This window comes from Apium graveolens, chromosome 1 (genome assembly GCF_009905375.1).
Source record: "Apium graveolens cultivar Ventura chromosome 1, ASM990537v1, whole genome shotgun sequence".
NCBI lineage: Eukaryota > Viridiplantae > Streptophyta > Magnoliopsida > Apiales > Apiaceae > Apium > Apium graveolens.
Window position 1 is genome coordinate 85,258,165 of NC_133647.1, and position 144,179 is coordinate 85,402,343.

The window sequence follows — 144,179 nt, forward strand, 5'->3', positions numbered from 1 at the left end:
ATAGCCACATATACTCACATATTATATTTTAATACCAAATAATACCACATACACCATAATGCAACACTAGGCTTGGATGATCTCGACTCACAACTTAAGTCACTTGGTCGCTAAACTAGACAAAGTCTTCAAATTTTGGCTTCCTAACTCGAGTTGTTTTTTTGTCTTGATTTGACTATATTGTGAGTGGGTTTGAGAAATGACAAGGGTATCCTTCTAGCTACAATTAAGCTAACTTGCAAGCAAAGTCAAGGAGGTAATTTGGCTACTAGTTCATGAGTTAGTGGGTTTGGAATTGTCCTCTTTGTCCTTGAAAAGAATGAAAGGGTGGTTTGCATGCAAGGGCTTCCTTGTAATTTGCTAAATATGACAACTAAAATTTATAAAGATTTATTTTTAAAAAATAAAATACAAGTTCAAAAATTATAAAATTTATACCATAAAATAACTTGGATTTTTAGAAATTTTATAAAACCACTTTTGAAATTTGTGAACAAAATGACTTTTAAAAAGAAATTTATTCAAGGTTTAAAATATTTCTTATAAATCAAAAATAAAAAAAATAAATAAACTTTTGCTTTGAAAAATCATATACCACATAAAGCAAATTTAGGACGCATAAATTTTCATTCACACAAGCATACAATAGTTGAATATATTGGCATTCGGCTTTAAAATTGCACCAAATTTACAAATAATATTACACGAAAATGCCGGTTGTAACATCCTCTCCCCTTAAGGGATTCTGTCCCCGGAATCTAAGAGAACAAATGAGGATACCGGGAATGCATATCAGACTCTAACTCCCAAGTCGATTCTTCGACCTTAGGATTCCTCCAAAGTACTTTTACTAACTTTACTGACTTATTTCTAAGACTCTTCTCTTGCTAGTCGAGTATTTTGACCGGTTGCTCCACAAATGACAGGTCTGCCTGAATTTCTACAGGTTCATATTCTATCACATGGCTAGCGTCGGGATTGTACTTTTTAAGTAACGACACATGGAACACATTATGCACATGCTGATACTGAGGTGGTAAGGCCAACTCGTAGGCCACCTTCCCCACCTGACTCAAAATTTCAAAAGGACCTATATATCTAGGTGCTAACTTCCCTTTCTTGCCAAATCTAGAAAACCCTTTTCTAGGCGACACCTTCAACAAAATAGCTTCGCCAATTTGAAATCGAACATCCTTACGCGTTGGATCCGCATACTTCCTCTGTCTATCTTGAGTAGCAAGTAATCTTCTCTGAATTAGCTTGACTGTGTCATGCAACTGTTGCACCAATTCCGAGCCGAGAATCCTTCCTTCTCCTACTTCATCCCAACTTGTTGGTGATCTACATTTTCGCCCGTACAAAGCTTTGTATGGTGGCATGCCAATACTGGAATGATATCTATTGTTGTAAGAGAATTTAATCAACGGCAAGTGGTCGCCCCAACTTCTTACAAAATCGATTGCACAATTGCGCAACATGTCTTCGATTGTTTGAATTGTCCTTTTGCTCTGACCATCAGTTTGCGGGCGGTACGCAGTGCTCATATTCAACTTCGTGCCAAGAAATTCTTGAAATTGCTTCCAGAATCTCGAGTTAAATCGGGGATCTCTGTCTGAAACTATTGATACGGGTACTCCATGCCTTAGTATGATTTCGCGCAGATACAGATGAACCAATTTGTCTAATGACGACTTCTCGTTAATTGGAAGAAAATGCACTGACTTCGTAAGACGATCAACTATAACCCATATAGCGTCATGTCCGGATTTCGTTCGCGGTAGTCCCACTATAAAATCCATAGCAATATTTTCCCATTTCCATTCTGGAATCTTTAGGGGCTGAATTAATCCGCTTGGTCGTTGACGTTCTGTCTTCACCTTCTGACAAGTATAACACTTTACAACCCATTCTGCCACGTCTCGCTTCATATTTGGCCACCAAAAGTTCTTCTTTAAGTCTCGATACATCTTGGTGCTTCCCGGGTGGATTGAAAATTTCGAATCGTGGGCTTCGTGTAGGATCTCATTCTTTAATTCAGGTACATGAGGAATCCAAATTCTGGAGGAAAACCTTAGTATCCCTTGCTCATCCCTTTGAGTATTAATCTCCTCTCCAGTTAACTGATTCTTCTCTTTCTCCATTACTTCTTCTTGACATTTCTTTATCTTTTCCACTAGGGTTGGCTGAAAAGTCATTGCACGACAAACTTCTTCAACTTTTCCAAAATCACAGAGTTCCAGTTCAAATCTATTGATTTCTTCAGTCAATTCCTTTGGTGTTGCCATCATATTCAATCTCTCCTTTCTGCTTAGTGCATCGGCCACAACATTCACTTTTCCAGGATGGTAATTTATCGAGCAATCGTAGTCCTTGATCAATTCCAGCCATCTCCTCTGCCTCATATTGAGCTCCTTCTGAGTGAAAATATACTTTAAACTCTTATGATCTGTGTAGATTTCACACTTCTCTCCGTAGAGGTAATGTCTCCAAATCTTAAGTGCGAACACTATGGCGGCTAGCTCCAAGTCATGCGTCGGGTACTTCAACTCATGCAGTTTCAACTGTTTTGACGCATACGCGATCACCTTACTATGTTGCATTAACATACAGCCCAATCCTTTATGTGAAGCGTCGCTGAATATCACAAAATTTCCTTGGTCATCTGGTAGTACTAACACCGGAGCTGTTACCAATCTCTATTTCAACTCTTGAAAACTATCCTCATATTCTGCACTTCATTCAAACTTTTGATTCTTCCTGGTTAACTTGGTCAATGGCGTGGCGATTTTCAAAAAAATCCTTGACAAACCTTCTATAGTATCCTGCCAATCCTAGAAAACTTCGCACTTCCGTAGGAGTCTTTGGCCTCTCCCAACTCATAATTGCCTCAATCTTTGCCGGATCCACTTTAACTCCTTCATTTCCAATGACGTGTCCCAAGAATTGAACTTCCTTTAACCAAAACTCACATTTGGAAAACTTGGCATACAACTTCTCTTGCCGAAGTATCTCCAATGCTAACCAGAGGTGTTGTTTATGTTCTTCTTCCGACTTAGAATAAATAAGGATGTCATCAATGAATACCACGACAAACTTGTCAAGATACTTCTTAAATACTCAATTCATCAGATCCATGAATGTGGTTGGGGCGTTGGTCAATCCAAACGGCATTACTAGGAATTCATAATGCCCATATCTGGTCCTAAATGTTGTCTTGGGAATATCTTCTTCTTTGATCTTTAATTGACGGTATCCCGATCTCAAGTCAATATTTGAAAAGCATTTTGCTCCCTTCAGCTGGTCAAAAAGGTCATCTATTCTTGGTAGCGGGTAGCGGTTCTTGATCGTTACCTTATTCAACTCCCGATAATCTATGCATAGTCGCATACTCCCATCTTTCTTCTTTACAAACAGAACAGGTGCTCCCCATGGCGACGTACTTGGTCGTATCACTCCCTTATCCAACAATTCTTGTAGCTGGCATACCAATTTTTTCATTTCTGTTGGTGCCATCCTATATGGGGCCTTTGAAACTGGTTCCGTGCCTGGAGCAAGGTTGATCTCGAACTCGATTTGTCGATCTGGTGGTAAGCCTAGTAGTTCGTCTGGAAACACATCGGGAAACTCGTTAACTACAGGTATATCTTCTATGCTGGGACTGCCTTTTTCTGAATCCACTACATAAGCTAGGAACGACTCACAACCTTTTCTAAGCAACTTCTTAGCCTGAACGATTGTAAGAAATATTTTTTCTTGCCTCTGCCCCTTAAATACTACCTTCTCTCCACTCTTCGTCTTTAAATACACTTTCTTGGTCTTACAATTAATCTGAGCGTTACTCTCTCCTAACCAATCCGTTCCTAAAATTATATCAAACTCCCCCAACTTGAAGAGTATCAAGTCGGCTGAAAACTTATACCCCGAAATATCAATCTCACACTTCGGACATAATTGATTCACAGGAATCTTCTCTTGGTTCGCAATTACCACATTTACTACCTCGCTCAAAATCATTTTATCAAATTGAAGCTTATCAACAAAAGTTTCTGATATGAAAGATCTTGTTGCTCCCGAATCAATCAATACTTTAGCTTTGATATTATTGAGTAAAAGTGTACCTGCTATCACCTCAAAATTCTGAACAACATCCTTCATCTTAAGATCAAATGTCCTTGCTGTTGCTTGCGGGGTTGGTGTAGGTGGTGGAGGTAATGCCAATACCTCAGCTGGCACGCTCGCACTGGTACTTGCCACGTTTATTAGAGCTCTGACTGGTCCGGTTGCCTTGCACTCCCTAGCTATGTGTCCAGTCTTCCCACACTTGTAACACGTAACTCCTGGCTTCGGCATCTTGCACTCATTCGCCAAATGCCCCTTCTGGTTACACCTATAGCAGGTCATGCTCAGTTAATTGCACACTCCAAGGTGCCTTCTTCCACAGTGCTTGCATTCTGGTCTCTGGAACCTGTTTTCTCCAACTTGGCCTTGGCTTGCCTGGTTGTTCCCCTTTGATTCTTGCCTTTTGCCCAAATTTCCCTTCTTTTGAAAATTTCTGCCCTTATGGAATCCGATCCTCTTTACATTCTGATCTTGTGAACTTCCGGCTTCAGACTTTTCTCCATAAAATGGAACCTTCCTCTTCATGTTATCCCTTTCCTTCCTTGACCGCGTCCCATTATTCTCAATCAGAGCAGCTTTCTGTACTACTCCCGCATAGGTTTCAAGTTCAAACATAGCCACTCTATCTCTGATCCAAGTCTCCAATCCTTGCTGAAATTTCTTTGCTTTTTCCTCCTCAGTGCTGGTATACTTTGTCACAAACCTTGACAACTCAGTGAACTTCTTCTCATACTCCAGTACAGTCATGTTCCCTTGCTTCAACTCCAAAAATTTAAGCTCCATCTGATTCTGCATGTACTTAGGGTAATACTTTTTCAGAAATAACTTCTTAAATCTCTCCCAAGAAACCTGTTGAGTTGCTTCCATAGCTTTTATTGATTTCCACCAATAGATGACTTCGCCCTTCAAGAAGTAAGTAGCATATGGCATCTTCTGATCGTCTCCTAACTGTACCAACTCAAAATCCCTTTCCATTTCCTTAATCCATGTGTTAGCTATTACTGGATCAATGGTATCATGAAATGCAGGTGGATTTACATTCTGAAATGCCCTGAAAGTGACAACTTGTCTAGGTGGTACTGGTGGTTCAAGCGGTTGGTGTGGTTCACGGTTATCTTGGTTTTCAATTCGTTATTGAAGAGTTAGTTGTTGTTGAGCTATAACATTGGTTTGTTGTTGCAAAGTTTCCAGTAATCGAAGAATATTTGGGTCTGTGGTAGATGTGGTTGTTGGGTTCTTCTTTTTGGGAGGCATGATCCTTAAATAAGAGTTATGTCAAAACAGATATGATTGATAAAATAATTTGAGGGTATCGCATGGCATTCTTGTTTACTTATGAGGTCAAGTTTCAAATTAAGTAGATATGGCGATGCATATAAAAGCGTAAAATAACAGTTGAGAGCAAATGGAACAATAGTGCATGATTATTGAAATTTAAAGGTCACAATACATCAGGATTAAGACAAGGTCTGATTCTAGGAACAACGGGCTTATTTAAAGGAAATAACGGAAACAACTGGGAATTCTACGGAGTCTGATAGTACAACAACATGAAAAGGTAAGTGGAAAGAACTAAGGCTCCACTCCATCTGAACGGGGCTTGGTAGTCTTTTCCTCTTGAAGCGTCTTCACAATGCTCTGGACCTCATCCGCCACCATCTGAATGACATACTGGCTGGTGCGGTCCCGGTGCACTGGCATCTCCTCAAGCTTAGTGTTGACGTACTGTACCAAGGTCTCAAGTCTCGCAGTCATCTGCTCCTTGGGCTTCCCTTTATAGTTTCGGCTGTCCGGGTACACGTTCTTCAGTTGGTCTATCAGTCGGTCGTACTTGCCCTGAAGCATGTCAAACTCGCGCCTCAACTCAACATACACGGAGAAAGCAATAGTGTCGTCCGACCCAGAGGATGACGAGGAATGTGCCCTTTGCTGACAACCAATAAGAGGAGTACTAATAATAAATTTACTTAACCTACTCTCTCGCATATTATCTATAACCTATACATATACCCTATAACCTATTTGGACTGTCCAGGGACTCTAAACCTGGCTCTGATACCAAAACCTGTCACACCCCAACTTTACCAATAATTTAAATATAACTATTATAACATTTTAAAAGAAGTAAACATAACCAAATCCAAGATTTACAGTTTAGGGTTTGGAACGGCCCAACACTACCATCTATTACAACTGATTTTAATATCGAGTCCTCACACAAACTACTATCTCTTATTCTACCTGAGCTCGAACATAAGCATCAGCATCACAGGTCTTACGGGCGGTCTGCTTGAATCTAACCATAGCTGCTAGCTGTAATATCAGGGTAAAGCAAGGAGTGAGCCAAATGCTTAACAAGTGCTAAACAGTACGATACAAAACATAAATCGAGATATACATTAAAGAATGATAATGGGAAGACATAACCAATGATAACGAGAGATAAAACTGTGGGTGATGGCATCATTTTGCTTGTATCAAAACAATTTCAAAATCATATCTTAATCAAAATCATTTTATGATGCTACGGATTACAGCCGGTGATCATCCGCGAAGTAATCCCGAACCTCGCTGGGTTCTAAAACATTAATGGGATCCCTAGGCAACTTTTAAGCCTAATATAAGTGTGGAAAGGACTCGCGTCTCAGTCCAGATCCACTATTCAGAGAAAACATTTATCCCCCTTTGGGACTGAAAATCCACATTTTAATCATTTTAAAAAAATCGATGCCGATTTATGACAAAATCTCTTTTGACCGTAAACATTTTTATCAAGGGATTATAAATCAACTCGAAACACGGGAAATATGGTACTAAATCTCAGGGCCATGATCCACTAAACTTTACTCTATTAGGGTAACTGAAAGGTTTTCATATATCAAAACTTGGACAAGGAAATTTAGTGAGGCTGTTGGATATTATGAAGGGGTAATGCCAAACTGGGCTTAAAGCAATGGTTTCTCGTCAAGGTGCAAGTGCTAGATCATCAAGAAGATAAGCATTATGAATACTAAGGATGTTAAGGTATGAAGAAATGATCTTTAACTCAGGATATATTAGAATTGTTAAGCTTTAAGATAAGAAAGAGGGGTATCAATCAATGAGGAACAACTTTGATAAATATCTGGCTTTCAAGTATCAAGGTAAGGTTCTATAGGGGTTCAAGTATCAGGATAAGATATCAATACTTAGGAATAATTAGCATGGTAATCAAGAGGATCAACCAAGTGCTATAACAAATCTTTATTTTATCATGGCATTCAAATTACTTTAATATACTATCATGATAAGACTTTTGAACTACTTGCAATACGTACTCGAGGGTTCGTGGCATTTCTATACGATTCAAAGATAAACATAAGATACGCTTGATTTAAATACATCAAAATGACTCAGGATAGTTGCATCATTATATATGAGCTATTTGCAGTGAATATGAAAGATAGGTTGAATCACTTGCCTTGAGGAAGGTTGGTCTGGTCTGACTGGTAGGAGGAATTGGAAGCTTCACTCGACCTTTATGGCAAGTTTACCCTCGTCTCGAGATCCTACATAAATAATAATCCTCATTATAATATATTCTCACCAACTTAACCTATTTACAACCCGAATTTGAACACGGATGGCACTTAGGCCTATATGCACTTAATTTATATTCACCTTAAAAATATAATTGCACACATAGCCACATATACTCACATATCATATTTTAATACCAAATAATACCACATACACCATAATGCAACACTAGGCTTGGATGATCTCGACTCACAACTTAAGTCACTTGGTCGCTAAACTAGACAAAGTCTTCAAATTTTGGCTTCCTAACTCGATGTGCCTTTACTAATCTATCCAAGACCTATTGACCCTCACTTGGGCCTTTTGCTCTACTGACCTTACACTATCTTACAACTATGGTGGTCAACATAGATCTCACTCCTAAGTGTTCTAAAACTAGGCGATAAGTGAAAGTGCTCACTGGTGTAAATTTCAGAATGACATCTATGGTTTCTTGAGTGTATTAGACACCCTGTTTTCCTTCTTGGGCCTAACCTTAAAGTCCAAGGTTCCCCTGTTTTCCTGGGCAGAAAATGCCCTGACTTGAATTAACTTGTGACACATGGTTCTAACTCATATCCTATGAACTATGGTTGGAAAAACTTATCTGACACTCCCTCTAACTAAGGCCCAACAGGGCCTAATGAGGGCCTACCCATGACATGGTCAAATCTCCCTATTTCTAAGTTGCAACAAAACTGTCCCCTGCTGGACAGATTTTGTTATTCTACTTGTGCACCTAACCAAACGACATGCAAACCTCCAACCAACTCCTAAAACCTTTTATATACTCCTAATACTAATTTCTGGTGGCTTGGGCCTCAAAGTTCACATCAATGACATGGTCAAAACTCACTCTAAACCTCAGGGTACTAAACTGATTTTCTGCAGAAACTAAGACTTTTCTTTCTCCAAGGTTTTTACTTGACAAAATCAACCACCAACAACCCAATACCCAAACCAAGACTTAAACATGGTGATCTACTGAATTAACTCCCTTACACTCAAAATAATCTTGGTGGAGATCATCCTTGCCTAAGGTGCAATCATGGCAAAATAAAGGAAATCACATTGCATAATTTACAAGTCATCAAATTTTTGAAACAACAAGTTATGTATTTTTATAATATATATATGAATTATTACCATACATCAAGGAGCACTAATCAATATTAACACCTTATTCCTACTGAAATTAAAGCTTACTAACAAAATCTTTCCAAATGATCAAAATCTTCCAACATTCCAAGAGAAATTTACATGCATGCATGTCTTCGAGTTTTACCAATCAAAGCAACATGTTTTATAAATATATTTTACCATGAAATTGACATGCAAGCCTAGTATAAGCTATATCTAGATGATCACTTAGCATGCAAAGGGTTTTATCAAGACTTCACTAAGATTTTCATGTTAACATCACAAAAACATACAAAGTGGAACATGACAACCATTACACCATCCATTCGGCTCCTATCAAGTCATGGCTGAATGGATTAGGGTGAAAACAACAATTGCATGAGTGTATCATACTCATGTCTAGCCATTCTCAACCCTTTGCTACTATAACGCATGGTGAAATCCTTGAATTCACAAGAATCAAGGATATTCACTTGGAGTTTTAACAAAACACCACCATGCAAGGTCAACACATAAGTTTTTCTACTCTAAACTCTTAAGATATACAAGAACAACATGTAGGGAGTAGGATTACTTGATAATAGGATGATTGTTTGAGTGAGAAATGAAGAAAGAAGGGGATGGGGGCTCAGTTTTTGGGAATTGCCGAGAGGGGAGGGGGAAAAGCCGAGAGGGAGGGGGAGGAAGGAGATGAGAGTGAAGTGGTGGGGTGAAGTGAAGTGAAGTGGTGATCACTTCTTTGAGTTGTTTTTATGTCTTGATTTGACTATATTGTGAGTGGGTTTGAGAAATGACAAGGGTATCCTTCTAGCTAGAATTAAGCTAACTTGCATGCAAGGTCAAGGAGGTAATTTGGCTACTAGTTCATGAGTTAGTGGGTTTCGAATTGTCCTCTTTGTCCTTGAAAAGAATGAAAGGGTGGTTTGCATGCAAGGGCTTGCTTGTAATTTGCTAAATATGACAACTAAAATTTATAAAGATTTATTTTTATAAAATAAAATACAACTTCAAAAATTATAAAATTTATACCATAAAATAACTTGGATTTTTAGAAATTTTATAAAACCACTTTTGAAATTTGTGAACAATATGACTTTTAAAAAGAAATTTATTCAAGGTTTAAAATATTTCTTATAAATCAAAAATAAAAGAAATAAATAAACTTTTGCTTTGAAAAATCATATACCACATAAAGCAAATTTAGGACGCATAAATTTTCATTCACACAAGCATACAATAGTTGAATATATTGGCATTCGGCTTTAAAATTGTAACAAATTTATAAATAATATTACAAGAAAATGCCGGTTGTAACATGAAGACATGAAGATTTGAAGATCAAGGGTAATCCCACACGAAGGTCATCCAAGGAAGCAATACAAGAAATAAGACATGTAATAGTTAGCCTGTATTTATTTTCCACCTTAGATTGACCTAGATCTTTGTCATTAGCTTGATAAAGATAACATAGGATGAAGTCATAACCAACCATGTTTATTTATTTCACTTTACATATATATGCGCATATGATGAATGTATGTGTAGAGTAGTTTATAAAGATGCATGCTTAATTAGATTAAGGATGTATGTATTAGATATGACACCCATGTCATGCTTGCTAAACAAGATAAAATCTGTAACGATTCAAGATTTTAAAATGAACAAACAATTTTGAGATTCTCGTGTTTATGAGTCACGGAATAAAATACAAATTTTCTTTATTTCTGACATGGGGCGATTTTGTTAAAAGCGAGTTCTTTGAACTTGTAAGGTTGTGGGTTTTAAGCGAGACCGTTGTGACTCCCTCACTATCTGAAAATCAAATAATTGACGAATATTGATTTGAAGTATTTTATTCAAGGAAAAATTGGGAATCTCTTTATGATGGGATCTTGATCGTTTTAAAATTAACAAAACCCTAAATTTAATATTAAGTTGATCAGATGCCTTCCAATGAGTCCAATGCATTAACCCCTAGATCGAAAAGGAGTGGGTTCGCCAAAGCGAAGTACTCCCATCTATCGTGGGAGATGTGTTGAAGTATATTGATACTTTTTGACTATTGGGTTTGACTTAACTAAGTTACCACAATAGGATTGTGAACTTAGAGGCATAGAGTTTGGCGAGATTTATTAGATAGATGTGAATAAATGTTGTTCCACCAAGCTATCCAAGAGTTATATAGTTGATATAATTGACAAATGTTATCTACCTAAATAATCATGTTTTAGGAGAAAAGCCAAAGCTGACCGAACGCGTGGTGAAATATGGATCTTGGCTCACTAGAAAGGATATAGAAGATATATTTTCTGAATTAATAATTAGGGCTATTGATTTGATAAAAATAGTGGGAGATATATATTGTGAATATATAATGAATAATCACTTCAACATAATTTAATGATCATCTGTAGACTAAGTCATTTTATGCACTTTAATATTGTAGATATCAAATGACAAATAACACAAATAACTTCTCTATGTAATAGTCCTTGAGAAGGACAAGCTGACATGAAATAATTTCCTTGATTGACATGGGAACTTAAGGATTGTCCTCGGGTTCAAGGATGTCACTCAAACCCCTCCCTTATTTCTTCTAGCTGAGAATGAAACATGTGCAGAACAAAATGCTTACAGAAGCAAATTAATTATGCAACTTATGTTTCATGTCTCATGCTTGTAATTATGAGTGCTGAGCTTTAGAAGCAACAAGAGCATAATGATGCTTATGATATGATTGAACACCTTCAAAAGATGTTTGAAGGATAGGCTCTTGAGAAAGATTTGACAATGATAAGGCATCATACTTTTGCATTAATGGGAGAATCATATCCGGTTGGACCACATGTTTAAAAGGTGATAGGCATATGTACCTTGATATTTTGGGTTTTAAGAATGGTCTAGAGACTCAGCATGATTTGATCAAATGATCTTTGAACAGCTTCTATTCTCAGTTTGTTAAGAACAAAAGGAATGAGATAGATAGAACACTTACTGAGTTGTTAAGCATGTTTAGAACTGCTGAAAATAATACGATAAAGGCATAAATTACGTCCATATTGATGATATACACATGGAATGCAAATGGGAAAGGAAAGTGGACAGACAAGGTGAAGATTTGATCTTATTCGGTGCCAAACCAAAGTTCAAACTCAAAGGGCTTTTGAAGCCTAATAATGTTATTGCTAAAGGAGATGATTGTCATTTCTGTGGAAATAACTGGATGATTGGAAGTTAAATTGTCGAGCTTATTTAGAAGATCTAAAGAAGAAGACTAGCAATGGTCAAGCTTCAGGTATTGGGTCAGAATTGGAGCAAAAGTTGTTGCTCTAGTTAAAGGAACTCTATACCTAATTTTGCCCATAAGGCGAGATTGAGAACTTGATAAATTGTTATTACGTGCCTGCCTTTAGCGGATACATTAAGTCAATTTCTTGTCAGGACAAGAAAGGTTTTCATTTTAATTAAATAAATAATAGTTGTTTAATCTATTTCAATGATAAGACTTATAATGTTGCACAATTAGTTAACAATTTATATGTTCTAAGTTGACTCAAATCAAACATTACCTCTAGCATTGTCGTTAAGCCATATTAATGAGAAACGCATTTCTGAGTTACATATAGATGAATACTTGGATAAGTTTGATTTTGAATCATACGGAAGATGCGAACTTTGTCTCATTGGAAAAATGACTAAAGATTCTTTTACCTGATCAAGTGAAAGGGCCACCGAACGATTATGACTTATACATAATGATGTATGTGGTCGAATGCGTATGATGGCAAGGGGGATTATACTATTTCATAACATTTACTGATGATTTCAGTAGATATGAATATGTGGTTCTTATAAAGAACAAATCCGATTCTTTTGAAATGTTAAAAGAATATAAGGCCGAAGTAGAAAAGAAAATAAGGGAAAAGTATAAAAGTTTTACGATCAGATCATGGAGGAGAATACTTAAACCTCAATTTCAAGAGTTTCTTGAAGGAGTGTGATATTGTATCACAACTTACTCCTTCTGAAATACCTCAATGGAATAGAGATTCTGAGAGGAGAAATCGTACCTTGTTGGACATGGTGCGATCGATGATGAGTCAAGTAGATCTTCCGAACAGTTTCTAGGGTTATGCTATAGAAATGGCTGCATATACACTTAACCAAGTTCCGACCAAAGCGGTTCAAAATACTCTGTATAAGATATAGAGTGATGAATGTCATAGCATGTCATTTATGAAATTTTGGGGATGTGAAGTGTTTGTAAAACTTTTAGCCTCTGACAAGCTTGGACCAAAATTAGATAGATGTTATTTTGTGGGATATCCAAGTGAGACTAGGGTATAGTTTTTATAATCCTTCCGGGAACAAAGTGTTTACTGCTCGGGCCACTGTATTTCTTGAGGGAGAACTACTTTCTAAGAAAATCAGTGGGAGGATAATACATCTCGATGAAGATTGAGAACAACATGATAATATTGAACCAGAGTTGGAATAAGATCAGGATGTATATCAAATATTGAAAGTAATCTTGTCCAAGAAACACAGGTTATTCGTAGATCTAGTAGGATTCACCATGAGCCCGGGAGAAATTATGAATTTTTTTTTACTCAAGATGGTGATGTGATGCTTACGGATAATGATAAGCTTCTCACCTACCAAGATGCTATGAACAGTTTAGACTCTGAGAGATGGCTAGAGGCCATGAAATCCGAGATGTAATCCATGTATCAAAATAAAGTATTAACTTTAGTCGATCCACTCGAAGGGGTAAAACCTATAGGGTGCAAGTGGGTTTTCAAGAAGAAAACTGAAATGGATGGTAAAGTACAGACTTATGAGACGCGACTAGTGGTAAAAGTTTTAAACAAAATCATGGTATAGACTATGATGAGACTTTTTCGTCGGTTACTATGGTCAAGTCTATCAGGATTTTGTTAGCAATAGTTGCTTACTTTGACTATGAGATTTGGAGAATGGATGTCAAAACTAATTTCTTATATGGGAGCCTTGAACATGATGTATATATGATACAACCTGAGGGTTTTGTCGATCCAAAGTTTGCTAAGATAGTTTGTAAGTTCCTTCTATCTATTTATAGATTGAAGCAAGCCTCAAGGAGAATGAATATTCATTTTGATGAAACGGTCAAAGAGTTTGGCTTTATTCAAAATGAAGATGAACTATGTGTTTACAAGGAGGTTAGTGGGAGCCATGTGACATTCCTAGTATTATATGTAGATGACATATAACAGATATGAAATGACATACCTTCTCTACAGGCTGTTAAGACTTGGTTGAGAAATAGTTTCTCGGTTAAAGACTTAGGCGATGCTACCTATATATTAGGGATCAAGATCTATAGAGATAGATTGAAAAGATTAATCGACCTAGTCGGAGTACATACATTGATAAAGTATTATATCATTTTATGATGCAAGAGACAAAGAAATGATATATTTCAATGTCTCATGGGATAGTGATCTCAAAAGATAATTGCCCCCTAAATTATTAGATGATAAAGGCCGTTTGCGAAAGCTCCATATGCTTTAGCAATTGGATCTATAATGTGTATAATGATATGTTTATCCTGATGTTTTGTATGCTTTGAGCATGACGAGCAGATACAAGTCTAATCTAGGTGAGGGTCACTGGATAGTTTTTAAAAATTTTCTTAAGTACTTAAAAAGGACTAAAGATTTATTTTTGGTGTATGGAGAAGATAGGGAACTGGTTGTAAAAGGTTACACTGATACTAGTTTCTGAAACTAATTTTTGGACAGACAAGGATGATTATAAGTTTATGATTGTTTTGTGTTTTATCTAAATATAATTGATGTTAGCTTGAATAGTTCACAGCAAGAACATTGATGACTCTATGAAAGTCGAATATATTGATATTTTTTTAAATAGCCATGGAGACTGTTTAGGCATGTCCTTAGGAAATATTGCCTTATTAATGAGATTAATGATTGAGGAGATATAAATGTAAAGTGCATAGTAATGATATTGTTACAAACCTACTGACTAAGGCTTTGTCGCAGCAGAAGCACGATGGTCATACTAGTTACATGAGTAATAGATACATGGGTGATTGGCACTAGTGCAAGTGGGAGATTGTTAGTGTTTGTGCCCTAGAGACAATACTATGATGTTTTAGTTTAAGACATTAGGATTATTAATATTTATGTTCTATCGATTATTCCCTTTATAATTTATTAATTCTTAATTTACTGCGATATATAAATGTTAGATTAATAAATGTCCTTGAAATATGATATGCAATTATATATCTCTAAGTACGTGACTTAGAAATGAGATTATGAGAATAGTATCAATATTCCTAAAGGTCCCTAATCGAGTATTATTATTATGGGACAATAATAATGCATTAAGACTGGTGTGTTTGTTGACTGATGATCACATCTCATTGATCATATGTATAGTGATACTAAATTCAAAAAAAAATGCAGATGTATATGTACATGGTACTGGACAGACCCAATGTGAGATTCTACATGTCTGTTGTGTCATAAGTAATTCTCACAGTGACAATGATGTAATGGTCCTTAGACCTGAAGTCATTATTTTTCTATACGAGAATTAATATACATTGATTCCATTAAAAGTTATCATTGACCAGGTAATGATAAAAGTGGACATTTGGTATAATATAAATTGTATGAGAAATATGAATGATTTAGATGGGATTTAACCCTCCTATTTTATGAGTGATATTATTGGCCTCTTGTGTGAGCTAGACTATGAAATGCATGGCCACACTCAAATGTTGATTTGATATGATAGTCTACTCATTGATCAAGGAAACTTGGATTAAACTATGATGAGGATGACACATTACATGCCTCTAGTTTAATCTATAATATTTGGTTAAAGGGATTATATTATATTATACATTATTCACAAAAGGTTTAATCGATCACCGATTCAATTATTATTACTTGGGTAGCAATGATGTATTACTAGATGCCGCTCATTGTTTACGATTTTAATTAGATTTAAAATTCGTTGTCAACATAATAATAACCTATAGGGTCACACACTAAGAATGCTTAAAGGATTATTTAATTTAAATTGGACTTAAATTATATTAAAGCAATTCGAATTATTTATAATATTAATTAAGTATAACTTAATTAATTAGATAAATATTGATATTCGAATTTACTAACACTAATTATGAAATTTATTTGTTAAATAATTAAGTGAGACTTAATTATAATACAAATATGAATTTTGAATAAATAATAACTCCTAATTAGTTAAGAGTTATAATTCATTTTTCTACTCTCTATATAATATCTCTTGTGTAGCTGATTTTTGGTGTGAAAGACTTTTACTAAAACCCTAGCCACCAAGAGAGAAGATGGAGAGAGCAAGAAGAAACGGGTTTGTGCTAGTACACATCCAATCCTTGCGTTCAAGCATTCGTGTGGATACCGATAGAGCGTAGATCGAGAGAGCGGGATGTGTGATGATTGAACAAGATTTGGATCTCCATTAGTCAACCAATTTGTAAAGCTTCTTAAGGTATACAATCTGATCTACAAATTAAATATCTATTTTTCGCATGGATCCTGCGGTGGGTTTCAAAAATTCTGATTTTTCATGTTTCTAATTATTTTTTCCGTCGCGTTTATGTGCTGAAACCCTTTAGTATCATCCCAGCTTTTTCCTTTAGCAATGTATGCTCTTCCCTTTTCCTTCACCCCATAAGCATTCAGCTTCTATTTCAGCTTCTCATTCTTCCTTTTCAAATATTCATAAGTTTCCTTCTTTTCATAGGAGTCATTTAATTTTGCTGCCTTGGGCTTTCTGCAATCAGATGCAAAGTGCCCTAACTCACTGCAGTTGTAGTATCTGGTTTTGCTCTTGCCTATCCAACTTTACTTGTAGCCATCTATGGAGCTTGACCCTGATGAGTAGCTTCCTTTCTGAAATCTTCCTGATGGACCCCTTGGTTTATAGTTGGGCTTTCTTCTGAATCTAACATGACTAAATTTTGCAGCCATGTATGCCATATATTTGTCCTCCAACTGTTCAAGTTCTTCCTGAGTGTAAAACTCATTTTCATCCTCTGGCTCACCATGAGCAATTTCAGCTACGATAATTTCTTTAATTGTTGAGGAGGGTACAACCTTACTTTCTTAGATTTCAGGTTCATGAACTACAAGTGCAGTGATTTTTGCAAGTGTTATACTCTTACTGTCAATAGAACCAGGTCCATAGATAATAGCTCTCTCCTCTTGCTCTAGCTCATGTGTTCTTAGTTTTCCATAGATCACATCCAGGGACATAGTAATAAAATCTGCCCTTTCCCTTATTGAATTGTTCTTTTGTTCTAGGTGAACTGGGAGTGTTAGCATAAACTTTCTGTTAGACTCTCGTATAGGGTAAACTTTCCCTTGCAGCTTTAATTCACTTAACAGTCTTGTATATCTCTCATAGAGTGAAGACAGTGCTTCTCCGGGTTGTTCGAATGCCTCATACTGAGTCGTCAGAATATCCATATTGTTTTCTTTGACTTCTTCTGTTCCTTCCATCAAAAGCTCAATGGTATCCCACATATCTTTTGCACTGTTATATCCTAGAAGTTGATGGCTCATATCTTTATAGGTCGATTCCACAATTATGAGTTGAAGGCTTGTGTCCAAATTTATCAACTCCTTGTTAGTTTCCGTATATTTAGACGGATCCCTGGGAGTGGATGAGGAAGGAATTCTCACACCAGTTGTGGTTGTGGATTCAGCAACTACTTCCATCGGAACATAAGGGCCATTCAGTAGTATCCCAATGTAAAGTGGATTCGAAGCTTTCATAAACAGCATCATCTTTTTCTTCCATAAGTTGTAATTATCTCTATCGAATGGGGGAACCTTTATACTTCCAATTCTTTGGTTGTTCATCATCTTGGCGGAATTAAATTATTTAAATTTCAAAAATTTCAAGAAATGAGAATTTTTGAAAATTTAAAAATTTAAGAAATTTTTCAAGAACTTGTTTTTTCTGTTGATCTTGATTTGTATGTCAATCAACAAGCTCTGATACCAATTGTTAGTCCCAAAGTATCGTATAAGGGGGGTTTGAATACGATATCTACAATCTTTTTTGATTCATTTACAAGTTCTTCGTTAAAAGTACGGAATCAAATAAGACATAAAACAATTCAAGGAAGATATTGTTTTAATTAATATAATCCTTGAGGTTGCTACAATCTAAATAATAAATTGATTAGCTACAATAAATTCAGCAGCATAACAATATGTTTACAAGCTTAATAAATGAGGGGCTTTAATGGAGCTCTCGTAAACTGAATTGTGTTGCTGAAGAAGATGACTGATAATGAATTACATTCATTCAGTTTCTGTTGTAGACTTTCAAATTCAATGGACAGGTGGCATGTTTGTATCCACACATTCCATTTAACTTTGCTGTAATTGAAATCAATGATTACAACTCTTCTATGGAGACCAGTGTAAGCTTCTGTGGTGACCAGTGTCTCTGTAGAGCTCTATAGCGACTGCATATGCTCTATGGCGACCAGTGAACTTCTATGGCGACCATATGAATTCTATAGCGACCAAGAGACTTCTATTGTCACGCCCCCAACTTAAACAGCAAATCAAATATAGCTATTACATCATTTTAATGAAGAATACACAACCAAAATCCAAGATCTTACAGTTTAGGGTTTGGAACAGCCCAACACTACCAACTATTACATCTGATTAAAAGTACCGAGTCCTCACACAAACTATTATTACTTATTCTACCTGAGCTCGAATATAAGCATCAGCATCATAGGTCTTACGGGCAGTCTGCTTGAATCTAACCATAGCTCCTAGCTGTAATATCAGGGTAAAGCAAGAAGTGAGCCAAATGCTCAACAAGTGCTAACAGTACGACATAAAACATAAATTGAGATATAATTTTAAGAATGATAATGGAAAGACATAACCAAAGGTAACGAGAGATAAAAACTATGTGAGATGGCATCATTTTGCTTGCATCAAAACAATTTTAAAATCTTGTCTTAATCAAAATCATTTTATGACGCTACAGATTACAGCCGGTGATCAGCCGCGAAGTAATCCCGAACCTCGCTGGGTTCTAAAACATTAATATGAATCCCTAGGCAACTTTTAAGCCTAATATAAGTGTGGAAAGGACTCGCGTCTCAGTCCAGATCCACCATTCAAAGAAAACATTTATCCCCCTTTGGGACTGAAAAACCCTCATTTTATTTATTTCAAAAACTGATGCCGAATTATGACAAAATCTCTTTTTGCAGTAAACATTTTTTTATCAAAGGATTATAGATCAACTCGAAACATGGGAAATATGGTACTAAATCTCAGGGCCATGATTCACAAAACTTTACTCTATTAGGGTAACCAAAAGGTTTTCATATGTCAGAACTTGGACAGGAAAATATGGTGAGTCTTATGGATAATATAAAGGGGTAATGCCAAACTGGGCTTAAAGCAATGGTTTCTCGTCAAGGTTCAAGTGCTGGATCATCAAGAATGTAAGCTTCATGAATACTAAGGGTGTTAAGGTATGAAGAAATGATTTTTAGCTCAGGATATATCAGAATTGACAAGCTTTAGGATAAGAAAGAGGGTATCAATCAATGAGGAATCATGTTGGTAAGTTTCTGACTATAAGAGTTCAAGGTAAGGTTCTATAGGGGTTCAAGTATCTGGATGAGATATCAATACTTAGGAATCAACAGCATGCTAATCAAGAGGATCAATGAAGTAATATAACAACTCTTTATTTTATCATGGCATTTAACTATCATGAAAAGACTTTTGAACTACTTGCAATACATACTTGAGGGTTCATGGCATTTCTATATAATTCGAAGATAAGCGAGAGATACGCTTGATTTAAACATATCAAAATGACTCAGGATAATTGCATCGATATATATATGAACTGATTATAGTAAATACGAAGGTCAAGTTGAATCACTTGCCTTGAAAGAGGCTGGTCTGGTCTGACTGGTAGGAGCAACTGGAGCTTCACTCGACTTTTATGACAAGTCTTCCCTCGTCTCGAGATCCTACATAAATAATAATCCTCATTATAATATATTCTTACCATCTCAACTTATTTACAACCCGAAATTAAACACGGATGGCACTTAGGCCTATATGTACTTAATTTATATTCACCTTTAAATTATAATTGCACACACATAGCCACATATTCACATATCATATATTAACACCAAATAACACCATATATACCATAATGCAACACTAGGCTTGGATGATCTCGACTCACCACTTAAGTCACTTGGTCGCTAAACTAGACAAGGTCTTCTAATTTTGGATTCCTAACTCGATGTGCCTTTCCTAAATTATCCAAAACCTATTGACCCTCACTTATGCCTTTTTCTCTACTGACCTTATACTATCTTACAACTATGGTGGTCGACCTAATACTCACTTCTAAGTGTTCTAAAACTATGTGATAAGTGATAGTGCTCACTGGTGCAAATTTCAGAATGACAACTATGGTTTCTTGAGTACATTAGGCACTCTTAAACTACAAGTTTTCCTTCAACACTTTTACACAAGACTCTCCTCACCTAAGGGCATCTCACAAACTTGATGTGGCTCAAGGGCCTGGCTTGGGCCTTCTTGGGCCTAAGCTAAAAGTCCAAGGTTCACCTGTTTTTCTGGGCAGAAAATGCCCTGACTTGAATTAACTTGTGAGACATGGTTCTAGCTCATATCCTATGAACTATGGTTGGAAAAACTTCTCTTACATACCCTCTAACTAAGGCCCAATTGGGCCTAATGAGGGTCTACCCATGACATGGTCAAATCTCCCTATTTCTAAGTTGCAACAAAACTGTCCCCTGCTGGACGGAATTTTGTGATTCTACTTGTGCACCTAACCAAATGACATGCAAAGCTCCAAAAAACTCCTAAAACCTTTTATATACTCCCAATAATAACTTCTGGTAGCTTGGGCCTCAAAGTGCACACCAATGACATGGTCAAAACTCACTCTAAACCTAAGGGTGCTATACTGATTTTTCTGCAGAAACTATAACTCTCATTTTCCAAGGTTTTGACTTGACAAACTCAACTAACAACAACTCAATACTTAAACCAAGACTTATACATGGTGATCTACTGAAATAACTCCCTTATTCTCAAAATAAACTTGGGTGAGATCATCCATGCCCAAAAACAACAACATGCAACCAAATATATAACATGCAACTCATGGAAAGCACATAACAAGATTTCGGCTAGGCATAAAGTTTTAAATGCTTGCAAAATCGACTTGCACCTAATACTCATCCTTAATAATCATGAAATATAACTTCTTTTAAGTATTAATAAGAAATTTATCATGGAAACAATCCATTTTAAGCACACATATTTCGAATTTATAGATTTTTAAACATAGCTACATGATTTCGAAAAAAGTAGCATGCAAAACATGGTTGATCATCATTTTAATATCTTAAAACTAACATGCATGGCTAAACATAAATATATAATGAAATTTCAGTAGCATGCAAAGGATTTTAAAGCATGATATCTCCATAAAACACTTAGTTAGCACATATACATAATATATCTCATAGAGAGCTCTTGAATTCACAAGAATCAAGAGTTTCTCTTTGGAGATCACATAAGAACTACACATGCATCCATGGAACTTCAACTTCCAAGTCACAAAACACTTGGAAAGTATATAAGATGAATGTAGGTAAAAGATTTACACCTGGGAAGATGAAGAATGAATTGAAAAATGGAAGGGGGTGGGGAATTGGCCTTCGGCCGAGAGCAAGGTGGGAGGGGGAAAAGGAGAGAAATTTGTGGTGTGTTGGAGTGTGGAATGAGAATGACTTCTCCCACTTTGATTTCTTTATTTTATGCTATTTGGTTTATAAATGATGAGTGGAAGTGAGAACTTACAAAAATGTCCCTTGGTTAAAGTTAGGCCATTTTGCATGCAATGCTAAGGTAGTAATTTGGTAATAATCAAATAAGTTAGTGGGGTTGGAAAAGTCTTGTTTGCCCTTTGAGAGAATAGAAGGTTGATTTGCATGCATGGTCTCTTATATAATTTGATAAATATGACAACTAAAATTTATAATGATTTATTTTTATAAAATAAAATACAAGTTCAAAAATTATAAAATTTATATCATAAAATAACTTGGATTTTTAGAAACTTTATAAAATCATTTTCAAAATTTGTGAACAAAATACATTTTAAAAGAAAATTTTTCCAAGGCTTAGAATATTCCTTATAAATCAAAAATAAAGAAATTAAATAAACTCTTGCTTTGAAAAATCATATACTACACAAAGCAAATTTATAATGCAGAAATTTGCACTCACACAAACGTACAATCATTGAATATATTTTCATTTGACTTTAATATTATACCCAATCCACAAATAATATTACATAAAATGCCGGTCGTAACATCCTCTCCCCCTTAAGGGATTCTGTCCCCAGAATCTAAGAGAAAAGATGAGGATGCCGGGAACGCATATCAGACTCTAACTCCCAAGTCGACTCTTCGACCTTAGGGTTCCTCCAAAGTACTTTTACTAACTTTACTGACTTATTTCTAAGACTCTTTACTTGACAGTCGAGTATTTTAACCGGTTGCTCCACAAATGACAGGTCTGCCTGAATTTCTACAGGTTCATATTCTATCACATGGCTAGCGTCAGGATTGTACTTCTTAAGCAATGATATATGGAACACATTATGCATATGCCGATACTGAGGTGGTAAGGCCAACTTGTAGGCCACCTTTCCCACTTGACTCAAAATCTCAAAAGGACCTATGTATCTAGGTGCTAACTTCCCTTTCCTGCCAAATCTTATCAACCCTTTTCTAGGTGATACCTTTAGCAACACAGCTTCGCCAATTTGGAATTGAACGTCCTTACGCGCTGGATCCGCATACTTCCTCTGTCTATCTTGAGCAGCAAGCAACATTTTCTGAATTAACTTGACCGAGTCATGCAACTATTGTACCAAATCCGAGCCGAGAATTCTTCCTTCTCCTACTTCATCCCAACTTGTTGGTGATCTATATTTTTGCCCGTACAAAGCTTCGTATGGTGGCATGCCGATACTGGAATGATAGTTGTTGTTGTAAGAGAACTCAATCAACGGCAAATGGTCGTCCCAACTTCCTGCAAAATCGATTGCACAACTGCGCAACATATCTTCAATTGTTTGAATTGTCCTTTCACTCTGGCCATCAGTCTGCGGGTGGTACGCCGTGCTCATATTCAATTTTGTGCCAAGACATTCCTGAAATTGCTTCCAAAATCTCGAGTTAAATCGGGGATCTCTGTCTGAAACTATTGATACAGGTACTTCATGCCTTAGTACGATTTTGCGCACATATAAATGAACCAACTTGTCCAATGACGACTTCTCGTTTATTGGAAGGAAATGCGCCGACTTCGTAAGACGATCAACTATAACCCATATTGCGTCATGTCCGGATTTCGTTCGCGGTAGTCCTACTATAAAGTCCATCGCGATATTTTCCCATTTCCATTCTGGAATCTTCAGGGGCTGAATTAATCCGCTTGGTCGTTGATGTTCTGCCTTTAATTTCTGACAAGTATAGCACTTTGCAACCCATTCTGCCACGTCTCGCTTCATATTTGGCCACCAAAAGTTCTTCTTTAAGTCTTGATACATCTTGGTGCTTCCCGGGTGGATTGAAAATTTCGAATTGTGGGCTTCATGGAGGATCTCATTCTTTAATTCAGGTACATGGGGAATCCATATTCTGGATGAAAACCTTAGTATCTCTTGCTCATCCCTTTGAGTATTAATCTCCTCTCCAGATAACTGTTTCTTCTCTTTTTCCATTACTTCCTCTTGACACTTCTTTATCTTTTCCACTAGTGTTGGCTGAAAGGTCATTGCACGACAAACTTCCTCGACTTTTCCATAAGCACAAAGTTCCAATTCCAATTTTTTGATTTCTTCAGTTAACTCTTTTGATGTTATCATCATATTCAATCTCTCCTTCCTACTCAGAGCATCGGCCACTACGTTCGCCTTTCCAGGATGGTAATTTATCGAGCAGTCATAGTCCTTGATCAATTCCAGCCATCTCCTCTGCCTCATATTGAGCTGTTTCTGAGTAAAAATGTACTTTAAACTCTTGTGATCCGTGTAGATTTCACACTTCTCTCCATAGAGGTAATGTCTCCAAATCTTAAGTGCGAACACTATGGCGGCTAGTTCCAAGTCATGCGTCGGGTACTTTAACTCATACGGCTTCAACTGTCTTGACGCATATGTGATCACTTTACTGTGTTGCATCAACACACAACCCAAACCCTTATGTGAAGCGTTGCTGAATATTACAAAATTCCCTTGATCATCTGGAAGTACTAACACCGGAGCTGTTACCAACTTCTGCTTTAACTCTTGAAAGCTATCTTCACATTCTGCACTCCATTCAAACTTTTGATTCTTTCTGGTTAACTTGGTCAATGACGTGGCGATCTTCGAGAAATCCTTGACGAATCTACTATAGTATCCGGCTAATCCTAGAAAACTTCGCACTTCCGTAGGAGTCTTTGGCCTCTCCCAACTCATAACTGCCTCAATCTTTGCCGGATCCACTTTAACTCCCTCATTTCCAATAACATGCCCCAAAAATTGAACTTCCTTTAACCAAAACTCACATTTGGTGAACTTGGCATACAACTTCTCTTGTCGGAGTATCTCCAATGGTATCCAGAGGTGCTGCTTATGTTCTTCTTCCGACTTAGAATAAATAAGGATGTCATCAATAAATACCACAATAAATTTATCCAAATACTTCTTAAATACCCAATTCATCAGATCCATAAAGGCGGCCGGAGCGTTGGTCAATCCAAACGGCATTACTAGGAATTCATAATGCCCATATATGGTCTTGAATACGGTCTTAGGAATATCTTCTTCTTTGATCTTTAATTGATGGTATCCCGATCTCAGATCAATCTTCAAAAAGCATTTTGCTCCCTTCAACTGATCAAAAAGGTCATCTATCCTTGGTAGCGGGTAGCGGTTCTTGATCGTCACCTTATTCAACTCCCGGTAATCTATGCATAGACGCATACTCCCATCTTTCTTCTTTACAAATAGAACAGGTGCTCCCCATGGCTACGTACTTGGTCGTATCACTCCTTTATCCAATAATTCTTGTAGTTGGCTCGCCAACTCTTTCATTTCTGCTGGTGCCATCCTATATGGGGCCTTTGAAACTGGTTCCGTGCCTGGAGCAAGGTTGATCTCAAACTCAATTTGTCGATCTGGTGGTAAGCCTGGTAGTTCATCGGGAAACACATCGGGGAACTCACTAACTATAGGAATATCTTCCATGCCGAGGCTTCCTCTCTCTGAATCCACTACATATGCTAGGAACGACTCACAACCTTTTCTAAGCAACTTCTTAGCCTGAACGATTGTAAGAAATAGTTGCTCTTGCCTCTGCCCCTTAAATACTACCTTCTCTCCACTCTTCATCTTTAAATACACTCTCTTGGTCTTACAATTAATCTGAGCGCTATTCTCTCCTAACCAATCCATTCCTAAAATTATGTCAAACTCTCCCAACTCGAAGAGTATCAAGTCGGTTGAAAACTTATATCCCGAAATATCGATCTCATACTTTGGACAAAATTGATTCACAGGAATCTTCTCTTGGTTTGCAATTACCACATTTACTACCTCACTCATAATCATTTTCTCACATTGAAGCTTATCAACCAAAGATTCTGATATGAAAGATCTTGTTGCTCCCGAATCAATCAATACTTTAGCTTTGACATTATTGAGTAAAAGTGTACCTGCTATCACCTCAGAATTCTGAACAGCATCTTTCATCTTTAGATCAAATGTCCTTGCTGTTGCTTGCGGGGTTGGTGTGGGTGGTGGAGGTAATGCCAATACCTCAGTTGGCACGCTTGCACTTGTACTTGCCACGTTCATCAGAGCTTTGACTGGTCCTGTTGCCTTACACTCCCTAGCCATGTGTCCAGTCTTCCCACACTTGTAGCACGTAACTCCTGGCTTCGGCATCTTGCACTCATTTGCCAAATGTCCCTTCTGATTGCACCTATAACAGGTCATGCTCAGCTTATTGCATACTCCTGGGTGCCTTCTTCCACAGTGCTTGCATTCAGGTCTCTGGAACCTGTTTTCTCTAACTTGCCCTTGGCTTGCCTGGTTGTTTCCTTTTGATTCTTGCCTTTTGCCCAAATTTCCCTTCTTTTGAAAATTTCCGCCGTTCTGAAAACCAATCCTCTTTATATTCCGATCTTGCAAACTTCCAGCTTCAGACTTTTCTCCATAAAATGGAACCTTCCTCTTCTTGTTATCCCTCTCTTTCCTTGACTGCATCCCATTATTCTCAATTAGAGCAGCTTTCTGTACTACTCCCGCATAAGTTTCAAGCTCAAACATAGCCACCCTATCTCTGATCCAAGGCTCCAATCCTTGCTGAAATTTCTTTGCTTTTTCCTCCTCAGTGCTGGTATACTTTGTCACAAACCTTGACAACTCAGTGAACTTCTTCTCATACTCCAATACAGTCATGTTCCCTTGCTTCAACTCAAGAAATTTTAGCTCCATCTGATTCTGCATGTACTTAGGGTAATACTTGTCCAGAAATAACTTTTTAAATCTCTCCCAAGAAACCTGCTGAGTGACTTCCATAGCCTTTACTGATTCCCACCAATAGATGACTTCTCCCTTCAAGAAGTAAGTAGCATACGGCGTCTTCTGATCGTCTCCTAACTGTACCAACTCAAAAGCCCTTTACATCTCCTTGATCCATGTGTTGGCTATCACTGGATCAGTGGTATCATGAAATACAGGTGGATTCACATTCTGAAAAGCCTTGAAAGTGACAATTTGTCTAGGTGGTACTGGTGGTTCAGGTGGTTGGTGTGGTTCACGGTTATCTTGGTTTTCAATTCGTTGTTGAAGAGTTAGTTGTTGTTGAGCTATAGCATTGGTTTGTTGTTGCAAGGTTTCCAGTAGTCGAAGAATATTTGGGTCTGTGGTGAAGGTGGTTGTTGGGTTCTTCTTTTTGGGAGGCATGATCCTGAAATAAGAGGTGGTGTCAAAACAAATATGAATGATAAAATGATTCGAGGGTATCGCATGGCATTCTCATTTTCATATGTGGTCAAGTTTCCAAATTAAGCAGATATGGTGATGAAAATATAAAATAACAGTTGAGAGCAAATGGAACAATAGCACATAATTATTGAAATTTTAAAGGTCACAGTACATAGGATTGGGACATAGTCTGATTCTAGGAATAACAGGCTTATTTAAAGGAAAAACGGAAATAACTGGGGATTCCATAGAGTCTGATAGTACAACAACATGAAAGGTAAATGGAAAGAACTAAGGCTCCACTCCATCTGAACGGGGCTTGGTAGTCTTTTCCTCTCGAAGCGTCTTCACAATGCTCTGGAGCTCATCCGCCACCATCTGAATGACATACTGGCTGGTACGGTCCTGGTGCGTTGGCATCTCCTCAAGCTTAGTGTTGACGTACTGAACCAAGGTCTCAAGTCTCGCAGTCATCTGCTCATTGGGCTTCCCTTCGTAGTTTCGGCTGTCCGGATACACGTTCTTCAGTCGGTCTATCAGTCGGTCGTACTTACCCTGAAGCATGTCGAACTCGCGCCTCAACTCAGCATACACGGAGAGAGCAATAGTGTCGTCCGACCCAGAGGATGACGAGGAATGCGCCCTTTGCTGACAACCAATAAGGGGAGTATTAATAATAATTTACTTAACCTACTCTCTCGCATAATATCTATAACCTACACACAAATCATATAACCTATTTGGGCTGTCCAGGGACTCTAAACCGTAGCTCTGATACCAAAACCTGTCACGCCCCCAACTTAAACAGAAAATTAAATATAGCTATTACATCATTTTAATGAAGAATACACAACCAAAATCCAAGATCTTACAGTTTAGGGTTTGGAACATCCCAACACTACCAACTATTACATCTGATTAAAAGTACCGAGTCCTCACACAAACTATTATTACTTATTCTACCTGAGCTCGAACATAAGCATCAGCATCACAGGTCTTACGGGCAGTCTGCATGAATCTAACCATAGCTGCTAGCTGTAATATCAGGGTAAAGCAAGAAGTGAGCCAAATGCTCAACAAGTGCTAACAGTACGACACAAAGCATAAATTGAGATATAATTTTAAGAATGATAATGGAAAGACATAACCAAAGGTAACGAGAGATAAAAACTATGTGAGATGGCATCATTTTTCTTGCATCAAAACAATTTTAAAATCTTGTCTTAATCAAAATCATTTTATGACGCTACGGATTACAGCCGGTGATCAGCCGCGAAGTAATCCCGAACCTCGCTGGGTTCTAAAACATTAATGAGAATCCCTAGGCAACTTTTAAGCCTAATATAAGTGTGGAAAGGACTCGCGTCTCAGTCCAGATCCACCATTCAAAGAAAACATTTATCCCCCTTTGGGACTGAAAAACCCTCATTTTATTTATTTCAAAAACTGATGCCGAATTATGACAAAATCTCTTTTTGCAGTAAACATTTTTTATCAAAGGATTATAGATCAACTCGAAACATGGGAAATATGGTACTAAATCTCAGGGCCATGATTCACAAAACTTTACTCTATTAGGGTAACCAAAAAGTTTTCATATGTCAGAACTTGGACAGGAAAATATGGTGAGTCTTATGGATAATATGAAGGGGTAATGCCAAACTGGGCTTAAAGCAATGGTTTCTCGTCAAGGTTCAAGTGCTGGATCATCAAGAATGTAAGCTTCATGAATACTAAGGGTGTTAAGGTATGAAGAAATGATTTTTAGCTCAGAATATATCAGAATTGACAAGCTTTAGGATAAGAAAGAGGGTATCAATCAATGACGAATCATGTTGGTAAGTTTCTGACTATCAGAGTTCAAGGTAAGGTTCTATAGGGGTTCAAGTATCTGGATGAGATATCAATACTTAGGAATCAACAGCATGCTAATCAAGAGGATCAATAAAGTAATATAACAACTCTTTATTTTATCATGGCATTTAACTATCATGAAAAGACTTTTGAACTACTTGCAATACATACTTGAGGGTTCATGGCATTTCTATATAATTCAAAGATAAGCGAGAGATACGCTTGATTTAAACATATCAAAATGACTCAGGATAATTGCATCGATATATATATGAACTGATTATAGTAAATACGAAGGTCATGTTGAATCACTTGCCTTGAGATAGGCTGGTCTGGTCTGACTGGTAGGAGCAACTGGAGCTTCACTCGACTTTTATGGCAAGTCTTCCATCGTCTCGAGATCCTACATAAATAATAATCCTCATTATAATATATTCTTACCATCTCAACCTATATACAACCCGAAATTAAACACGGATGGCACTTAGGCCTATATGTACTTAATTTATATTCACCTTTAAATTATAATTGCACACACATAGCCACATATTCACATATCATATATTAACACCAAATAACACCATATATACCATAATGCAACACTAGGCTTGGATGATCTCGACTCACCACTTAAGTCACTTGGTCGCTAAACTAGACAAGGTCTTCTAATTTTGGCTTCCTAACTCGATATGCCTTTCCTAAATTATCCAAAACCTATTGACCCTCACTTGTGCCTTTTGCTCTACTGACCTTATACTATCTTACAACTATGGTGGTCGACCTAATACTCACTTCTAAGTGTTCTAAAACTATGTGATAAGTGATAGTGCTCACTGGTGCAAATTTCAGAATGACAACTATGGTTTCTTGATTACATTAGGCACTCTTAAACTACAAGTTTTCCTTCAAAACTTTTACACAAGACTCTCCTGACCTAAGGGCATCTCACAAACTTGATGTGGCTCAAGGGCCTGGCTTGGGCCTTCTTGGGCCTAAGCTAAAAGTCCAAGGTTCCCCTGTTTTTCTGAGCAGAAAATGCCCTGACTTGAATTAACTTGTGACACATGGTTCTAGCTCATATCCTATGAACTATGGTTGGAAAAACTTCTCTTACATACCCTCTAACTAAGGCCCAATTGGGTCTAATGAAGGCCTACCCATGACATGGTCAAATCTCCCTATTTCTAAGTTGCAACAAAACTGTCCCCTGCTGGACAGATTTTGTGATTCTACTTGTGCACCTAACCAAATGACATGCAAACCTCCAAAAATCTCCTAAAACCTTTTATATACTCCCAATAATAACTTCTGGTAGCTTGGGCCTCAAAGTGCACACCAATGAAATGGTCAAAACTCACTCTAAACCTCAGGGTGCTATACTGATTTTTCTGCAGAAACTATAACTCTCATTTTCCAAGGTTTTGACTTGACAAACTCAACTAACAACAACTCAATACTTAAACCAAGACTTATACATGGTGATCTACTGAAATAACTCCCTTATTCTCAAAATAAACTTGGGTGAGATCATCCATGCCCAAAAATAATAACATGCAACCAAATATATAACATGCAACTCATGGAAAGCACATAACAAGATTTCGGCTAGGCATAAAGTTTTAAATGCTTGCAAAATCGACTTGCACCTAATACTCATCCTTAATAATCATGAAATATAACTTCTTTTAAGTATTAATAAGAAATTTATCATGGAAACAATCCATTTTAAGCACACATATTTCGAATTTATAGATTTTTAAACATAACTACATGATTTCGAAAAAAGTAGCATGCAAAACATGGTTGATCATCATTTTAATGTCTTAAAACTAACATGCATGGGTAAACATAAATATATAATGAAATTTCAGTAGCATGCAAAGGATTTTAAAGCATTATATCTCCATAAAACACTTAGTTAGCACATATACATAATATATCTCATAGAGAGCTCTTGAATTCACAAGAATCAAGAGTTTCTCTTTGGAGATCACATAAGAACTACACATGCATCCATGGAACTTCAACTTCCAAGTCACAAAATACTTGGAAAGTATATAAGATGAATGTAGGTAAAAGATTTACACTTGGGAAGATGAAGAATGAATTGAAAAATGGAAGGGGGGGTGGGGAATTGGCCTTCGGCCGAGAGCAAGGTGGGAGGGGGAAAATGAGAGAAATTTGTGGTGTGTTGGAGTGTGGAATGAGAATGACTTCTCCCACTTTGATTTCTTTGTTTTATGCTATTTGGTTTACAAATGATGAGTGGAAGTGAGAACTTACAAAAATGTCCCTTGGTTAAAGTTAGGCCATTTTGCATGCAAGGCTAAGGTAGTAATTTGGTAATAATCAAATGAGTTAGTGGGGTTGGAAAAGTCTTGTTTGCCCTTTGAGAGAATAGAAGGGTGATTTGCATGCATGGTCTCTTATGTAATTTGATAAATATGACAACTAAAATTTATAATGATTTATTTTTATAAAATAAAATACAAGTTCAAAAATTATAAAATTTATATCATAAAATAACTTGGATTTTTAGAGACTTTATAAAATCATTTTCAAAATTTGTGAACAAAATACCTTTTAAAAGAAAATTTTTCCAAGGCTTAGAATATTCCTTATAAATCAAAAATAAAGAAATTAAATAAACTCTTGCTTTGAAAAATCATATACTACACAAAACAAATTTATAATGCAGAAATTTGCACTCACACAAACGTACAATCATTGAATATATTTTCATTTGAATTTAATATTATACCCAATCCATAAATAATATTATATAAAATGCCGGTCGTAACATCTATGATGACCAAGAGAACCTCTATGGCGACCATATGAATTCTATGGCGACCAAGAGATCCTCTATGGCGACTAAGTGATCCACCTGAAGTTCTTTGAATCTGCTAAGGCTCTATGGCGACCAGATAGTGAAAGAGGTTTCTTCTATGGCGACTACAGTCTATGGCGACCACTGGTGGTGCCTTAGAGATATTCTCTATGGCGACCAGTTCTGTAGCGACCATAGACTTAGTACACTTCTATGGCGACCAAGTAGAAGACTGTTATGACTTAGAGTATTCTTTCTTTTGCCAAATCATTCTTCATTATATCAACATATTCTTCTGTAACTGAATCAAAATTCCTTCTTGAATACTGTTGTTCTGTGCACTGGTTTGGTTCACAAACAACTAGAATTGAGAGAATCCCAATTCAATTTGACTTGACTTTTTGAGCTGATACAGGTTGAAGTTTATCCATTACTTCTTTCACTAAACCCTTGATCTGTAACACTTGAAATCAATTCATGAAACTGATGCTTAAAGTCCCTTGTTGTCTTATTCTTCATGGCTGCTTGAACATGACAATAAACTTCTTCCCATGATTTTTTAGAGGACTTAAAGAGTCAATCGCATCATTTGGTTCTTTATGTTTATCCTGTCTTCATCTGTAGGGTTCCTGTGCTTCACAGTTTAATATTGTTTATCTGTTTCTGTTTTCATGTTGAGTTATAAATCCTCGATTACATGTTACATTACTGTTAGGTCACACAACACTGTAGAAGGGGGTTGAATACAGTGGTATTATAATCAAATCGGTCTTGAACACAAGTAACAGTAAACAGATATATTCATTATAATAAACTCTGTTACAATGGAACTGTCCTCTCTCAGTGATGAACAAATATCACTAAGAGTTGCTAGGTAACAATGTATAATCTTCTCGATAATGATAACACATATAGTGTAAACCTAATGCCTGTGTTTATATAGTACACAGTTACAAGATAACTTCTAATTGATATGGAATATTATTCTATCTCTTAAAATGTATCAATTAGATATCTTCTACAAGTCTTCCAGTCTTCTAATTCTTTCCCTGCATATCTTCTTTTGTTTTAGTATCGATCTTCTACTTTTAATCAGCTTCCTTCCTTAACTGTAAATCCTCCCGCACTTAAGTTTTTGTAACACCCCCAAATCCGGGGTCGGGGATCCGGGTTGTCACGAGTTCCATTTCCCTTAATAACACCCACTCTTAATAATTACTCAACTACTCTGTACTGTGACCCCACAATAAACACACACACCATACGTTATAGTCTCAGAGATGAACATCCAAAAATGACCACAAGTCTTTTTCTGCCAATACACCTTAAAAGGTTTTCTGAAAAAATTTACATTTCTTTGCCATTATTACAATTCATAATTATACATAAATCTGGTACATTAGAAGTTGAAAGCCTAGCCTATTGGTAGTTCCTACCTCAGCTACGGCGGCATCAATGCTTCTAGAAAACTGCGGAACGTCTCCTAATCGCTTGCGAATCGGGAGCTTGGTCCTGTTCATCCTTTCTATCTGTTGTTGTGTGATGAAAGAAGAAAGCAAGGGTGAGCAGCAAGCCCACCAAAATAATATGTATAATGATTAATAGTATATGAGCCTTCTCTTAGTACTCATGAAAGTCTTGGTCAAAAGAAATGAACCAAGTTGATATCTTAATGCGATGAAGTCGCAAAATATTCAGTATATATATATACATATATACTTTTCAAAATCTTGGAAGTCCTCTTTCATGCATAATATACACAAAGTCCCAGTGTATAACTGTATAAAAAAAATATCGTTGCAAGGTGATCTCATATATCTAACCTTGTCTCAACGTTTTTCTGAAAATCTTTGTCATACATAAGACAATTATTAATTAGATATAAGTTTAAAAGATGAAGTTACCAAATACTCCAATATACTTATATCTTTTCCAAATACTACTTGAACTACCACTGTTCAAGTTATAATTAATTTCAAAAGTTCATCACATAGATGAGACTATAAGACAAGATTAAATCTTTAAAATATTATCAAAATAAAATGAAGTTACGAGATACTTCATTTGATGTAAACATCATTTTGAAAACTTGACCCTGCCAACACCCAACAATCGCCCAACCGTAGCCTTTCTATCGAAGTGCTCTGGGTAGTGTTGCAGAAATTATCCAATTGGATGATGAACTCATTACGGGAGTTTGCCGCGCCAGGAAGACCACTTACGATGATCAGTCGTAGTAGTACAACCCCACCATTTTCTACATGTAGAGGAGAACCTGTCGGATTTACTTGTCAACCGAACACTGAACTCCTAAGGAATGGACCGCCTTAGCGGAACTTCCAGGCCATTTGGGCCAATATAATAAGGCTGGGCCGGCGCTACTCGGCCACTTACGCCACTCCTAGTTCAGATGAAATCCATGACTCTGAAACGTAAAGCTCGTCCCCACTTTCCCCAAGTAGAAACTTGTTGATACGGCTCCACCAAGAAGTCGTATCTATTTGGAAAGGAGAACTCACCGATATTTCCCAGGCGATGCCTGTTAATGGATTAACTTGTTCCAAGAATTTTACTTCCCGAGTGTTGGGTAAGTAATCAATTCATTTATCAAAACAGCAACCTCGTTGCGAATAAAAAACACACCACAGAGCCGGATCCCTCAGGTTTTGAGCGAGTATTTAAATCCCCTTAAAAGGAAGATCTTAAATATAAAAATGAGTTTTGGGATCCGCTCTATCTTTTAAAAATCATTTTGAAGACTCGAAAACACTTTATAGAGTGTTTGGAGTAAAGCTGATTTAATGAAGTAAATCAGTCCCCAGAATATTTAGAAAATAACTGAATATTATTATTTAAATAATATTCCCATAAAGAATAATCTTTATAAAATAATTGAAGTAGAAGTATTAAAAGTTATACTTGAAATTAATAGCAAATAATCAAAGATATACTTATACGAAAGTAATATCTTTATTTGAATAATCAAAAGTAAGTTTGATTATCGACACCTTATTCTTTAATACAATAAAGAATATTATTAAGTAATAAGCGGAGTCATAATACCTCGAATGAATACTATAAATAATATTCATAAAATAAAGGAGTCATACATCCTCAAATGAATATCCAAGTAATATTCAATAATAATTTAAACTGAGTCATAAGCCCTCGAATGAATACTCAAATTAATATTCAATTAAGTAAAATAAAGGTATCGAATAAACCTTATTCGATCCATAGTTTTAAAAACTATATCCATATATATATAAATATATATATATATATATACTCGGGAACATCGACTCCCGGTTTAGAAATATGTTCACCTTTTATCCCCTATACTAAGGGTATACGCAACTACTTGCTTATTTCTAGCATAGGTATTATGCAACTATAAGCATTGAAATCAACAGATAGATAACCAGATTACGAAACAGACATGCATATATACCATATCAGCATGCTCCAATATATCGCAAAATTTGCTAATAACAATCATGCACTATCACAAGATAATGCATATACATATATTTACATCACAACAACAGTATATCGGGTAGAAAACTTGCCTGAGCGACTGGGGGGTTACGAAGGGCTCGGGACGAGTCTGGTAATCTATAAACAACAAGTAAGTTGGAATTAAACCAAAGTCACTTGTAAATCTATACTCTAACCAACTCAGACTCTAACGCTCGTTTTGCGCTTACTGATTCTCTTAAGTCACTCGAGTACCCTCGGCTCCACCATTTTTAATAATTTAACCTTTACGAGTTTTAAGGCGATTCCTTCGCGAGTGTCTTACCAACTGCCTAACACTCTTACCATAATTGTTTCATACATTAATTAACCCTTTTTGGTCTTTAACCTATGTTTCAAAGTAAGGCGAGGGGAAAAGTTTCGTTCGCGAAACGCCGTTACTTGAAACGGTCGTTTCTCCTAAACCGTGCATCGGAATCGAACGAACTACATATCAAAACGAAGCTCGTAATATGAACTATCTAAACATGGCAATGGTCAAAATCTAGCAGGGGGTTCTCGGGTGCTAATGTTATGCACAAAAACAGTCTAAAGAAAATCGGACGTTACGACGGCTATGTTTACGCGATTTCCCAAATTTAAACCAATTCCAACAACCACAATTTCAACTCCAATTCAAAACCCAATCAAACCTCCATCTAAACTACATTACAAAAGTCCCAAATCAACTCAATATTACCAATTTATTCATCTCAACCAAGTCAAAAAAATGTGACCAAGAACTTCAAATCTAACAAGCATCACTCCTAACTCCAAAATCAACAAAACCACTTACTAAACAAAGCTCTATCATGAGTACACACTCATTACACTAACCCATCATCTAACATTATGAAATCCAAACCAACAAAACTTAATACTAAGGGTTTGAGAAGTTATACCTTCCTTGGAGAGTGGAGAATCAAGAGAATGGCTTGGAATCACCTTTAAAGTCCTTATCCTAGCTTAATCTAAACAAAACTTCAAGAACACAAATTTTAGTTCTTGAAAACACTATTCACCATCTTCTTTCATGATTTATAGAAAAAGATTGGCTTGGAATTAGAAGCTTAAACTTATAGGAAGTATGTAACTATCCATGGGGAAGCTTAGATAATTACCTTGCTAAATAGTAAGTGGAGGAGCTTGGACTTTCATTTTTTAAGAAAAGCACCCGAGAGCATGAAGAAGAAGAAGAGAGATTTTTGTGTTTTGGCTTGATTTGCTTTTGGTTGGTTGATTTTTGTTGTTTGTTTTAGTGAATTACCTAGTTGCCCTTGGTTTTGTGTGGTTAAAAAGTCACCACACCTCCTTCCTTCTCTTGTCATGCTTGTGTCACCTTGCACATGTCATAATGCTCCCACTTGTCCACACCTTGTGGTTTGATGATGTCACAATCCATGGCTTCTTGTACAAGCTTGTCTCTTGGTCACTTATTTGTTTTACGGTTCGCTTATCTTTCGTTCTCGTTTATCGTTTGAGGGATCATACCCGGGATCTTATTACTTAGGTTCCCTTAACCTTTCTCAATATATTGTATTCCTTCTATGATCCTCTCTTATAATCCTTTAATTTAAATCCTTTTTATCCTGTTACCTTTTTCTCAATTCTTTCCGTATCTAGTGGATTTCCGGGAAAAATCAAAGTGTTCGGAATTGGATTATGACGATCTTTACATACACTTATATACCATATAGAGTACTAATAATATCCCATAAGATCAATAACAGAACCCCTACATAGCGCGGCATGAAAAGTTTTCTCGTTCAGCAAAAACACTATTCATAAGGGTTTCAAAATTTCTCAAAAATTGGGGTTATTACAGTCTCCCCTCCTTAAAAGGATTCCGTCCCGGAATCAGATAGAAATGAATAGGGATACCTTCTTAATATTGCACTTTCTAACTCTCAAGTCAATTTTCGACATTGTGGTCCTACCACCAACTTTGCCTAGTTTGATAATCCTTCTCCTAAGCACTTGTTCCTTTTCACTCTATAACCCTTCCTGGTTGCTCCATATAGGTTATGTCGGGTTGCATATCTATGCGCTCATATGCCTCTATTTATCTGGCATCTGAATTACACTTCCTTAACATTGATACGTGAAACACGTTACGAACTTGTTACATGTTCGGGGTTAGGGCTAGCTCATATGATAACTTCCCAATATGTCTTAATATATCCAAGGGTCCAACAATTCGTGGACTTAGCTTTCATTTCTTTCCGAACCTCATCCTTCCTTTCCAAGGGAATACCTATAACAACACTAGGTCAAATCAACATATTTATCATGTCCATCTTGGGCTACTACCTGCCGTCCTCTGATTAGATCTATTATATCCCTGGTCCTTTGGACAACTGCGGGTCCGAGCATCTTGCGCTCTACAACTTAATCCTAACATAAGGGAGATCGACATTGTCTTCCCTCAAGGATCTCATAAGGCGATACCTCGATACTAACATACGATCGATTATCGTGAGATAACTTAATCTGCGTTAAGTGATCATTCCAAATTCTTTCAAGTCTATTGCACCGGCTCTCATCATAGCTTCTAGCATTATATCTTTTGCTTCTCACTACCCATCCTTTTCCAGTTCGTAGTCGTTGCTATCTTCCGTACATAATATTATACTGGTTACACTTTTGCTCGTTAATGTTCTATAACCTTTTAATAACCACGTCAACCTTAGTATCATGAACGTGTTTCCATTCTGAATACCACCATAACTTTACTACTCCTTTTTCAGCTGCTTCTATCTTTGGAAGCTTAATCCTTCATATAGAAGTAAAGGAATTTGTTGAGAGATCACTATGATCATGAACACTTGTTATATCGCTTAGTTAGTACAGAAGGTGGCCAGCCTTTAGTACTTGACAAGCAATTAAACAATAGCTGGTATCCTACTAAGCTTCTATCACACAGATAGATAGTCATTCGGCAATACCTCCCCTTTCTGGAAGGGTTGTTCTTCTCAGCTTACATGAAATGAAAAGAAGAGAAAAGAACGAATTGAAGAGAATTGTATATATGAAAAAAAAAATATACTGCCACAAAATATCTGGCTTGGAACCTACCTCTGAACTATAGAGGTTTGTCATAGGAGAACAAATCATATACGTATATAAATCAACATTAAGCATTATAGCCTTGTATTTCCCATGCTTAAATATTTTCGCTATCCCGTCCATCATTCTATGGACCCATACTCTTCCTCGAGCTTATACATAATCACCTTTGAAACTCCCTCAACATCGAAAATCGAATCTGGGATCTCATTCTATACATCATCGTTACTAGAATTCTATGCTTGCACCGCAACCTTCCTCGTATAATAATACGACTCTCTATTGATAAGAAAGAATAATAATTCACTAGGTAGATACTCTACTTAATTAGTCTATCAATGATAACTTATACACTACCACGACCCGATTAGTGGTACTCAATCTCAACACCCATTCCAATACATCTCTCATGGTTGTAATCAGCTCACTACTCGCAGAATCATTGCTGCCTTACTATGGTCCACCACTGACCTACTGTAGTCATTCATTTTCCATGAAGTCTTAATAGTTAACCATACGGAGTCCATACATCTCGTATCTAATTCTCCTAAGGAGTTAACATAACCACCAATCACAATTCATGAAGAACACTCCAAACTCTGACGTACTTTCATGACATGAAGTAGATAAAATTGCAGAAGAGTTTCAATCAAAGCAACGATAGCAGGTTAATACCATTCTTAATCATATGCCTTAAATAGAAGACTTAACTCAAAGGTTCATCTAGTCCTTTTTGAAACATGGTCCTGGCTTATCTCAAGATAGGACCTCCTAAGATAGATAGCCCGCTCATGGCGATTACACGAATTAAACCTTTACCAACTACTATTACGGTTGGGTATTGCACAGTCATCAGAAGGAATGTCAATCTTCCAAACCATAATACAACCTTCACAGTTTTAACCATCCTCACTGTATTATTTTGGCACAAGCGCCTATAATTATCCTCTTACCTTTAAAGTGTCGGCCACCTCTTTGGCCTTTCCTGATAGTAAAATTTCCTTACAGTCAATTTCATTTTAACCACTTTCACAAATTTTCTACCCTATTTCCGATCACTACTTGAGTGAAGATGTTTTCCTTAAAATCTGATAAGTAAAAAAAATCACCATTTTTCCATAAGTTATTGCCTCAGTCTTTAGAGGTTAATCACTGTCATGACTGACTCTCAATCATAATTAGAACATCTTTTATCTTAAGTCCTAATTGCCCTGAATAATTTCGACCATTACTGGTTCGATCCATACTTTCTCGTGGTTTAACACGTGCCCCACTTGGCAACACTATAATTACGTCATATTTCCTTTATCCACATTTCTATTCTTGAGAATTTTGAATATTACCTTTCTCCTTGTAAAACCTCTAAGGTTATCCTTGAATCGTTCCTCCTGTATTCCCTAGATACAGGGCATATCAAAATACCATATACTAATACTAGAATCATTGTCTATATACTTTTGAAAAAAAAAATTCTCCACTGATTCTTTAAAGGTTGTTATTACCTTAATCCTTACCAATTCATACTGTCAAATTTCATACTATCCCTATTAAGGGTGAAATGCCAACCTTTATGCATTCCCCTAGGATTCATTTTAAGTTACCGATGTTCTATCCTTAATTCCACCTTTGAAAAGGTACATGCATCCATCCATGGATAAACCAAGTCATATATCCTTGATAGATTATCTTCTTCATCATTCCCACCTCGATAGTCTATACCTAACTTCATAATAGCATCCTTATTCAAATTGAGGTCAATCCATATGGCCTCCAAAAGATAACAATGGTCATCCGCTTTTCTTTCCTAATTTGGTAATGATAACATGGATGTTCTGGAAGATATTGGTCATGTTCAACATGAACTTCTTCTTAATAATTCCTTATTTACTTTTGTTGTTTATCTCAACAGTCACCTCAACGTTGGGATATCTTTCATACCTGGCGTCTCCCTTTCTGGGTATCATGCCACCGGTCTTACACTTCACATTCTTGAAGGTCACTTCCTTCATCCAATTTTTCCTAATTTCTTACTTCCTTGTCTCCTCAGTCTATCCGCGTCTCATTATTTATCCTTCAAACTATTTCAAGGTTTCCTCGAATCCTCCCAACTTAAAGGGGATAAAATGTACATAACTCGTATGCCTTCAACCATCAACTTTAACTCATGGTGAATCACCCTCATCCTGACGATTACATACTTTTCTATGTCTATTGCTACGAGTCTTTAGGGTTTCCTCATGCCCAACTCCCTTATCATACCTCAAACTCTATTGCCTTTATATTCCTTTCCACTTCAGTTTCTTTTTATTTTCCTTTCTCTTATCATTATTTCATGAACTAACACAACATAAGTATTGATTTCAAACATCCCGTCATTCTGGATTCGTGCCCTTAGAACGAATCTTGACAACTTTTACAACTTAGATTCATAATTTATCATACTCGTCTGCCTTTGTTCTAGCTCCAAAGCTTTTACACTATCTCCTTATCTTTGGGAATTACTTTCCCGAAAACAATTGACTGAACTTAAATCAGTTTATTCTAACCTCTGGCTCCGTGCCTTTCTTGGTCTTTCACCAGCGGGTGGCCTCTCTCTTAGGAGGGTAAGTGACAAAAACAGTCCTTTGTGGTTCGTCAATCATTTAGAATCTCAAATGATTCCTCTATTTCCTTTAGCCAGGCTCTTGCCTCGGCTGGGTCAGCTTGTTCCATGGAACTCTGAGAGCTTAGCGACTTAAAGGTCCTGAAAGAATTTCTCACCGCGCTGTCTCCTCAGGGTGGTGGTTGGGGATAATAGTCTAAGTTCTTTTTAGACAGGTCCATGAATTGCCGTATAGGAGTACCGTCTCGGGTCTCCTTTCCTTACTCGACTTTCTGTTTCCTTAGTATGAAATGTTTCATCCTACTCCCCATAATTGGGGTCATCTTTTAATTTAAAATCCTCATTTTCCACTCCATTATGTCATGGGTTCCTTCTATCTTGATGGCGACCTCCCTGACTATCACGTTCAGGGTTTACTCTAAATCTTATTCCTCAAACTATGGCTCTCATCTAAGTTCTCATCCTTACGCTCTTGAACTTTCGGAACCCAAATTCTATAGGAATACCTCATTATTCCCTTATCATCTTTCTCGATATTAATCTTTTATCTAATTGTTGGCTCCCTGCCTTCATTCATAACTTTTTCTGGCACAATATGATCTTTTCCAATAATTCGGGCTGTATTGCAATCTCAAACAGCTTTTCGGTACCGGCTCCGGTTACCTTCACTTCTATTTCCATTTTCTCAAAATCTCTTATAAACTCTCCAAAAGACATTATCATCTTGAGTCTCTCCTTTTTACTAAGGGCATCAGCCACCATATTGGCTTTCCCCGAATGATAAAGAATCTCCCAATCATTATTCTTGATTAGCTCTAACTGCCTCCTCTGGCATATGTTGAGCTCTTTCTACGTGAAAATGTACTAGAGCACTTATGGCTTAGGTAATTCTCGCACTTCTCTCCATACAAGTAGTGCCTTCAATCTTTAGGGTAAAACTATTGCCATGAGCCTAAGCTCATGAGCGGGGATATCGAATTTCATATTACCTTAATTGTCTTGACATGTACGCGATTACCTTGCTGTGCTATATAAGAAGCACCCTGATTCCTTATGCGAAGCGTCACTTACAAATCACAAAATCTCCTTTTTCCCTCCGGCAACGCCAACATAGGGGCCGTCACCAACCTTTGCTTCAGTTCTTAAAAGTTGTTCTCGCATTTCTCTGCCTATTCGAACTTCTCAGTCTTATGAGTAAGCCGCGTTAAAGGGGCTACTATCTTTACAAACTTGAACGAACCTCTGGTAGTGACCGACCAATCCTACCTCTGGTAGTCGACCTAACCATGGTCATCAATTCATCAGTGGTCCTTTATCCAATCTTGTCAGGATCCTCCATGGGATCCTCCTCAACAACTTTCCCTTCTAGGACAACCTCCTCAACCGCTACATCCTCAATATCAACATCATCCGGTCCTGCGTTAGGACGCTCTATCGGATCCATAATCTGATCTCCAATGAGTAATAAAACATCATCGCGTTGTTGCTCCTCAACCTCAGGGTTCGGAGTCCCGCTACTATATACGATAACGAACTACGCTTCTATCGCTATATTTATAAGGGTTCCCATAAGGGTTTTAACTGTCAGTACTACGTTAGGTAGTCCGACTATGAACTTGGCAAGAGTTCTTATTATCTTAGTGAACTTATTATCTTAACGTCCCATCATCTCTGAGGTTTATAACGCTTAGCTCTGATACCATTTCTGTAACACCCCCAAATCCGGGGTCGGGGATCCGGGTTGTCACGAGTTCCATTTCCCTTAATAACACCCACTCTTAATAATTACTCAACTACTCTGTACTGTGACCCCACAATAAACACACACACCATACGTTATAGTCTCAGAGATGAACATCCAAAAATGACCACAAGTCTTTTTATTCCACAATTATCTGCCAATACACCTTAAAAGGTTTTCTAAAAAAATTTACATTTCTTTGCCATTATTACAATTCATAATTATACATAAATCTGGTACATTAGAAGTTGAAAGCCTAGCCTATTGGTAGTTCCTACCTCAGCTACGGCGGCATCAATGCTTCTAGAAAACTGCGGAACGTCTCCTAATCGCTTGCGAATCGGGAGCTTGGTCCTGTTCATCCTTTCTATCTGTTGTTGTGTGATGAAAGAAGAAAGCAAGGGTGAGCAGCAAGCCCACCAAAATAATATGTATAATGATTAATAGTATATGAGCCTTCTCTTAGTACTCATGAAAGTCTTGGTCAAAAGAAATGAACCAAGTTGATATCTTAATGCGATGAAGTCGCAAAATATTCAGTATATATATATACATATATACTTTTCAAAATCTTGGAAGTCCTCTTCCATGCATAATATACAAAAAGTCCCAGTGTATAACTGTATAAAAAAAATATCGTTGTAAGGTGATCTCATATATCTAACCTTGTCTCAACGTTTTTCTGAAAATCTTTGTCATACATAAGACAATTATTAATTAGATATAAGTTTAAAAGATGAAGTTACCAAATACTCCAATATACTTATATCTTTTCCAAATACTACTTGAACTACCACTGTTCAAGTTATAATTAATTTCAAAAGTTCATCACATAGATGAGACTATAAGACAAGATTAAATCTTTAAAATATCATCAAAATAAAATGAAGTTACAAGATACTTCATTTAATGTAAACATCATTTTGAAAACTTGACCCTGCCAACACCCAACAATCGCCCAACCGTAGCCTTTCTATCGAAGTGCTCTGGGTAGTGTTGCAGAAATTATCCAATTGGATGATGAACTCATTACGGGAGTTTGTCGCGCCAGGAAGACCACTTACGATGATCAGTCATAGTAGTACAACCCCACCATTTTCTACATGTAGAGGAGAACCTGTCGGATTTACTTGTCAACCGAACACTGAACTCCTAAGGAATGGACCGCCTTAGCGGAACTTCCAGGCCATTTGGGCCAATATAATAAGGCTGGGCCGGCGCTACTCGGCCACTTACGCCACTCCTAGTTCAGATGAAATCCATGACTCTGAAACGTAAAGCTCGTCCCCACTTTCCCCAAGTAGAAACTTGTTGATACGGCTCCACCAAGAAGTCGTATCTATTTGGAAAGGAGAACTCACCGATATTTCCCAGGCGATGCCTGTTAATGGATTAACTTGTTCCAAGAATTTTACTTCCCGAGTGTTGGGTAAGTAATCAATTCATTTATCAAAACAGCAACCTCGTTGCGAATATAAAACACACCACAGAGCCGGATCCCTCAGGTTTTGAGCGAGTATTTAAATCCCCTTAAAAGGAAGATCTTAAATATAAAAATGAGTTTTGGGATCCGCTCTATCTTTTAAAAATCATTTTGAAGACTCGAAAACACTTTATAGAGTGTTTGGAGTAAAGCTGATTTAATGAAGTAAATCAGTCCCCAAAATATTTAGAAAATAACTGAATATTATTATTTAAATAATATTCCCATAAAGAATAATCTTTATAAAATAATTGAAGTAGAAGTATTAAAACTTATACTTGAAATTAATAGCAAATAATCAAAGATATACTTATACGAAAGTAATATCTTTATTTGAATAATCAAAAGTAAGTTTGATTATCGACACCTTATTCTTTAATACAATAAAGAATATTATTAAGTAATAAGCGGAGTCATAATACCTCGAATGAATACTATAAATAATATTCATAAAATAAAGGAGTCATACATCCTCAAATGAATATCCAAGTAATATTCAATAATAATATAAACTGAGTCATAAGCCCTCGAATGAATACTCAAATTAATATTCAATTAAGTAAAATAAAGGTATCGAATAAACCTTATTCGATCCATAGTTTTAAAAACTATATCCATATATATATAAATATATATATATATATAATATACTCGGGAACATCGACTCCCGGTTTAGAAATATGTTCACCTTTTATCCCCTATACTAAGGGTATACGCAACTACTTGCTTATTTCTAGCATAGGTATTATGCAACTATAAGCATTGAAATCAACAGATAGATAACCAGATTACGAAACAGACATGCATATATACCATATCAGCATGCTCCAATATATCGCAAAATTTGCTAATAACAATCATGCACTATCACAAGATAATGCATATACATATATTTACATCACAACAACAGTATATCGGGTAGAAAACTTGCCTGAGTGACTGGGGGGTTATGAAGGGCTCGGGACGAGTCTGGTAACCTATAAACAACAAGTAAGTTGGAATTAAACCAAAGTCACTTGTAAATCTATACTCTAACCAACTCAGACTCTAACGCTCGTTTTGCGCTTACTGATTCTCTTAAGTCACTCGAGTACCCTCGGCTCCACCATTTTTAATAATTTAACCTTTACGAGTTTTAAGGCGATTCCTTCGCGAGTGTCTTACCAACTGCCTAACACTCTTACCATAATTGTTTCATACATTAATTAACCCTTTTTGGTCTTTAACCTATGTTTCAAAGTAAGGCGAGGGGAAAAGTTTCGTTCACGAAACGCCGTGACTTGAAACGGTCGTTTCTCCTAAACCGTGCATCGGAATCGAACGAACTACATATCAAAACGAAGCTCGTAATATGAACTATCTAAACATGGCAATGGTCAAAATCTAGCAGGGGGTTCTCGGGTCCTAATGTTATGCACAAAAACAGTCTAAAGAAAATCGGACGTTACGACGGCTATGTTTACGCGATTTCCCAAATTTAAACCAATTCCAACAACCACAATTTCAACTCCAATTCACAACCCAATCAAACCTCCATCTAAACTACATTACAACAGTCCCAAATCAACTCAATATTACCAATTTATTCATCTCAACCAAGTCAAAAAAATGTGACCAAGAACTTCAAATCTAACAAGCATCACTCCTAACTCCAAAATCAACAAAACCGCTTACTAAACAAAGCTCTATCATGAGTACACACTCATTACACTAACCCATCATCTAACATTATAAAATCCAAACCAACAAAACTTAATACTAAGGGTTTGAGAAGTTATACCTTCCTTGGAGAGTGGAGAATCAAGAGAATGGCTTAGAATCACCTTTAAAGTCCTTATCCAAGCTTAATCTAAACAAAACTTCAAGAACACAAATTTTAGTTCTTGAAAACACTATTCACCATCTTTTTTCATGATTTATAGAAAAAGATTGGCTTGGAATTAGAAGCTTAAACTTATATGAAGTATGTAACTATCCATGGGGAAGCTTAGATAATTACCTTGCTAAATAGTAAGTGGAGGAGCTTGGACTTTCATTTTTTAAGAAAAGCACCCGAGAGCATGAAGAAGAAGAAGAGAGATTTTTGTGTTTTGGCTTGATTTGCTTTTGGTTGGTTGATTTTTGTTGTTTGTTTTAGTGAATTACCTAGTTGCCCTTGGTTTTGTGTGGTTAAAAAGTCACCACACCTCCTTCCTTCCCATGTCATGCTTGTGTCACCTTGCACATGTCATAATGCTCCCACTTGTCCACACCTTGTGGTTTGATGATGTCACAATCCCTGGCTTCTTGTACAAGCTTGTCTCTTGGTCACTTATTTGTTTTACGGTTCGCTTATCTTTCGTTCTCGTTTATCGTTTGAGGGATCATACCCGGGATCTTATTACTTAGGTTCCCTTAACCTTTCTCAATATATTGTATTCCTTCTATGATCCTCTCTTATAATCCTTTAATTTAAATCCTTTTTATCATGTTACCTTTTTCTCAATTCTTTCCGTATCTAGTGGATTTCCGGGAAAAATCAAAGTGTTCGGATTTGGATTCTGACGATCTTTACATACACTTATATACCATATAGAGTACTAATAATATCCCATAAGATCAATAACAGAACCCCTACATAGCGCGGCATGAAAAGTTTTCTCGTTCAGCAAAAACACTATTCATAAGGGTTTCAAAATTTCTCAAAAATTGGGGTTATTACAGTTTTGATATGACCTTAAGTTCTGATATGAAGTTCTGACTTCCAGTAAGTCATGATTCCAGTAAGTCCTGATTTGTCCTGTTGTTAAGTTCTGAAAACTAAACACAAATTCTTGCTTTATCTCTGATGGTCTTCAATATGAACTTTGACCATCTCCTGGTAATATCAGACTTTACCTTTAAAAGGTAATGAAAGAATTGAAGTTCTTTCAGTGATTTGTTTAGCACATCTGATTCTGTCATTTGATATGTCCTTCCATCTTCAAGAAATAGAATCAAATTTTCTTTCACATTGTGCATGTTATGAACATCCAGTACCACTTGAACAGATATAACTTTATCAAGATGTTTCTGTGTAACATCTTCAAGAGGTCTGTCAGTCAATAGAAATGGATCTCTAGTAGCAACTTTAACTCCTGTTTTAATCTTTGCTTCATCAGAACCTAGTCCAGCCCTGTCTCTTGATTCTCTAGCATTTAACCCAATAGTCATGAATGTAGATAGCAACTGGCTTTTCTTTGGATCTAATGGTTTGACATTTTACCACATAAGTTTCTTTTTATCAGCTACTTCCATTTTATCTAAATTAACTTGAGCACTGTCAGAGGTTGACTTGATGACTTTATCAGAACTTGCTGTTTCTTGCTGTTCTTCACTCTGAACAACTTGAGCCTTGTCAGAGATTGTCTTTAATTCTTCAGAAATATTCTTTCTTTTTAGAGTTTGAACATCATCATCTTCAGCAAGAATATCATCAGTACTTTGAACCATTTTGCACACTAGCTTTATCAGAATTTGAGGAGTATTCATCTCCAGTGGCTTGGTGGGTTCATCAACTTTTCCTTTCCCTTTGTGTTTGGGATCAATCTCAGATTGTGATCTAGTCTTGGCTTTAGATGTCTCAGATTTTGACTTCTCCTTGATCACAATGCCTTTTTCCTTAGGCCTTGGAGGTTTCTTTGCAACAGAAGCTTTTGGTTTTAGATTTGTCTTTTCAGCTTTGAATCTAGCTTCTTCCTCCTTGAGACTTTCTAAATCCGTTCCTGGATTATGCTTCAGAAATAATCTTCTAACAATTTCCTCATCAAGTGTCTGAATCTTGTGATCCTTGTAGTAGACAGTAGTCTGCTTTCCCTTGAGCTTCAGAGTTTGCATGAACTTTTGAGAATCTTGATTTCCACCTTGTATAAGAATATCAGGTTTTGTCAGACTTTGCTCATCAGAACTTGATATCAGATTTTGAGTTTCAGTACTTGCTATTAGATTTTGAGTAGAAGATTTGCTTGCAACAGTACTTAGTTTCCTTGAAGAAACCCTGATGCTCTGCCCTTTACTTTGAACTTGACCCCCACCCTTGCTAGGGTTTCCCTGGTCATCAGCTTCATCATCTTTCTTCTTCAGTAATTGATCATCTGAGCATTTGGACTTAACTATATTCCCCCCATTTTTGGCATCATCTAATAGTAGAAGTGAGAGAAGAAGTTCTACTGAAAATTGAATATCATTCAATTGAGCCTGTTGAGAAGCTTGATTTGCCAGAACCTCAAAAATTTGGGCCTGTTGCTTCTCTTGAGTTTTCTCAATTGCTTCTACCTTTTCAGAAATAGGTCTGATAAACCTCTTTTTGTCAAGCTTGGTCTCCATTTCTAGCTTATCAGCTTTTTGTAGAAGCTTATCAACCTTTTCTTGAGTTTCACAATATAGACCTTGAAGATTCTTGGTAGATAGAGCAGTGATCTTGAGCTGTATCTTGACATCAGAATTTATCACAAGCTCATCAACTTTAGCAATGTGCTCTGTCAGAACTTTAGAGCTTGGAATGAAATTAGTTTCATTCCACTTCTTGGTCCACTCTACACCTCTATGAGTATGCTCCCAAGGAACAGGTGTAGCTTGCTTAATAAACTTCTTAACCAATGCTTCCTTTCCCAGAATGGGAGCTGGAGTATCAACAGAAACACTGTCTTCAGAACTTGAAGAAGATTCATTATGTCCTGACAGCACTACAGTGTGTGATGCAACTGCAGATTCAGCAACAACTTTATCTAAATTCTAAGTATCAGAATTTATCTCCAGATTTGGTGTAGATGGTGTAGATGGTATCTCAGCATCAGCATTTAAGATAGGAGAATGAGTTGGAGATTGCTAAGTTGCTGTTGGTGGAGCTTCTAGATAAAGAACATTGGGTATATTCAGATTGTGAATATCTATTTCAGAATTTGTAGTTTATTCTTCAGCATCATCTGTAGCTTCAATAGGAGAGACATGAGGTGTTACCACTATATCAGGAACAGTGTCTTGGTCTTTAGCTGTAGGTTGCAGAGATTCAATCATAATTGGCTCTTTTGAGATCAGAGATTCCTGATCTCCTTCCTCAGCTTCAGTTGTATCCTCAGATGCATGCTTAACATTATAATGTCCTTGCTAATGAAGGCTTTGCTTTAGCAGCAGAATTTACTGATCTAGTTCTCTTCAAAGTATCAGAACTTTGAGCTGCAGTTTCTTTCTGAGAAGTAACATTCTCAGCTTCAAATGTCACAGGTTCTGATGCATGAACATGTGCTTCCTTTTCACTATCAGATTCATCCCTGAGAATAATTTTTCTTCTCTTTTGTGGAGGCAGAAGAACATACTTTGTCCTTTTTGGCCTAGAAGGTGAAGTCTGATACTGTGAGCTGATGGTTGAGGTTGAGATGTTTGTGTTGGTTTGAAATATGTCTTGATGGTAGGTTGTGATTGTGATTGAGAAGTGGTTGGTTTTGTAGTGGTTGGAGGTTCTGATGGTTGAGGTTCAATTGGTTGGACATCAGGATATAGTGCAGTATATATAACTGGATCATAGGTTATTAAGGCTTGTTTGACAGAAATGGGAATTTGGAGGGGTCTCAACATATCCTTCTTATTATCAGTAGATAATAAGTCAATAAAATCTCTTTTAGCTAGTCTGAATGGTGAAATGGACTCACTAGCTAATTGGAGCTTATCAGAACAACAAAACTATAAATAAGCTGACAGAATCTAGCAAAGTAAACTGTATTCCTATCTTCTGTCATCCTATCCCCAATAAAGCCTAAAATAGCACTTGCATAATCAAAATCAGTTTGATTAATGAGAGCATACCCGATTTGTTGACTGAGAATTGGGATTGCATTAAAAGTAGAACATTTGTTTGCAAAAGCCTTTGTGATACAGTCAAAGAAGAAACTCCATTCCTTCCTTATGTTGGATCTCTTCAATTGACCCAGCTTTTCCAATATCTTTTCATACCCCAGACTGGCCATTAGCTGTTGAAGAACTGGCTCCTCAACAGTTATATAAGTGCAGTTCTCAGGTAACTACAGTTCTTGGCATACTGTTGACACAGTCACTACATGCGCATCCTCCCCTGTTGAAAAGATGATACTTGAGGACCCATGAGCACCACCATCATCATATGCACCACTTCTCCAAAAGTCCAGCACTTGAGTTCCAGAGATTATTTCAGGTTGGGTCAAAGCATACCCAATATCGAAGTGAGCAAGGAAGTCCTGAATAAAGTAAAGTTCCGATGGAGCTTTATCCTTGCTAAGAATGGCCAAGTAATTGTTGGGGACAAACTTCGCTCCATTGAAAATAATGTCTTTTGGTGCCATTTCTATAAGAAATAAGTGATAAAATATATTATGCACAAGGTGTTTGATAAAAGTCCTGTATGAAAAAGCTTCAGAGAATATTAGAGAGAGAGAGGATAAGAGAGATTAATAATAGAAAAGTAGATAAAAGATTAGAAAATCTTTTAACTCCCATATATATACTCTCTCCACTCGACAGTCCTTTTTAGAAGTTAAAATTGATACATGTACACCTGTCAGCCAGTAAATAGTTAAAGCAGAGTTAGTTGGCACGAGAAATAAGCAATAATTAACGTGCACATGTACTTTTTCAAGACAAACACGTTTACCACTAACCCAATTAATTATGACTATTTTTATCTCACCTAAATATATTCTGATTAACTATGACCATTTTAGTATTTACCACAAGTAATTCAAGTAAAGAATAATGCCACGTAAGCATCAGAGTTTCCATCAGGATTTAATATCAGAACTTGGCTATTATCAGATTTTAACAGTCATCAGAACATGGCTTATCAACTCAAAAAGTGAATTTCTTTGTTTGTGATTCTTCATACAAATACTGACTTGATTCTTCAGAGCTTAATCATCAGAACTTCCATCAGAACTTGTCATCAGAATTTATACATATGACACTTAACTGTTTGTCAAAAACAACTTAATCACCACAGTAATTTTTATCATTCATATGGAGTGATAGTGTGTGCATTTAGCAAAATATCATATAAAGATTAAAGTCTGATATACTTCGATACATTTTAGAAATACGGCATAACTAAAAAAAGTGCTTAAAATATGTCATTAATCATGAAGTCTACTATTGAACAAATTTATACAAGAGTCCACCTCAACTGTTTGTGCTCATTTTATGCATCTTTTGAAATTCCTTTTTACAGTGGCTTCTCAGTGTAAGTGAGTCACAACTGCTTATCAGAATTTATGCTATTATCAGAGTATTTCTCCAGTAATCAGAGAATGTGAAAAGTCACCAAGAAGAAATTTATTTGCTTTTCTAATGCATAATACTTAATACCAGCAATGCACTTGGGTCTTCCCTTCCACATAGTTACTCTAGATCTCAAAGGAGTACCTAACTTTTATTTTCTTTTCTTTTCTTTTCTTCAGATAAGTGAGGCTTATCAGCATTTAGTTCATCCTTAAGATTTACTGACATAAGAATTTGACAGTAAGAAGTAAGAATCTAGTTTGTGATTTAGTAATAAGATACACAAAGTAAATTTGACTAAGCTCAAAATCAGAATTTTCTTGTGTTAATGAATTTCCACATAAACAACTAATTCAGACATGGGATTTCTAGTATGTTAAAGACTACTAGGTCAACATCTAGCACAGTAATCCTCATTGGATTGAATAGTCACAGAACATTCAAATCACTATCAGAGTATAAAGATCCACATCAGATAACAATCAGAATTTAATGTATTTCAATTTAAGCACATATTACATGAAGATAAGACAATCTGTAAATGCCGATCATAAAGTCTGATGCATGAGAACAAAAACTAAGCAGATTTAGAGAAAGAACCTGAAACCATTCCAAGTTCATTTACCAGTCTTATAAAAGTAGCTTCATATAGTGGTTTTGTGAAGATATCTGCTACTTGTTAATCTGTTTGAACATAATACAATTTCACTGTACCTTCCATCACATGTTCCCTTATGAAATGCTACCTAATGATGATGTGCTTTGTCATTGAGTGTTGAATTGGATTACCTGTCATAGCAATAGCACTTTGATTATCACAGTAAATAGGCATTTTAGAAAATTCCAACCCATAATCCAGTAACTGATTCTTCATCCAAAGAATCTGTGCACAACAGCTTCCTGCAGCAATATATTCTGCTTGTGCAGTTGATGTGGAAATTGATTTCTGTTTCTTGCTAAACCAAGAAACTAATCTGCCTGCAAGAAATTGGCAGCTTCCACTAGTGCTTTTCCGGTCTATTTTGCACCCTGCAAAATCTGCATCTAAGTAACCTATTAGCTTAAAGTCTGATTCTCTAGGATACTACAATCCTAGATCAGCTGTACCCTTGAGGTACTTGAAAATTCTTTTCACAGCTATTAGATGAGGTTTTCTTGGATCAGTCTGAAATCTTGCACAAAGACAGGTAGCATACATGATATCAGGTATACTCGCAGTTAAATAGAGTAAAGAGCCAATCATACCTCTGTAGTTAGTAATATCTACTGATGAATCGGTATCTTTATCTAACTTGGTTGCAGTGGTCATGGGAGTGGATGCAGTTAAACAGTCTTGCATTCCAAATTTCTTGAGTAAATTTCTGGTGTACTTGGATTGACAGATGAATGTACCTTCTTCATTTTGCTTGACTTGAAGTCCCAGAAAATAACTAAGTTCTCCCATCATACTCATTTCATATCTTGACTGCATTAGTTTTGTAAACCTTTCACAGAGTTTGGCATTTGTAGAACCAAATATGATATCATCAACATATATCTGTACCAAAAGTAAGTCCTTTCCATAGTTGAGGTAGAACAGTGTATTATTAATTATGCCTCGGTGAAATCCACTTTCCAGAAGAAATTGAGCTAGAGTCTCATACCATGCTCTTGGAGCTTGCTTAAGGCCATAAAGTGCTTTGTCAAGCCTTTAGATATGATTTGAAAATTTTGAATCTACAAAGCCTGGAGGTTGTTCAACATGCACCTCTTCTTCCAATTCTCCATTGAGAAAAGCACTTTTCACATCCATTTGAAAGACTTTAAACTTTTTGTGAGCAGCATAAGCCAAAAAGATTCTTATGGCTTCCAATCTAGTAACTAGTGCAAATGTTTCATCATAATCAATACCCTCCTGTTGAAAGTAGCCTTTAGCAACCAGCCTTGCTTTGTTCCTTGTAATTATGCCATCACTGTCAGTTTTGTTTCTGAACACCTATTTTGTGCCAACAACTGATCTGTTATTTGGTCTTGGCACTAGAGTCCAGACTTTATTTCTTTCAAATTCATTTAACTCTTCCTACATTGCTTGTACCCAGTCAACATCTTGAAGAGCTTCTTCCACTTTCTTTGGTTCAGTCTGAGATAGAAAAGAATGATAGAGACATTCATATGAAGTTGCAGTTCTAGTTCCGACACCTGCTTCAGGATCTCCAATAATTAAGTCAGGTGTATGTGATTTGGTCCACTTCCTTGCAGATGGAAGTTGATTTCTAGAACTGGGTCCTCCCCCATGATCCATGCTATCTCCATCAGCATTTTCTGATGCTCCCCCTGTAGTTATGCTCTCTGAAATTTCAGAATTTGAGTTGGTTCCTTCAGGATTTGAAGAATCAGAGTTTCCAGAATTATCAGAATTTGGCTCATCAGAACCTGATGAATCAGAACTTGAAGAGCCAGTGACAGGTTCTGATGCTTCTTGAGAGTATTGAGTTGTGGTAGGATCTTCAGCTTGCTCCCCCTGGACAAGTGTATTTTCCTTTGGAGTTGTTACCACAGTATCAATGACATCAAAACTTAACCCGTTAGAACTTACAGGATCAGAGTTTAAGTTATCAAAATTTACAGAATCAGTATTTAAATCTTTATTTTCAAATCTCAGCTGATCGTGATCATTGAAATCTTCAAGTCTAGTCATCTTCTTATCATCAAAAGATACATTGATAGATTCCATGACAACCCTTATTCTTAAATTGTAGACTCTGAAGGCTTTTGTGGAAAGTGGATATTCAACAGAAATTCCTTCATCAGCTTTTAGATCAAATTCTGACAGCTGTTCAGGATGAGTCTTAAGAACAAAACACTTACATCCAAATACATGAAAGTATTTCAGATTTGGCTTCTTTTTCTTCACCATCTCATATGGTGTTTTTCCATGCTTTTTTATGAGTGTAGCATTTTGTGTAAAACAAGCAGTCTGTACAGCTTTAGCCTAAAAGTAGGTAGTTAGCTTTGCTTCATCAAGCATAGTTCGTGCAGCTTCAATGAAAGTCATGTTCTTTCTTTCTACAACTCTATTTTGCTGAGGAGTTCCAGGTGCAGAAAATTCCTGTTTGATTCCTTGCTCTCTGCTGAACTCTTCCTTGATTGAATTCTTGAACTTAGTGTCATTATCATTTCTTATAATTTTAACAGAATCTTTGACCAATTTATCCAGCTGTTTGACATGATCAGTTAGACTAGATGCAGTTTCATTCTTCTTATGCAGGAAATACACCCAAGTGTACCTTGTGAACTCATCCACTATAACCATAGCATATTTCTTCTTTTCAATAGACATGACATTGACTGGATCAAATAGATCAACATGCAGTAGGTGATAAGGCTCAAGAATTGAGGATTCAGTTTTGCTCTCGAAAGAAGATTTTCTTTGTTTTGCCTTTTGACATGAATCACAAAGGCCATCAGGAGCAAATACTGATTTTGGTAATCCTCTCACAAGATAATATCTTTACAAGCTCATTTATGTTGTTAAAATTTAAATGAGAGAGTCTTTTATGCCAATTCCAGCTTTCTTCAATTGATGCTCTAATCATCAGACAAATTGCAGAACCATCAGTACTTGTTGAAAGTCTGGCTTCATAAATGTTACCATGCCTGTAACCTTTCAGAACCACTTTGCCTGTAGAATTGCTTACAACTTCACAGTGTTCTTCAAAGAAATCCGCATGATAACCTATGTCACAGATTTGACTCACACTTAGCAGATTGTATTTAAGTCCTGAGACAAGAGCTACTGTTTTAATGATGACATTCTCAAGATTGATATTACCATATCCTAGAGTTTTTCCCATGTTGCCATCTCTATAAGAAACTCCTGGGCCAGCTTTCTCCACAAAGTCTGATAGCAGGGCTTTATTTCCAGTCATATGTCCTGAACATCCACTGTCCAGCAGTAGGATATCTTTCTTGTTGCCGTGCAATCACAAAGACCACTAATGGTTAGTTTTAAGGAACTTGCTTGGATCCTTTGGCCTTTTTAAGTTTGTTAGCATTTGCAGCTGATTCAGTTTCAGAGTTTATGCTAACATACTTTTTATCAGAACTTATATTAGACTTTGCATCAGACTTTACACTAGAAGGAATTAAAGTAACTTTCTTCAAAGAAGGTTTTATTTGATAATAATCATAGTACAAACTATGATATTCCTAACAAGTATAAATGGAATGCCATAAACTACCACAATGAAAACAAGAATTTTGTGGCTTAGACCTAACAGACTGACTCTTAACTCCTGATCTAGGAGGTTAGAGTTTATATTCTTATTCTTCCTGCAAAAAGAAGCAAGATGGTTAGAGTGTCCACAGTTATAACATTTCTTTCTAGGAGCATTAGGAACAGGCATATAATTATTGCTTTTGTTCACACCTTCCTTTCCATTCCTATTTTTCCTAGCTTCCTTTACCTTGTTGACATTCCTAATTTCTTTCAGCTTATGCTTAAGCTACTTCTTTGTCATTAAGCCTATGTTGACTTCAGCTGGTTTATCCTGTTCTAATTTGTCAGAAGTTGACTTTTCCTTAACTTCTGCTACAGACTCTTTCATCTTTTCAGAATCAGACTTTACAATTTTAGCAACAAACTTAACAGGATTCACCTTTGGTTTAGCAGTCTGTTTAACAATAATTGGCTCAATTTGTTCAGTTCCTTTTTACTTTTATCATCTTCATAACCTAAGCCCTCTTTCCAGTTTCCACTACTTAACAAATTCTAAGTTGTTATGCCAGAGTTAGTCCAAGTCCTGATAATCTCTCTTTCCTTTTCTAACTCATTTTTTAGAGATTGATTCAATTTTAGCAATTCATCTCTAACATAAAAAGCATCATCTCTTTCTTTCTGAGTTTGATGGAACATAATTAACTCTTTTTCTAAATAATCATTCCTTTTCTTAAAAGTAAGATTTTCAGAAGTTGATCTTTCACATGTTAAAGTTTGATCTCTATAACTAATAAACATGGTTTTAAGATATAATCTCATCTCAGTAATATCATCAGTATGAAAGGCATAAGTTGATTGAGGTATCTTCAATTCAGCAGTTTCAGGACTGCCATCAGAATTTGCCATCAGAGCATAGTTCACCTCATGTTCAAAATCTGAAGTGTCTGTCCATCTTTTCTTCTTTGTGACAAGTGACTTGCCTTTGTCACTTTTTCCTTTCTTGCCGTCAGGAGATATGTGGCCTCTTTCACCACAGTTGTAGCATTTGACATTTTAGTTGTCTCCTCTGTCAGACTTTCCTTCCTTGCCTTCATACTTTCTGAACCCTTTCTTATCAGAACTTCCACTTTTCCTGGAAAACTTCTTGCCTTTTCTGAATTTCCTGTAGGCTATTTTTGTGATACCCTTCACCATAAGAGCACACAATTTCATCATCTCTTCATCAGCATCAATTTCAGGTAAACTTTCAGTTTCTGAATCATCATCATCAGAATATGATGACTCTGAATCAGACTTTATGATGAGAGCCTTTCCTTTGCCCCTTTTTGAGGCAACCATATTAGGAGATTCCTCCTCAGCCTTAAAAGCAACTGTCTTTGACTTTCTTCCATACCTCTTACTTCTTTGATCCATCTCAAGTTCATAAGTCTTAAGCATACCATAAATTTCATCAAGAGTAGTTTCAGTAAGGTCATAGTTGTCTCTTATGGTAGTTGACTTCAAATCCCAATTTTCAGGAAGAGCTAAAAGGAATTTTAGATTGGAATCTTTAAGATCATATTCCTTGTCCACCAGTGAGAGATCATTCAAGAGTTTGACAAACCTATCATATAAGTCAGTTAAAGACTCATCAGCTTTTGAGTCAAAGTGCTCATACTCTTGAGTGAGTATAGTCCTCCTATTCTTCTTGATTGCATCAGTTCCCTGGCATCTTGTCTCCAAAGCATCCCATATCTCCTTTGCAGTTTTGTAATTGATTACCCTGTTTAACATGACATTATCAATGGCACTATGCAGTAAATGCCTTACCCTTGTATCCTTGGCAATAGATGAGATGTCTTCAACTGTATACTCACCTTTCTCCTTTGGTATGGTCATTGCTGGTTGATCAGCAACTACAACTGAAAGCTTGGTAGGCTTATGTGGTCCTTCATTAATCCTGTCAAGGTATTCTGGATCTGTAACTTCCAGAAAGATAGCCATATTCACTTTCCATATGGAATACTCAGAAGGTCTCAGTATGGGAACCATAATAGTCTCATATCGACTGTGGGTTTGAGTCTTTTGAGTTTCTTCAGTTTTGGTGGGCCTGATTGGAGTTTGTACCTCTTCAGACATGATTCTTTGGATCTTTTCTGTATGTGTGTTAACAGAGAAGCTCTGATACCACTTGTTAGGTCACACAACACTGTAGAAGGGGGTTGAATACAGTGTTATTATAATCAAATCGAACTTGAACACAAGTAACAGTAAATAGATATATTCAATATAATAAACTCTGTTACAATGGAACTGTCCTCTCTTAGTGATGAACAAATATCACTAAGAGCTGCTAGGTTATAATGTATAATCTTCTCGATAATGATAACACATATAGTGTAAACCTAATTCCTGTGTTTATATAGTATACATTTACAAGATAACTTCTAATTGATATGAAATATAATTTTGTCTCCTAAAATATATAAATCAGATATCTTCTACAAGTCTTCCAGTCTTCTTACTCTTTCCATGCATATCTTCTTTTATTTTAGTATCGATCTTCTACTGTTAATCAGCTTCCTTCCTTAACTGTAAGTCCTCCCGCACTTAAGTTCTGATATGACCTTAAGTTCTGATATGAAGTTCTGACTTCCAGTAAGTCCTGATTTGTCCTGTTGTTAAGTTCTGAAAACTAAACACAAATCATATTAGACATGACATCTCAAATATATCTAACAATTACATTATGCTTTACAACTGTTAATAGCTCATTGAACTCCTTGACGTGATAGGGTCCTTCTGTAGCTTTCTGTAGTCTGTCTTTTCCAAAACTTTGAGAGATTTGTATCTGTGTAGAGCTTTGACCCGACTGAGTTGTCAATTTTCCAGCCTCTTTAGATTTTGTAGATTTACCAGCTTCCTTGGACTGTTAAATCCTAGCTTCTATCTCCCTCTTAGTATTTTTGGAAGGCAAGAGTAGTGGATTTGGAATTTTTGGCCTCATAACTTCAGGTAGAGCAGGTAATGGAACATTCAAGGCACCCATGATAGCTCCCAAAGAAACTAAATTCTGCATTTCAAGATGTTTTTGGGAGTCTACCAGTGTCCAAATGTCATTTTGTTGATTCTACACTAGAAAAGTGGGAGCATTGACCTGAGTTATGAGTGAGTCATTTGAGGCTTGGAGATTGCAAACTTGTTGTTGAAGAGATTGAATCTGAAGATTTATTGATGTAGAAAGTGGTTGTTGGGAGCTTGAAGAGAGAGGAGCACCAAATGTAGCTTGAACTGACTCATCGATCCCTTCAATTAAAAGAGCTAATGGTTCATATCTAGCTTGATATAGTTGATCCAGTTTTACCCTTGTGTCATTGTTACTGGTGATGTGATTATGGACAACTTCATGGAGATCTAGAAAGGATTCTTTTAGAGTTTTGATGCTTAACTCCATACTGGTGACATCAAACCTTGCCATTTGGTTAGCAAATTTTTGGAATTTATTCTTTATTAACACCTGAGTTGGCATAAGGCCATCCGGTTTGTCTTTTACCAATCTCCTTATCATGTCTTAATGGCTGTCCAGAGTCTGTTGTTGTGCTTTAATTATGAGATGAAGAGCTTTGAGTTGAGCTTTGTAGAATTCTGTCATAGAATTATAGACTTTATGTGGACTGTGAGCATTGGCATTACTTCCCAAGATAGTGACATATTCTTCTCTAAATCTTTCCAAGACCTCATCCATGCTCAAGCTGAACTCCTTGTCTAACCAAGAATCTACATTCCCGTCCTGCTCAGCTTCATTCATAATATTCTACTGCTTCTTTTCAACATCTTCTTTGTATTATAGCAAGATTGCCTGATAGTCTTGATTGGACATGTCAGTTGTAAGAAGCTATTGGGTAATGTTGGCAAGGCCAGAAAGTTGATCCACCAAAAGGTCATTCATTGTTATTGGTTGAGCCTGAGCATCCTGCAGCCACTGGGAGATAAGGTGTGAGGGTTGTTGAGAAGGGTTTGATGTTGAAGGGATGTCTTATTTATTTTATGTGGAAGGTAGAGAGAAGGTAGGTAACCCTGTGATTGGAATCACAGTTGAACTCGTAATAGGTACTGTGGTTGTGACAGTATGTTGTTCACCACTAGTGGGAACCTCCATTTGAATTTGAGGAAATTTGACCAGGTTACTATCATGTACCATGGACTCAAACCTTTTTTCTTCTTTCAAAGAAATGGCACTTAAATGTGCTTGACTTGCCTCCCCAATAGCAGGATCATTGGCAACTGGACTCCTAGCTTCAATTGTTAAGACAATATTAACTAGGTTTTTGAGGGGAGTTGCCCCTACATGAGGAACCTCCAATTGAATTGAAGAGGATTTAGATAGCTCCCCCTCAGGAGCACTACCCTCAAACCTTTTAATCTGTGAAGATTGATTTACACATGAAGGTGCATTTGAGACAATCATAGGGTCTTCAGTAAAAAATGATGAAAGCCCTGTGTTTGTGTTGGTGTCATCAAGGTCTACCCCAGAGTGTAGTCTCTCCCCAACAGAATGTGGTTCCTGGGTGGTGAGCATAATTTTTTAAACTATGTCACTTGATTTTGGTAACACTTGAGAATTAGATTCAAGTGTTTCATTGTATGTAGAAGAAATTTTAGATATAAGATTTGTAATTTCAGAAGTGAGTATTGGCAGCTCCCCCTGAATAGAAGAGGGAGCTTCAAAAGATGTGATCTCAGTGTGTGTGTCATCCTTATTTCTTCTTTCATACACTTGAATGTGTTTGAGTGATGGTGCAGAATCTTTATAAGGTGCACTAGGGAGAGTGCTTTGTTAAATAGAGACGCCGTGTTGAGAGGATGCCCATCGAGTTTGATTTATTCCCTCTTTTTCAACTACATCCTTTTGAGAGGATGTAGAGGTAGCCAAATGAGTGGTCAACTCAGATTTCTTTGCCTTCTTTGGTTTCTTGACCAGGTTAGACTCAATAGGTGTTTGATCCTCACCACTCTCATTAGTAACAGTTAGGGGTGCCTGCTTTCTCTTCTTTTTACTCACTTAACCCTTTTGAGAGGATGAAGTGGTTGGTTTCCTAGCTTCTAATGGTAAAGAAGGAAGGGTTTCAGTTTGGGAAGGCCATGTTGGTGTTCTCGTGTTTGTTCTTCCACAATCATAGGAGCCATAATTGTAATAGATTGAACATTTGATCTCATATCAGGCATAGGGTAAGGGTAAGTCATGAATCTCTCCAACATAAATGAAGTGATTCTAAGACTTATAGGTACCTTATTTTTTGTAATAAGTGAGCCAAATAGAAATTTGGACACCTTTTTACAATTGCCTATTTGTGTCATATATATACCATTAAGTAAATGAATTTCTTGCACTTTATGGTTCAAAGCAGACATTATAAACTTTGAAAGAAATATTTCCTTACCTCTGGATTCCAAAGGCATTGTGAGCTTGGTGCTAAGTTCCTCGATTATCAAAAGTCCTACATTGAGGTATCTTTTATGAGCCATGGAAAACACAGCTTCTGAACAACACTTGAAATATTGGCATGCCCTGTCTTTCTGCAGGTGAAGGCCCTCACAATTGAGTCAAACATGAAATACCATTCCCTCATCAAATGCTTCTTGTTCAAGCTTCCCAAGTTGATCTTCTCAATGTAGTTGATGAAGTCCATGAACTCAGCTAGCTCTTCTTGAGTTGGGACCTCCACCAGGTTGTCAGTAGGGATGCCCAAAGCCAAATTGACATCATTCTCAGAAAACTCCACCTGTTGGCCTTGAATGGAGCAGTTAACCACCATGGATGTAGTTCGATTCTCACGCACTACTGTCCTTATCACAGTTGAGTTCCAGAAATCACTAAAAACATCCAAATACAGAATTGGAGTTGCAGTTAGAGCACCTGCAAAGTATGTTTCAGAAAGGAACTTTACAAAGCTCTTGAAGCTATCATGAGCTTGGTTAACATCTGTAAATGCAAGATAGTTGGTGCCCTCCTTTGGGATAAAAGCTCGATCTGTGTTTGATGCCATTTTAAGTGTTTAAATTTGAATGGGTAAGAGATTTGAGAGAGAAAGAGTTTGAAATGAAAGAAAACGGTTTTGTTTTGTAGAAATTAGGTCACTTTGAGATCTCAAAGGCATAAAGAGGTGTATGTCGAGATGTCTGGGTGTTTATAGTAAAAGGTAAATGACTTATCGAGAAGTAGAAATAAATGTTTGGAATTCGCATATCGAGAAGTCATATTGTGAGAAAAGATACATATCGATATATCATTTTCCTTACTCTTATCGAGAACTAAAAAATGACTTATCCAGATGTCAAATAAATACCCAGTTTATCCTGAATGGACTGAATTTTTCTAATTTTTATTAAATAAATCAAAATAAAATTATAATGATTTTATCAAAAGTATTTTACTAAAATAATTTATTAAATTAAATTATTGCAGTTCTGAGTTCTCGAGAAGTCTAACAATGATACTTGTAGAGAACTCTATCGCGAAGTCTCAAAGTGACTTATCGATATCTCTATAATAACTATCAAGAAGTCATAATGAACTTGTCGAGAAGTCATTCGAGAAGTCTAGAAAATGACTTATCGAGAAGTCTCAAAATGACTTGTCGATAAGTCAATTAAACTTATCGAGAACTCGGTTCTCTAATACTTTTGTTACTTTTTGATTTTGTCTTATATTAATTTTACATATTGAAAACGTAAATTAACCTTTAGACATTTTTCTCAGATTTTGAAAAATTCCAAGCTAAAATTTTGAATTTTGAAAAATAAATATACAAAGATTTCTGAAATATTATAACTCATATTACAGTTAATTTCCAATTAAATCAAATTAATTTTGATTTATTAGAAATCAATCTACTGCAACACATTAGTTGAGTTCTTGCCTTTAGGATGAAAAATTTAACATTCCAATTTCACCAACAAGTCTAGTGAAAGTTGCTACATCCAAAGGTTTAGTGAAAATGTCAGCTAAATATTTTTCTGTTGGAATTTCACTACGCTATAAGTGGGTTACTGTAATGCAAGTGTTACAAGGAGCGTTACATTAGCTAAGAGATTTTTGGCCTATTGTAACACATCTCTTGCAGTGTTACAATAGCTATAAAGCTAGTGTTGCGGAGAATTTCCAGGGTTGCACAATATGTAACACCAACAACTGGTGTTACATTGGATACTTATTTATTTTAAAAATAAAATAAAATAGAAATATAATTATAAATTAGTATTAAATTATATTCTGATTTACTAGTGAATGATCAATGTAACATATAATGTGATTTAAATCTTGAATTTCTTATACATTAATTCAAAGACTTTTTATTTTCCTATTTAATCAATAACAACTAAATAATTAAATAAATTAAATAAAAAATATGCATGATTTTACTAAGTGAAATATTTGGGCAGTATTCCCCCAAATGAAAACACAGACTTCGATAAATCTCTTACAATCTCAATCTTCTCTTTTAAACCCTCACTCTCAGCCCCCTCTCTCGGCTTCTCTCTCTCTCTATCTCTCTCTCCATCTCCCTCTCTCTCCAAATTACACACACTTTCTGCCCCTTGCGAGTTTGACGATGTCGTCTTCATCTCAGCTGCCAACACCCCTATATCTCAGCCGCAATCCTTCAGAAACCCTAACTCGAGGTTATTTACTTCAATAAGCTCTAATATTTATTTTATGTGCTTAAATTTCACATATATTGTCTTCTCCTTGCTGCTTTATATTTTTACAGCACTTCTCCGACTCGCAGCACTCGTAAGTATTTGAACCAATTGTTATTTGGATTGAATGTATATGTGTTTTGTGAGAGAGGGAGTGAGTTTTCTTGAGATTATAAAAATTTGTTAATTGTGGAGAATGATTAAGTGTATCTAGATTTTGTGTTTGTTCTGAAATTGTACTTGAAGAAATTTGATGACTTTTGGGGAATGATGGAGAGGATTTTGATTTGTGTGTGTGAGAGAGAGAGAGAGAGGGGTGAGGGTTAGGGAGATAGATCTCTCTCCCTATTTTTCAGCATCTTAGAACTCTAAATTTGAACATAAGATTAAAGTTATGCATATTAGTCTTGATTACGGAGTCAGCTGCCAAATTATTTATTCTCATTTTAAGTTGATTCGCGTTGAATCGTGATCTCTCTATATTGATGTTTTGTGTGATTAATTAATTTTATTTATAAATGTGTATGGTGAAATGAAACGGGTTAGATTTTATATTTGTTAGGCACTTGCGGAGGAGGCGAAAGCAAGATATCAGGATGCTATCTTTAAAACTATTGATTTGGCGGGTTAAAATATATAAATATATAAAATATATTTGTATATGTCTTGCTGGTGATGTATGATATTATATTTATCGAGTTTGATGATTAACTAGAATGTATTATCAATTGGTTGATCTGGTAGGATGATTATACGTCTGATGATGATGAGTACGAAAAAAAACTTAAGAAGGAATATATGATTTTCTTTTTCTTAGCCACGTGAGATTGATTACCTGCAACTTTATTAGAAGATTGATCATGGAAAATTGTTAAATATATAAAGATCAATTTGTTTATTGTGATTATGGTTGTCACAATGTAGATATGGTGATAGTGAACCAACCGACAATGCAGCGAGATTTTACAAGTAGTTTTGTGAGGTAAATTCACCTTGCTTACTTTAATAGAATGGTTAGAGATGTGGTTTTTGGAAGAAATTTTATGGGCCCTAATCAAATAGATAGTTCTGTACTCTGTTGCTGAAATTTTTATACACATTGCAGCATATGGCAACAAAATATCATAAAGATCTTCTGAGTCAAGTGGATGATCAGTGGTATGTGCATGGCAGAGTTACATTTTTAATTCTCTGTTTTTATTGTAGTAATACTGATCTAAACTTATGGAGAATTCTTGTTGAAACATAATAAAATTTGTATGGCCCAGGTGGGAAAAATGAGAAATTTTCAGGTGGGTATAGACATGATTTGTTGGATGATAACTTCTCCTAGTTGCTTAACAAAACTTCGAATTCCTCTCTATACAAAACTACTTGTAAAGGAAGGAAAGCACGATTTTAATTATAAAGTAAGTGTATAGTAATGCTTGCACATTAACTAAATCAATGTTTACAACTACTCTGTATGATTAAACTAAGTTTCATGAACTCTCAGGTAGACTATGTTTTGGATTCTTTTAATAATAGCGAAGTTAGCATTCAATTATTGTGTGAAGGTAAGCAAACATTTATTCATTTTATAAAACTTACATTATCGAATTCAAAGTGCGCTACTGCATAGAGAGGAATACATGTTTAAGTTTTGCTTAACTGATTTTCAATATCGGTACGCCTTTCTGCCTCTATAGCCCATTCTACTATCTTTAGGCAGTTAAGGCAAGGGTATCTGGTTTTGTTACAAAATCCATATAGCTAAGTAAGTTGTATATTTTAAACACTGAGTAGATTTTTATACATACAAAATATGGTAGGTGTGTCAGTCATATAACATAGTTTTAAGATATTTATCAAATCAAATTCATAAACAAATGAATATTTTAAAACTTGTTGGCTTCTGAAATGAACTTTTTAAATGTCTTTTGAGGACCTTTTTGTAGTATGTGTAAAATTGCAATTCTTCTATTTTAATCGAGTTACATGAATAATTTGAACTTTACAACATAGTGTACACTATGGTATGATCTAGCCAGAAGAAATAATTGATGTCATATATGTAGTTCAGACTATGAAACACCTGTAAATTGGAATAATTAATTTTGTTTGGATTCTAAAAAGATTTTCTGGAGTCTTGAACTGATGATTTTAATTATAGATATAATTTATATGGCTCAAATAGTAGCAATTCTGTCATTATGGTCACAAGTAGGGGGTTGTTCTTTCTTCTATTTCAATTTCCAAATAAATGTTCTTCTTTTTCTTCTTTTTCTTCTTTTTCTATGTACGAAGTTTGTAATAGGAAGGATGTTTCTGTATCTTTTATTGGCAGGATATAATTCCACCAGATGGGGACCTAAAATCTGTCAATAATATGTGTTCAAAGTATAATATAGTAATGATTGCAGATGAGATAAAAAGTGGTATAGCACGGTCAGGAATATTATTATCTAGTATCAAGGTCATGTATATTGCTACACAACTTACACGTTGTTGTTAAAAGTGTATGTCTTTAACAAGTGCTATGTTATTTGCATTAATTCTCTTTGCTAATTTTAAGTAGTTTTACACAACTGTAGTGGTGAAGTTACAAAAGGTGGATTGCACATTTATAGTAATAAAATTAATATTCTAGGGTGCAGACTTCAGGTTACTTTTCAATTGATTTTATCTACATTTCCATGTTCTTAACCAAACATATAATTTCATAATTTGACGGTCCTTTTTATTTCACTGGTGAAGGGTTAAGTGGTTTCGATGCAGACAACACAACAAGAAAAACAATAGATGCTTAAACTCGGAGCTAAGGCCAACAAGCTGAAACTCGAAGCCGAAAGGCTGTTTCCCAGTTGCAAATTCTCAATGTTCTGTATTAGGGTGTTCAAGAAAAAGGCAATCGTGATCAAATCAAAAACCAAAGCTCCTGGTTCAGGTGCTGAGATTAACACAAGAGCTGAACGTTTATGTGATAAGGTACGATTGAAAGATAAGTGATTTCTTTCAAAATAATTTATTATCTATTCAGAATAGTCCAAAACAGAATTTATTTTTTTATTTAGAAAACATAGAATATTCATGAAAATAGTCACGGTGGATCTGCTCAGGGCTTGCGTTCCCTACAGATACTTACATATGAGCTATAAAGCAAATTTGATTTAATTTGCTTTGGTTTCAAGATATGATAACTGTTGGTTAATAAATATGTATATTTTTAGCAACCAAATCCTGTAGTAATAGTGGACAAGGCGTTAGGGAGAATGATGTTACAGAGAAAATGACAGGGGGCTTGATCATAATGTCACGCTATATTTTAATGCTGAACAAGTATGTGGGAAGTAAAAAACCAAACGATCTGCTGATTTTTGTCATTCATTGCAGGTAAAGTTTAAAAATCATCAATTTTCATTCTTTCCTTTGCTAGTTTTTGTGTTTTTTCTCATTCGTATTCCCATGTACAGATTCAGGAACAAGGTCAAGAATGGTACATTATCACGTGTTTTTAGCATAGTCATTTTATTAGGTTTACGCCGCAGTCACCAAGCTTTGATAATGAATTTTACTGATCTGCTGATTCAACTATTTTGAATTGTAGTTGTAACTTTACTGATCGATCAAATTGTTATAATTTTAGTTGGTTTTTGTAGTATTTTGGATATGTATAGGAGATTTTATTTTGGTATTGGGATTGTTGTATAGATAGAGCATGTATATTAAAATTTTTAATATTAACTGTTACATTTTCCTATTCTGGTATAAAGTATATTTAGATATAGCGTGACATTATAAAATTAGTTAGTTACAACCAATTTGTCTTACAATAGATACAATAGAGTGTTACAATAGAGCATTTGGGCCCCACAAAAAAATGGGCCCCTTGTGGGTCCCACTTATACAATCTTGATCAATCTATTATATCACTCATTTTGCATTACATTTGGGCATGTTAGTGTTACAGTAGGTGCCTATTGTAACGTTTTCCTCTCTGTTTCAATAGATCAGTGAAGTGTTACATTAGGGTGTCTATTGTAATGCTCGTATATGTAACACCCCATGGTGTTACAATAGACCTATTATAACGCTTTTGGGGCCTATTGTAACACCATTTAGGCATTACAATTGCCCACTAATGGCATAGTGAAAAATAAGCTCAATGGTACCATTTGCAGCATGTTCTCTAATAAAATGGTACCTTACATCAATGTGATTTGATCTAGAATGATTAGATGGATTAGCCGTAATAGATATAGCACTAGTATTTTCACACATAATTGGGATTTTGTATAACACTAGGCCATAGTCCATTAGCTTATTTCTAAGCCAAAGCACTTGAGCATAGCAACTTCTAGCAACTATGTATTTAGCCTCAGCTGTGAAAGTTGACACAGATTGTTGTTTCTTGCTATACCAGGATACAAGTCTTTGTCCAAGAAATTGACAGCTTCCACTAGTGCTCTTTTTGTCAACCCTGCATCCAGTAGAATCTGCATCTGTGTATCCAACAGCTTCAAATCCCATTCCCTTAGGATACCATAATCCAAAGTTTGGAGTCCCCTTAAAGTATCTGAAAATTCTCTTCACATCCATCAAATATAATTCCTTTGGATTGACTTGAAATCTTGCACACAGAGATGTTGCAAACATAATGTCTGGTCTATTATCATTAAGTATAACAAAGATCCAATCATTCCTCTATAACCTGAAATGTCTACACTTTTTCTTTTCTTATCTTCATCCAACTTTGTAGTTGTAGACATAGGTATTGATACAAGATAAAAATCAATCATACCAAATTTCTTTAATAATTATTTAACATACTTGGTTTGGCTGATGAAGATTCCATCACTTCTTTGACTGACTTGAAGTCCAAGAAAGTAACTTAACTCTCCCATCATACTCATTTCATATTCACTCTGCATGAGTTTTGAGAATCTTTGACATTACTTTTCATTAGTAGAACCAAAAATGATGTCATCCACATAGATCTGAACTAGGATCATATCACCAACATGCTGCTTGTAGAAGAGAGTCTTGTCTATTGTTCCTTTAGTGAATCCATGTATAAGCAAAAATTTTGACAGTGAGTCATACCAAGCTCTAGGTGCTTTCTTTAAACCATAGAGAGCCTTGAGTAATTTGTATACAAAGTCAGGATATTCTGGATCTTCAAAGCCAGATGGTTGTTGCACATAAACCTCTTCTTCCAACTCACCATTAAGGAATGTACTCTTTACATCCATTTGATACACTTTAAAGTTTGAGTGTACAATAAATGCAAGAAAGATCCTTATTACTTCAAGTCTTGCAACTGGAGCAAAGGTTTAATTATAATCAATTCCTTCCTCCAGTGAGTACCCTTTTGCAACCAACCTTGCCTTGTTTCTTATTACAATTCCATTTTTATCCATCTTATTCATGTACACCGACTTTGTTCCAATTATACTTATATTCTTTGGTGCAGAAACCAACTTCCAAACTTTGTTTCTTTCAAACTAATTTAGCTATTCTTGAATAGCAGATATCTATTCAGGATCAAGTAGAGCTTACTCAATTTTCTTAGGCTCAACTTGTGAAAGAAAGCATGCATATAGACATTCATTAGCAGTTGCACTTCTAGTCCTCACTTCAGCATTTGGATCACCAATAATTGCTTCTCTTGTATGACTCCTATCCCATTTCCTGGTGTGAGTTTGTTGACTTGAGTTTTATGCATCTTCTTCACCATTGGCATGACTTGCAAAACTTTCTCTTCTTTCCCCCTGGAGTTTTTGCTATCAAATTCAAGTATTTGAGATGAGCTTTCATTCTCATGATTCACTTGCTCAGTTGACTCTTCATTCATTCTGTTGCTTGTGTTGCCTTTAGCTTCATCTTCAGAATCACTATCAATGTTGATATTTTCAAGCTTTAGGGCTTCAGCTTCTTCTTCATCAAGGGATTCCAATCCTGGACACTTGTCATCATCAAATGTCACATATGTGCTTTCTATAATTTTTTTTGTTCAAGCACATAGACCCTGTATGCAGTTCTCTCCAATGAATATCCCATAAAAATTGCCTCAAAAACTTTAGAGTCAAATTTTCCCACATATTCAGAATTGTCCTTTAGCACAAAACACTTGCTTCCAAACACATGTAGATGCTTGACATTAGGCTCCCTTTTTTATAAGATTGAGTAGGGTGACTTTCCAGGATTTTTGTTGATGAGATATCTATTTTGAGTGTAGCATGCAGTATTGCTAGGTCCGTAATCAACTATAGAGGGGGAGTGAATACAGTTTATACAAATAATTTGATAAAGCTTCAACATAATCGACAATTTTTATATAAACAGATAAAAACTTATTAAAAACGTACTCTCTCAAAAGGATGAACAAATATCCTTGAGAGCTGCTAGATTATGCGAATGATATAACAATGTTCGTAATGCTTATAACATGAACCTAATATGTGTTTTATATATAGAATAATTACACAATCAATAAGGAATCTTATTCTATTACAATAAAAAACCTATTACATATCCATGCATGATTTCTTCTGAGATAAAGTCCTTCACCTCCTTAAATTCCTGCTTTCCTTTTCCTCCTCGAATATCTACTGAAGTGACAAATACTGATAACATCATCTGTTGATCATCAAGTACTAATATAAGTACTGATAACATCACTCTACAGTAAATACTAATATAAGTCCTGATAAGAACTTCTGATAGTTTCTATCCAGATATCATCAATTATATCTAACAATATTTCCCAACTTGTGTATTATGGAAATATGTACAAGTTCCAATTGATGATGCCAAAACTATCTAAATGCAGAAATCAAGTATACATATTCTTTCTTACTTTAGTGAATATCAGACTTTACTCTTCATTCTGAACTCTAACACAAACTGGAAAGTCTTCAAGAAACTTCCTCACCAGATTTTCTTTCATTACATCCAAATACCATTTCATCCTCTGTTTATATTCTTTCAGTTCATCTGTTGGTTCATCATTCTGATAGGTGGAAGCCCTAAGATTATGTAACTTTGAATTTCCAAGATATAGATCATCCAGCTTCAGAATTCCAATTTACTTTCCATCAGGATTAAAAGCTAAATCTTTAGTCCCTAGACTCATTTCTATCTTGGCTCCTCCAATAGGCATATCAACATCATATTCATTTTGATCAATATACTTTGGAATGTAGTTAGTTTTTTAAGGAATTCCTCTCTACTTTAATTGTATCGGGTTCTTTATGAATGCAGACCATCTGGCAGTTACAGAATTAGTTATCTTGAGAATTATAGTTATAAGTTCTAATTCCTACCATGGTTTATTTCTTAACTGTTCTTGAGTCAACCTTAAGTTTCTCCCAGACTCTAGAAAATAAATCATTTTATCTCCAATAAGATCAATAACAATTTGAATTGATATGATCTTCTGTAAGTCTTCAAGCATTACATTGTCTCCAATTTATGTCAAATTAGAATGCTTAATTAAAATCAAAGCATCTTCTACAGATGGATCGACATTTAACCTTCCCAGACCACTTGTGATTCTAGGTCTTCTAGAGTGAGAACTTCCACTGTAAATCTTCTTTAATGTTTCAGAATAATCTTTTCTAGGTGCTGGTTTCTTGCTTCCCCATAGTAGCTTTTTTTTCTCTTCAAGAGTAAGTTCTGGCTTATCAGAGACTATGTCTTCAGAATCAGGATTTGATAAATTGGCTTGAATTGGGTTTGAAAAATCAACAACATGCGTAGAATCGGAGGTTGTGATTGGTTGAATAACAGCTTCTTCTTTATTAACTTGAGCAATGACAGAGGTTAATTTCAATATTTCAGCCAAGTCAGCTCCATGAATCTTCCTTCTTTGGTGAGCTTGACTGACTTCTTCTTCTTCAGCAATTTCATCAGTATCAAAATATTGAGCAACTGTATAGATTGGATCTATCAGTATTTGTGATCTAGTTGCCCTAGATATTGATTTCTTCTTATAAACAACTTTGGCTTTAGAATTTGAAGGCTTTGACTTTTCTCCTATATTGTATTTTCCTTTATGCTTCCTGTTAGCAGTTAAGATAGCTTGAGATCTGAGAGATCTTTCACTCTCTGCCTGACTTACCTCCCTTATGATTATCCCTTTGGTTGGTCTGTTAGAAGGATCGTCTTCATAAAGATCTTGAGAGTTAACAGCAGTATCAGTATTTGCTGTTTCCATGGAATTCTTGAAATCTTCCTCCATTTTCCTTAGCTGTTCTAGATCAACTTCATGATTTTCTTTCTCAAAGATTATTCTACTCAGCTCAGAGTCAAATGCTTGAATCTTTGGATCCTTGTAGAATAGAGTTGTCTTTCTTCCTTTTACTTTCAGAGTTTGAAGATACTGACTTGCTTCTAGCACCAGCTTCTATATCCAGAATACCTTGATCTTCATCAGCAGTTGTGACTTGTAAAGTTTGTTGAGTTGTAGTAGTCACAGTCAGTTCTCTAACTCTTCTTTCAATTCTCTTACTTGCTCCACCTTTTCTAGATTGAGACCTAGTGATTGCTTTTGATGAACCACTAATTTCAACTAGCTCTTCACATCTTCTCCTTTCACTATCCTTTTGTCCCCCTTATTACCTCCATCAGGATTTTCATCATCAGTATTTCTCAATGACAGCTGCTTGCATTTAGATTGAACAAGTTTCTCCCTCTATTTGGCATCGTCACCAAGCAGTAGAGAAAAAATCAGCTCCATTTAATCCTGTACCTCTGTAAGTTGTTCAGACATTTGAACTTGCTTAGCTTCCAATCTAGCTTGATTAGCTTCAATTGTAGTTGGTCTGGCAACAATTGGTGCAATTTAATTCTGAATTTCTTGATGAGTAGTCATCCTTGAAGCAATCAATGATTCTTTGATCTTATTGATTTGATAAATAGTTGCTTCTTGAGCTGTATGTAAGGATCTAACAACCAGAGTAGATGCTTTCAAATGTGTCAGCATATCAGGATTATGAATTGTGGCACCCCAAAATCTGAGGTCAAGGATTTAGGAGGTCACGCCATCTTGAATCCTGTATAACACTTACCTCGTACCATAATATATAAATACTCACACCTTTACAACCCCACACTTATCACACATACACTTACAGGTTATTATCTTGAAAACGAACCATTCATTACTAGAGTATGTCAATCCATAAAATGATTAATTATTACAACCCAAAAGTGATTAAGTCTTACCGCGGAAATAACCTTTAAGTAAGGTTAGTCCGTCGGCCAAAAATCTGTTTCTTATTTATTACCTTACATAAGTCATACTTATAAATAAGCCGGAATAAAAACAACTGAAAACCAATCCAGCTTATTCGATCTACCCGAGGTACAACACCAAACATCCTACGGAACAGCTGGCCATTTCATACCCATTTCCTAGCTGTGAGTTTCATGATAGGCATCTTGATACACTGTTGTGTTGTGTCAATTTAAGAAAACAAGTGTGAGCTATAATGCCCAGCATAATAATGTATAGTATAAAATGGCTGTATAATAAACTCAAGTATAATGCCATATATGATAAATATATATTATTCAAAAATAGTTTTCCTCGGTGATACACACCTTCTTTTGAAAAAAATTCTTTAGTGGATTTATTATCTTGCAAATACCTTAATAGTAAACCCAGAACCTAGGCTTGGGTTACGGTATTGCATCACAATTCCAATTAGAAAAATATGACATTCACTTGGAGCTACCGCATACGATGATCAGTCGTACTATGGATAATCAGTAACCTTTTTTACTAGTAAAAGGACGACACCTTCACATTTCGGCTATCACCCTTGCCGCATACGGGGTATGTGTCCTCATTTCGGGTATACACACACTTCGCAGGTCCCTAGGTACATCTAGTACCGTCTCCTACGATACCAGCAGTCTACCCAACACACGAAGTACAAGGATCTCAACCCCTCCTTTGTCCTTTAGGAAATCCTATCATATACTTGGAATCATCGAACTATATTGAGGTTCCCCAAGCATTTGCTCGTTGATAGGAACAGTTCGTCTCATATGTATATATATATGTACTTCTGAGAATTTTTGGAGGAAGTACTAGGATAATGAGAGTTGACCGTTGTCAACAGATAAATAAATGAGGGGGAGTTTCTTTTGAAACTATATTCAAAATATTTAAAATATTTCAAGATAATATTCTTTGACGATCTGGAATTATTTGAATGATTTTTCTGAAATTCAGAGAGTATTTTAAATCAGGTTTTATGATTTCTAAATCATATTAAATCATTTAATAAATAATTATTAATTAAATAATTATCCTTAAATAATTAAATCTCGAATAATTATACTTTAAAAGAATATTTGAAATAATATTCCTCAACTAATTTATGTTTAGATAATTAAAGTAATCTTTAATAATTAATCGAGTTTGAAATAAATAATCATTCGAGAATAATTCTCCTACATTAAATGAATAAATGAAATAATATCCATTATTCGAGTAATTTAATATAGTTGAGGGAATACGATCTTTGGAAATTGTTTTAATAAAGTTCGAGGTATTTAATGTTTCGCAAGTGGACATCGAGTCCCTTAAAATAAAATAAATGCAGACTTTAATCGTCCAAAATATCACCGGAATGATTCCCGGGTTTTCATTTTAAAACTACGACCGACTCTCGGTCTTATAATTATATATCACGCTCATGGCGGTGTTCAAACATTCTACGATATATACATATCGTTACACCATCGCTATATATGCGGAAATTCAAATACTTAGTATCATGGAAAGCATGGCATTTATGCAAAATAAAATAAAACAATCTTTTCACAACACAACAGTATATGGAGTTGGGTTCGTAAACTTGCCTGGGTACTTTGAGGTGGAGGATGCTCTAGGGTCCGATCGGATATCTATAACCATAAACATGAATCGTTTTGTTAGATTCTGTTCTTATTTACGGCGACTCATACTCATATGCTACTTATTATTCATTCTCTCACCTTACTTTACCCTTATTATTCCTTTAATTACTTATTCATGTCACGGTTGCTTCCTTTTCGGAGTACCTTATGTCCGGTTACATTTTCATTGTCGGCTCTACTTATGTTTCTAACGGTTTTCTAATTGCGCGATCTTGGTTCGGATATTTTTATAAAATTGAAAAATCCTTATTTTCACTTGAAATTTTTATAGAAAAAAAGTTAAGGAACTCTATTTACTACTCTCTGTAAAAATTTCATGATTTATGAATATTTTTAAGTCGATCATTTCTATTCCCAAAGTTCGTAATTCGTAGTAATTTTTGTCGCGTAAATCACTTTTACTAAAATGGTCATAACTTTTGATCCGTAAATCGTAATCAAGCGATTCAAGTGCCTAAACTATCCTTATAACATTTTCTATCATAATCAAGTGTTACCTTTCAAGAAACTACAGTTTATACATTCGGTACTTTCTGTAGAAACTTAATGTTTAGTTTTGTTCGTTTCAGCGAGATTACGATTACGATCCGAGTTTCGTTTACGTCTTAAATCTCTATACTACTACCAAAAATCATCAAATCATCATCCCAAAACTAACTCATCTCAAGAACATCATGTTCTTGACGCAACATTCATCAACCTTAGAACTAATTATCTGAACATCAAGATTACAACAAATCAACCACTAAAACTAAGTTTATAATTAGGTTTCAAAAGATTTTTGAACTTAAACCTTAAAAAAAGATGGGTCAAAGATTTATACCTTTCTTGAAATATTGAGATGTGTTATTGATGATGGTTAAGTCTTGGGAATGTTTGGTAGGGCTTTTGGAACCTTAATCAACCATTAAAATCAAGAAACCAAATAAAAGTTACTATTTATACTATTCATTATCATCTTTCTTGAATTTATTTCACCCATTAAACCTCAATGAAATGAGCTTAAAAATTTGTCTTACCTTATTTTAGGATGTATGAAGCTTGGGAATTAATGGGGGATTTTTTCCATGACTAGAACTTGGGATTTTGAATTTGATTTTCTATTTTTTCTTGAAGAAGCCGAATGGAGAGGTTAGGAGGAAGAGAGAGTGTTTTGTGTTGTGTTTCTTGGATGCTTCTTGTATAAGATTGTATTATGATTTTTATATCTTCTAGTATATATCCTAGGACTAGAGAATTTTGGCATATCTTAGGACATATCTTGTTAGCTTCCTAGGTTACAAGCTAATCTATTTAGTTTTAGGTTTTAGCTTTACTATTCCTAGCTTTAGGTCATCATGCTTCCTAGTTTAGGTTACTATTTGGTAACCTACCCATGGTTAGTTTCTTACCATGGTTAGTTAGTTTGGTTCGAAACATTTATTTATTCGTTTACGCGTTTGCTTGGTCGCTTATTCGTTTCCGTAATAATTTCTCGTAAACGGTTCGCGGTGTAAATCCTTTCGTATAAATTCTTTATGTTTTAAAGTATTTTTCTTGGATACAAATCCGTAGGATTTTAAATTCGTAATTATATTGTTATTCTCGTAATCCTTGATGGTTCGTAAATACGGTCATTTTTCAAAGTTCGTTTTCTTCGAAAACTAATAGCGTTTACATACACTCATTTTGTAAGTATAATCATGTTATCAACTCCGAAACTCAATTTCTCATGCACAAAATAGTGTGGGCTAAAAAGTTTTTTCCCTTCTTTCAGTGTTACTATTAATTAAGTGTTTTTACAAAGTCTTAAAAATTTGAGTTATTATAGTCTTCCCCTCTAACAAGGATTCCGTCCCGGAATCAATTAGAAAATAGGTGGGGATATCTATTCTGTATTGCGTCTTCTAGTTCCCAAGTTGACTCTTCAACATTTTGATTTCTCCATAAGATTCTAACCAGCTTCACAGTCTTGTTCCTTATCACTTGTTCTTTCTGGTCCATTACCCTTACTGGTTGCTCAATGTAGGTCAGGTCTGGTTGTAAATCAACCTGCTCGTACTCTATCACATGTCACGCATCAGCATGGTATTTTCTTATTATTGACACGTGGAACACGTTGTGCACATGTTGCAGATTAGGAGGCAAGGCGAGCTCTTAAGTTAAATGTCCTATTCTCATCAAAATCTCAAAGGGTCCTATGAATTTGGGACTCAGCTTCCCTTTCTTTTCGAATCTCATCACTCCTTTCCATGGAGATACCTTCAACAATACTGAATCTCCTACTTCATATTCTCTAACTTTCTTGATTTGGTCGGCGTACTTCTTGTGTCTATCTTGAGTTGCTACCAACCAGTCTCTTCCCAATGAGTCCCACCATCTCCCTGGTTTGCTGGACTAACTCGGTTCCTATTATCTTGTGTTCTCCAACCACATCCCAACATGGGGGGAGCGACATCTTCTTCCGTAAAGAGCTTCATACGGAGGCATTCTTATGCTAGCGTGATAGATATTGTTGTAGGCAAATTCGATCAGGGGTAAGTGGTCATTCCAATTCCCTTTAAAGTCGATGGCACATGCTCGCAAAATATCTTCTAGGGTTTGAATGGTCCTTTCGCTTTGCACATCAGTTTGGGGGTTGTAAGTCATATGTCATAGCCTATTTGTATATTCGAGGATTCAACTCAACTCAAATAAGAATGTAATAAGTAAATAGTGGAACTACCATCAGAGAGATCTCGCAAAGTAATATCTGTCAAAGGATTCAGAGACAAGGTTCATCTACAGACTTGAGGAATTAATTCACTGGAAGAAGTTCAAGAAATTGATCATGCCTCAGTGATATAAGTCAAGATCGTGGATTTAATCAAGTGACAGAGATCTCGTCAGAGTATCAATTAATTACAAGGATTTAATCTGAAGAAAATCAAAGTGTCAGAGTCAAGACATGAAGAAACGTCACGGAAGTTAGTCACTCATGAACCAGACAGTACATCGAGTGTCAACGTTGAAGTGGTGGAATTGATTCATAATTTTCAGTGATTTTCAGAAGATTTGCAGAAGAATGGTTGCTGCTCAAGACTAGAATTAATTCTCTATTAATTAATTAATTCATCTAATTTAATTAAGAAAATAAATTATATCTGCAAAGAATAATTTATTTATTAATTGAATTAATTGATTAATTAATTCTGAATTAATTTTAGGAATTTTCAGAAGTTTAATTGGATTAAATTCAAGTCTTAAATCAGCAAGACAAATGGAAATGAACTAGCATGACAATCTGGATTGTCATACCGATTGTCATGCCAAGTCATTTCCATTGTCATACCAAAAGTTACTCTAGGAGGATAATTGTCTTGCTAGTTCATTCTGATTGTCATGCTAGTTCATTCAGATTGTCTTGCTAGTTCATTCAATTGTCCTACCGAAAGTCTTGCCAGCTATAGGATTGTCATGCCAATTCAATTCTATTGGTTTGTTGATTAAAAAGAAGCAGAAGACCTTCTTTCAAGAATCTATCAAAAAAACACAAGTCAAGAACAAAAGAGCAGCCGCCTTGAAATATAAAATCATCTTCTCTGCAGAAATTCAAGATCAATTTCTAGTTTGTTAATGTTAAATCCAAACCACTAGAATTATTTATCTTGTTCTTGTGTAACAATCTAGCGGATCAAAATCCCTAGAACTTAATCTCAAATCGCGTTTAGCATTTGATTCTAATTATTGCAAAAATAGAAAAAGTTCATGTCGAATTTATTCTAGATTTGTGATAATTGATTTGAGATTAATACCTTGTAATCGATACAGTTGTTGTAACACCTTTCAAGTTTAATAATATTTTTATTTAACTTGAATTTTGTTTCACATTTTTTATTCCGCATTTTATTCGATTATTTGGTAACGTTTGTATTCAACCCCCCCTTCTACAAACACATTGGGACCTAACAATTGGTATCAGAGCCTTCTGATTAACGAACAAATCAAGATCCTAGACTTTTGTGATTTTTCAACTCCTTGAATTTTTATTCATTCAAAAATTCATAATGACTTCACATAAAGTTGGAACCGTTAAAATTCCACAATTTGATAAAGAGAATTATATCATGTGGAAGAAGAAGATGCTATTATTTTTACAAGTTGCAAATCCCAAATATTCAAACTTGTTAAAGAAGGGTATAAAAACTCCGATGATTATTGAACCGGAGGTAATAATAGATGGTGTGGTGACTACTGAAGCTAGAACCTATCCAAAAGAGCCTGAAGATTTTACTCCTGCTGAGAAGGAAGAAGCCTCCTTGGATGCCAGCCTTCAATTAATATTAATTGATTCCCTTGATCCCTTGATGAACAGACATGTGATGAACTGTAAAAATTCCAAACACATGTGGGAAACTATTGAGGTGATTAATGAAGGCACAGAGGAAGTTAGGGAGAACAAGTTGGAAATCCTAACCTCTGAATATGAACATTTCAAATCAAATCCAGGAGAAGGAATTACTGAAGTGTTTGAGAGGTACAATACGTTGATCAACAACCTGAACATCAATGGAAAGTATTATTCAATCAGGGAGGTCAACAAAAAGTTCCTTTTAACACTGCCAGCTCATCTTGAACATAGAATCACTGCCATTAGAGAAGCTAGAGATCTGAGTGAGATTTCTTTGGACAGGCTCTATGGAGTGTTAAAAACCTATGAGTTGGAGCAGATTCAACAGAAGGAAGTCTACGGGAAGGATAGAATGGTCAGCACATCTACTGCACTTGTAGCTGAAGGTCAACAACAACAACAATCTCAACAGTTAGAAAGAATGGTACAGTTTTCCAAGGGTGAGGAAAATGAGTTAGTAGCAGAATATGATCCTCCTACTACAAATCAATCAAGTGATGATTTTTATTCCTTGGAAGAGCTGGAGCAATTGGAAGACGAGTCAATGGCCCAAATTGTCAAGAGATTCTCCCATGTCAGATTCAAGAGGAATCCCAAGCTTAAGTACAAGTCCAACTACAACAAATTCCAGAAAGGTGGATCTTCATCCTCTAACACCAGCAGTGGTGGATACAAAACAGGGATGGTTGATCGGAGCACCATTAGATGCTATAACTGCAATGAGTTGGGACACTTTGCCACAGAATGTAGAAAGCCAAAGCAAGTAAGAAAGAACTCTGAAAGGGCTTATCTGGCAAAGGGAAGAAGCTGGGATGATACTGACAGTGAAGATGAAGATGAAGGAAATCTTGCTCTTATGGCTATTGATGGAAAAGCTTCATCGTCAAGAATAGAGGTAAAACTTTCTGATGCTGAAATGGTTTATCATCTAAGAGGTAACTTAGATTGTGCACGTCGTGATAATGAACTGTTAAGTTTACAGATCACAGACCTTGAGAAAGAGGTCAATGAATTAAGACTTGTGCACATTAATCAAGACAAATTAAAAGAACAGGTATCTTTTCTAGAGAATAGAGTTGACTGTTATAGAAAACTCGAAACTATTCTCAAAGACAAGATCACCGGTCTTGAGACTAAGGTTAGAGCCTACTTCAATTCTTGTTCGAAGGCTAAAGAGTTCTACAGTAAGCAAGCTGTTAATCAAACATCTGGAATAGGTTATGATTACAATGCTGCTATTGGAGAATTAGGCATAAACTCCCCTCCTCATGTATGTGCTAAAGGGAGGGAAGTACCACATGTGCTTAAGGGTGTTGAGGAACCCCTCTATAAAGCATCAATTGCTGAACTATTTGATGCGACCTCTTCTGTTATTCAAGAAGAAATACGTGCTGAGGATCATGCTAATGAGAAGATTGTTTCCAAGTCAAGTGAGTCGAAAGTTCCAGTCAAAGTTGTGAAAGCAACTGAGACTAACTCAGACACACATGAGTTGGATAACAATAATGTCATGTCTACCATGCATAAATTACCTGCTATTAATCACTCTCATAAAGCATGTGGTGTTGCTAATTGTATGTCTTGTGCTTTTAATATGATGTATGCTTATTTTAATGGTAAGCATGTGTCTAATGATAAGACTACTCCTCGTCAGCATGTGAATAATAAGAAGCATGATAGGTCTAAGACTGCTAGTCCTTCTAAGGCTAGAAAGGAGACATTTGTGCCTAAGCTTAAACAGAAATTTGTTAAGGCTGTTTACAAGGTCAAATGTTCAGTCATTGAGAATGTTGAGACCATTAAAATTGAAAATGTTGTTTTGTCTGACAAAGGACAATTCTACAAGTATGCCGGGCCCAACCAAGTTTGGGTTCCGAAGAAGGTCTAATCCATTTGAAGTGCAGGGCAGTATACAGGTGTAACCGGTAGTGTGGATTCTTGACAAGTGGATCATCAAGACATATGACCGGAGATAGAGCCCTGCTATCAAATGTGGTTGAGAAAGCTGGCCCCCTGATTACCTTTGGAGATAACAGCAAAGGTTTATTTGAGGGATATGGCTGTTTGCAAGCTGGGAATGTTATCATTGTAATTTTGTATATTGTGCTAGGTTATTATCAGGAAGCAGTATCTAACATATAGCACCAGTGACGAGACTTGAGAATATTACGACATATCAGGCACCTGCTGCACATTACACTTGGAATTGGACTCTAGTAAGATGTGTACAAGTGTACTCCTGGTTGGTAAGTCAAAAGAGGAAGTCAATGCACCACAGTTCATGGACTTTGCAGCTGCAGATCTATTGGACTATGCAATTTCTTCTTCACAATCTCACTTCAGGTTGGTATGAACTAGTATACTGCTCAAGCAATCGTCAAGAACATGGTATGGCACTCTAACAGAAGTTATAATTTTATATGAATAAGTAGAGTCGTCATATTAATAACTATCTTATCACTAAGCACAATCATATTGTTTTATATGTGCAGTGGTATATTGCTTATGCAACATAACAATTAGTATCTAAAGTACTTGACAAGTATCGGTCAATGATATCTTGTTAACATTATGTTGCAGATATTTGTAAGCTTTTGACATGAATGAGAATTACTTAGACTTTACCCTAAGTGATCAATGTTTTATCAAAAACTCATTCATATTGAAAAACAAAAATTAAACTTCTTTCTACATTAGTGATTTCTTATTTCATGTAAAATCTTTTGAAATCACTATTGTAAATCATTTTCTCTCTATTACCATATATTCTGTGTTACAGGTTCAGTCTCCAATGACTTTCTTTCATTGACAGTCATGAGGTTGAAAACCCACAACGTCTATCCCAGACTGTAAAGACAAACACAAAAACAGAACCAACCAACACTCTCTTACCACTAAATGTAGTATGAATGAGCGTGAGGGAGATAGTGCCTTAGTGCACCACATAAGGAAGGTTCTGTAGTCAACCCAGTAGCTCTGTCTCCTACATAGATGAGTAGTATTTAAACCGAGACAACTGCTAGCCCCCATACATCTTCTCAAAAAGATGTAATGGCTGAAAAGGCACAAAAACAGTTACTAGATTCATTCTCTCAACAGGGTGAGTCTATTGAATTTTGCCTGTCGGCCAAGGTATCCGATGTAGTGTCACCACTTCAAACATAATCAATTCTTGATGCACAAGGAGAGGTTACACACACAAAGGATGAGTTGACAGAAACAAGAGTTTCGACCATTTTAAGGTCAGATTCGATTGTTCAAGGTTCGTTAGTGGACCAATTGCCTTTACAGGTGTTAGGAGAGGATACTGATCCAAAAGCCATATGTCAGTGGTCAGTGTCTACCTCCCCAGGCTTAAATCCCCTGGATGCATCTGCGGATAGTGGATCTGACATAGGTGCAGATCGGCAACTTGTTGACAATGATTCAGATATTACCTGATGAGTCACAAGGAAATGTCTTCACAGACATTAGAAGGGAACCTTGATCTTTATGCTAAATTCTTTGGATCATTGTTTACCTTCCCAGAATTCAAATCTGGAACCCTAAAAGGGAAACTAGCAACTTGTAGATTATGACTCAGATTCATCTGACGAGTTTAACAAGGATGGGGATTTGTGAACTCCCATTGCACCACCTGTGACCTCCTTTAAGGATGGCTAAGGTGATTTTCCTTGCAGGTACAGCTGGATTATGGAGCTATGAGAGAAGAGTGATACACTTATGAGAATGAGTGTAAACACGAGTGGAGAGAAGAGTGAAACACATGTGAGGTACACTAAAACACAATCATACACTCACAGTGAGGAAGAAAGAGAAACTACTTGTTATTTCTTTTCCATCCAAGTGAAATATGAGAACTCCTTCAGACGACGACATACATTCCTTCTTTAAGGGGGAGATAAAAGCTTAAGTAATAGTTTGGAGGATTCCTCAACTAAGGGGGAGAAATAGCAGGGAGGAAGAAAAAGATCCTACATGTACACTACACCACACCATTGTTGTTTGTAACTACGGATCCTATTGTACGGGAGAGGTGGTAAACACAAGGTAATTTCCTAGTAAGGGAAGAAGCTGTTAGGGGAGTACCATTGGTTTTTATATGCGGATCCTATTGTACGGGAGAGGTGGTAAAACGAAGGTGATCTTCTTTAATCAGTTGATTCTCATAGGGGGAGAAGCAAGAGATATGGGCTTCTCAACAGGGAAATGTGGTTGTACAAATGAAGATGAAACTACTTGAAGATATGTTCAGTCTAGAGGAACATCTACTTGGAATCTGGAAAATGTTAAATCTCATCCAGAAATTTTCTGCTATTTACTTTGCATGTATGTTTATATCTTTTTCTTATTTGTTAGTTGAGTTATCCTCTAGGTATTTGTGTGTTATTGTCTAACAAACAAATAGGGGGAGATTGTAAGTCATATGTCATAGCCTATTTGTATATTCGAGGATTCAACTCAACTCAAATAAGAATATAATAAGTAAATAGTGGAACTACCATCAGAGAGATCTCGCAAAGTAATATCTGTCAAAGGATTCAGAGACAAGGTTCATCTACAGACTTGAGGAATTAATTCACTGGAAGAAGTTCAAGAAATTGATCATGCCTCAGTGATATAAGTCAAGATCGTGGATTTAATCAAGTGACAGAGATCTCGTCAGAGTACCAATTAATTACAAGGATTTAATCTGAAGAAAATCAAAGTGTCAGAGTCAAGACATGAAGAAACGTCACGGAAGTTAGTCACTCATGAACCAGACAGTACATCGAGTGTCAACGTTGAAGTGGTGGAATTGATTCATAATTTTCAGTGATTTTCAGAAGATTTGCAGAAGAATGGTTGCTGCTCAAGACTAGAATTAATTCTCTATTAATTAATTAATTCATCTAATTTAATTAATAAAATAAATTATATCTGCAAAGAATAATTTATTTATTAATTGAATTAATTGATTAATTAATTCTGAATTAATTTTAGGAATTTTCAGAAGTTTAATTGGATTAAATTCAAGTCTTAAATCAGCAAGACAAATGGAAATGAACTAGCATGACAATCTGGATTGTCATACCGATTGTCATGCCAAGTCATTTCCATTGTCATACCGAAAGTTACTCTAGGAGGATAATTGTCTTGCTAGTTCATTCTGATTGTCATGCTAGTTCATTCAGATTGTCTTGCTAGTTCATTCAATTGTCCTACCGAAAGTCTTGCCAGCTATAGGATTGTCATGCCAATTCAATTCTATTGGTTTGTTGATTAAAAAGAAGCAGAAGACCTTCTTTCAAGAATCTATCAAAAAAACACAAGTCAAGAACAAAAGAGCAGCCGCCTTGAAATATAAAATCATCTTCTCTGCAGAAATTCAAGATCAATTTCTAGTTTGTTAATGTTAAATCCAAACCACTAGAATTATTTATCTTGTTCTTGTGTAACAATCTAGCGGATCAAAATCCCTAGAACTTAATCTCAAATCGCGTTTAGCATTTGATTCTAATTATTGCAAAAATAGAAAAAGTTCATGTCGAATTTATTCTAGATTTGTGATAATTGATTTGAGATTAATACCTTGTAATCGATACAGTTGTTGTAACACCTTTCAAGTTTAATAATATTTTTATTTAACTTGAATTTTGTTTCACATTTTTTATTCCGCATTTTATTCGATTATTTGGTAACGTTTGTATTCAACCCCCCCTTCTACAAACACATTGGGACCTAACAGGGGTGGTAAGCGGTACTCATATTTAGTCTGGTGCCTACACACTCCTGGAAGCTTCTCCAAAATCGGGAATTAAACGTTGGGTCTCTATCTGACACTATAGCAACAGGAACACCGTGTCTTACAACTATCTCCCTCAAGTAAATCTCAACTAGCTTGTCTACGGTGTACCTTTCGTGGATTGGCAGGAAGTGCACGGACTTGGTCAGTCTATCTATGATGACCCATATGGCATCATGATTGGTTTTGTTCTTGGTAGACCGGTCACAAAATCCATGGCTATATGCTCCAATTTCCATTCTGGAATCTCCAGGGGCCGTAATAGTCCACTCGGTCGCTGATGTTCAGCCTTCACTCTCTAGCATCTCAAGCATTTGCTGACCCACTCTGCTACTTCTCTTTTCATGTTAGGACAACAATAATATTCCATAAGCCACGATACATTTTCGTACTTCCTGGATGGATCGAATATCTGGAGTTGTGCCCTTCGTGCAACAGATCATCCTTTAATTCTTGCACATTTGGAATCCAAATCCGGGATGCATACATCATGATCCATTTCTCATCTTTCTCACATCTGAATTCCTCACCGGTCAACATTTCTCTTTCTTCATTCATTTTCTTTTCTTGACACACTCGTATCTTTTCAGTCAGTTTCGGCACTAGCTTAATCTTAAATAATCCTTTTGATCCTTTATCGGTTATTCTCACATCAATTTCCATCTTTTCAAATTCCTTAACTAGCTCTCCAGATGTCATTATTATTTTGAGTCTCTCTTTTCTACTGAGGGCATCAGCCACCACAATAGCTTTACTCGGGTGATACAAAATTTCACAGTCGTAGTCCTTAATCAATTCTAACCACCTCCTCTGTCTCATGTTCAGTTCTTTCTGAGTAAAAATATACTTGAGGCTCTTATGGTCTGTGTAAATCTCACATTTATCACCGTACAAGTAGTGCCTCCAAATTTTGAGGGCAGACATTATGGCTGCTAACTCTAGACCGTGGGTTGGGTACCTGATCTCATATTCCTTCAACTACCGAGAGGCATACATAATAACCTTTTTGTGCTGCATAAGCACACATCCTAGTCCCTTGTGCCAAGCGTCGCTGTATATCACAAACTCTCCCTTTCCATCGGGAAGAGCGAGCACTAGTGCTGACACCAGTCTCCTTTTCAGTTCCTGAAAGCTTTCCTCACATTTCTCTGTCCACACGAACTTTTCCGTTTTCCGGGTAAGTCTAGTCAATGGGCCGACTATAATGTCTCGTATATTTTTTGTATTATTTAAATATGTAATTATTGCATAATTAATTAAATAAAAAGTTTAATATTGATTTTGACAGTTGTGCTTTATTTATTACTATTTATATATAATTGATGGGTTGCGTGTATTATTCGCATGATTGTTTTTGAACCATATTATTTTTGTTTCTCTTTTAAAAGTGGTTTTATGGAAAATTAATTTTCAAAATATTTAGGTTGTCTCTAAAATTATTTTTATGATTTCATAATTTCAATAATTATTTTTGGAATTTTATAAAATTTAGAAATCAATATTTCATTAATTAATTCTCTTTAAATGATTTTCTGATTGCATTTAATTGGAAAAATTAGTATTTAATTCCAGAATTTCTCAAAAATTATGAAACTTATATTTTATTAAGTTTTTAATATTTCGAAAATTTTAAAATTATTTTGGAGATTTTTGGGATTAATATTACCCGCGCGTTGTTTCGTTTAATCGTTAAATGCGGGTCTAAGTTGCATTTCAAAATTTATTTAAAATTACAAAATTCATGTTTTAATAAACTTCGGGATATTTATGACATTTTAAAACTGTTTTCGTAATTATCTGAAATTATTTTAAGTGCACCCCGGTCCGTTAATCTTAAGTTTCGGGTCAGAGTCAGACTATTGGGGAATTATAATTATCCAGTTTGCTACGTGGCAAGACATGAATTAGGGTAGCAGCTAATTTGATATGTGTTTGATTATTGGTTAGTAGATAATACAATTAAAATTACTCTCCCCTATTCCCATTTTTACCCCCCTTCTCTTATCTTCTTCACTCTCTCTTTCGATCTCTCGCATGTTTCTCTCTCTCTCTCTCTCTCTCGATTACAATCTCTCCTCTCCTGACTCGATTTCTTTGTTCTATATGATATCCCCCCCCCCCCCCGCTTTCCCCTGTTTCTGGTGAGTACTTTTCCATTGCCTCCTTTCCGTTTTTTTCCGGCAAGGAATGGCGGTGGTGTTGTGCGGTTTTGTTTGTATATATGTTCGTATATATGCATGCAAGTGTGTGACGTCAGGCTGGTGGTTGTTAAAGTTATTGCTGGATTTATCTATTTTCTAGCCTTCTTTTCCGGCCGACTGCTTTGTTTATTTCCGTTTCTTGTTCTGGTTCCTGTGTTGGTGCTACACGCGCGTGCGTGTGCTCTTTTGCAATTAATTATTCTTTTGCTTTTCTGAAATTTCTGATGGAAATGAATTTTAATTCTTTTTGCAGAATTTGTTGATTGAGCATTCGTGAAATAAATGATTTCGTGCGAGATTAATTTATAAAAGTATCGGTGGAATTTTTTGTTGGAACCCGAATAAGCGGGTGCCCAGAAAATTTTGTCGCCGTCCGCGATGAATTTTTACGAGCAAACGGTGGACGGTGATGATTTTTATCTGAGTCCTAAATATTTTAAATAAATAAAACAATTCGTATAAATTATTTTCGGAACGTAAATAACTTTTCGTGTGATGAGTCGTAGTGGATTGTAAATTATGAATTTGATTTGTTGGGAATTGACGTCGATTGATGTTTCCACAGGTAGGTCTATAAATTAAAGAGTTATTGTCCAAATTTTCTAAAATTTAGTGTAAGATACGAATCGAGTATATATATCTAAATAAATATAAATCGAACCCTAGTTATTACGTGTATTTTTATTATGTGTACAATATTATATGAATATGTTCGAGTCGAGAATCGTGATCATTGGGTAATTGTCTAGCGAGGATATGTCAAGCATAATTGGTCATCTCACCTAGGTTGTTTTGATTCTGTAGGTTCAAGTCGAAGGACCCAGTAGTTAAAGTCAGTTTAGAGTCAAGCCAGTGTTAGTGTAAAGCTTCGTAAGGCAAGTACCCCTGAACAAATCTTTTACAGTTCGGTATATATGAATAATTGTTGATTTAATTTACGTACTGGAACAGAACATTTTAAGTTACGTATCTGCCATGTTTAAATATGTTTTATTAACTTACGTTTTGGGGGAAAAGTGACTTATGAAAATGCCTATCTCTAGATTGTGATTAAAACTAGAAAGATTTTGGAAAGTCTGTTGTGGTATAACTGTTTAAAAGAGATAGGTATAATTGATTTTGGAAACTGGATAAAAACGGATCAGATATTGGATGTTTGCGTAAGAGGCCCGTAACGGCCCAGCAGGTTTACGTAAGTGGTTAAGTCGGTTGTGCGCCCTATTTACACCGCTTAGTCCAGTGTGACAGAGACCTAGCTAGTCTCTGAGTTCCGGAACAGGTTTGTGGTGGGATGGACTGATCAGCTGTCCCTAGGATTCGTCCAATTATATATCTAATATCTGATTTTGGTTTAGTGGTTCCCGTAACGGAACAGATGATTTTGGTGCGTCCTGTAATGGAACAGTGGATTTATAAATGAAAAAAGCATGCTAAAATTGGACTCTGGTATTCACACAACACACAACTGATGATACGTTTTTATAAAGCATGCTAGTGGTTGATATCCAGTTTATACCTGTTTTACTTGCTTTCGTAAATGAGTTATGATTTATGTTCCTACGCTGTTTTTTTTATATACACTGCTTTACTTGTTATTCATATAGTGGCACTGTTGAGCAATTGATTACTCACCCTTGCATCTTGTTTTATATTGATATATTACAGATGTCTAGGAGACCAGTCAGGCATGGTAGAATAGGGTGTCAGCCCCCTCCGGTCCCGGCTCCTCTGAGATAGTTTGTATCAGACCATGAGGTCTGATGAGTTGCTGTACTAAGTTAGAGTGTCGGGTTGTGGAATAAATTAGTTGTAGTGTTGTAACCTAAATAATACTTGAACATGTATCAGATCTTGATTTGGGGTCGTGTTTATATAATAATGTTTAATTAGTAGTTATATTTGTAATTTGTTATATTTTATTGACGTCAGTCCCTGACCCCGGGGTTGAGGCCGTCACACCGACTATCTTGGCAAAGTCTTGCACGAATCTTCGATAATATCCTGCTAAGCCCACAAAACTCCTAATCTCGGTTGGGGTAGTCGGTCTTTCCTAATTGGATACCGCCTCTATCTTGGTGGGGTCAACTAAAACTCCTTTGCTACTCGCCACATGTCCTAATAACTGAACTCCCTTTAACCAAAACTCGCATTTCGAGAACTTGGCATATAATTTCTCATTCCTCAAGATTTCTAAGACTATCCTCAAATGTTCTGCATGTTCTTGCTCTATCTTTGAGTAGATTAGAATATCATCTATGAAAACAATCATACATATATCTAGGTACTTTTTTGAACACTCTGTTCATCAAATCCATAAAGGCTGCGGGTGCATTGGTTAGCCCAAATGACACGACTAAGAACTTATAGTGTCCATACCTAGCACGAAAGGCAGTCTTGGTATATCCTCGGGTTTGATTTTCAACTGGTGATATCATGTCCTCAAATCTATTTTGGAAAAGTGTATAGCACCCTTGAGTTGGTCGAATAGGTCATCAATCCTAGGGAAAGGGTACCTATTCTTGATAGTCAGCTTATTCAACTCCCGGTAGTTTATGCATAATCTTATACTGCCATCCTTTTTCTTTACGAACAGTATTGGCGCTCCCCACGGTGACACATTGGGTCTTATCATCCCATTTTCTAATAACTATTGCAGTTGAGAAGCTAGTTCCTTCATCTCAACTGGGGCTAGCCTATAAGGGGCTTTGGACACTTGTACCGTCCCTGGTGCTAGTTCTATAGCAAATTCTATTTCTCTGTTGGGTGGCAATCCTGGTAAGTTCTCTGGAAACACATCCTCGAATTCATTTACTACGGGTACGTCCTGTATATTGGGAACTTCCTTCTTAGTATCCAGCACATAAGCCAAGTAGGCCTCATTACCTTTCTTTAACAATCTCTTCTCCTGAAGCATGGTCAAAAATTTATGGGTCTGTCGCTGACCTTTGAATACTATTTCCTTTCCATTTTGCACTCTTATCTTTACTCTCTTTTTCTCACAATCTATCTACGCTCTATTACTAGATAACCAATCCATTCCTAAGATTATATCGAATTCTCCTAATGCAAATGGGATTAAGTTGACCTCAAAGACTTTCCCTTCTAATTTCAATTTATATTTAGGGTGTACTTGATTTACAGAAATTATTTCTATGTTTGCTATTTCCACTTGTAATACATCACGTAAGGGTATGGCGTTAAGTTTTAACTTCTTAGCAAAATTTTGAGATATAAAAGACTTGGTCGCTCCAGAATCAAATAGGATATTTGCATGTTCAGAATTTAACAGAAAGGTACCTGCTAACACGTCAGTGTTCCGGAAAGTGTCCTTAACGGTCATGTTGAAAGTCCTAGCAGTTGGGGGGCGGTTGGATACAGCTCTACTCATCCCCGAGGCTGGGGGCTTTAATGTCGGGCAATGCTTCCTCATGTGCCCTACCTTCCCACATTGGAAAAATGTCACGTTGAGTCGGGGGAAGTTGGGGGAAAGGTGTCCGAGTTGCTCGCACCTGTAGCATTTCATAGGGGCTCTCGCCTGGTTGCACACTCCATGGTGTCTTTTTCCACATTTTAGAAATTCTGGTATTGGGGCGCGGGGTTGGATATGAAATGTTGCCCTAGATTGTCCGCCATCTTGGCCAACACTCTCACTTGGGGCCTTTCTAAATCCGCGGCCTCTCGCAGGTTGGGACACTACTTCCCTAACAAACCTGCTCGGAAGGCTCCTATTCCCGGTTCCTCCTCCTCCGTCTTGACTTCCTATCTTCCTTTTTCTATCTTCCTTTTCCTATTTTCCTTTTCCTTCAAACTTTGTTCACTGCCTGCTTCAACGATCGAGGCTTTTTGCACTAAGATGGCATAATCTGTCAGTTCTAGTACTGCTACTCGGTTCTGGATCCACTGTTTTAGACCAAGCTGAAACCTTCGCGCTTTCTTCTCCTCGGTATTCACAAACTTGGGTAAAAATCATGATAACTCAGTAAACTTGGCCTCGTACTCTGCTACAGTCATCTTATCTTGTTTCAACTCTAGAAACTTAATCTCCATCTGAGTCTCCATAAACCTAGGGAAATACTTGAACAATCGGGTAAACCTATCTCATGGAATCACATCATCAGTCTCGAGGTTTCGTTTGGACTCCCACTAGTAGTTAGCCTCCCCTTTCAGTATGTAAGAGGTGAAAATGGTCTTATGTCATTCTTTCCCACCTAGTATTTCGAAGAACTTTTCTATTTCCTTGAGCCAGGCCCGTGCCTCAACGGGGTCGACAGATCCTGGAAACTCTTGGGGTTTGAGGGATTTGAATGCCCTGAAGGAAGTGGCCACTGTCTGTTGGACAATATGCGGTGGTGGTGAAATGGGCTATTGGTTCAGGTTTGCTCTCAAAAGTTCCATAAACTCATTCATGGGGTTCCCTCCCTGATGGGTATCTTCAGCCTCTTCTTCTATATATTCTTCCTCATCATACTCATTAAGTCTAGGTCTTCTTCACTTTCCTCATTCACTATGTGGTCAGGTCCATTTCGTTGTTGGTTAACAGATTTTGCGGGTCGTGCCCTGGTTTCTCTTCTATGGGGTGGCATCGTTTTGATAATGAAATATGTCAATATAGTTACAAAAAAAATACATTTGGATTAATTTATTCATAGGTAAGCATGTCATTTTTTATCTAGCATGTTTTTATAAAGTGCAGTAAATATGGACATTAATTTCTTAATAACTGCTAGATATATACCATAGGGTCTCCCAGATTATATCTTGGGGATAAAAAAACTATCTGAGTTCATACATGATCCTGAATATAATATACCAACTACTTGGTCCTGAATACTGAAATACAAATACATACACCGGGTACTCTGAAGGGCTAGGAATGCTATCTACTACCAGCTATCCTAATAAAATTGGTGACAAGTCACACAGCCCTTTACAAGGTCCATAAGTAGTCACTCATCTCTCAGTCACTATCACCGCACATGACGTCTCGAACCCTCCTTATCTGTACTCATGTACGGAGCTCAATCCCATCAATCTCCCTGCGATCTATAGTCGGGGAAGCAGCTCTAAAGTCTCCTGGGTATCCCAGCCTGATGGCTCTCTCGGCGGTCAGCGCCTGTAATAGCTTCACAATGCGGGCAGGGGCCGCGGTGATCTCAGCGTTAAGCTGAGCCACTATCCAATCATGCACTGCTACATGTATGGTCGTTGGGGGTGGTAGAGGTGAGTCTGGGGCACTAGAGGATATGTCATGTAGGCCTGTGCATCCATCTCGTCATCCTCGTCCTCATCAGTGTAGGGCAAAGGGCTCAGCATCCCTGGGTGAGGTGTAGGAGGGTGAACGGTCGGGAGAGGGTACATCTCTATGTCTGTCCAGTCTATGCCATCGCCCTGTGGTATCTCAAAATCAGCTATCGGGGCAGGGAATATAGTATCCTCCTCCGGGGGATCCTCAGTAGGGTAATCATCTGAGTCATCAATGGGTGGGTCCTCCGGCTCGGGAGTAGGGTCACGCTCAGGGGCCATAACATCATCAACAGGGTCAACCTCCCCCATAGGCTCCACTGGTACTTGACACAATAGGCAAGGTGTTACTAACTTAGAGTCGGAATTCCCTTGAGGGTAAAACTGTCAAGACTACCCATGTAGCCCGACGGCGAACTTGACTTGAGCTCTAATTAATAATTATTATTCTTATGTCTACGTATTTTATATCCTACCGTTTCAAAGATTTGATAACCTAAGGCTCTGATACCATTTCTGTGGCGCCCTAATATCCGGGGTCAGGGATCTAGTAGGCCACGCCATCTTGAATCCTGTATAACTCTTACCTCATACCATAATATATAAATACTCACACCTTTACAACCCCACACTTATCACACACACACACACTTATAGGTTATTGTCTTAAAAATGAACCATTCATTACTAGAGTATGTCGATCCATAAAATGATTAATTATTACAACCCAAAAGTGATTAAGTCTTACCGCGGAAATAACCTTTAAGTAAGGTTAGTCCGTCGGCCAAATATTCGTTTCTTATTTATTACCTTACATAAGTCATACTTATAAATAAGTCGGACTAAAAACAACTAAAAACCAATCCAACTTATTCGATCTACCTGAGGTACAGCACCAAACATCCTACAGAATAGCTGGCCGTTTCCTACCCGTTTCATGGCTGTGAGTTTCATGATAGGAATCTTGATTCACTGTTGAGTTGTGTCAATTTAATAAAACAAGTGTGAGCTATAATGCCCAGCATAATAATGTACAGTATGAAATAACTGTATAATAAACTCAAGTATAATGCCATATATGATAAATATATTTTATTCAAAAATAGTTTTCTTTGGTGATATACACCTTCATTCGAAAACAATTCTTTAGTGGATTTATTATCTTGCAAATACCTTAATGGTAAACCCAGCACCTAGGCTTGGGTTACGGTATTGATCAGTCGTACTACGGACAATCAGTAACCTTTTCTACTAGTAGAAGGACGACACCTCGCATTCCGGTTATCACCCTTGCCGCATACGGGGTATGTGTCCTCATTTCGGGTATACACACACTTCGCAGGTCCTTAGGTACATATAATTACATCTCCTACGGTACCAGCAGTCTACCCAATATACGAAGTACTTGGATCTCAACCCCTCCTTTGTCCTTTAGGAAAATCTATCATATACTTGGAATCTGTATATATATATATATATATGTACTTCTGAGAATTTTCGGAGGAAGTACTAGGATAATGTGAGTTGACCGTTGTCAACAGATAAATAAATGAGGGGGAGTTTCTTTCGAAACTATATACAAAATATTTAAAATATGTCGAGATAATATTCTTCGACGATCTGGAATTATTCGATTGATTTTCTGAAATTCAGAGAGTATTTTAAATCAGGTTTTATGATTTTTAAATCATATTAAATCACTTAATAAATAATTATTAATTAAATAATAATCCTTAAATAATTAAACCTCGAATAATTATACTTTAAAAGAATATTTAAAATAATATTCCTCAACTAATTTATGTTTAGATAATTAAAGTAATATTTTATAATTAATCGAGTTTGAAATAAATATTTATTTGAGAATAATTCTCCTATATTAAATGAATAAATGAAATAATATCCATTATTCGAGTAATTAAATATAGTTGATGGAATACGATCTTTGGAAATTATTTTAATAAAGTTCGAGGTATTTAATGTTTAGCAAGTGGATATCGAGTCTCTTAGAATGAAAGAACTGCGGACTTTAATCGTCCAAAACATCACCGAAATGATTCCCGAATTTTCATTTTAAAACTCCGACCGACTCTCGGTCTTATAATTATATATCACGCTCATGGAGGCGTTAAAACATTCTACGACATATATATATCGTAACATCATCGCTATATATGCGAAAACTTAAATATTTCGTATCATGGCAAGCATGGCATTTATGCAAAAGATAATAAAATAATCTTTTTACAACACAACAGTATATGGAGTTGGGTTTGTAAACTTTCCTGGGTACTTTGAGGTGGAGGATGCTCTAGGGTCCGCTTGGAAATCTATAACCATAAACATAAACTGTTTCGTTAGATTCCGTTCTTATTTACGGTGACTCGTACTAATATGCTACTTATTATTCATTTTCTCAACTTAATTTCCCCTTATTATTCCTTTAAGTACTTATTCATGTCACGGTCTCTTCTTTTTCGAAGTACCTTATGTTCGGTTACATTTTCATTGTCGGCTCCGCTTATGATTTCTAACGGTTTTCTAATTGCGCGGTCTTGGTTCCGATATTTTTATAAAATTGAAAATCATTATTTTCATTTGAAATTTTTATAGAAGTTAAGGAACTCTATTTAATAATCTCTTTAAAAATTTCATGATTTATGAATATTTTTAAGTCGATCAATTCTATTCCCAAAGTTCGTAATTCGTAGCAGTTTTTGTCGCGTAAAACACTTTTACTAAAACGGTCATAACTTTGGATCTGTAAATCGGAATCAAGCCATTCAAGTGCCTAAACGATCCTTATAATATTTTCTATCATAATTAATTTAAGTTTCAAGAAACTATAATTTATACATTCGGGACTTTCTGCAGAAACTTAATATTAAGTTTTATTCGTTTTAGCGAGATTACGATTACGATCCGAGTTTCGTTTACGTCTTAAATCTCTATACTACCACAAAAAATCATCAAATCATTATCCCAACACTAACTCCTCTCAATAACATCATGTTTTTGAGGCAAAAATCATCAACCTTTGAACTAATTAACTAATCATCAAGATTACAACAAATCAACCACTAAAACAAAGTTTATAACTTGGCTTTCAAAAGATTCTTCAACTTAAACCTTTAATAAAGATGGGTCAAAGATTTATACCTTTCCTGAAAGCTTGAGATGCATTCTTGATGATGGTGAAGTCATGGGAATGTTTGGTAGGGTTTTGGAACCTAGATCAACCATTAAAATCAAGAAACCAAAGAAAAGTTACTATTCATACTACTCATTATCATCTTTCTTGAATTTATTTCACCCATCAAACCCTAATAAAATGAGCTTAAAAATTTATATTATCTTAGTTTAGGATGTATGAATCTTGGGAATTAATGGGGGATTTTTTCCATGATTAGAACTTGGGGTTTTGAATTTGATTTTCTCATTTTTCTTGAAGAAGCCGAATAAAGAGGTTGGGAGGAAGAGAAAGTGTTTTGTGTTGTGTTTCTTGGATGCTTCTTGTATAAGATTGTATTATTATTTGTATATCTTCTAGTATATATCCTATGACTAGAGGATGTTGGCATATCTTAAGATATATCTTGTTAGCTTCCTAGGTTACAAGCTAATCTATTTAGTTTTAGGTTTTAGCTTTACTATTCATAGCTTTAGGCCATCATGCTTCCTAGTTTAGGTTACTATTTGGTAACCTAGCCATGGTTAGTTTTTTACCATGGTTAGTTATTAGAGTTAGTTTGGTTCGATACATTTATTTATTCGTTTACGCATTTGCTTGGTCGCTTATTCGTTTGGTAATAATTTCTCGTAAACGGTTCACGGTATAAATCATTTCGTATACATTCTCTATGTTTTGAAGTATCGTTCTTGGATATAAATCTGTAGGATTTTAAATTCATAATTATATTATGATTCCCGTAATCCTTGATGGTTCGTAAATACGGTCATTTTTTAAAGTTCATTTTTTTCGAAAACTAATAGCGTTTACATACACTCATTTGGTACGTATAATCATGTTATCAACTCTGAAACTCAATTTCTCATGCACAACATAGTGTGGGATAAAATGTTTTTTCCCGTCTGTCAGGGTTACTATTCATTAAGCGTTTTTATAAAGTCTTAAAAATTCGAGTTATTATATGAATTATCTGTTCAGCTATTTCCAGATGTTCAACAATATTTGTTTTGGAAATAGGATAGGTATCATCTTTCCATTTAGCATTTCAGGTTTTATCAAGATAATCCCGCATCTTCTTGGCATCTAACTCTTTCAGCTTATGTTGCCTCACATGAGTAGGCATATCTTCAGGGAAGAAAAGATCATCCTCAAGATTTATAATAGCATTAAAAATATTAGCTTCTTCACCATTATTAGATTCTCCTTTTGCAACTGGATCTCGAGCTATCTGCTGAACTTCATCACTAACTTCAGCATGTAAGATAGAATCAAAAATTGGTGCAGTATGTGATCCAGCAGCTTCAGAAGCTTCAATACCATCAGCAGTTAGCTCCATATCTTGAAAAATTGTAGATAAATGAACTGGAGCTTCTAAATTTACTTCCAGAACCTCAGTTATTGTAGAGTGCTGTGGTGACCCTGAAATGGATGAAACTTTGTGAATGGACTGTTGTGCTACTACATCTTCAGCAACAACATGGATTACTTCTGGTGGTAGAATAGTATAATGTATGGACTATTTTTCAGCAAAAACATGGATTGCTACATGTGGTAGAATAGTAGATTGTATGGACTACAAGAAAGTATCAATACTTAGACCTGCAGGGAGATTAGCAGCACTTGGTACATCAGAGTTGATCAAAGTGTCAACAGACTTTTGTTCAGCAGTTGTTTCTTGTGTACTCTATGCACCTGTAAAATATAACAATTATCACTTAATCTTCATATTTTTTTAAAGTAGTCTCACTACTCCTCACACCCCAAAGCTCACGACTTTTAATAGTCAGAGTTTCCTCACAAGGATTACTAAATCCTATCTCTCTGCGTTATAAGTTGCTTTATGTAGAATATAAATTTTTTTCAAAGCAAGAGTTTTATTAATTTCCCTTATTTTGATTTATAAGGAATATTCTATACATTGTAAAATTTTCTTTTAAAATTTAATTCATTCACAAATTTCAAAAGTGATCTCATAAAATTTCTAAAAATATAAGTTATTTTATGGTACAACTTTTATGATTTTCGAAATATTAATTTTATTTATAAAAATTAATTTTATGGTACAACTTTGATTCTTGATATTGCACCCTGATGCTTTGATTCAACTCTTGTAAGAACCTCGATAGAAGCTTTATCTTGATACCTAAAAGCCAGTCACTCCTTAAAGTCGTTCATGATTGTTTGATAACCCTATTCTTACCCTAACACATGATACCCTGTTATACTTCAAATTACTGCTCACCTTCTTTGTATTTTAATACCTATACCTTATCTGGAACCATTACCTTAAGCCTAATAAGGCTTTGTTCTTTCATATTATCCGATAGCCTTGCTAAATCTCCTTGTCAATGTTCTTGTAAATAGAAACCTTTCAATTACCCTGATAGAGAAAAGTCTAGTGGATCATGGCCCTGAGATTTAGTGATCATATTTCCAGTATTTCAAAGTTGATCTATAATCCCTTGATAAAGATGTTTACTATTTAAGAAATTTATTATCAATTGGCATCAGTTTTTGAAATGATTAAAAATTTGGATTTATAGTCCCAAAGGGGGATAAATGTTTTCTTTAAATGGTGGATCTAGAATGAGACGCAATTCCTTTCCATACTTAAATTGTAGGCTTAAAAGTTTCCTAGGGATCCCATTAATGTTTTAGAACCCAGCGAGGTTTGGGATTACTTCACGGCTGATCACTGGCTGTAATCCGTAGCGTCATAAAATGATTTTCGATTAAGAATTTATTTTGGAAATGTTTTGATACAAACAAATGATGCCATCACCCAAAAGCTCATCTCTTATTATTATTAGCTCTATCTTCACATTGTTATTCTTTTAAATATATCTCGATTTATGTTTTGTACCGTATTGTTTAGCACTTGTTGAGCATTTGGCTCACTACTTGCTTTCACCCTGATATTACAGCTAGCAGATATGGTTAGATTCAAGTAGACAGTGCGTAAGACTTGTGATGCCGATGCGTATGTTCGAGCTCAGGTAGAATAAGAGATAGTTTTGTGTGAGGACTCGATATTAAAACCAGTTGTAATAGTTAATAGTGTTGGGTTGTTCCAAACCCTAAACTGTAAGATCTTGGATTCAGTTGTATTTACTTTCTTTTATCTATTGTAATAGTTTTATATTATGTATTGTTAGGTTGGGGGTGTGACAAGTTTTGGTATCGGAGCTACGGTTTAGAGTCCCTGGACAGCCGAACGTGTATCCTTAGTTTAATGCACCGAGACCGTACCAGCCAGTATATCATCCAGATGGTGGCGGATGAGCTCCATATTATTGTGAAGACGCTTCGAGAGGAGAAGACTACCAAACCCCGTTCCGATGGAGTGGAGCCTTAGTTCTTTCCATTATCTACCTTTCATGTTGTTGTATTATCGGACTATGTAGAACTCCCTGTTGTTCCTTTAAATAAGCATGTTATTCCTAAATTCAAACCTTATTCTAATCATGATGTATTGTGACCTTAAATTTCAATGCACTATCGTTCCGTTTGCTTTCAATTGTTTATTTTATGACTTTATATGTATCACCCTAATTGGTTAATTTGAAACTTGACCTCATATGTGAATAAGAATGCCATGCAACACCCTCGAATTATTTCATTATTCATACTTGTTTTGACGTAACTCTTATTTCAGGATCATGCTACCTAAAAAGAAGAACCCAATAACCACATCCACCACGGATCCAAATATTCTTCGATTCTTGGAAACCTTACAACAGCAAACAAACGCTATAGCTCAACAACAACTAACTCTTCAACAATAATTTGAAAACCAAGATAGTCGTGAACCACACCAACCACCTGATCCACCAGTACCACCTCGACAAGTTGTTACTTTTAAGGCTTTTCAGAATGTGAATCCACCTGCATTTCATGATACCACTGATCCAATAATAGCAAACACATGGATTAAGGAAATTGAAAGATCTTTTGAATTGGTACAGTTAGGGGATGATCAGAAGACACCATATGCTACTTACTTTCTGAAGGGCGAAGTCATCTATTGGTGGGATTCAGTAAAAGCTATGGAAGCAAATCAGCAAGTTTCTTGGGAAAGATTTAAGAAGTTATTTCTGGAAAAGTATTACCCTAAGTACATGAAAAATTATATGGAGCTTAAATTTCTTGAATTGAAGCAAGGGAGTATGTCTGTACTGGAGTATGAGAAGAAGTTCACAGAATTGTCAAGGTTTGTGACAAAGTATACCAGCAGTGAGGAGGAAAAAGTAAAGAGATTCCAACAAGGATTAGAGTCTTGGATTAGAGATAGAGTGGCTATGTTTGAGCTTGATACTTATGCAGGCGTAGTACAGAAGGCTGCTCTGATTGAGAGTAATGGGATGCAATCAAGGAAGGAAAGGGATAATAAGAAGAGAAAGGTTCCATTATATGGAGAAAAGTCTGAAGCAGGAAATTCACAAGACATGAATATAAAGAAGATTGGATTCTAGAAAGGCGGAAATTTTCAAAAGAAGGGAAATTTGAGCAAAAGACAATAATCCAAGGGGAACAACCAGGCAAGCCAAGGACAAGTTGGAGAAAACAGATTTCAGAGACTAGAACGCAAGCATTATGGAAGAAGGCACCCCGGAGTGTGTAATAAGCTGAGCATGACATGCTATAGGTGCAACTAGAAGGGACATTTGGAAAACGAGTGTAAGATGCTGAAGCCGGGAGTTACATGCTACAAGTGTGGAAAGACTGGACATATAGCTAGGGAGTGCAAGTCAACCGGACTAGTCAAAGCTCTGATGAACGTGGCAAGTACCAGTGCAAGCGTGCCAGCTGAGGTATTGGCCTTACCTCCACCACCTGCAATAACTCCGCAAGCAACAGAAAGGACATTTGATTTAAAAATGAAGGACGTTATTCAAAACTCTAAGGTGATAGCAGGTACACTTTTACTAAATAATGTCAAAGCTAAAGTATTGATTGATTCGGGAGCAACAAGATCTTTCATATCAGAAACTTTTGTTGATAAACTTCAATGTGATAAAATGGTTATGAACGAGGTAGTAAATGTGGTAATTGTGAATCAAGAGAAGATTCTTGTGAGTCAACTCTGTCCAAAGTGCGAGATTGATATTTCGGGGTATAAATTTTCAGCCGACTTAAAACTCTTCAAGTTGGGATAGTTCGATATAATTTTAGGCATGGATTGGTTAGGGAAGAAGAACGCCCAGATTAATTGTAAGTCCAAGAAGGTGTATTTAAAGACAAAGAGTGGAGAGAAAGTAGTATTTAAGGGACAGAGGCAAGAGCAACTGTTTCTTACAATCGTTCAGGCTAAGAAGTTACTTAGAAAAGGTTGTGAGTCATTCCTAGCTTATGTAGGGATTCAGAAAAGGACAACCCCAGCATAGAAGATATTCCCGTAGTCAACGAATACCTAGATGTGTTTCCAGATGAACTACCAGGCTTACAGCTAAATCGACAAATCGAGTTCGAGATCAACCTTGCTCCGGGCACAGAACCAGTTTCGAAGGCCCCATATAGGATGGCACCAGCAGAAATGAAAGAGTTGGCGAGCCAGCTACAAGAATTGTTGGACAAAGGAGTGATACGGCCAAGTACGTCGCCATGGGGAGCACCTGTTCTGTTTGTAAAGAAGAAAGATGGAAGTATGCGGTTATGTATAGATTATCGGGAGTTGAATAAGGTGACGACTAAGAACCGTTACCCGCTACCAAGAATAGATGACCTATTTAATCAGCTGAAAGGAGCAAAGTGATTTTCAAAGATTGACTTATGATCAAGATACCATCAATTAAAGATCAAAGAAGAAGATATTCCAAAGACAGCATTCCGGACCAGATACGGGCATTATGAATTCTTAGTAATGCCTTTTGGATTGACTAATGCCCCGGAAGCATTTATGGATCTGATGAATCGGGTATTTAAAAAGTATTTGGATAAGTTCGTAGTGGTGTTCCTTGATGACATCCTTATTTATTCAAAGTCGGAAAAAGAACATAAGCAGCATCTATGGATAGCATTGGAGATACTCCGACAAGAGAAGTTATATGCCAAGTTTTCTAAATATGAGTTTTGGTTAAAGGAAGTTCAAATTTTGGGATACGTCATTGGAGATGAAGGAGTTAAAGTAGATCCGGCAAAGATTGAGGTGATTATGAGTTGGGAGAGGCCAAAGACACCTACGGAAGTGCGAAGTTTTCTAGGATTGGCAGGATATTATAGAAGATTTGTCAAAGATTTTTCAAAAATCACAACGCCATTGACTAAGTTAACCAGGAAGAATCAGAAGTTCGAATGGAATGCAGAATGTGAGGATAGCTTTCAAGAGTTGAAGCAGAGGTTGGTAACAGCTCCGGTGTTAGTAATACCAGACGACCAAGGAAACTTTGTGATTTTCAGTGATGCTTCACATAAAGGATTGGGCTGTGTGCTAATGCAACACAATAAGGTGATCGCGTATGTGTCAAGACAGTTAAAACCGCATGAATTGAAGTACCCTACGCATGACTTGGAACTAGCCGCTATAGTATTCACACTTAAGATTTGGAGACATTACCTCTACGGAGAAAAGTGTGAGATCTACACAGATTACAAGAGTTTAAAGTATATTTTCACTCAGAAGGAGCTCAATATGGGGCAAAGGAGATGCTTGGAATTGATTAAGGACTATGATTGCTCGATATATTATCATTCGGGAAAGGCAAACATTGTAGCCGATGCTTTGAGTAGGAAGGAAAGATTGAATATGATAACAACACCAAAAGAATTGTCTGAAGAGATTAAGAGGTTTGAATTGGAACTTTGTGATTGTGGAATAGTTGAAGAGGTTTGTCGTACAATGACTTTTCAGCCAATGTTATTGGAAAAGATAAGGAAATGTCAGGAAGAAGTAATGAATAAAGAGAAAAATCAGCTAACTGGAGAAGAGATTGGTACTCAAAAGGATGAGCAAGGTATACTAAGGTTTTCCTCAAGAATTTGGATTCCTCATGTACCTGAATTAAAGAATGAGATTTTGCAAGAAGCCCACAATTCAAGATTTTCAATCCATCCGGGAAGCACCAAGATGTATCGAGACTTGAATCAGAACTTTTGGTGGCCAAATATGAAGCGAGAAGTGGCAGAATGGGTTGTGAAGTGTTATACTTGTCAGAAAGTGAAGGCAAAACATCAACGACCAAGCGGATTAATTCAGCCCCTAAAGATTCCAGAATGGAAATGTGAAAATATTGCTATGGACTTTATAGTGGGACTCCCGCGAACGAAATACGGACATGACGCTATATGGGTTATAGTTGATCTCCTTACGAAGTCGGCACATTTTCTTCCAATTAATGAGAAGTCATCATTAGACAGATTGGTTCATCTGTATGTGCGTGAAATTATACTAAGACATGGAGTACCCGTATCGATAGTTTCAGACAGAGATCCCCGATTTAACTTGAGATTCTGGAAGCAATTTCAAGAGAGTCTTGGCACGAAGCTGAACATGAGTACGACATATCACCCGTAGATTGATGGTCAGAGTGAAAGGACAATTCAAACAATCAAAGACATGTTGCACAGTTGTGCAATCGATTTTGCAGGAAGTTGAGATGGCCACTTGCCATTAGTAGAATTCTCCTTTAACAACAGCTATCACTCCAGTATTGACATGCCACCATATGAAGCTTTATACGGACGGAAATGTAGATTACCGACAAGTTGGGATGAAGTAGGAGAAGGAAAGATTCTAGGATCAGAATTGGTACAACAGTTGCATGAGACATTCAAATTAATTCAGAAAAGGTTGTTTGCTGCTCAAGATAGACAGAGAAAGTATGCGGATCCAGCGCGTAAGGATGTTAGATTCCAAGTAGGCGAAGCCGTTTTGCGGAAGGTGTCACCAAGGAAAGGGTTGTCTGGATTTGGCAAGAAAGGGAAGTTAGCACCTAGATATATAGGTCCTTTTGAAATTTTGAGTCAAGTGGGGAAGGTGGCTTACGAGTTAGCCTTACCACCTCAGTATCAGCATGTGCATAATGTGTTCCATGTGTCATTGCTTAAGAAGTACAATCCTGATGCCAACCATGTGATAGAATATGAACCTGTAGAAATTCAGGCAGACCTGTCATTTATGGAGCAACCTGTCAAATTACTCGACTGGCAAGTAAAGAGTCTTAGGAATAAGTCGGTAAAGTTAGTGAAAGTACTTTGGAGGAACCCCAAGGTCGAAGAATCAACCTGGGAGTTAGAGTCTGAAATGCGTTCCCGGTATCCTCATCTGTTCTCTTAGATTCTGGGGACAGAATCCTTTAAGGGGGAGAGGATGTTACGATCGGCATTTTGTGTAATATTATTTGTGAACTTTGTATTATATTAGAGCCGATTATAAATATACTAATGACTGTACATTTGTGTGAATGGAAATTGCTGCGTTATAAGTTGCTTTATATAGAATATAATTTTTTTTCAAACCAAGAGTTTTATTAATTGCCCTTATTTTGATTTATAAGGAAAATTTTCTTTTAAAAATTAATTCATTCACAAATTTCAAAAGTGATCTCATAAAATTTCTAAAAATCCAAGTTATTTTATGGTATAACTTTTATAATTTTTGAAATATTAATTTTATTTCTAAAAATTATTCTTTGCAACTAATTGTTTATTTAATTTGCATTTTACTCTTTTGCCCACGCATGCAAATCACTTCTAATTCAACTTAAGCGCACTAGAGTCAATAAACACCCCACTAACCACTTCTACCAAGGCCACTTTACCAAAACACCCTTGCATGCATTTTTACTTTCAATAAGAGAAGGGAGATAGTGGTAAAAGCACACTCCACTCACCAATTTGCATAAGTGTAATGATTTAACCTCAATCAAACTCACACTCAACCACATTCACTTCACTCCAACTCATCTCTCTCTTTTTTCTCTCTTCCCCCCCCCCCCTCTTTGCTCTCGGCCGAAACCCCAATTCCCCACTCCCTTCCATTTTTTTCCATCCCATTTATAATCTTCCCTAGTGTAATTCCCCCACTTACATTTATTTTATATACTTTCCTAGAGTTTTGTGATTGGGAGATGAGGTTTCATGGTTGCATGTGTAACTTTTATGTGATCTCCAAAGAAAAACTCTTGATTCTTGTGAATTTAAGAGCTCTCTATGAGATATATTTTATATATGTTTTAACCAAGTGTTTTATGGAGAAACCATGCCTTAAAAACCTTTGCATGCTACTGAAATTTCACTATATAATCATGTTTAGCCATGCATGCTAGTTTTAAGATATTAATATGATGATCAACCATGTTGTGTATGCTACTCTTCTCGAAATCATGTTTTCATGTTTAAAATTCTATAAATTCGAATTATTTGTGCTTGAAATAGATTGTTTCCATGATATATTGTTTAATAATAGTTAAGAGAAGATACATTTCATGATTATTAAGGTTGAGTAATAGGTTCAAGTCAAATTTACAAGAATTTAAACTTCATGTTTAGTCGAAACCTTGTTAAGTATTTTCCATGAGTTGCATGTTGTATTTTTATTTGCATGTCAGTGTTCTAGGGCATGGATGATCTCCACTCCTGTTGAGGCACTATTTTAGGATGTTGATGCACTAGGTTTGCTTTGGTAAAGGTTGGATTCTTGGTTAATAAGTGGGAGTTAAGGTGGAAAGGGTTTGGTTAGTGTTTGCATTTTTCCAGAATTTTGCACAAGTTTGTGAGGAACTTTTGATTGGGAATTTGTTGGGCACTTTGAGGCCCAAGCTGCCAGAAGCTAGAACTAGGAGTATATAATAGGTTTTAGGTCTTTGTTGGAGGTTTGTAAGACGTTTGGTTAGGTGCACGAGTGAAATGACAAAATCTGTCCAGCAGGGTACAGTTTTGTTGTAACTTAGTAATGGGAAGTTTTGACCATGTCATAGGTAGGCCCTCAATAGGCCCTGTTGGGCCTTAGTTAGAGGGAGTGTCAGAGGAGTTTTTCCAGCCATAGTTCTTAGGATTTGAGTTAGAATAATGTGTCACAAGTTAGTTCAAGTCAAGACCTTTTCTGCACAGAAAAACAGGGGAACCATGGACTTTAAGCTTAGGCCAAGGGAGGCCCAAGCTAGGCCCTTGAGCCACATCAAGTTTGGGAGTTGCCTTATGATCAGAAGAGTCTAGTTTAGAAGTTTTGGAGGTAAAATTGTATTGTAAGAGTGTCTAATGCACCCAAGAAACCATAGATGTCATTCTGAAATTTACCTAATAAGCACCTTCACTTACCACATAGTTTTAGAGTACTTATGAGTGAGGCCTAGGTTTACCACTATAGTTGCAAGGTAGCATAAAGCCAGTAGAGTGAAAGGCCCAAGTTTGGGTCAATAGGATTTGGATGTTTTAGTAAAGGCACATCGAGTTAGGAGGCCAAAATTTGGAGATTTTGTCTAGTTTAGCGATCAAGTGACTTAAGTTGTGGAGCGAGATCATCCAAGCCTAGTGTTGCAATATGGTGTGTGTGATATTATTTGGTACTTAAATATGGTATGTGAGTATATGTGGCTATGCGTACTATTATGTTTATAAGGTGATTATAAATTGCGTGCATATAGGCCTATGTGCCATTTGTGTTTAATTTCGGGTTGTAAATAGGTTGAGTTGGTGAGAATATATTATAATAAGGTTATTATTAATTGTGTAGGATCTCGAGACGAGGGTAAACTTGCCATAAAGGTCGAGTAAAGCTTTCAGTTGCTCCTACTTGCCAGTCCAGTCCAGTCCAGCCTTTCTCAAGGCAAGTGATTCAACCTGCTTTTTAGTTTACACTGCGAATATGTGATAACTAGTTCCTATATATATGATGTGAGTATCCTGATTTATCTTATTAAACCTGAACCAAGTGATTCTCAAATCTATCTTCGTATTATATAGAAATGCCATGAACCCTCAAGTATGTATTGCAAGTAGATCGAAAGTCATACCATGCTAGTATACCAAAGTAATTGTGATGCCATGATAAAATAGAGTTTTGTTATAATACTTTATTGATCCTTTTGATTAATATGCTATTGATTCCTGAGAAATCTTGATATTGCACCCTGATGCTTTGATTCAACTCTTGTAAGAACCTCGATAGAAATTTTATCTTGATACCTAAAAGCCAGTCACTCCTTAAAGTCGTTCATGATTGTTTGATAACCCTATTCTTACCCTAACACATAATACCCTGTTATACTTCAAATTGATGCTCACCTTCTTTGTATTTTAATACATATACCTTATCTGGAACCATTACCTTAAGCCTAATAAGGCTTTGTTCTTTCATATTATCCGTTAGCCTTGCTAAATCTCCTTGTCAAAGTCCTTGTAAATAGAAACCTTTCAATTACCCTGATAGAGAAAAGTCTAGCGGATCATGGCCCTGAGATTTAGTGATATATTTCCAGTATTTCAAAGTTGATATATAATCCCTTGATAAAGATGTTTACTGTTTAAGAAATTTATTATCAATCGGCATCAGTTTTTGAAATGATTAAAAATTTGGATTTATAGTCCCAAAGGGGGATAAATGTTTTCTTTAAATGGTGGATCTAGAATGAGACGCAATTCCTTTCCATACTTAAATTATAGGCTTAAAATTTTCCTAGGGATCCCATTAATGTTTTAGAACCCAGCGAGGTTCGGGATTACTTCGCGGCTGATCACCAGCTGTAATCCGTAGCGTCATAAAATGGTTTTCGATTAAGAATTGATTTTGGAAATGTTTTGATACAAACAAATGATGCCATCAACCAAAAGCTCATCTCTTATTATTATTAACTCTATCTTCACAATGTTATTCTTTTAAATATATCTCGATTTATATTTTGTACCGTATTGTTTAGCACTTGTTGAGCATTTGGCTCACTACTTGCTTTCACCTTGATATTACAGCTAGCAGGTATGGTTAGATTCAAGCAGACAGCGCGTAAGACTTGTGATACCGATGCGTATGTTCGAGCTCAGGTAGAATAAGAGATAGTTTTGTGTGAGGACTCGATATTAAAACCAGTTGTAATAGTTAATAGTGTTGGGCTGTTCCGAACCCTAAACTGTAAGATCTTGGATTCGGTTGTATTTACTTTCTTTTATCTATTATAATAGTTTTATATTATGTATTGTTAAGTTGGGGGTGTGACATGGAGAAGATTTGATCAAGTTACTGTCATGTACCATGATCTCAAACCTTATTCTTCTTGCAAAGAACTGAAACTTGAATGTGTTATTGAAATCTATCACAGGGTCTTCAGTAAAAACTGATGAAACCCATGTGTTTATGTTGGTGCCATAAAGATCTACCCCGGCATGTAGTCTCTTACCAACTTAATGTTATTTCTGAGTGGTGAGCATAGTTTCAAGAACTATGTCACTTTATTTTGGCAACATTTGAGAATTGGATTCAAGTGTTTCATTTAAAGAAGAAATTTGGGATGGAAGATAAATGATTTTGAGATTGAATGTTGACTACTTTATTTGAAAGAAAAAGAAAGTCTCAAATAGTATGTTCTGTTCCATAATATCATACTTTTGAAACATAGATATGTTCAGAAATTTTGATAAACAGGAACACTCAAAGATTATAATTCTCATAAGATCAGATTTAAACCTTTTATCAATTTCTTTTGTGATATCAGTTGCTTCCTGTAATGTTGTGCTCAAACTGTACTGTGGTGAACATATGTAACTCAAACAGAGATTAGTTGTACACATGCACTATTGAATATTTTTTGTAATTAAACATGCAATACTAATTTGAATATGAATAGTCATAATAAGTTAAGCATAAATAAAACAATAAACATTCATTCAACTAAGAAATCAAAGAAAGCAAAAGATATTTCATTAATGTTAAGAAGATGAGTACAAGATTTTAGAATTTTAACAATAAAATCCTAACTTAAAATAAACTACTCGGTCTTCTTCTGCCTCTTTGCAGCCTGCTCCGCCCTCATCGCCCGGCGATGATAGATCCTAGACATAGATCCTGCAAGAGAAATGATATTCTCTTGCAGCTCAAGAGCTTCCTGACAGAAATGTTCTGCCAACTCCGCACGTCATTCTTCCTTAAGAAGAACTTCGCTGGTAAAGAAATGCAGTTCTAACTAATCATCACAAGAGAAATGATCATAGACTGAGTCTGGAACAGCAGTTGGGTGATAGATTTCACCACCAATATGAACCAGTAGTCCATATAAATCAAAGTACATCTTCTCATCACTAGGATTGAAGATTGGTAGGTAGCATCCACCATTTCGTTTGTAGAATTAGGGTTGAGCCATGTTTTAATGAGTGTTTGAAATTTTGGACAAAAGGTTTGAGAAGATGAGGAGTTGTGTATGAAAAAGCAGTTAGAAGTTTTGGAAGTGGAGGGTATGTATTTATAGCAGAGGAGATAGAAACTTAAAAGACTCTTTCATTAACCATGTTATAATTAAACTTAGCAAATATACACGATTACACGTATCTAGGTAAACAAAAAGTAATCTCTCTCTTCGGATTCCCATTCCCAATGTAAGAACTCAAGTGTTTGATAGTAACTTACTACAATAGCTAACACATGCAAGTAATTAAAAGATTTTCCACTAACTCACTATTTATTAAAAATACTGAATAACCATTTATTTTGAATAAATTCAAAATAATCAATGAAATATTATAGTCAATCAAGGTTTGACCATTAGCAATATTTAAACACAACTATTAGGATTTATCAGTCAACACAAGTTTTGACCAATATCAAAATTTAAAAACTACTTTCAGGATATATTAGTCAAAAATAGACTTGACCAATATCAGAGCTTATACACATAATCAGAGTTTAACATGCAGATACTGAATGAAATTAATTGTATGTTTGCATGGCATCAGAATTTTAACACAATAATCAATAACTAGCAAGTATTGATACATGATGATAAGATACCATATTCTGACTATTAGTAGTTATTTCTTAATTATCAGAGTTTGAGAAATGTCCTGATATCATTCTCAATTCATTCACCAATCTTTTGAAAGTAGCTTCACAGAGAGACTTGGTGAATATATCTGCTAATTGCTGATCTGTTGGAACAAAGACCAATTCCATTGTACCTTGTTCCACATGTTCCTTTATGAAATGGTACCTAATGATGATGTGATTAGTCATTGAATGCTGCACTAGATTTCCTGTCATTACAATAGCACTTTGATTATCACAATATATAGGATAGCAGAATAGTCTAACCCATAATCTTGTAACTGATTCTCCGTCCATAGAATCTGAGCACAACAGCTTCCTGCGGAAATATATTCAGCTTCCGCAGTTGATGTGAAAATTGACTTTTATTTCTTGTTGTACCAAGAAACCAATCTTCCATTAAGGAATAGGCAGCTTCCAGAAGGTTTTTCCTGTTATTTTACATCCTGCAAAATCAATATCTGAATATCCAGTTAGCTTAAAATCTGAATCTCTAGGATACCATAATCCTAGATTCATGGTGCCTTTGAGATATTTAAAAAAAATTCAAAGCTAATAGATGAGGTTCCCTTGGATCAGCTTAGAACGTTGCACAGAGACAGGTAGCATACATGATATCAGGTCTACTAGCAGTCAAATATAGGAGTGAGCCAATCATACCTCTATAGTTAGTTATATCTACTGAAGAACCAGTATTTAAATCTAACTTGGTTGCAGTGGCCATGGGATTTGATGCAGTTGAGTTGTCTTGCATTCCAAATCTTTTGAGAAAATTCCTGGTGTATTTGGATTAATTAATGAAGATCCCTTCATCAGCCTGTTTAACTTGTAATCCCCGAAAATAACTCAATTCTTCCATCATACTCATTTGATATCTAAACTACATTAGCTTTGCAAATCTCTCACAAAGTTTATCACTAGTAGATCCAAAAATGATATCATCAACATATATCTGTACTAATAACAAGTCTTTACATGGTATTTATAAAAGAATTTTTTTCAATTGTACCTCTTGTGAAACCACTTTCTGATAGAAATAGAGCAAGTGTTTTATACCATGACCTTGGAGCTTGTTTTAGTCCATAGAGTTCTTTATCCAGTAAGTAAACATGATCTGGATACTTTGGATCAATGAACCCTAGAGGTTGTTCAACATAAACTTCCTCTTCAAGTTCTCCATTTATAAATGCACTCTTTACATCCATTTGAAACACTTTAAACTTCTTGTGAGCATCATAGGCTAGAAAATTTTTTAATGCCTCAAGCCTTGCAACTGGAGCAAAAGTCTCATCATAATCAATGAGTTCTTGTTATGAATGACTCTTTACAACCAGTCTTGCTTTGTTTCTTGTAACAATTCCCTCACTATCAGTTTTGTTTCTGAACACCCACTTTGTACCAACAACTGATCTTTCATTTGGTCTTGGCACAAGAGTCCAAAATTTGTTCCTTTCGAATTCATTAAGCTCCTCTTGCATTTCTGTATCCCAGTCAGCATCTTGAAGAGCTTCTTTCACCTTCTTGGGTTCAGTTTGAGATAGAAAAAGTGGTAGAGACATTCATTTTGAGTGGCATTTATGGTTCTTACACCACTATCAGGATTTCCAATTATTGAGTCAGGTGTGTATGACTTAGACCATTTTCTTGCAGATGGAAGTTGACTCCTTGAAGAAGAACCTCCCCCTTGATCCATGAACTCTCTATTATTTCTTTGACTAGTACCACTATCATGTCGATGCTCCCCCTGAATTAGTATTCCCATTGTTATTAGTATTTGACTCATCAAAAATTTGAGGACTGAGGGTTTGATGATTTATCTACTGATATTTCTTGAGTTGAATCACTTGTAGAAGTCTCTGGATTTAAATCATGTTGCTCCCCCTCAACATATGCTTCAGTGTTTGAAGAATTTCCACTGTCATGTGGATTATCAGAGCTTTAAGTGATATCGGGATTTACTGTATCAGGATTAGGATTAAAGAGTTCAACATATGATACTTCATTTTCAAATCTCAACTTGTCATGGTCATCTCCATCTTCTAGACTTGTAATCTTCTTGTCATCAAAAGATACATGTATGGATTCCATGATTGTTCTAAAACAATCCCTCATCGGCTTTTAGATCAAATTTAGTAAGATGCTCCAGATGAGTTTTAAGAACAAAACATTTGCAACCAAAAATGTGAAAGTACTTCAAATTTTGGCTTCTTTCCCTTCACCATCTTGAATGGTGTTTTCCATGCATGTTGATCGATGTTGCATTTTGTGTAAAGCAAGCAGTTTGCACAGCCTCATCCCAGAAGTAGGTGGGCAATCTTTCTTCCTCTAGCATGGTTCTTGCAGCTTCTATGAGAGTTCTATTCTTTATTTCAACAACTCCATTTTGTTGTGGAGTTCCAGGAGCAGAAAATTCTTGTTTTATCCCTTTGAGTTTGCAGAACTCTTCCATAGGGCTATTCTTGAATTCAGTTACATTATCACTTCTGATGATCTTCAATTTGTATGTTGATCCCTTTTCCAGCTCTCTTACATGATCAAGAAAAATGGATGGAGATTCATCCTTGATGTGTAGAAAATACACCCATGTATATCTTGTATATTCATCAACAACTATGAGTGCATACCTCTTCTTGGAAATTGACATAACATTTACTGGACCAAAGAGATCAATATGAAGTAGATGATATGGTTCAAGAATGGAGGATTCAGTTTTACTCTTGAAAAATGTTGTTCTTTGCTTGGATTTCTGGCATGAGTCACATAAGCCATCAGGAGTAAACACTGCATTGGGCAATCCTCTCACTAGATCTTTCCTCACAAGTTCATTGATATTGTTGAAATTGAGGTGAGAAAGTCTTTTATCCCAGTTTCAGTTATCTTCCCTAGATGCTCTACTAAGTAGACAAACTTTTGATTCATTAGTGCTTGTGGAGACCCTGGCTTCATATAAACTACCATGTCTTACACCAGTCATTGCAATCTTGCCATCAGACTTACTGACAATTTCACAATGCTCCTCATAGAAGTTCACATGGTAACCTCTGTCACATATTTGACTCACACTGATAAGATTATACTTGAGTCCTGCAACCAGATCTACATTTTCAATGATGACATTTCCGATTTTGATTTTGCCATATCCCAAGATATTTCCTAAGTTTCCATCTCCATAAGAAACACTTGGGCTAGCTTTCTCCTCAAATTCTGATAGTAGGGATTTATAACCAGTCATATGTCCTGAGCATCCATTATCCAAGACTAGAGTATTTCTCATGTTACCCTGCAATCAGTATTTGAAATCAGTTAGTGTTTTTAAGGACCCAGACTTGCTTGGATATTTTGGCCTTTTTAAGTTTGTTAACATATGCAGCAGAAGACTTATTATCAGAGTTTATGTTAACATCCTTACTATCACTATTTACACATGCAGAAATAGATTTTATTTTATTTAAAGAGGGTTTCAGCTCATAATAATCATAATACAAATTGTGATACTCTTTACATGTATGAATAGAGTGCCAAACACTACCACAATAAAAAAAGGACTCTATGGTTTATATCTAACTGTTTTATTCCTATACTCTGATTTGGGAGGAACAATATTTATCTTCTTATTCTTTCTGCAAGAATTAGCAAGATGATTTATACTACCACAATTCATTAGGAGGAGTTACACAATTACCATTCTTATTAACACCTACCTTGCCATTTCTATAATTCCTGGGCTTTTTCTCCTTGTCTTTTATGTGTAAATCCTTCAGCTTTTGCTTAAGCTGTTTCTGAGTCATTAAACCAATATTTACTGATTTTGTGTGAACTTGTTCACTCTTACTGATTTAACAGCATCAGCACTTAGGTTAAACTTAATGATATTCAACTGAACCTTGTTTAGTTTGACCTTAGTATCATTATTTACTGGTTTATTTTTCTCAGTTTCTTTTTCAATTTTTTTATCGGAATTAGATCTATTGGCATATCCTAATCCTGATCCCCAACAACCATTTTCTAAAATTTCTTGAGTTGTTTTTCATGAGTTAGTCCAAAGTTTAATAACCTCTCTTTCTTGAGCTAACTCATTTTCTAGATAAGCATGTGTTTCTAACAATTTTTTTTAATATAAACAACATTATCTCTTTTTTTGGATTTCTAGCATAAAAAGCAACTCAAATTCTAGGTGATCATTCCTTTTATTTAACTCAGAGTTTTCACTTTTGATTCTACTATTCTCTAAGGTTTGATCCCTATAACTAACATGCAGAGATTTAAGAAACAATCTTAATTCACAGATATCATCAGTAACAAAAGAAAGAGTGGTCTGAGGTACCTTTAATTCAGCATTTTCAGCCTCAACATCAGCATTTACCATGAGAGCATAATTGATCCCATCATCCAAATTTGATGAATTATCCCAATTTTTCTTCTTTGAGATCAAGGTTATTTCTTCTCAGCTTTGGGTTTTCTGTAGTCAGCTGCAAAGTGTCCAATTCCATCACAGTTGTAGCATCTTTCCTTTGACTTGTCAAGTTTTCCAAATTTTGATTCCTTCCAATCAGTATTTCTTCTGTTGTTCCTCTTATCAGAGTTTGAGGAACTGGAACCTTTTCTGGAAAATCTTCTTCCTTTCTTCAAGTTCTTGTATACCATCTTCTTGAAGGCTTTAACCAATAGAGCAGCCATTTGTTCCATGTCTTCATTGTTGTCATGATCACTATCAGTATCTGATTCATTATCAGTATTTGAGTCATCATCAGAGTTTGATGATTTAGTATCTGACTTTATAACCATAGCTTTTCCTTTAGAGTATCCTTTTCTCCTAGCTTTCTCCTTTGGCTTCTCTTCAAGTTTGAGTGCAACTGGTCTAGACTTGGATCCTTTTCTCTTGCTTCATTGCTCCATCTCTAGTTCATGAGTTTTCAGTATTCCATAGATCTCATCTAGAGGTGTGTCATCAAGTTGATAATTATTCCTTATTGATGTGACCTTGAAGTCCCACTTTTCAGGAAGAACAAGTAGAAACTTCAAGTTTTAGTCCTCTAAATCATATTCCTTGTCGACAAAAGACATGTCATTCAACATCTTCTGAAAGCTATCATAGATCTCAGTTAAGTACTCATTATCTCTTGAGTCAAAGTGCTCATATTCTTGAGTAAGTATTGTCCTCCTGTTCTTCTTGATAGCAGTTGTGCCTTTATTATTTACTTCTAAAGTATCCCATCTATTTTATTGTCTTACATCCAAAAACCCTATTGGACATAACACTATCAAGACTGTTGTGTAAGATGTATCTGACTTTTGCATCCTTCATAATAGATGAAAGATCTTCAGGAGTGTATTCCTTCCTTTATTTGTCAACCATCTTTTCCGGTTCTCCTGTAACAAGAACAGTTACCTTCATTGCTTTATGAGAACCATCATAAATCATGCTTAGATATTTAGGTTCGGTGGCTTCCAAGCACATGGCCATCATGACTTTCCAGATTGGATATTCATGTATCTTCAGGACTGGAACCTTGATGGCTTCATAACTACTCATGTTGCTGCTAATCTGTGATGTGGCTGGGGATGGTGGTTGTGGATTCTGTGGTGCATCTTTGTCTGCCATTAAAGATTGACTTTCAGATCTTAAACTGTGTGTATGTCAACAACAAACTCTGATACCAATTTTTAGGTCCATAATCAACTGTAGAGGGGGGTGAATACAGTTTATGCAAATAATTCGGCAAATCTTCAACAGAATCGACAGTTTTTATATAAACAGATAAAAATTGATTACAAACGTACTCTCTCAAAAGGATGAACAAATATCCTTGAGAGCTGCTAGGTTGTGCGAATGATATAACAATGTTCGCAATGCTTATAGCATGAACTTAATATGTGCTTTATATAGAGCATAGTTACACAATAAATTAACGAATCCTATTCTATTATAATAAGGAAACCAATTACATATCCATGTATGATTGCTTCTGAGATAAAGTCCTTCACCGCCTTGAATTCATGCTCTCCTTTTCCTCCTCGAATATCTAATGAAGTGAAAAAGACTGATGACATCATCTGCTGATCATCAAGTACAGATATAAGTACTGATGACGTCACTCTCCAGTAAATACTGATATAAGTCTTGATAAGAACTTTTGACAGTTTCTGTCCAAATATCATCAATTATATCTAACAAGTATTGACAGCTTCTTCCCAAAAACTTGTTGGCAGATTGGCATCGTGTAGTATTGTTCTAGCAGCCTCCACTAGAGTCCTATTTTTCCTCTCAACTGCCCCATTTTACTGAGGTGTTGTTACTACTGAAAACTCTTAAACAATGCCTTTGACTTTGCAGAATTCATTCAAGGTTGCATTCCTGAATTAGGTGCCATTCTCACTTCTCAATATTTTTATACAGTTTTGATCTTCAGCTTGCTTCTCAATCTTCTTTATGTGTTCAATAATGATGTGTGGAGTCTCATCCTTATAATTCATATACTTTACCCATATGTACCTTGAGTAGTCATCCACCATCACAAGTGCATATTTCTTTCTAGAAATTGATAGGACATTTACTGGTCCAAATAGGTCCATATAAATAAGTTGCAAAGGTGCACTTATAGAATTCACAGCTTTGGTTTTGTGACTAGACCTTTTTATTTTACTTTTTGACAAACCTCACAAACTTCATATTGATCAAACTATGGATTTGGCATGTCTCTCATTAACTCCTTTTTCACCAGGGTATTGATAGCTTTGTAATTTAGATGAGAGAGCTTTCTGTGCCACAACTTGCTTTGCTCAACAGATGCCTTGGTGTAGAAGCAGAAGATTCCATCCTTATTTGCCGAGAATAAGTCTGTAGAAAACAAGCTTCCTTTTCTTGCTCCTTTCAAAGCAACTTTACCAGTCTTTTTGATGATAATTAAGTATTCTTCTTTATCAAATGAGACATTGAATCCTTTATCTGTGAATTTACTAACACTCATGAGATTCACCTCAAGACCGGATACCAGTGCTACATCTTCAATGACAACATTTCCAGAAACTAAATTGGCATATTCCATTGTGAATCCTTTGTTGTTGTCCCCAAAAGTCACCAATGGGCCAGCCATCTCCTCAAATTATGATAGCAGGGCTTTATCACCTGTCATATGCCTGGAGCATCCATTGTGTATGATCCATATGACCATCTTCTCTTTTCCCTGCATACAATGAGGATTAAGTATGTTTAGCTACCCAAGCAGTGTTGGGTACTTTCTTCTTGTTAACAGATTTTGTAGAAGTAGAATTTGATGATTCAGAAAGAACAATGTTCTATGATTGATTTGCATGTTCCTTTTTAGCTGCAGACTCAAATTTAACTTATTTGAGGTCTACTCTCAGCTTATGGCAACTTTTAATCACTTGTATGTTTCAAGGAATGCAATCAAACTTGTCACAGAATTAGTAGGGATCTACAGCCTTTGCTTCATTATACTTTCATGCTCCCACTCCTGGCTTACTAACAACCTTTTTGCAACATTGAGTTAAATGATTCATAGAGGCACATTGTTGACATTATTTCTTGGGAGCATCTGCAACAAATGCAAAGTTATTGCTTTTGTTTACTCCAATCTTCCCATTCATGTTCCTCCTTTTCTTTCCTGCATTCTCAGTTTTAATCTCCTTGACTGGTGTCTTAGAACCTTGATTGACTATGGGCTTCTTTTTAATTTCAGCAGCAGGAGTGTTTTCATCATTTTTCTTTTCAGCATCCTCATATTCAATCTCCTGCTTAATTACCAGCTCATTCTCATTAAAATTAACCTCACTTGCTTTGAACAAAGGTGCATCAACTTTCCTCAGCATCACTAGGACATCTTTATTTTCAATTGCTTTTCCGTTGTCACCTTCACTTTTCTTGTTGTTGTTCAAAGCATCATAGTCCAAACCAATAGCTATGTTAGCACATGGTTTGTTCTTCTCATGGTAATGACCAACCAACTGAGATGCATTTCTGAATGACTTCAGTTTTACCTCATTCTTCTCTAGCTTTTCCCTAAACATAACTTCAATTTCACTAGCACACATTATATTATTCTTCAAATATTCATTTTCTTGCTTGATAGTTTCAAGCTCAACAAGCCACGGTTCTAAATCTTATTTCTCAATCTCAAGCTTCTCAGTTATTTTTGACAGCCTACTCACTTCCTCAGTAGCTGCCACCATGCTTGTGTGGATATGAAACATCTCTACACTTATCCTTTCAACCATTTATTTATATTGGCTTGTATTTAAATTAATTGTAGTTATAGTTGGTACCTCTGATTTTGATGAGGATGATTCTCCTTGCTCAAGAGCCATTAGTGCATAGTTTCCAAACTCTTCATTCTCATCTTCATCATCAATATCATCCCAACTTTTGCCTTCTGCAGTGTAAGCTTTTCCAGACTTTTTCTTCAAGAGAGCTTCATACTTTGCCTCCAATTCCCGATAGGCCTTGTCCATCTTCACCTTCTTAGGCTTCCTATACTCAGTAGCAAAGTGACCCAATGCATCACAGTTGAAGCACCTTATCTTCGATATGTCAACAGATGCAGTTTTTTAGCCACCTTTGCTAGCTAAGTTATACTGAGCTTTTGGTTTCCAATTGTTGTTGTTGGAAGACTGTCCCTTGTTCTTGAAAAATGTTGGCTTCTTAACTCTAATGTTAGAGAATTTCCTGGCCAAGTAAGCTATGGATTGGTCCATTTCATCTAGCTCATCCAAGGTGTAGTATTCAGCTTCCTCCAGTTCCAAAATAACTTGCTTCTGAGGTCCTTTGTTCTTTTGTTCCACAGTTTAACTAACTAAAACTTGAGTGTCTTGTTCATCTTCACTTGCTTCACTGTCATTAACAACCAAGGCACTAGAACCATCAATCACATGTCCTAGGTTTACCTTTAATGACTTTCTTTATAACATTTCAAGTTCATAAGTTTTCAAGATCCCATACAACACTTTCAGGGTCATTTAGCTCAAGTCTCTTCCTTCTCTAATGGTTGATATCTTCTATTCAAGGTGGTCAGGAAGAGCTATCAAGAATTTTAGGTTAACCTCCTCAGCTTTAGAATATTTATCATGAAGTTGCAAGTCAGTTATCAATTTATTGAATCTCACAAAAACTTCGGTAATTCCTTCTTTGGACTTTGCCATGAATCCCTCATACTGAGACACCAGTATTCTCCTTTGGTTGGATCTAAATTTCTCTGTACCTTCACACAAAATCTCAATCTTCTCCCAAATCTATTTGGCTGTGTCACAATTGAAAATATTGTTGTACATAACATTGTCAAGTGACTCTATTAGAAATAGTTGCAGGCCACTATCCAGGGAGACTTTTTCCTTTTCAGTTTCAGTGTATTGTGAAGGGTCTTTAGGGGAATAATGAGCTGGGATAACCATATCTCCATCATTAGATTCATCAACCCTTTCCATGGGGGTGAAAGGGCCATTCTTGAAAATCTGAATATATAATGGGTTGGCCATCCTTATGAACATCATCATTTTCTATTTCCAAAGTATATAGTTGATTTTAACAAAGGCTGGTATCTTGAATGTGTTTTCTTTATTTTTAGCCTTTTTCCAACTTGTTTGGATATGGTGAACAAAGCAGTTTATAATTTCTAAAGATATTATGTTAGCAGAATGAAGACAACAAGCACAGCAAACACAATATTTCAAAACTCACTTAATTTGTATTAATTAAGTTTGTATTGCTACAAATTCTAAGTTCTTTAAAATAAAAGAACTCAGCTTCTTTCTTGAGAGAGTTCAAGAAAATATAGATCTGTTTGTTACATTTGTAACAAAGGACCAGTGTTTACTTTATAGATCAGTAAACACAGGTTTACACAGCATGCAATAAGATGTACTAAACCCTTTTCTAAGTTATCTCTAATTCTTTCTATTTTTGGCTCAGTAAATCCTTACAAATCTTGTATGTCTATGACCTTCCTTTGTCAGTTAATCTTGGACCTTGATCTTGCACTCTTCAAGCTGCTTTTGTAGACTTTTCAATCTAAGTTATTAGATCGTTTGTTGATTGATAATCTTGAATCTTTAACTTTTCTGCATTTTTTACTTGAGGTTCATATCGAGATCTCCAGTTTATATTGTAGAGAAATGACATCTCGATAGGTATAATGGCTTATCGAGATCCATGAGTTCTCTATAAGTGTCTTTGACTTGTCAAGGTCCCTAAGTTCTCTATAAGGGAACTTGGTTTGTCGAGGTCTCCAAATTTCTGCATGTAGAAATGACTTGTCGATATCTCGGAGATCTCTATATGTATTTTGACTTGTTGATATCTCTGAGATCTCTAATGAGAAATTGACTTGTCCATATCTCCAATCTTCATATGGTCATTTTGACTTGTCGATATCTCTGAGTTCTCTATATGCAGAAGTGACTTGTCGATATCTCTGAGATCTCTATATACATTTTGACTTTTAGATTTTTCTGATATCTCTAATGATAAATCGACTTGTCTCAAATCTTCATTTGACTTGTCGATATCTCTGATACTTCTCTATAAGCCATTTTGGACTTCCCGATAAGTCATTCTGGAGTTCTCGAATGACTTCTCTATATGACTTGATATGTGACTTGTAGATATCTTGACTTAGAAAATTTTTCGTAAAACAGATTTATTCAACTCTAAGCTTCTTCATCTTTTCTCTGAGCCATGATCTTTGCTTGATCTGCTTCCTGAGTTTATTCTTAGGCTTGAGACTATTTACAGAAAAATACTCCAGTCTAATCTTTATCCTTTTTACATACTCAAGTAATACAATACATAATACAGATTTAGAGTTTCATACAACTAAATCTTAGGGTTGTCAATGTGACTTAGTCTTGTTATAATATAGGCATGTCTTGCACAATATCGTTCATCCTGTGAATTTCTTTAAGTTCGCAGGACCCAAATTAGTTTGGGTACTAAATAAAACTTGATTCATAATGTAGATAGGGCACAAGAAAGGTGAAGGGAACTATATGGATTATGAAATATGGATGTTTAACATACAAGAGTTCGAGGATAGAGCCCTGTTATCAGAAGTGGATAACTAGGCTAGCCCGTTAGTAATCATTGGAGATAACAGCAATGGAATCACTACAAGACATGGCGTGAAATCAATAATGCCATAATTCTCTTTATATTTAAATGCATATATTTGTTGAATATTTGTTAAATTTTATATATTGTGTTTCTTACTTTAGTAGTTTAATTTATGGACTGAAGCAATTTAACTTTATTATTTGCTCCATAAGTCAAATTATTAAAATAATGGCACCATCACACTATTGAGAATCTTTTTCAGAAGTTAGTGATGAGATGAGTAGTATCACACTTCTGATACTTTTTTTTAGTGGTTAGTGATGATATTGGTAGCACCATAAACTTTTGATGTTTGTATCATAAGTTAGTGGTGATGATTTTAGCACAATAAACTTTTATTAAATCTAGTTACAATTCTTGTTAATGGTTTTATCACTAGTACATGGTGAGTTGTGTAGCACTATAAACTTGAATAAACTTTTTGACAATTTTTGTTAATATTTTTATCACAAGATGGTGGTGAGATTTTGATCATAGTGAATTCTTTTAAATTATTTTTTCTGAAAAACTCATTAAGGTCAAAATTAATTGTGTATCATAATTGAACATAATTCAATTTTTTCAATTTTCATATAGAATCTAACAATTAGTGAATTCTTGTTGAATATCATAATTGGTAGTAGACTTAGTGATAATGAATCATGATTGATTATGTTAGGTCCGTAATCAACTGTAAAGGGGGGTGAATAAAATTTAGGCTATCAAATCGACAAAGCTTCAACAAAATCAACAGTTTTTATATTAACAGATAAAAAATGATTACAAACGTACTCTCTCAAAAGGATGAACAAATATCCTTAAAAGCTGCTAGGTTATGCGAATGATATAACAATGTTCGCAATGCTTATAGAATTAACCTAATATGTGCATTATATAGAGCACAATTACGCAATCAATTAGGAATCATATTCAATTACAGTAAGGAAACTTATCCATGTATGATTGCTTCTGACATAAAGTCCTTCACCGCCTTGAATTTCTGCTTTCTTTTTCTCCTTGAATATCTACTGAGGTGACAAATCATGATGACATTATTTGCTGATCATCAAGTACTGATATAAGTAGTGATAACGTCAATCTTCAGTAAATACTGATATAAGTCCTGAAATGAACTTCTGATAGTTTCTGTCCACATATAATTAATTAATCTAACAATCTCCCTCAACTTGTGCATTATGGAAATATTTATAAGTTCCAATTGATGTTGTCAAAACTATCTAAATGCAGTAATCAGGTAAACAAATTCATTCTTACTTCAGTGAATATCAGACTTTACTCTTCATTCTTAACTCTAACACAGTCTGGAAAATCTTCAAGAAACTTCCTTAGCAGATTTTCTTCCATTACATCCAAATACCATTGCATCCTCTGTTTATGTTCTTTCAGTTCATCTGTTGATTCATCATTTTGATAGTTGGCAGCCCTGAGATTATGTAACTTTGAATTTCCAAGAGATAGATCATCCAGATTCAGAAATCCAATTTTCTTTCCATCAGGATTAAAGGTTAAAACTATAGTCCCTAGACTCATTTCTATCTTGGCTCCTCCAATAGGCATATCAATATCATATTCATTTTGATCAATGTACTTTGGAATGTAGTTAGATTTGTAAGGCATTCCTCTCTGTTTTAACTGTATCATATTCTTTATGAATGCAGACCATCTAGGAGTTACAAAATTAGTTATCTTGAGAATTTTAACAATACGTTCCAATTCCTGCCATGGTTTGTCTCTTAACTATTCTTGTGTCAACCTTTAGTTTCTCCCAGACTCCATAAAATAAATCATTTTCTCTTCAACATGATCAATAACAATTTACATCGATATGATCTTCTGTAAGTCTTGAAGCATTACATTGTCTCCAATTTCTATCAAATTAGCATGCTTGCTTAAATTTAAAGCATCTTCTACAAATGGATCATCATTTAATCTTCCAAGACCATTTGTAATTTCAGGTCTTTTAGAGTGAGAACTTCCACTTTAAATCTTCTTTAATGTTTCAGAAGAATCTCTTCTAGGTGTTGGTTTCTTGATTTTCAATAGTAGCTTTTTCTTTTCTTCATAAGTAAGTTATGGTTTATCAGAGACTATGTCTTCAGAATCAGAATTTGATAAATTAGCTTAAATTGGGTTTTAGAAATCAACAACATGAGTAGAATCAGAGGCTGTGATTGGTTGAATAACAACTTCTTCTTTAACTTGAGCAATATAAAAGGTTAATTTCATTTTTTCAACCCAGTTAGCTCCATGAATCTTCCTTCTTTGGTGAGCTTGGTTGATTTCTTCTTTTTCAGCTATTTCATCAGTATCAAAAGATTTAGCAACTATATATATTGGATCTATCAGTATTTATGATTTAGTTGCCTTAGATACTAATTTCTTCTTTTCAACAGCTTTGGCTTTAGGATTTGAAAGCTTTAATTTCTCTCATATCTTCTCTTTACCTTTATGCTTCCAATCGGCAGTTATGATAGCTTGAGATCTGAAACATCTTTCAGCATCTGCCTGACTTTCCTCCCTTATGAATACACCTTTGGTTGGTCTGTTAGAATAATCATCTCCATAAATATATTGAGAGATAACAACAATATCAGCATCTGCTGTCTTCACAGAATTCTTGAAGTCTTCCTCCATTTGCCTTAGCTGTTCTAGATCAACTCCAAGATTTTCTCTTTCAAAAATTCTTCTACTCACCTCAGAGTCAAATGCTTGAACCTTTGGATCCTTGTAGAATAGATTTGACTTTCTTCCTTTTACTTTCAGAGTTTGAAGATACTGACTTACTTCTGCACCAGCTTCTATCTCCATAATACCTTGGTCTTCATCAGCAGTTGTGACTTGTAAAGATCGTTGCATTGTTGTAGTCACAGTCAGTTCTTCAACTCTTATATTTCTTCTTTCACTTTCTCCACCTTGTCTAGATTTAGACCTAGTGATTGCTTTTGATGAACCACTAATTCCAACTAGCTCTTCACTTCTTCTCCTTTCACTATCCTTCTGTCCCCCCTTATTACCTCCATCAGGATTTTCATCATCGGTACAATGTCAGCTGCTTGCATTTAGATTGAACAATTTTCTCCCCCTTTTTGGCATCATCACCAATCAGTAGAAAAAGAATCAGCTCCATTGAATTATGTACCTCTGTAAGTTGATCAGATATTTTAATTTGCTTAACTTCCAATCTAGCTTGATTAGCTGCAATAGAAGTTTGTCTGTAAACTACTGGTGCAATTTGTTTCGCAATTTCCTGATGAGTAGTCATCCTTGAAGCAAAAAATGATTCTTTGATCTGATTGATTTGAGAAGTATTTACTTCTTGATCGGTATGTAAGGATCTGACAAGTAAAGTAGATGCTTTGAGATGAGTCAGTATATCAGGATTTTGAATTCTCTGTTCAGCTGTTTCTAGATGTTCAATAGCATTTGTTCTAGAAATAGTATAATATTTCATATTTTCAGAGGTTATTATTATTATTGTTTGAATGATTTTATATTATTGTTTAATTTGGAGGGAATAAAATTATGGATATTTTATTTTTGTTTGATGAGTTCGTGTCATTCAATGACCCAATATGCTAATTGTTAAATTGTATCAATCCTTGTTAATTTATGAAAATATTTACTTAAATGTATTATTTTGAAAAGTTTATTTGAAAGCCGATCATTTTATTGATATCGGTAAATTGAGTTCGTTTTGTAATATTAGGGATTGAGTGAATATTCAGTCACCCATATCTTGTATGTAATATTAATTGTGTATGACTCAGTTGTGATTGAGGATTATTTGTATTGTGAATTACTGAGTCGTATCGTTTTGTTTGTTTTTAAAAGTGATTTTACTGGAAATTTATTTTCATAAATATTTAAATTATCTTTAAAATTATTTTTATGATTTTATAATTTCAATAATTATTTATAGGAATTTATAAAATTTAGAAAGTAATCTTTCATCAATTATTTATCCGTAAATGATTATTCTAATTGTATATAAGTGTAAATTCAGTATTAAATTCAAGAATGTTTCAAAAATTATGAAACTTCTATTTTACTAGTATTTGAATATTTCGAAAATTATAAAATTATTTCAGAAATTTTCCGGGTTATATTCACCCCCACGTTTATTCGTTAACTCGTAAAATGCGGGTATGATGCACAATTCAAAAATATTTTAAAAATTATGAAAATTTTATTTTATTAGTTTTTAAATATTCCGAAAATTTTAGAAGTATTTCGGTAATATTTCGAGTTAGTTTCACTCGTAAGTTTCTTCCTTAAATCTTGAAATGCGGGTCTGATGTTAGATTCAAAAGTATATTTAAAATTACAAAATTTTTATTCTATTAGTTTTCAAATATTTCGGGAATTTTAAAATTATTTTGGAAATTTTTCAGGTTATTTCACCCGCAAATTTGTTCGTTAAAATACAAAACTCGAGTTAAAACTAGGCTGCCCGGAGATAAATGTTACACTTATTGTACTCCTGTTAATTAGTAAAACGTGGTAGATGCTTATTACCTACATTTTCCACTTGTTGAATAAAAAAACAAAAACAAAAGAAAAAAAAACAAAAATAAAATAAGTATGTGCGTGTGTACATAGACCAAAGCCCCCTTCTATTATCCAATATCCACCGCCACCTCCCCTCCAAACTCTTTGTATCTCCACTCTGCTATGCTTATATATATTCAATCTTTGAAAATTCATATTTCATAAACTGTCCGTCCAAATTTCAATTGTTATATATATAAACGATCAATACTTCGATACCTACGCATAGGTATATATATTGCAAGCTTTTGAGAAGAAAATTTTCGGGGTATAGTTTCCGTTTTAATTTATTTTCGGCGCGTAAAAAAGGAGTTTGACGGTGCTGGTTACTCCACATGGCACCTCAGCGTATATATGTCTATGGCTATTAATTTCGGTTTTTTTGGGGATATTTTCCGGACATCATATAATCTCTTGGGGTGATCAGAATTATTTTCGGTAACGATTTCGAAATTCCGCTTTTGTACTTGGGTATATTATAGCATGATAGTATTTATATATTTATTTCATAAAATTTAGGAGTTGTTGTAGAAGTTGCTTTTGGTCGTATTTTTTTCATTTCTGGCGTGTTTATACGTGCAAATATAAATTATGGTGCGTTTTAAATATGTTGATTTTATTAGAGTATAGTCGGATTGTATCGTTTGAGATTGATTTTAAGGGGTTCTGACCCCGGGGGGAAAGTCCGTGTTACAAAGACGTTATTTTGATTTTTTTTTGTAAAATATCTATTTTAATTTCAAATCATTATCTTTTATTATTTTTGAAAACTATAATTTGATTTAATTATTTATAATTTTTTTGATTAATTATTTATTCATTTAATTGATCGATTAATTCATTTAATCGATTAATTTTATTTATAAATAGTTGAATGAAGTGTAATTATTTATAATTGAGCCAAATAATATTCTAAAATTATTTTGAGCTTTTAAAAAATATATTTGGGTATTTAAAAATCAATTAATATCATTATTAATTGATTTATTCTTATTTAATTCATAATAAATATACTGTTTGTCCATTTAATACGAAACGAACGCGTCTAGACTCAGAAAAATATTCTACATCTATTAAAAATACTTTCAACACACAAATTCTTTTGTTTCAAGGTTTCTTGTTTTGCGAGTCGTTCTGAGTCGATTATTGAGCAATAAATCATATTTTTGACCCGAGTTCAGTTTTAAACATACCGAGTCGAATCTTTTAACGAACCGAGTCATGTGTGATTTGAATTATATGATACGTGGATTATCTGATTACGTGCTATGTGAATTACGTGTGTATGTGAGTCAAGATTCTTGTGCTTGACTGTTTTCCTTATGTGTGGGCTATCGTATGGGTAGACGATAGAGTTTTGACGCGAAATTCATCAAATAATTATTGCTTAGATGATTAACATACTATATGTTAATTATAGATGCGGGTCGTTCAAGACGATCAGAAGTAAATGGTGGATAAAGAATGAAATGGAATTCGATATCTGGCTTCTAGCAATCGCAGGAGCAGCACATCAGTGAGTTATTGAAATAGAAACACATCGAGATCATGAAATGTCAGACTGAGATAACCGTGATATTGCGAGTGTGCCTAACTGCTAAAAATCAAAGGCAAGTTTTCTACGTTATTCTAATTCCAGAATAGTTCAATATTCTACATATCCAACTGTTTATGATTATGCAAGTATTATTTCTCTATTCCTAGTTCATAATAGATAAATGTTTTACATATCGCTGAGTTAAATATTTGTTATGCAAGTACTCTTCTGCTATTCCAAGTTTAGAATAGTTAAGTGTTTTTACTTATCCAATCACTGGATTTATAAATATTTTAGATTTTGAGAAAAATGATTTGGTTGCGAGCATTCCTTCCCGAGTAAATGGGGGAATAAAATTTATATGGGTGTCGATTTTTATGACCCCTTTTAATAAAATGTTTTAAGATTGGATGGTAGCGTAAGAGGCCGTGGCGGTGGTCCAGTGTGAGCTATGTATTATACTTGTTTATAATACCTTGCTAGGCCAATATGTGCCTTGGGTACCCATTTATTTTGTTGGATATGCTTCGACATACCGGTGTTGCTCCGCGGCTGATCACCGGAGGCAACATACTGTCGTTCGAGGATTCCAATCTAAATTTTCTTTATTGTTTTGATAATCATATAATAAATGATTTATCAAGTATTTCGGTTTTGGATAAAATGTGAACTGCAGTTTTAATTCAGTTTTCGGGTTGATATTGATATTTAGTTTGTTGATAAATATCAAAAGTGATACTAATATAAATAATTGATGTTGACTTTAGTATGGGATGTTGTAAGCATTAAAGTTCATATTGATATCTAATTTAATATGACATCAAAATGGATATTAATATCAAGAGTTGGGTTTTGAATGAGTTTATGATTCATTTCTTAATCATTATTTCATGTTATTGTTGTTTACGATATTTCTGTAAACACTGTTTTATGAGTTTTATTTTCGTCAAGATTCAAAGTATTTCTGAATCCTTTCACTCAAATTATCTAAAGGGTTTTGAATACAAATGAGAAACCAATTTCTGGGATTCCTTAATTAAAATTTTCTGATTCAACAATTATGATTTTAAACGTTCCGCTCTAGTGCAGATGTCGGTTTTATATCAAGAAGACCATATACATGCTATAATGAACTTGCTGAGCATTTCTTTCGCTCATAATTGCCTGTTTTAAATTTAACCTTCCAGTGAGGAATGACTTGCGCTGTTTAGCCACGTAAATCGAGAAAGCAAAGAAGAAGTTTTTGGAAAGTGGTTGGCCCAGGGTTTCCGGAACTAGTGTAAGTTCTGTTGGGTAAAGCTTTTTGTATATATATTATAGTTGTATTATTGTATAATTGGGCCTAGTATACTTCTTTTCGAAGTTATACTAGCGGGTTTAGTATTGAGTTGAAATTTGTTGAAAAGCGTTTTAAAATAAAGAGAAAAATTTATTTATGGAAATTTAGAATTCTTGTTTCTAGAACTGTAATCTTAAAAAGATCTTGGTGTAGTTTGGGGTCACAAATGCAATATTTCAACCGTTGGCATTTATGTATTGATTTAACAGGTTAATTTGGATTGAGGTTTCATCGTGATGACCAAATCCCCTGACCCCGGATTTGGGGGTGTTACAAATAGGATATGTATCATCTTTCCATTTAGCATTCCAGTTAGCATCAAAATAATCCTGCTTCTTCTTGGCATTTAACTCCTTCAGCTTGTATTGCCTTACATGATTAGACATATCTTCAGGAAAGAAATGATCATCCTCAGGATCTGTAAGAGCATTAGAAAAATTAGCTTCTTCACCATCATTAGATTCTCCCGTTACAACCGGATTTTGCACTATTTGATGAACTTCAACACCAGTTTCAACATGTAAGATAGAATTAGAAATAGGTGCAGTATATGATCCAGCAGCTTGAGAAGCTTCAAAACTATCAACACTTAACTCCATATCTTCAAGAATTGTAGATAAATAAACTGGAGCTTCTAAATGTACTTCCAGAACCTCAGTTCCTGTAGAGTGCTGTGGTGATCCTATCATAGATGAATCTTTAAGAGTGGACTGTTGTGCTACTTCATCTTCAGCAACAACAGGGATTACTTTGGGTGGTAGAATAGTAGATTGAATAGACTATTTTTCTGTAAAAATAGGGATTGCTACATGTGGTAGAATAGTAAATTGAATGGACTGCAAGAAAGTATCACTATTTAGACCTGCAGGGAGATTATTTTCACTTGGTACACCAGAGTTTATCAAAGTGTCAATAGGTTATTGTTCAGTAGTTGTTTCATGTGTACTTTGTGCACCTACAAATTATAACAAGTAACACTTAATCTCTCTATTCTTTTAAATTAGTCTCACTACTCCTCACACCACACAGCTCATGAATTTTAATAATCAGAGTTTCCTCACAAGGATTACTAATTTTTATCTCTCATCTACCTCTCCTTTTTCCAGGAAGGATCATGCCTCTCTTTAATTCTGTTTTTCTCTAAATCTTTTCACACAACTCACAGAAAAGCTCAGATAATTTGTCTTACAGAAATAAGAGGTGGCTAAAAATGGGTGATCCGTGGTCATACAACTAGAGGTAGTCCTTAAATAAAGTCTAGAAATAATCATACCAACAAGAGTTATAACATGCATAATAAATGCTGAGAATACCAAATCAGTTTTTAGAATAAATGCTGATAAAGTAAATACAGTATTTATACCTTGTGAATCTAAAGTCATAATTGATCTCACAGTTAAGACTGTGGTTATGACAGTTGTTGTTCATCAATAATGAGAACCACCATTTGAATTGGAGAGGATTTGATCAGGTTACTGTCATGTACCATGATCTCAAACCTTGTTCTTCTTGCAAAGAACTAATACTTGAATATGTTATTGAAAGCTTTCACAGGGTCTTCAGTAAAAACTGATGAAACCCTTATGTTTCTGTTGGTGTCATAAAGATCTACCTCAACATGTAGTCTCTTACTAACTAAAATTTGTTTCTGAGTGGTGAGCATAATTTTAAGAACTATATCACCTGATTTTGGCAATATTTGAGAAATGGATTCAAGTGTTTCAGTTGTAAGAAGAAATTTAAGATATAAGATATGTGATTTTGAGATTGAGTGTGGACAACGTTTTTGGAGAGAAAAAGAAAATTTCAAAAGTATGTCCAGAATAAACATTTTAGATAGATAAGTACACTTAAATGTCTATTCAGGACATACTTTTGAAATTTTATCAGTCAATACTAGTTTGACCAATATCAAAATTTAATACTACTGTCAGGATATATTAGTCAAAGCAAGTTTAACTAATATTAGAGCATATACACATAATCAGTAGTTTAACATGCAGCTATCAGCTAGGATTCATAGAAATTAATTGCACGTTATCATGGCATCAGAATTTAACACAATAATTAGTATCTAACAAGTACTGACACATAATAAGATACCATGCTTCAACTATTAGTAGTTATTCCTTAATTATCAGAGTTTGAGAAATATCATGATATCATTCCCAATTCATTCACCAGTCTTGTGAAAGTAGCTTCACAAAGAGGTTTGGTGAATATATCTTCTAATTGCTGCTCTGCTGGAACAAAGACCAATTCCACTGTACCTTCTTCCCCATGTTCCCTTATGAAATGGTACATGATGCTGATGTGTTTAGTCATTTAATTTTGCACTGGATTTCCTGTCATTGCAATAGCACTTTGATTATCATAATATATAGGAATAGCATAATAGTCTAACCTATAATCCAGTAATTGATTCTTCATCCATAGAATCTGAGCACAAGCTTCCTGCAGCAATATATCCAGCTTTTACATTTGATGTGGAAATTGACTTTTGTTTTTTGCTATACCAAGAAACCAATCTTCCACCAAGAAACTGGAAGCTTCCAGAAGTGCTTTTCCTATCTATTTTGCATCCTGCAAAATAAACATCTGAATATCCAGTTAGCTTAAAGTCTGAATCTCTAGGATACCATAATCCCAAATTCATGGTGCCTTTGAGATATTTAAAAATTCTTTTCACAGCTAACAGATGAGGTTACATTAGATATTTAAAAATTCATGATACCTCTATAGTTAGTTTTATCTACTGAAGAACCAATATTTAAATCTAACTTGGTTGTAGTGGTCATGGGAGTTGATGCAGTTGAGCAGTCTTGCATTCTAAATATTTTGATCAAATTCCTAGGGTATTTGTATTGATTTATGAAGATTTCTTCATCAGTCTATTTTACTTATAACCCCAGAAAATAACTTAATTCTCTCATCATACTTATTTGATACCTAGACTGCATTAGTTTTGCAAATCTCTCACAGAGTTTACCATTAGTAGATCCAAAAATGATATTATCAACATATATCTGTACTAATAACAAGTCCTTTCCATGATACTTATAAAAGAGAGTTTTTTCAATTGTACCTCTTCTGAAACCACTTTCTAATAGAATTAGAGCTAGTGTTTCATACCAGGCCCTTAGAGCTTGCTTCAGTCCATAGAGTGCTTTATCCAGTAAGTAGACATGATCTGGATACTTTGGATCAGTGAATCCTGAAGGCTGTTTAACATAAACTTCCTCTTCAAGTTATCCACTTAGAAACGTATTCTTTACATCCATTTAGAACACCTTAAACTTCTTATTAGCATCATAAGCTAGAAAAATTCTTATTGCCTCAAACCTTGCAACTGGAGCAAAAGTTTCATCATAATCAATGCCTTCTTACTATGAATAGCCCTTTGTAACCAGTCTTGCTTTGTTTCTTATTACAATTCCCTCAATGTCAATTTTCTTTCTGAACACCCACTTTGTGCCAACTACTGATCTGTTCTTTGGTCTTGGCACAAGAGTCCATACTTTGTTCCTTTCGAATTCAATAAGCTCATCTTACATTGCTGTAACCCAATCAGCATCTTTAAGAGATTCTTCCACCTTCTTGGGTTCAGTTTGAGATAGAAAATAATGATAGAGACATTCATTTTAAGTGGCTTTTCTGGTTCTTACACCACTATCAGGATTTGTAATGATTAAGTCAGTTGTGTATGACTTCGACCATTTTCTTGCAGATGGAAGTTGACTTCTTGAAGAAGAACCTCCCCCTTGATCCATGAACTCTCTGTTATTTCTTTGACTAGTACCACTATCATGTCCTGATGTTCCCCCTGAATCAGTGTTCCCATTTTTATTAGTATTTGACTCATCAGAAATTGAGGAATGAGAGTCTGATGACTTATCTACTGATGTTCCTTGAGTTGAATCACTTGCAGAAGTCTTTGGATTTGAATCATGTTGCTCCCCCTCAACATATGCTTCATTGTTAGAAGTATTTCCACTGTTATGTGTATTATCAGAGCTTTAAGTGATTTCAGGATTTACTGTATCAAGATCAGGATTTAAGAGTCCAGTATATAGTACTTCATTTTCAAATCTCAAATCATCATGGTCATCTACATCTTTTAGACCTGTAATCTTCTTATCATCGAAAGTCACATGTATAGATTCCATGATTGTCCTTGCTTTCAGGTTGTAGACTCTGAACACATTTGTAGACAATGGATATCCCACAAAAATTCCTTCATCATTTGTTAGATCAAATTTGGTCAGCTGCTGTACATGAGTTTTGAGAATAAAACACTTACAACCAAAAATGTAAGAGAATTTCAAATTTGGCTTCTTTCTCTTCACCATCTCAAATGGCGTTTTTCCATTTCTGTTGATCAATGTTGCATTTTGTGTGAAGCAAGCAGTTTGCACAGCCTCAGCCCAGAAGTAGGTAGGCAATCTTGCTTCCTCTAGCATGGTTCTTGCAGCTTCTATGAAAGTTCTATTCTTTCTTTCAACAACTCCATTTTGTTGTGGAGTTCTAGGAGCAGAAAACTCTTGTTTTATCCCCTTGAGTTTACAGGACTCTTCCATAGAACTATTCTTGAATTCAGTTCCATTATCACTTCTGATGATCTTCAATTTGTATGTTGACCCTTTTTTCAGCTTTCGTACATGATCAAGAAGAATGGATGGAGATTCATCCTTGGTGTGCAGAAATACACCCATGTATATCTTGTATATTCATCAACAACTACGAATGCATACCTTTTCTTGGAAATTGACATAACATTTACTGGACCAAGGAGATCAATATGAAGTAGATGATATGGTTCAAGAATGGAGGATTAAGTTTTACTCTTGAAAGATGTTTTCCTTTGCTTGGATTTCTGGCATGAGTCACATAAGCCATCAGGAGTAAACACTGAATTGGGTAATCCTCTTACAAGACCTTTCCTCACAAGTTCATTGATATTGTTAAAATTGAGGAGACAAAGTCTTTTGTTCCAGTTCCAACTTTCTTCCATAAATGTTCTACTAGGTAAACAAACTTCTAATTCATCAGTATTTGTGGAGACCCTGGCTTCAAATAAACTACCATATCTTAAACCAGTCATTGCAATCTAGCCATCATACTTACTGACAATTTCACAATGCTCCTCATAGAAGTTCACATGGTAACCTCTGTCACAGATTTGACTCACACTGATCAGATTATGCTTGAGTCCTGCAACCAGAGCTACATTTTCAATGATGACATTTCCAATTTTTATTTGCCATATCCTAAGATTTTTCCTAAGTTGCCATCTCCATAAGAAATACTTGGGCCAGCTTTCTCCTCAAATTCTGATAGCAGGGATTTATAACCAGTCATATATCCTGAGCATCCACCGTCCAAGACTAGAGTATTCCTCCTGTTACCCTGCAATCAGTATTTGAAATCAGTTAGTGTTTTTAAGGACCCATACTTGTAACGCCCTCTAGAACTGGGGTATAAGTCTGGGGGTTACTAGCTAATCACCAAACCTGTACAATCTGATTAACAAATAATAAAGAAATGTATCTAAACCCCTTTAACACTAACCAGGATCTTTTTAGGTTGAATTATGAAAACAAGAACCACTAACTACTTTATTACAAACCAAATTCAAAATCTTACAACTCTCTTTATTACAAACCATTGTTTAACCAGTTTTAAACTAATTTCATCTGTTATTCAAACACACACGCTAACTATCTGCACTCCACCTGATCGGGCAACTCAAAGCTTTCTTCCTGGATTGGGATCAACACCTTGGGTATAAGAGGATCCTGAGGCTTGACCCGCTTCTTTACCACTCGAGTCCTGATGGGTTTCATATTCCTTCTTAACTGAAAATAATAAGGTGAATAACAACAAAAAGGGGTGAGCCAAAAATTGCTCAACAAGTCCACAAAATATGAACAGTGTTAAAATAGTTTAACTGAATCGGTAACCTGGGTATATCTGCAAAGATATAACCCCGCGAGAATAGAAAGAAGGCCACTGCTGGCGAGTACAAACGAACTAAACTAGACACAAGTTCGCATATATACCCTGTTGATCAGCCAGGATACAGTGCCGATCTATATCCCACTATATAGATCCAATCGGGCACCCAGGCACTACGGCCCATCTCAAGAATTCAGTTATGTCTCGGTCCTTAGGATTAAGTAAACTTATCCCCAAAAGTATCACTATCCAGTCCATGGAGTAGCAACCGGAATAATCGGTATGCTTTGATATATTTTAATCACCATAATATATTAATATATGTGAGTAACAATTGGAATATGAATAAGAAATTCAAGGAAAAGGAGAAATCAAGAATCGAAATGAAATATGAACAAGAATCAAAAGAGTGCAAGCGTGATAAGAATCTGAAGAAATATCACTATTCTGAAAGTAGAATAGGGGAAAAACTTGCTTTCTGCGCGAATCACTTCAATTATATCACCTTCGTCTTTCACCGGCTCAACTTGCCTTGCTGGCTTACCTTCTGTTAGAGAAATAGACTGGTTTAGTCATTTCGTACTTCAATTGAATCTTGAACCGACTTCACATCGTTCCTATTGTCTACCCATGCGCTTATGACTGACTCGTATATTATATATTAGCAAATAAGACTCGATTAACCATATAATACACATAAGCACATAATCATTTTTATAGTTAAAATAATTTTTAGAATCAAAATCGACGTGTTGATCGCTCAACAGATCATTATCTGACTCGTTTCCTATTTTTCGAAATTCTTCGGACTCGTCTCGGCACGCGATTCAACTTATAATCAAACAAATAACAAAGTCAATTAAATTCTAGAAGAAATTAGGTTTTAATTTTATTTTTAAGAAAAGAATTCATTTTTCTGAGTCAAAGCGCTTTCGTTTCGCTCGAATCGGACTAACGGTCTATTTAATATCAATTAAACACGGAAAATTCAATTTATTATTCTATATAAATAATTATTACTAATTTTTAATTACTAAAAATAATTTTTAAATAATTATGTAAGAAAAATTACAATTAAAAATGATTTTTCTATAATTTTTGGAATTAAAATGAATTTATTATGATTTATTGAAATTTATTTGATTAATTATCAAAATAATTAATCATTTTTAAATAATTAATAAATAATTATTAATTAATAATTAATTAAAAAATAAATAAATCTGATTTTTAGAAAATATTTCAGAATTATTTATAATATAAATCAATTAATTAAATAATTAAATAATCAATTTATAAAATAAATAAAACTGAATTTTAAAATTAATAAAAATAAAATAAAAATAAAAATTCAGAAACATTTGTCAGAAAATAAACTCTGACAATTTCAGAGCAAACACGGGTCAACTGGACGGGTCAAACGGGTCACAATTCGGGTCATGAAGAACATGACCGGATTTTTCCAGAATCCGGCCACTGGCCAGGATTCCGGCGAGTCAAAATCAGGCCAAAAACACAACTGTTTGATGTGTTTTCATAGGGTTTCAATCCCAAATCACTTCACCAATCTGTTTCAGGCCAAACTCGACCAAAAACATCCCTGTAACCACTTCCCCGGCCAAAAACGAAATGAACTCCGGCCAAAATACGAAATCACTCATCTGTACATGAAACTCGATGATTTATAGTACAAATCAAAGCTAAGAACATGTACAATCAAAGCCTAACATCACAAGAACCAAATATTCACAGAAATCACGAAGCTATGTTTTGAAAATTGAGTATAAACCCTAATAATCGTGAATCACTATGCAGGAATCGTTTGTTCAATTAAACACCATGAATCGACTGTAAATCATCTAACAAAGCTATATCAATCATCAAAACATCATAATAACCCTGGAATCAAAAAGTCCTAATTCGAACATAAACCCTAGAAATCGAAAATCAAAAACGATGCATTAAAACATGAAATTGATATCAAAAACAGAAAGAACAGATGAAAACCTTTGATTTGAGTACTCGAATCACACGATTTGATGCTGTAATCAGTGAGAAATCCTTGATTGATTCTTCGACCTGAAACTGTTCTACTCGACCCGGTTTGCAGAGAATTTTAATTATTTTCTAATTTTTGATTAATAATTAATAATAATTAAATAAAAATTAGGCTATTTATAGTGGTGAAATTAATACTCCTAATTAAAATTAAGGCCCTAATTCTACACCTTTTAAAATTAATAAGCCCCTAATTTTATAATTTTTGAGTATTAAAATTTAATTTTTAAATATTTTATATATGCAATATATATGACAAAATTTCCCAAAAATTGTAAATGATGCAAAAATACAAAGATATGGTATAAATGAAAGTCCTATAATTTTATAAAAATAAAAATTTGATTTTTGTGGGGTTTTTAACACCCAATGGGGCCTGAAAAAGCCATTTTCGCAAATCGAGAAAATTTATAAAATGTCTAGATGTTCAGAATAATGCGATGGTAAAAGCCGTTTGATGAATAATAGGGCCCATTGTTTTTAATTGAAATACCTGCTTTAAAATCATGATTCGGGTCGTAAAACTTTTGAAATGAAAGCTATAAATGAAAAATAAAATATCTTAAAAATATCTTAAAAATATCAGGACGACACAGAATGCACGTAACACATAGCAATTAGGGTTTGACAGTTAATTGCACATAAATGACACATTAACACACATAATTTATTATAAATATGATATAATACAGACGTAATTTCCCAGACGTTACATCCTTCCCCACTTAACAGGATTCTGTCCTCAGAATCTCACTCTGAAAATAAATGAGGATATTTTTCTAACATTTCACTCTCAACTTCCCAGGTTGATTCTTCAACCATAGGGTTTCTTCAAAATACTCGCACTAAAGACACAGACTTATTTCTCAACACTTTCTCTCGCTGATTCAAGATTCTATCTTTTCTTTAGTCTGTTGGATTAATTCTGGACCCAAAACCTTGCGTTCCCCAACTTCATCCCAGTATAATGGTGATCTGCATTTTCTTCCATATAACGCTTCGTACGGTGGCATTCTAATGCTTGCATGATAGCTGTTGTTGTAAGAAAATTCAACCAAAGGTAGATGCTCATCCCAACTGCCTTCGAAATCAATCACACAAACTCGTAGCATGTCCTCGATTGTTTGGATAGTTCTTTCACTTTGCCCATCGGTTTGCGGATGATAAGCGGTACTCATGTTTAATTTAGTTCCAAGACATTCTTGAAATTGTCTCCAAAATCTTGAATTGAATCGTGGATCTCAATCAGATACGATAGATATTGGAACTCCATATCGCATCAAAATTTCCTTGAGATACAAGTTACAACGACTCGTATATTTTTGAATTATTTAAATATGTGATTATGGAAATTATTAAATAAATAAAATAATTATTAAATATGTTTCGACGGGTAGTCCGATAAACAAAGGAGATGCTGCCCGATTTCCGGGAAATCGAACTACGAAAATACGGGAGCGTATCCGGTAATTATCGGGATGTTAAGTAAATATATATACTTATACGTTATACGAACTTGATTGTATGTTGCGATGAATGTTCTGTCCAAAACTCAGTAACCCTAATTTCATAAAATGATGAGTATACGTATTTTCTGAAAATGAATACTGAACCGATTTCGAGAACGTGAACCCTAATTGTTGTTTGTGTTATTATATTATGAATGATTATGAGTCGGAATATGCTATCATATGGGTAGGTGGTTAGCAAGGATATGTCAAGCATAACTGAGCGTCTAACATAGGGTATTTCGCCCCTGTAGGTTCTAGTCGGGAAACCAAAAATGGACGTTGGACTAAAGATGACCTAGTAGGCAGTCGACGAGCTCAGTAGAGTTTCAACAGAAAAACCTGAGTATCGAAGTTGAATCTAATATGGTCTAGTGGTTGAACGTTAAAGCCTGAGCGGCAGAGTCGGCTCAGAGTTGATCAGTAATAGTTGTAAAGCCCTGTAAGGCAAGTACTTCTGAACTTTTCTTCAAGATATATTGCAAATATTTTCGAACTGTTTCATAACATGTCGCTAATATTCAAAATAACTCATGTTATAATATTGTAAGTGCTTTAAACTATTTAATCTTGAACCCTGATTTTCTTGATCTTGAGCCATAAGCCTTATTCTTTGTAAACCATCCTTTGTTGATTTTCAATTACCAAACCTCCCAAATATGATACTACTCCCCAAATGTATAACTACCAAACACCAAACACTGGAACAAAATTGTTTGAAAACACAGAAACTTTTATACTCCAACCATTCTTTATAACATCAAAGAACTATACCTTGAAAAATCATTATTTGTCTAATACCTTATCCTTTACGGACTGAAAACCGTTTCTTATACATACCCTGATATACCCTTGTGATATCCATGAGTTTCCTTACGTTTTATTCAATTGTTTAATCATCATTGACTATGATCTTATTGTATCGAATTATATTATTTATCATATTGAACTGCTTTAGAATTGGATAGTTTTTTTTTATGTATGAACCAGATTCGTGGTCAGACCATATCAATGGTCAAGTTAGGCCAATGTGTGCCTTGGATCCAGTAGTTAGAGCAGTGATGTGTGCTTTGCTCGAGGTTAGTGCGTGACTGATCAGTAGCCTAACCTTGGTTTTAAAAACTTAAAATGAATATTCAGTTCTAATGATTATTTACCAATAAACTTGATTCCTCTGAATCATCTCATTTGATCATTGATTAATCTCAATTATTGTCATTGTGACTTGCTGAGCTAGTTAGCTCACTCTTGCGAATCTTTTTATGTATTCTACAGTTAAGAAGGATACGGTTGATAGCGAGGTTTCCCAGTTCAATGTATGAGCTATGATTCCAGATTGAGTTGGATCGAGCTAGCAGGAGCTTATGGCGGTAGTGAGATAGTAAGATTGTAAGAATAATTTTATTAATAGTTGTAAGTTAAATTAGTTGGGATTTGGTACGTTGTAATAAAAGTTAAGGTTGTGGCTTGTTTTCATACTTTAACATGTTGCGATCCGTGGTTATGTAAAGTAGGGTCATTGCAAATAATATTTTTTATACAGGTTTATATATTGTGTATGTGCTGTGGACCCCAAACTTCTGACCCGGGTTTGGAGGGCGCCACAGGTTGGTATCAGAGCTACAGGTTATAAGTCACTGAAACAAGCCTAGATTTTCGGGATTGGGTAGAGGGTTAGGATTAGGAATAGGAAATAGAAAGATAAGACATCGTGAGGATAAGTGCGATTGTATAGTAGGTCTCTGGCACGGTTCGTGTTGCTATTTGGGATTCTTAGCTTGCAAAGTGATTTCCAGACAACGAAAATGGCAGATCCTGATTTCCCTGTACCATCCGATCATTTGGAGCTTTCCGTTCAAGGACCGTTATCTTCTCTCGGATTTGATTTGCACCTTGTTCCTCCATCAGTATTAACGGTACTACTTTCTATTATGACAGTCGCATCTCTTCAAGCCATTCTACGCTATTTTACCACCTCTTGATACGAGACTACCTATTTAAGGACCTCCATCTGTTTATTTTTGTTTTACTGGACATTCGGCTGTGAGTGTATCTCTTTAGTTTACCCTACCTCATGTTCTATACCCTCGGTTTAAAACTTGTCCTATGATGCAACAGTACCTATGAGGATGGATTTGAAAGCTACTGTAAATGGTGGGTACTTGAGATATAAATAAAGGCGAGAAGAAGTTTAGAAAGAGGATTTAAGTGTTCAGGAGAATAACTGTTATCAGGTTAAAATAAGTCATTAGTAGTTAGGCCACCCATGACTAGATTGTGGAATGGACTAGATGAGTTTTGAGAGAGAATTAGGGAAGAGTATGGATCTGGAGCTTTCCTAGGAGTTAAATAATGGTGTTATGACGATGTGACATATTTTTAGTAACAATGAGATGTGGCATTAGCCGACTTGTTGACCATTGAATAGTCTGTTCCATTTAACGATTATATAGTTGATGACATGAGTATTACCAGTATGAAAGTTTTGATGTGAAGCTACGAATAGGATAGCATACAACGATAACTGAAGTTTTCATCGATTAAGGAAGGCAAATGGACCCAATAAAGGAGAGAGGATAGATAGAAGTAAATGGATCTTTATGTGATTATTTCTTTAATTTGGTACCTTGTTATAAGAAGGAAAGACAACAACCAACTCATATAGTAAGGACAACCAGATTTGTGATTTTCAAAATTTTTAAACAAGTTTTCGAAAAAGATTTTTCCTTACCAAATTTCTAAAAGCTTTTTTTGAATAAAATAAGTTTTAAATATTGGTTGTCAAGTTACTACTTGAGTTTCTTGCTTGTTAAAAGACCCGGATTACTTGGAAGGATACTTATTTTAGATTTAGTATTGTTAATTCAGAGGATAAAGTGATATGCGATTATGAAGAAGTTGATTATTCCTAACAGAAAGGTACAAATATTGTTTGATAAGATTAACAACAGAATCAGCGTACGGAGTAACTATTTATCCAATTACTAGGACTATCAGAGTTCAAAGAATTCATTGATTTAACAGAAGCCTGGGCATGACCGAAAAAGATTGGGAAGATTTCCAGACCTCTCTAAAAGAAGGATATTATTAACAAAAGGATCGTTATGTTGAATGGTTCGTGGTTATTCTAAATTAAAAAGAGCAAACCCGAAGTTATCTGATGAGAACGCCATTATGATTGAATTGTTAAAGTATTATACGTGTAGGTGCGATGTTAAAGACGCAAGACGTGTCAAGTAAGAATCTACCATAATGCTTAATTTGTGAAGGCATTTTAACGTACTTTCTAAAGTTGTTACATGGAACAATGGGAATATGATCGAACAAGCTCGAAAGATGAATACAAGTGAAATGTGGATGGTGACCAATGGTATCATTTTTGTCCTCAATACTACAACATATATTCCTTTTTAATTCCTAAAAATGTATGAACTTATTTTCTTAATAAATTCCTTATGATGATATCAAAAAGAAGGATATTTCATTCCTTTCAAATTTAATTGTTCCCCTCAAGTTTTGCTCTCTGATTGGGACAAACAGTGTTATGGTGAGATGCTTTGTCGGGATGACGAAGAGTCGGGTGGGACGACACCTTATCATGTGTTGTATGCCATATGATACGAAAGACTGCCCATCTTAAGTACCAATGTGGTTGTCTTATTCATATTCAAATCCTTACTTCTTTTTTCTTTTCAACTCTAATTTTTGTTGAATTATGAATCCTTCTAGTTATTTTTTTATACCATTGTTCTTTGCAAAAAATTTCAAACAAATCAACGTATTATGAACCAAGCGGACAAAGTTCCAGCTACCTCTTATGCACGATAAGAAGACCAGGGCATATGGATTGCAATCACTAGCCCCAGTGAAGGATCCACTAAGAGCTAAGGGAATCTACTCCAATAAGGAATATGTCTCCAAGAACAAGAGCTTATGATTTATCTGTAAAATATGTTATTCAGAATACGGATGTGGTGATGTGAATAATTATTGTGGATACCTTATGCGTTAAATTATTGAAAGATGTGGAAGCAATTTGATTGTTATTCCCCAAGGTATTGTTGATAAGATGATTATGGGATAAATAAAAGTCAGAAGCAAACAAAATTTGAAGATTTTATAGCAATTAAGGAGTTTCAAGATATGTTTCCAGGTGAGTTATCACCATTTCCTCCCGATAGAGAAATGAAGCTCGCGATTGATTTAGCACCTGAGGCGAAGCCAGTGAACAAGGCCTTACACAAAATGGCACCAGTTAAAATAAGGAAGATAACAAAGCAGATGCAAGAGATGTTAGAAGAAGAAGCGATTAGACCCAGTGTATCCCATAAGGTGCACCAGTAATATTTGTTATATGGAAGTAGGAGATTATGTGTCGACTAGTGAAAGCTCAACAAGTTACTATCAAGAGCAAGTGTTCGTTACTTCGAACTAATGATTTATTTGATTAGATGAAAGAAGCAGAGTATTTTCTAAGATAATTTAAGCTTTACCAATTGGAGATTAAACCTATGGATATAATCTTCAAGGAATATCTGGATGAGTTGTAATTGTGTTACTTAAAGTCAACGGAGGACCATGCGAAGCATTTAATGACAATTGGGGAGTCGGAGAAGAAAGAAGTTGTATGAAGTATAGTTCTTAGCATAAATAGTCAATGTGGAGAAGATCAAAAGAGATTCAGCAGAAATTAAAGTTGCTATGAATGAAAAGAGACCAGAAACACCAAAAAAAGTAAGAAGCTTTATCATGGGCCGGTTACTATCAAAAATTTGTGCAAGATTTCTTGAAAGTTGCAATACCTTTGACGAAGCTAACCAGGAAAAGCAAGAAGTTTATATGAAATGGAGAAGGGTGAAGAAAGTTTTTCGGAGTTAAATGAAAGAATGGTTACATCACCTACTTTATCACTTTGAAGGTATCAAAAAGATTTGGTAATTTATAGTGATGCTTCTCATAAGGGAGTAGGAGGTGTGTTGATGCGGCACAATAAAGTTATTGTATGTGCACCCAAATAACCGAAACCTTATGAGCAGAAGTATCCTACTAATAATTTGAGACTAACAGTAATAATATTCGCTTTGAAAGATTGGAAAATATGATATGTATGGAGAAAATTGTAAGATCTATACGGACCATAAAAGTTTGAAGTATGTACTCACAAGGGAAAGCAAATGTAGAGGAATGCAATAAGCAAAAGGGAGAGAACGAACATAGAAACTGTACCAGAAGAATTATCTATGGAATTTTAGAATTTGGAGTTGGAAGTCAGATATATAATCCCAAGGAAACAAGGATGGATAGTATGACCTTTCAGTCAGAATTGTTAAGAAAAGATAAGGAGATGTCAAGGGAAGATAATGGATCACGATGTTAACAATGAGTAAGAGGAAGATTATGCATCCAGAAGAGCAATCACGATATTCCTAGGTTTTCTTCCAGCATTTGGATGTTACAAGTAAAGGAATTAAGAAATGAGATACTACAGGGAATTAACAATATATAGTATTTAATCTATTGAAGAGATGCCAAGATATATAGAAATTTAATAAAACATAGTGATAACTAGGTATAAGAAGGGAATTTCAAAATAGATTGAGAAGTGTTGGACATGTCAAAGAATTAAGGCAAAATATCGGAGGCCTAGTGAACAAGGCAGACCAAGGAGTGGTTTTACAAGAAGCGAATCATAAAATGTACCAGTGATGTTGTGGGAGAAAAGGAATGAAATTATGAGATTATGTACTGATTAACGGAAGTTTAATAAAACAACTACTAAGAATAAGTGACCCCTATAAAGAATTGATTACTTGCGAGACCTAATTCAAGAAGTATGTTATGTCTCGGGAATTAACTTAAGATCTGACTTGAGAACATATTAGAGATTACGATTAAAAATGAGTTATGAACATTACAAGCTCCGGTGATATTATGCGAAACAACAAATGTATCAGTTGATTATAAGGAATTAAGGAACATGGTGTATAAAGAGTACTCAGATAAGCAAACTGCATTTATTGATAACACCCTCAGCTACTCAAAGAATAAGAAAGTCTACATGGAATGCCCAAGGATTTTTCTCCAAAGATTAGAAGGAAAGCAACTATGCGTTGAGTCTTCAAGTATGAAATTTTGACCGAGGTTAACAAAAGATTCTGATTAATCCACTAACAACTACCTAAACAAAGGTGAAGAGTAACAGATGCCTTGTGTAGAAAGAAAGGATTGGATGTAATTAAGACCCCTGGGGAGTTAATAAAGGAATTGGAAAGAGTAGAATATGAAGTTCAATTACCTAAAGGTGATAATAAGTGAATATATGAGATTACTTTTCAACCTTAACGGATAGAAACGAATAGGAGATGTTTAAATGTTTGGAAGCTAAAGTTGAAAATGAGCACTGCCTATCATCCTTAAATGGAGAGTCAAAGTATGGAAGTGATTCATGAAGTATAATATATGTTGAGAGGTTGAGTTTTAAGGAAACACTGGAATGATCATTTATCATCGATGTCAGCTTTAGAATGCCACTTTACTAAGCCTTATATGGACGCAAGAGTAGGTCCCCACTCTATTAAAACAAAATGGAAGAAAAAAAGTTGTCAAATTCTAAGTTGATTCAGCACACCAAGGGCATAGTGATATTGATTGAAGCAGCTCGGAGCAGACAAAGAAAGAAGGTGAAATTGTATCGAGAGAGAGTATGAGTATAGAAATAGAACTCTTAGTGTTAGTACAAGTTTCATCTTGAAAGAGACTGGATAAGTCTGAGTAGAAGGGACAGGGTAAGTCCTAAAACTAGTAGACCATTCAAGGTATTGATAAATATAGATAAAGTTGTTCATGAGTTGATATTACCGTTATAGCAGTGTATACATATAGTGTGTTCTACGTGTCAATGTTAAGGTGATAAGTATCAGATTCAAATTAAGTGACTGATTAGGAGCCAATGGGCTCTTGTCCAAGTTTGTTCTGCATATAGTGATCGATCCAAATTTTTAACCGTTAAAGGCAAGTCCTTGGAAATAAGTATATATCTATAGTGATTACGTTTGAAATCCTCGAGTAGAAGAGTCTACTTGGAAACTAGAGTCAGATATGCTTGACAAATATCCTCACTTGTGTAATTAAACCAGATTTTGAGGACGGAATCTTTTTAAGGGGGGAAGGATATAACGACTCGTGTATTTTTGAATTATTTAAATATGTGATTATGGAAATTATTAAATAAATATAATATGTGTATTGG